General features: G+C 35.2%; 6 protein-coding genes across 9 annotated transcripts; 4 read left to right on the top strand and 2 right to left on the bottom strand.

The window, feature by feature from the left end:
- The first annotated feature begins 52,406 nt into the window (after positions 1-52,406).
- Positions 52,407-69,247, top strand: LOC132295038 (putative RING-type E3 ubiquitin transferase C3H69). Of its 2 annotated transcripts, none has more exons than XM_059793113.1 (8): positions 52,407-52,564; positions 56,448-56,535; positions 56,629-57,431; positions 59,070-59,139; positions 66,371-66,459; positions 66,597-66,658; positions 67,343-67,432; positions 68,753-69,247. In XM_059793113.1, exons 1-6 carry the CDS (start codon positions 52,554-52,556, stop codon positions 66,631-66,633), a joined length of 1,098 nt encoding a protein of 365 aa, XP_059649096.1. In that variant the 5' UTR covers positions 52,407-52,553; the 3' UTR covers positions 66,634-66,658; positions 67,343-67,432; positions 68,753-69,247. The 2 variants fall into 2 exon arrangements, with proteins under 2 accessions (XP_059649096.1, XP_059649097.1); XM_059793114.1 differs by having other exon boundaries at positions 52,408-52,564; positions 67,343-67,427.
- A 4,980-nt stretch (positions 69,248-74,227) lies between these two features.
- Positions 74,228-75,148, top strand: LOC132295037 (zinc finger A20 and AN1 domain-containing stress-associated protein 5-like). Its single transcript, XM_059793112.1, has one exon. It carries the CDS (start codon positions 74,391-74,393, stop codon positions 74,871-74,873), a length of 483 nt encoding a protein of 160 aa, XP_059649095.1. The 5' UTR covers positions 74,228-74,390; the 3' UTR covers positions 74,874-75,148.
- Positions 75,149-77,692: 2,544 nt separating this feature from the next.
- LOC132295036 (sm-like protein LSM7) lies at positions 77,693-87,125 on the bottom strand. 2 transcript variants are annotated; one of them, XM_059793109.1, is made up of 6 exons: positions 86,981-87,125; positions 86,635-86,668; positions 85,838-85,919; positions 81,476-81,547; positions 81,181-81,233; positions 77,693-78,197 (listed from the first exon to the last, which is right to left on the bottom strand). In XM_059793109.1, exons 2-6 carry the CDS (start codon positions 86,635-86,637, stop codon positions 78,108-78,110), a joined length of 300 nt encoding a protein of 99 aa, XP_059649092.1. In that variant the 5' UTR covers positions 86,638-86,668; positions 86,981-87,125; the 3' UTR covers positions 77,693-78,107. The 2 variants fall into 2 exon arrangements, with proteins under 2 accessions (XP_059649092.1, XP_059649093.1); XM_059793110.1 differs by having other exon boundaries at positions 86,635-86,692; positions 86,981-87,110.
- Positions 87,126-90,665: 3,540 nt separating this feature from the next.
- LOC132295035 (xyloglucan endotransglucosylase protein 7-like) lies at positions 90,666-92,242 on the top strand. Its single transcript, XM_059793108.1, has 3 exons — positions 90,666-91,033; positions 91,128-91,321; positions 91,612-92,242. The coding sequence occupies exons 1-3, from the start codon at positions 90,761-90,763 to the stop codon at positions 92,018-92,020; spliced, it is 876 nt and encodes a 291-aa protein (XP_059649091.1). The 5' UTR covers positions 90,666-90,760; the 3' UTR covers positions 92,021-92,242.
- A 2,730-nt stretch (positions 92,243-94,972) lies between these two features.
- On the top strand, positions 94,973-105,014 carry LOC132295033 (large ribosomal subunit protein eL31). Of its 2 annotated transcripts, XM_059793107.1 has the most exons (3): positions 94,973-95,129; positions 104,358-104,661; positions 104,871-105,014. In XM_059793107.1, the coding sequence occupies exons 1-2, from the start codon at positions 95,044-95,046 to the stop codon at positions 104,635-104,637; spliced, it is 366 nt and encodes a 121-aa protein (XP_059649090.1). In that variant the 5' UTR covers positions 94,973-95,043; the 3' UTR covers positions 104,638-104,661; positions 104,871-105,014. The 2 variants fall into 2 exon arrangements, with proteins under 2 accessions (XP_059649090.1, XP_059649089.1); XM_059793106.1 differs by having other exon boundaries at positions 104,358-105,014.
- An 11,490-nt stretch (positions 105,015-116,504) lies between these two features.
- On the bottom strand, positions 116,505-118,096 carry LOC132295032 (DNA damage-repair/toleration protein DRT100-like). The gene has a single exon (XM_059793105.1). It carries the CDS (start codon positions 117,872-117,874, stop codon positions 116,777-116,779), a length of 1,098 nt encoding a protein of 365 aa, XP_059649088.1. The 5' UTR covers positions 117,875-118,096; the 3' UTR covers positions 116,505-116,776.
- Positions 118,097-144,179: the final 26,083 nt, after the last annotated feature.

The following is a 144,179-nucleotide window of genomic DNA, read 5'->3' as shown; positions in this document are numbered from 1 at the left end:
ATTTCAAGAAGGCAAGAGGCTAGAGGATCATCGGATAAAAGAGATAAAAGACTATCCTCAATTGGTTGTTTCATTAGCATCGTTGGAATCGATTCCTCAACAACCTCATCTAACACATCTACAAGGCAACACTCATCTTCATCTATGGGATGTCGACTTGCATGGAAAATATTAAGTTTGATCACCATATTGCCAAAAGAGAGGTCCATAATCCCGGATCTATAATTAATTGTTGCATTTGCGGTGGTAAAGAATGGGCTTCCCAAGATGATTGGGATGTGGTTGGAGGGATTAGCAACCGGTTCGGTATCAAGAACTACGAAATCAACTGGAAAGTAGAATTTATCCACCTTGACAAGAATATCCTCAACCATGCCCCTAGGTGTTTTAACGTATCTATCGGCCATTTGAAGTACCACCGAGGTTGGCTTCAATTCATTCAACCCTAATTGGACATATACAGAGTAAGGAATCAAATTGACACTCACACCTAAGTCAAGAAGAGCTCTATGAATTTCATGAGTTCCAATTACACAAGAAATAGTCGAAGCACCGGGATCTTTGAACTTAAATGGAGTGTTTTGTTGAAGAATGGAGCTCACTTACTCCATGAGGAACACTTTTTTGGGCTTGGTCCCTTGCTTTTCCTCTTTTGTGTGCAAAGATCTTTCAAGAATTTTGCATAAGGTGGAATTTGCTTAATGGCATCCAAAAGAGGAAGATTGATATTGACTTGCTTAAAAACTTCCATCATGTCATGTGTTTTCCCTTCTTGCCTCCCATAAGGCGAAGTTTCTTTTAAAGCATAAGGGAATGGAGCTTTTGGCTCACAAGACTTTGCAATTTGAGAGGATGATGGAGAAGATTGAGAATTCCGGTTAGGAACATTTTCATTCAAAGGAGTAGGAGTGGAATTGGGAATTGGATGGGTGACAACTTTAGGTTGCATCGATTCACTATCTTCCTTTGGTAGTTCAACCCTATTGTCCACTTGCTTACCACTTCTCAAGGTGGTGATGGCTTGCGCTTGAGCTTGGGAAGAATACCCCGATGTAGGATTTGCTTCCACACAAATTTGGGCATTTGGATTCCTCTCGGGTTGACTAGGTAATTTCCTAATTTCTCTTGCATTCAATGCATTAGCTACGGTCCCAATTTGGGATTCAAGCTTTGATATAGATTAAGAGTGGGAATGCAAAAAGTTGGTGTCCTTTTCTAAGCTACCTAAGGCCATCAAAACCTTGTCTTCAAATGTGAAATTACTAGAAGGTGCTTGAGGATAATGAAGGCCAACTTGGGAATCATACATTTGAGGATGTGAGAAGTCATTCATTCTTTGATGATGGAAAGAAGAAGAGACGAACCCTTGAGAACCTCCATTTCTTTTATGAGGTGGAATGTATTTTCTTTAAAGATTTTTAGCTTGATAAGGGCTTTCATTCCACAATGGAACATATGCTTTTGAATAAAAGTGAGCAAATGTGGCATTAAATTGTTCAAAGTGTTCATTACCAACATGTCCATGGGGACAATTGAAAGTAGTATGCAAAACACTTGAACATGTCATGCAAGGCTCACAAAGATGAGTTATATGATGAAAACGAGATACATTAATAGCCGGTTTTTTGTTTAACAAGAATTGATCAAGTTTTTGAGAAAGAGTTTTAACCTCGGCTACAATTTCCCTTGAATTTTCAATTTGACACACTGTTACACTTTTCTCCTTTTTAGTAAAACCATGATCAAGCCGAGAAGTGTAATATTTGTGCAAAGAGTTTTCACTCATTTTTTAAAAAAGATGCCAAATGTCATCTTCATGTTTTCCAAAATATGAACCTCCACATAAGGTATCAACTATGTCCTTTTGCATGTCGGATAGGCTTTCATAGAAGTATTGGACAACTTGCAATTTTGGAATACCATGGTGTGGACACTTTCTTAGCAAGTCATTCAATCTCTCCCAAGCCTCATGCAACAACTCTCCTTCCCTTTGAGAAAATTCTCTAATTGAAGCGCACATTACATTGGTCAAACTTACGGGATAAATTTTTTTAAAAAACTCATTTTGCATTTGTGCCCAAGATGTTATTGAATTTACCACTAAAGTATTGAACCAATGCTTTGCTTTATTTTAAAGTGTGAAAGGGAAGAGGAGTAATTTGAGAACTTCCTCCGGAACATCCATGTACCTCACTGTGGAACATAGTTCAAGAAATTCATTAAGATACCTATATGGTTCCTCTTCATCCAAGCCATAAAAGAGTGGACACATTTGAATGGTCTCGGGCTTGATTTCATATTGATTAGCCTCAAAATTAGGCAACACAATGCAAGTAGGTGCATGGTATGCATGAAGATTATAATGATCACGAAGGACCATTGGAGAAATTGGAGCTTGAACTCCGGGGTCATGTTGATTAAGAGGTAGGTTTTGCATGAAGCGTGGGCCTAAGTAGCCAAGATTACCCTCTAAATTTTCCATGTGAATGCCTAGAATGTATGATATGACAAGGTCTATACAAGACTACAAATGACACACAAATCACAACAAAACAAGCAAGCACTCCTCCTTTGCAACAAATCAACAATCAACAAACTTCCTCCACATACAATGTTCCCATACTCCTATGCTTTATAACAATGCAAAGAAAAGTAAATTACCTCCACGCGGGCCAACGATTTGACTAAGGGATTGAGTAAGAAAGTCTCACAAAGGTCCTTTAGCACTTCAACTCCAAATTTAAAGCTTAGCTTAGCAAATTTTTAAAATTTTTAGCACTTTTCCTTGCTTGCTTAGCTCTTTTACTTGATGGCTCCTTTGCTTGGATCCTAGCTCAATGCTCCTTGTCAAAGATGAACAAACACAATAAGTAATCTAAAGAAAAATAAAAACAAAGTAAAGACACGATCAAAAGAGTACTAATTCCTAATTGATTCCACAAATACGACGTTGCCTAATCCCCGGCAACGGCGCCAAAATTTGACGATTAAAGCCGTTCCTACACACCAAATTGATGTAGTGAATGTGCGGTTCAAGAAAAGCCTTTTGGGTCAAGTTTAAATTTATAAAAACCACTACCAACACTACTACTAAATTAGCAAGAATGAGTAGGGATCGTCCCAAGGGATTGGAGTCGTAGATGATTGTGGAATCGCAATTAGGGTTAGTAGGTCGAGTGATCAAACAAATGGTTGGTTGGTTAATTAAACTAGAAAGCAACTAAATTAAACTAAGTAATTGAATGTAACAAAGAGTAAGTAAGAGAGAGAGAGAAATCTTGGGGTTTAGAGGTCACCACCAAGCAATGTTTTTCTACACTTCTAACTAGTGACTAATGAGGGTAATGTGTGTTGCAATATTGGTGTGTGTGTATGTGTGTTTGGTTGATTCAATTAGCAAAGGTGACCAATTAAGCATACATTATCTAATCAACATGTGAAAAGCACAATATATCTAACAATTAAGTATATATTGTCTAAATATCATGTGAAAAGCACAACATATCTAGTAAGTCATTAATCCTTTCATTAAGCTCACAAGCCAAATACACCATAAGGTTAGAGACATATGCTACTTGCATTCAAAAATATGGAACATCAAACAACTAGCATGGATTGTCCTCTCATCTAACAACTATGCTATCACTACACTACAATTAAGCTAATGACATGAATTTAAACTAATTAAGCTAAGGGAGAGGCATAATCCATCAAGAAATGAGCATGGACCATCTAGAAAATCACAAGAGCATTCTTTTAATCATAATGTTTTGACAATCTCTAAATCTATAGCATTAATACACATAGACATGCATCAATAACTTAAGAAATAGATGCAAACACATGAACATCTATTCTAGCATACATAGACATATGGATAGAATGAAATGATCAATTGGAAGCATTAAACCACATAAATTATTGAATAAACAAGATCTATATATATATCAAAGTGTCAAAACATTAATTACAACACTAATCATTCAATAATACACAAGATTAAGGTATAGAAAGCATGCTTGGGGCTAACTGTAGCCCCAAGAGGATGTCTAGCCACTCATGGTGATGTTCCTCCAACCCTCAAGGGCTAACTCCATAAAAGTGATTTGCTCCTTGGTTGATGAAGAGTCTCCAATGGTGTCTCTAGCCTCCTCCTCCTCTAAGCTTGCTCTCCAAGAGATTAAACCCTGGAATAGTCTATTAGCCCCCTTTGTAAAAAGCAATCCTTATCCTTATATAGGTAGGTCAAAATGACACCCAAAATGAGCTGGGGTCGTGCACACAATATTCCCTAATGATTGGAGAAAGGATAACTTTTAATGAGATGGAAATTTAACTTTTTTAGCACTAGAGGAAGTTCGATTGATCGAACCTTGGACTTGGATCGATCGAACTGGCTGAGATCCATCGAACTTAGGCTAGATCGATCGAACTGGTTGAGCTTTTTAGGAAAAGACAAATCTGAGATATTTTGGGAGATATTTTTGGGAAAAGGACAAAAGTGGTTAATGGGTGGTACAGCTGTGGATAGGATCAATCATTTGAATAAGGACAAAAGTGTTCGATCGATTGAAGGGTGGTGTTGGATCGATCGAACTTTTGGACTTTATGCTTTTGGGCCAAGGATTGGATCTATCTTGAAGTGCTGAGATCGATCATTGTTCAATCGATCGAACCTTGAAGTTGGATTGATCGAACTTTGCTGTTTCCCACCTTTGGCTTTATTTGCTTCCTTCTTTCTCCACTTTGCTCCTTTCTTTGTTTAATCTCAGAATTGCTTTAATTAAGCTCTTATTTGGCTGAGTTAGCTTATTGTCGGGATAAGTGCCTGAAAATGGAAATAATACGAAATCAATCTAAAACGGTAAAGTAAGATAGATAAAGGTACTAGAATGCCTAAGCTTAAGGGGTTTAAATACGCACTTTTCAGCGCTTATCAGAACATATCTAGACGCCGCAAGAAATAAAAAAAAAAAAAAAAAGAAATGGGAGAGGAATAGAGTTGAAAACTCTACGAATGCTAGTGTTTAACGTCTCTAGCATGACGTTGGTTCGACTCACTAGTTAAACGTATCAAAACCCGGATATGAAACATCCTTATTGACCATCTTTTCCATTTTCTCATTTAATGCCTCACTTACAACAATATAAACACCCTCTAAAAGAATGACTTGAAAAGAAATTATGAAAGATGCAATTTATTTCTTTTCATCCACAGCCTGGAAAATAAAATCAATAATGAGCGACCTTGCGCTTGGCAATGCAAAGTCTTTTAAAGACTCAATTGGATTAATAAGAATTGCACTCTCTTCATCCCTTTTTTTCCTATTAATCACCATCTCCTCACCTTCCAAGTAAGCTAAGGAGTCCATTAGAGAGTTCACTTTATTTTTGGAGCTTTCAAGATCAAAACCACAATTTTTATACATTTCAAAAAGGCATGCCTCAAGAGGGTCTTTGTAGATAATAGAAGGATGGTTCTCTTCAACAAATTCCTCCTCCTCTTCTCATACCTTTATAGTGGTCAACATCTCCTCACCCTCTAAAGTATCAAAGGCCGAAATCAAATCATGATCAAAACAAGGAAAGTCTTCATTAATCATGTTATGCTCTATTGGACTAGCCATTGGTGAACTCATTAATTCCTCAATTTGCTCACTTGCTACTTCTTCCTCATCTATATAAATTGAAGTTCTTACCATTTTTTCATTTACCTCTTCTTCCTTATCTTGATGAGAAAGAATACTTGCAATTTGCTCAACTTGAGCTTTAAGCTTGGCTAAATTTGAGAATGTGAAAGAATAAGTTTAGTTTGTGAATTAAGCCCATCAAGTAAAGCTAATACTTTTTCTTGAACCTCGGGTGAATAAGGTGATGGAGGTAGTTCTTCATAAAATGGTGGGGGAGGGCAATTATGATACCCCTCGATCCGAGACATGGGTTGATTAGGCCCAAGCCCGAGCCTAAGGGAATATTAAACAATTAATATTTAAATGAACACGGAATACAACATGAATTAAGACATAAATAATTAAAAGCTGAAAGAATTCTAAAATATAATCCTTTAAAAATATATACTTAAAATTCTATAATCTCAAACTTTCCAAAACCTACAATACTTAAACAACTCGGGAATCTATCTCTAGTGGACCCCTAATAAAAATCCAAACTGAAAATATAAATAACTGAAAGAACATCCAAGTTAAACCACGGAGAGAAGTCCTACGTCGTCGGAAGAGTGAGTGATAGTCTTTGCTCAGCACGATCAAGCCTAAGACTGGAACTGTCGAATACCTGAAAAATTGAAGTGGGTCAGGCCCACGAACAAGTTTTATCCTACTACAATCCAAACAAAGACTCGATACGCACGCATGTATATCCTAAACAACTCAACAATAGCTATGTAGTCCGTACATATATATATATCCACACTACAGGACTCTTACTGAACTACGAAGAGGGTCTCAACCTGAATAGAAGGCAACATGCAAAACGCACCTGAGTGGGCATGAGTACCTAAGCCTAACAGGATATACCTCAACCAACATAGCTAGTTATGCATCCTACTGCATATATGCCCCCTAACCGTCGATCCTGAGATTCAAGCTCATATCGAGGTACCATAATCATATATATATAATTCTATCCTATCCATCCACAAGAAATCCAGTAAGTCATTTAGCTTTTGCAGCTTCTTTGACTTAGCATAAATAGCAAGTAATCCAGTTAGTCACTTAGCTTGTGCAGCTTCTTTGATTTAAATATAAGTAGAATTTATTTTATAATTCATTCCCTTATTCCAGCACAGGTAAGATTTAGTGTTTTGAAACCAATTCGTTCCTAGTATGCCTCCATCCCATACCGGTGCATACAATCCATACATCCAGTAGTTGATAATACAGATAATGACAATAAATACAACTAATCTATACATCCAACAATTGATAATTAAAATATTAAATATAAACCTCAATTGTTCCATACTAAGCATGATAAAACTTTGTAATTTAACAAGCTTATTTGATACTGCTCCGCATAGTCCAATAATCAATAATACAGATCATACGTGTAAACATCAATAAATTTCACGTAAGCATAATAGAATATATAAATTCACATGCTTATTTTATAACACTGGAACATGATTAAACTATAAAACCATTCTCAAAAAATTGCTAAGATAATGCTGAACAATTTAAATCCTCCGCATCCAAAAACCGTATATCAATTTGTGTAAGAATTTTATACTATTCAAGCTATAATACAAGGTGGTTTACTATGCATTAACAAGGCCCTTGAGAGTTTTAAATAAGCTTAGGACACCTCTGAAAACCTTCAGTATAGCTTCTAATTAAACTGGAACTTTAAAATCCAATTACTGAAGCAAAATCCATCGCTGAAACTAAAAAAAAAAAAATGAAAATCCACAAAGGAGCCGGCTCCAAAAACATGTGGAGCCACCTCCACCCACATGGAGCCGCCTCCAATAAGGTGTGGAGCTGCCTCCACTCTTCCCAACCTCCGTCTTCTCCGACGCCGGCTATTTCCTGACTTTTTGATCCTCCGTCCTCCATTCCTAAGGTTCCTAGGTTTCTAAAACTAAGTCCAGTGTGTTCCAGAAAATATTAAATTCATTATGCATCAATTAACATCAATTAAATCATGAATTACACAAGAAAGATTTAAACAAACAATTACTAATTCATGAACACACACCAATTTAATCAACTCTAACATGCAAACCAGATTAATCTTTAATGTTTATTTACTCCTAGAGTTATGTTAGGCATGTAAAGAACACGAGCCAAAGGAAAAGAGTTAGGAGTAGAACTTGCCTGCGAGATTTGGAATTAACAATCTCAGTATTGTCTTCCTAAATTTTCCGGCGGTTCCTACAGTTTCCAACTCCTCTGTTGCCCTTGGTTCCAACCACGAACCACACTCCTTCCTTCTCACCCTGGTCCGACCTTTAATCCACGACCTAGACACTAACTAGTTCCCTCTGTTTCTCTCACAAGTCTCCCTTTGTTTCACTCTGTCTCCAGTACGTGAATAGGGTTCTCAAACCCTTTGCAGACTTATACATGTATTTTTATAGGCAAATAAATGTACCCTAATTCTAGTCATAATAAGAGACGGAAAAAACTAAAAGAAAACCAAAACTAGTCGGCTCATAACCTAAATACCTAAACAGAATATAAAACCCTAAATTATCGATGACTAAGAAACTAATAAAACAATTAAATCAAATATCCACGTAAACATATATTAAAGAAAGAAGAAAAAAAAAATTAAACAATTACTCAATTAAATAATTCAAGTAAATAAAACAATTTAAATAAAACAAACACTACAATCAAATCAATTAATTAACAACAATTAAAACAAATAACCAAATAAACACATAAAGAGTGCAAAAATTACAATAAAACCATAAAATAAACTACCGAAACTATCCTTTAAAAATTAGGTGTATTACATTCTTCCCCCCTAACAAAACGAATTTCGTCCTCGGAATTCGCTCTTACCTTCTTCTAATATTTTAGGAAACTACGAATGAATGACATCTTCCCGTTCCCAAGTAGACTCAGCCCCATTGTGATGACTCCACTGAACACGCACTAAAGGGATCACCTTATTACGAAGAATTTGATCCCGACAGTTAACAATACGACATAGTGGCTCCAAATAAGTTGCATCCGGCTGCAACTCAATCTCCCCAACTTTGATATGTTGATACCGATCCTCATCTCGCAAAAATTTCCGCAACATAGAAACATGGAACACATTTTTCACACGATCCAAATGATTTGGAAGTGCCAACCGATAAGCAATAGCTCCAACTCGATCTGTAATCATGAATGGACCGCCAAACCGCGGTGACAACTTCCCTTTCTTCCCAAAGCGCATGACCCCTTTCATAGGCGACACTTTAAGTAGAACCTGATCTCCAACCTGAAACTCCAAAGCACGAGTACGACGACCTGCATAACTCTTCTGCCAACTCTGAGCAGTGCGCATGTGATCCCTAATAAAAGCAATCTTCTCAAAAGTATCCTTAATGAACTCAGGACCCAAGAATCTACTTTCGCCAACCTCTATCCAACAAACAGGCGATTGGCACAATCGACCATATAATGCCTCAAATGGTGCCATACCAATAGTTTTCTGGAAACTATTGTTATATGCAAACTCCACCAGTGGCAAATAATCCTCCCAGTGGCCTTTGAAATCAAGAACATACGACTGAAGCATATCCTCCATGAGTTGATTAACCCTCTCAGTCTGTCCATCAGTTTGGGGATGATAAGCAGTACTAAGATGTAATTCTATACCTAATGCCTGCTGAAAACTCTTCTAAAACCCTAACACAAAGCTCGAATCCCTATCCGATATAATGGACAACGGAATGCCATGTAACTTCACTATCTCTGTAATGTAAAGTCTCGCCAACTACTTCGAAGTGAAATCTGTGCGAATAGGCAAGAAATGAGCTGATTTAGTTAATCGATCCATAATGACCCAAATGGAATTGTGATCCTTGAAAGAATTAGGCAACCCTCCACAAAACCCATAAAAATGCTCTCCCACTTCCACTCTAGTATGGGTAGTGGTAGTAGCTCCTGGTGGCCTCTGATGATCAATCTTAACCATCTGGAAAGTACTACACTGAGAGACAAATAAAGTAATATCCGTTTTCATACCTACCCACCAAAAATGCCGCTCCATATCCTGATACATCTTGTCTCCTCCTGGATGAACAGAAAACTCAGAGTGATGAGTCTCAGTCATCACATCCTTCCTCAAATCATCAGCAGAAGGTACTACTAAACGGCCCTTGTACCTCAAACCTCCATCAGTCCCAACATAGTAAAATGGAACCTCCCCGGAAGCTATCTCTGCAACTTTGTCAATGCACTGCTGATTCGTGAGTTGTGCTTTCAGAACCTTGCAAATGATAAAAGGTGTAACTACCATGCAAGCCATAAAAGCATCAAATAACTCATCCATCATCTTCAAAGCATTCCACTCAGTGGTGAATAAAGTAGAAAAACTAGCATCGAGTCGGCGACTGAGTGCATCTACCACCATATTCGCTTTCCTTGGATGGTACTGAATAGAGAAATGATAGTCCTTTACAAACTCCAACCATCTGCGCTGTCTCATATTCAGCTCCAGCTGAGTGAACAAGTACTGCAGACTCTTGTGATCACTAAATAATCTAAAGAACTCACCCAACAGATAATGCCTCCAAATACATAAGGCAAAGACCACTGCTGCCAATTCCAAATAATGTGTTGGATAATTAAGCTCATGAGGCTTAAGCTTTCGAGATCTATATGAAATTGGTTGCTCCTCCTGCATCAAAACACATCCAAGACCATGCAAAGAAGCATCTGTGTAGACAAGATACTCAATCTTGCTCTATAGAGTAGACAGAACCGGTGCAGAAGTTAACTTAGTCTTTAGCTCATTAAAAGCTTTCTGACAGTGTTCATCCCACACGAACCGTAAACCCTTTTCAGTCAGATGAGTGAGTGGTTCCACTATCTTAGAGAACCCTTGTATGAATCAATGATAATATCTTGCCAATCCGAGAAAACTCCGAATCTCGGTAGGTGAAGGAGGCTGTCCCCACTTAACCACTGCTGAAACCTTGGCTGGATCTACCACTATTCCCCTTTCCGACACTACGTGACCCAGAAACTTCACTTCCAACTGCCAAAATTCACACTTCTCGAACTTAGCATATAACTGGTGCTCACGAAACGTTTGTAAGACTATGCGAAGATGTCTAGCATGCTCATCCTCTGACTTAGAATAGATCAAGATATCATCAATGAAGACAACAACAAACTGATCTAAATAAGCCCTAGAGACTCTGTTCATTAGATCCATAAAGACTGCCGGTGCATTAGTCAACCCGAACGGCATGACACGAAAGTTATAAGATCCATTTCTAGTGAGAAACACTGTCCTTGGAACATCCTGCTCCCTAACCCAAAGTTTATAATATCCAGAACGCAGATCAATTTTAGAGAAGTATGTAGCTCCCTTCAACTGATAAAAAGATCATCAATCCTGGGTAGAGGATACTTATTCCGAATAATAACGTTGTTCAACTCCCCGTAATCTATACACAAGCGAAGTGAACCATCCTTCTTCTTCACAAACAAAATCGGTGCTCCCCCAGGGTGAAGTACTCTTATGGATAAAACTCTGGCCGAGTAATTGTTGAATCTGATCCCTCAGCTCTCGCATCTCTACTGGTGCCATCCTGTATGGTGCCCTAGCAATAGACGTAGTGCCTAGAGCTAAGTCAATCACAAAGTCGATCTCGCGACTAGGTGGTAACCCTAGAATCTCCTGAAACACATTCGAAAAATCCTGTATGATTGGTATGCTATCCATTGACACAGAAATCCCTTCCTCCGTTTCCTTCTCCATATGGAACAAATATGTGCTAGTGACCTCGTTAAAACATGGCATAGCGACGACGTACATATCCTGACCAGGTATGGTAAATACAACAGACCTATCATGACAATTAACTTAGGCATGGTAGTGCGATAACTAATCCATCCCAAGTATCACATCATAAGTATGTATGTCCAGGACCAATAGATTGGCTAGAAATCTGAGTCTACTAATATCTAATGTCATAGGCCCATCACTCTCATGTAAAATGGCAGTATTGCCTAACGGTGTAGAAATACCCTAAGGTCTACCACATACCTGCGTCGTCATCCTAGATAGAGCAACAAAAGATCTATATACAAATGAGTGTGTAGCACCCGTATCAAATAAAACACGTCCTGGTAAACCATGAATAGGAAACTTACCCTCAACAGCCTGAGGTGCCTGAACATTCTGTGGCATGAGGTTAAACACCCTGCCATAATGTAACTGCTGCGGTGTCTGTCCCTGAGACTATGGCAATGCCTGTAAAGCTGGATATGCCTATCCCTGAATCCGTGGAACCTGTGGAGTGGGTAAAGGTATTGGCGCCCTCTGCCCCTACTGCACATACTGTCTATATCCTGTTCTACTTTAAGACACTGCCTAGAAGTATGACCATACTCTCCACAAGTGTAGCAACTACCCTGGAAAGTGCCAAACTTTCTGCTCCACAATCCATCTTACAGAATTGATTCCCACAAGTTCCTTGTATAAACTCATTGGTAATCGTCCCATCTCAACACAATGTCCCTATAAGCAAAGATTTGGTTGCTTGTCCAAATTATCACTCCACTGAGATAACCCCTTTTTTTTATTGCAACATACACATTCCAATATAGTTTAATAAAACCATTCATGTATACATCACAACAATACTATCATAAAACACCATAGAGATAGCCAAAATCACTAGTTTACTTTATTAAGAACTTCTTTAAATCATACACTTCCAAAAAAAATAATCGTCATATATTCTTTAAAATAATCCTAGTGTATGAAAATTAAACAGTACTATTGCTTAAATACTACTTCCACTCCTACTAGTAATGAAAATCAAATTACTCTTAAAAGAGCAATCATTCTTGAACTCCAGTACCCTCCATCTTAAATGCTCTGGTATCACCTCCATCCGGATCTTCTTCGGGGTCTTCTTCTCCACTTAGCTCAGCTTCAAGCACCACCAAAGTTGTGTTGGGTCCATAATATGGTGGCCAATCTCGCACACCAAAAACCTTCTTTGACTTGTACTCCAAAGCAACACCTATTGGAATCAATTCCTAAGTCTCCAATTCTACCTTCTTGGTCCGCCTTCGCAGAGGAATTGTCGGAGTAATCTTCTTCTTCCTTGGGTCCTTCTTTGCTTTCATCGCGGACCACATCCTTCTCCTAGTACCAAACATTCTTAAATTACAGAATAAAATTGACATCAGTACGTTATAAGCGAACCGTAAAGGAATACAATGAATCCTAAACTTAAGCTCTAATCAAGAGAAAATGCTACGCGGAAGTCTTAATACGAAATACCCTAGAGACACTTGAACCTGGAGTGCTCTGATACCAACTGTGATACCCCTCGAATCTAAGACATGGGTTGATCAAGCTCAAGCCCGAGCCCGAGGGAATATCAAATAATTAATATTTAAATGAACACAGAATACAACATGAATTAAGAAATAAATAATTAAAAGCTTAAAGAATTCTAAAATAAAATCCTTAAAAAATAAATACTTAAAATTCAATAATCCCAAACTTTCCAAAACCTCCAATACTCAAACAACTCGGAAATCCATCTCTAATGGACCCCTAATAAAAATCCAAACTGAAATATAAATAACTGAAAGAACATCCAAGTTAAACCACGGAGAGAAGTCCTACGTCGTCGGAAGAGTGAGTGATAGTCTCTACTCAGCACGATCAAGCCTAAGACTGGAATTGTCGAATACCTGAAAAATAGAAGTGGGTCAGGCCCACGAACAAGTTCTATCCTACTACAATCCAAATAGAGACTCGATACGCATGTACATCCTAAACAACTCAACAATAGCTATGTAGTCCGTACATATATATATCCACACTACGGGACTCTCACTGAACTACGAAGATGGTCTCAACCTGAATAGAAGGTGACATGCAAAACACACCTGAGTGGGCATAAGTACCTAAGCCTAACAGGATATACCTCAACCAACATAGCCAGCTATACATCCTACTGCATATACGCTCCCTAACCGTCGATCCTGGGACTCAAGCTCATATCGAGGTACCATAATCATATATATAAAATTCTATCCTATCTATCCACAAGAAATTCAGTAATTCATTTAGCTTATGCAGCTTCTTTGACTTAGCATAAATAGCAAGTAATCCCTTTAGTCATTCAGCTTGTGCCGCTTCTTTAACTTAAAAATAAGTAGGATTTATTTTATAATCCATTCCCTTATTCCAGCACAGGTAGGATTTGGTGTTTTGAAACTAATCCGTCCCTAATATGCCACCGTCCCATACCGGTGCATACAATCCATACATCCAGTAGTTGATAATACTGATAATGACAGCAAATATCAACTAATCCATACATCCAACAATTGATAATTAAAATATTAAATATAAACATCAATTGTTCCATACTAAGCATGATAAAACTTTGTAATTTAACAGGCTTATTTGATACTGCTCCGCATAATCCAATAATTGATAATACAGATCATACGTGTAAACATTAATAAATTCCAAGTAAGCATAATAGAATATACATAAATTCACACGTTTATTTTATAACACTAGAACATGATTAAACTATAAAACCATTCTCAAAAAATTGCTAAGATAATGTTGAACAATTTAAATCTTCCGCATCCAAAAACAGTATATCAATTTGTGTAAGAATTTTATACTGTTCAAGCTATAATACAAGGTGGTTTACTATGCATGAACAAGGCCCTTGAGAGTTTTAAATAAGCTTAGGACACCTCTGAAAACCTCCAGTATAGCTTCTAATTAAACTGGAACTTCAAAATCCAATTATTGAAGCAAAAACCATCGCTGAAACTAAAAAAAAATGAAAATCCACAAAGGAGCCGGCTCGAAAAACATGTGAAGCTGCCTCCACCCACATGGAGCCGCCTCCAATAAGGTGTGAAGCCTAGCCTGTGCACAAAATAATGCACAACATTTTAGGTTTAGAATTAATGCCAAGTGGGCATCATATTTTATAATTTATAAACCGCTAGACACTTACACTATGTAGTATGAAATGAGAAGGGATCGAACCCAAGAGACCTTTGGCTTGGATTTAAATAAAACAATTGATTTTAACAAATGATTACCATAAGAGAGAGAAAATAAAGAGATGGTTGGTTGATTAATCTAGTGAACAATTAAATTAAAATGCAATGAAAATAGACTAAATTAGAGTTCAGGGTTTAAGAGATAGAAGAGAATTCTTAGGGTTTATTGGAATCACCACTAAGTTCATGCAATTAACCACTTGTTTTTCATTAATAGGGAGAACATTATTGCAACTTAAATGCAGCTTCAATCACTAAAATAACTTGCAATCAGGTATACATGAATTATCAAATGTAAGTATGAATTGTTTACTTAATGACATGTAAACTAGGGTGTAGAACAACCCATCAAGCCTAAGCATACTCCATCAAACTAACCACAATTGCATCTAATGAAAACATACATTAATCAAGAGGATAATGGAATTTGCATATAATAAGTGTGGATTATCAATTCAAGCAATGAATTGTTTACCTACTGACAAGTAAACTAATTTGTAACATAACCCATCAAGATAAAGTATAACCCATCAAATTAATTAGCAATCCCATCCAATAAAACCCATGCCATGGCTATCACTAAACCCAAATAACAATGGAATCTAATGTTGAGTATAATCCTCTAATCACACATAGACATGCAATTACATAGAGAATTAATGAAAGAATCAATCTTTAACATTTAATCAAGAGTATAACCCTAGATTAATTATACATAGACATATAATTAACATATAGAGTTAATGGAAGAATTAAACCAACACAAGCCATGATTTATCAAATCTAACATGTAAATAGGAATCACAATGCCATAACATCAACTACAACAATATATTAATCTCCCCAAAAATAGAAATACAAGGGTTTAGAAATACATAAACTTAAGACTCAACCAAGCCCTAAGTGGAGATCTAGCCCATCATGGTTGTGGTGGTCAAGGTGTCAACAAGATCCTCCTCCATGCTTTGCTCATTCTTCTTCTTCCTTGAAACTCTAGAGAGATGAGTGTGTAGATGTTCTTCCCAAACCTTGTGCCTCCACTCTTCCCTCTCTTCTAACCCTCGCCTCGTTCTCCAGAGAGAACCTCATATTTTTTTCCGTAAAATTTAACTTATCCTCATAAAATAAAACTCTCTTAATTAAAATAATAATTAATCCTAAACTAATGGTTCACTGGGCCTTAAGTAACAAACCCTATTAAAGCCCATAAGTTACAAAAATAAGCCCAAAAAACAAAATCTTGTAGCCAAGTAAACATCAATCCCGCAATGCTGCCAGGTGCTGAGGGATCGATCCCCCAAGGGCATTTTTAGTTCTATGAATAGTGGGGGATCGATCCCCCAGAGTTGAAAATTTCCTTTAAGCCTTATTTAGCTCCATTTTGGCCCTGGGCTAATTGGTTTGCTTCTTCATCTTTGGGAACATCATCAAAGGTCTGAGATTGACCGCTTTTGAAGAATAAACACACTATACGAGCAATAGGCTACGACCTCTTTTTGCCGTTTTCTGAACTTTTTCTGAATGTCTTTGCTTGACTCCAAAAAGGCTTTAGTGAACCAAAATTAGTCCGTTTGAACTTTATTGACCTAAAATTGACAAAAATATAAATGAGAACTTAAACATGAAAATAAGATAGATGCAAGGACTAAAATACCCTAGTTTAGGTGCTGAAATGTGCAACATTTAAGCACTTATCACCGCCTCCACTCTTCCCAGCCTCCATCTTCTCCGACGCCGGCTATTTCCTGACTTTCTGATCCTCCGTCCTCTATTCCTAAGGTTCCTAGGTGTCTAAAACTAAGTCCAGTGTGTTCCAGAAAATATTAAATTCATTATGCATCAATTAACATCAATTAAATCATGAATTATGCAAGAAAGATTTAAACAAACAATTACTAATTCATCAACACATACCGATTTAATCAAATCTAACATGCAAACCAGATTAATTTTTAATGTTTATTTACACCTAGAGTTGTGTTAGGCATGTAAAGAACACGAGCCAAAGGAAAAGAGTTAGGAGTAGAACTTGCCCACGAGATTTGGAATTAAAAATCTCGGCGTCGTCTTCCTAAATTTTTCGGCAATTCCTACAGTTTCCAACTCCTCTATTGCCCTTGGTTCCAACCACGAACCATACTCTTTCCTTCTCACCCTGGTCCGACCTTTAATCCACGGCCGAGACACTAACTAGTTCCCTCTGTTTCTCTCACAAGTCTCCCTCTGTTTCACACTGCCTCCGGTACGTGAATAGGGTTCTCAAACCCTTTGCAGACTTATACACGTATTTTTATAGGCAAATAAGTGTACCCTAATTCTAGTCATAATAAGAGATGGAAAAAACTAAAAGAAAACCAAAACTAGTCGGCTCATAATCTAAATACCTAAACAGAATATAAAACCCTAAATTATCAATGACTAAAAAACCAATAAAACAATTAAATCAAATATCCACTTAAACATATATTAAAGAAAGAAGAAAAAAAATTAAACAATTACTCAATTAAATAATTCAAGTAAATAAAACAATTAAAATAAAACAAATACTACAATCAAATCAATTAATTAACAACAATTAAAACAAATAAGCAAATAGCCAAATAAACACATAAAGAGTGCAAAAATTATAATAAAACTATAAAATAAACTACCGAAACTATCCTTTTAAAATTAGGGGTATTACTGCAATAGTCATAAGGAGGATTAAAAGAGTGATTGAGTCCATAAAAAAATGATGCATGTTGAACATTGGACTAAATCTCATAAGGATTAAAGTATGGTGAAGGGGCATAAGCTGAAGAGATGTAATTTCCCCCCAAAGTTGGATCAAATAATTCCTCCATTCACACTTAAAATCCAAATGCAAAAAAAAAAAAAATTTTGACCTCCACACGGGCCGATGCTTGGACAAAAATAAAGCAATTTAATTAGCCTCAACAAGGGCTATCATAAGCATGCAAAGAATTGCACAATTAAAATACAAGAGTTCCAAGAATTGCTCACAGAGGTCCTTAAGCAACTTCAAATTTTAATGTTAGCTTTAAGCTCCAATGATTACTTCAAGTTCCAAAGTTTGTCTTTCTTGTAGTCAAGTACCTAATTAAACAAATAATATCAAGAATGAGAAACGAATATACAATGGAAAATAAAATAAAAATAGAAGCAATCAAATAAACACTATTGTCTAATTTGATTCGAACAAAACCGTTAATCCTCGGCAACGACGCCAAAATTTGACGAGCCTCTTTCTAGGTGATAAAAAAATCGACTTTTAATGCGAAAGGTCACTTCGCAAGGTCAAAATATGAATGTGGTTTATAAAGCCTTTCTAGTCAAATTTACATTTATAAAAACCACTACTACAACTAATGAAATATAGTGAGTAGGGATCGTCCGCAGGGATTATACGTGTTGGAATTTAATTTTGACTCTAATGTATCAATTGATTGCAAATGAGGGTTAGCTTGATTAAACTAAGATGCAAGAAAATTAAAATGTAATTAAAATAAACTAAGTTGAGTTAGGGATTTAAGAGATGAGAAGTGAGGTCTCGGGGTCCATTAGAATTGCCACCAAGCTTGTTCACCAAATCGCACAATTTCAACTAATTTGGGGAAAACCTTCTTGTAATCTAGATGTGACTACCAATTTCAATATTAAGCATGGCCATCAAATTCAATAATAAATTTCCTACCTAACCGACAATTAAACTAAGTGTAGCACAACCCATCAATTCTAAGCATGACCCACCAAACTAGTCAAAATTGTAGCACACGTCAATCTAGAGAATCATGAAATTTACAATAATAAGCCATGAAATATCAAACCAAGTATAAATTGTCTACCTACCTACAAGCATGAATTAAATTGTAGAACAACCCATCAAGCATAAGTATAATTCATTAAATTAATTGACAAACCCATTCAATGAAAACCATGCATAGCCATCACTAGATCCTTAATTAATCACACATAAACATGCAATTAATATATAAAAATTAGTGTAGAGATCAATTCCCAAATAATCATACATAAGACAATATATAATCACATAAAGAATCAATAGAAAGAATTAATCCATAGAAATCAAAGGAGAACCCAAGATTCATTAAATTCACAAGGCTAAAACACTAATCACAAGATATTATTCCCTAAAAAGTATAAAAGAGATAGAGGTTTAGATTACAAACTTGGGGCTCATTCAAACCCCAAGGAGTAGTCTAGCCAATCATGGAGGAGGTGGGTGTGATCTTGGAACCCTCAAGGGCAATCCCCAAACATGGCTCCATCATCTTCCTCTTCTTCTTTGTTGAATTCTAGAGAGTGTGTAGATCTTGAGATGTGTTCTTGGTGCCTCCACTCTTCTCTTTTCTTCTAACTCTAATCTCTAACTTTTCTAGATTGAGAAAATAAAATTACAATGTAAAAATAAAATGATAAAAAGCTCTCTTACAAAATGGTTCAATTCCCTTTATATACAAAGTCCTTGGAGTAGGCACCAAGTTAGATTTATAGCATATGATTGGAGGAAATTCGTAGCTACACAAGCTAGGTAGAGTCCGGTGCACTCGGGTATTAAACAGCTCACTGCCAGCAGCAACTTCGATCGATCGAATCAATCCAACACTTACTTCGATCGATCGAAGCTGACGTGTCACCAAAAATATCTTCTAGATCTTATCCACTTTGTTGAGCTGGCACCGCCTCATTTTGATCGATTGTAAACATCTTCGATCGATCGGAATTCCCTTCGATCGATCGAAGCTCCTCTGGTGCATATTTTTGGCTTCTTTCCAACCTTACTCTTTAGCTCCAAAATTGAGCTAAATGGCTCTTATTAACCTGTTTGAACTTTATTGACCTGAAATAGGCAAAAACACAAATAAATATCTAGGACATGAAAGTAAGATAGATGAATGGACTAAAATACCCTAACTTAGATGCTAAAATGCATCACATTTAAGCACTCATCATAAGGTTTCACAGTTTCTAACAAAGGTTGGACAACAATAATATAAGGTTGCATTGTTTCTGAAAAAGGTTGCACAACTATAATGTAAGACTATAAATTTTCTGAAAAAGGTTACACAACTGTAACGTAAAGCTGCACAGTTTCTTGAAAAAGTTGCACAATAATAATGGAATGTTGCATGTGTTTTAATGTAGGAAGTTTGGTCGGTGTTTTACCAAAAAAAAAGTGCCTTTCTTTGCTCTTATAAAGAATTTTTGTTAGTTTAAAGCAAAAATGCGACCAATTTTTAAATCTGAGAACCAAAGATGGAAAAGAATTGTTTTGAATATATTAAAACATTGTTGCTAACATATTTAACAAATGCTTCAAGTGGTAGTTCATTAAATCTCAATACATATTATCACAGCAATATAAATATTACAAATTAGTGTACTTTATCATTGTTCTGATATTTCTTTTCAGTGGTTTGATGTTTTGTTGAACTATCATTAAGTCAAATATTTGAATCTCACAGTTGCATCACTCAACCTATAACAACAATTACCTTTTTTTTATCTTCTAAATCATTTTTTGAAATATTTGTGTTCACCAATTCATATTGACTGTGTAACATAAAATAAATAACTAACTTTTATGCTTAAAAGTGGAATGTTGTACAGTTTTTGAAAAATATTGTACAACTATAACGTAAGGTTACATGATTTCTAGAAAAGGTTGCACAAAATGTAAGCTTGCACAGTTTTTAACAAAGATTGCACAACAATAATGTAAGATTGCACAGTTTCTGAAAAAGGTTGCCCAATTATAACGTAAGATCGCATAGTTTCTTTAAAATTTTGCACAACAATAATAGAAGGTTGCACGTATTTTACTTCAAGCCTTCTGTGATACCCCTCGATTCTAGAACCACGGGTGATCAAGTCCGAGCACAGATCCGATGGATACCAAACAATTAATATGTAAACAAGCAGAAAAACTGAATTAAGAACAAATTAATAATACGCTGAAAGAAATCTAACATAAGAATCCTCAAACTTGAAATAAATAAATTAATATGATTTAAAACCGTACAACTCGGGAATCCACCTACGGGACCCCTAATCCCAAATCCTTGAACAAATTTACAGAATTAAAAACCAAAATTTAAAATAGAAAGAAAATCCTATGTAACCGGAAGAGTGAGTGTCTGTATCTGCATCAACACGATCACGCTCTAAGCCTGGTACTGTTAACCACCTGAAAAATAATAAAGTGGGTCAGGCCCACATGCAAGTCCTGATCTACTACGATCCAAACAGGAATCTGATACGCAGATACATCTTAGATAGACTCAACAATATCTAGAATAGTCCATATATGTATATATATTACACACTATAAGACACTCACTAGTCCAATAGATATGTCTCAGCCTAAGTAGAGATACCATGCAAATCGCACGTAATGTGGTCATGTGTATCTAGACCTACCAGGGAACATAACCACTGTCCAGTTATCCATCCTAGACAATATACACACCCTAACCATGGTCCTGAGACTCAAGCTCATACCATGGCACCATAACATAAATATATAAAGTCCGTTCAAGGTGCGTCATTCAAAAAATTTATTGACCTGACACATAGTTATAAGTAGGACTTAACTTTTGTAGTTAATCCATCTTATTTCAGAGTAGGTAGGTCTTAGTGTTTGAACTAAGCCATCCCTAATATACCACCGTCCCATACCGGTGCATATATATCCATATAAGTAGGACTTAACTTTTATAGTTAATCCAACTTATTCCAAAATAGGTAGGAGTTAGTATTTTAACTAATCCGTCCCTAGTATGCCACCGTCCCATACCGGTACATACAATCCTCCCAAGAGCATAGTTTATAAAATAACATTATGCATTCAACAACCATTTTCCAAAATATGCATCAATATAATTTAACACATATATATGAATATTAGGCATTCACTATAGGGCCTAAAAATAACCTTCCAATAATATAAACTGCTAAAATAATCTAAGCATTTACATTCTCTAACTTACCTATAAATTGATGCAGTTAAATAACAAACATATATCAATTTTTAATCCAAACCAAGCATAGATAATTTCAGGTAAATCTCTACATTTATAACTCCACCAACATATGATTTACAGTATTAAGTCATGAATAAAACAATCTCCAAGTACAGTAAATAGGTTTCTTAACCACAACAGTGCACCACCAACAGGTTTTCCCCCAAATTCAACTTACTCCATTCCTTAGTCCAATTATGAATTGATGTTTCCCTATTGTTTAATACAATTGGAGTACCAATTAAATCTATACTAAGTATAGTTGATTTAATTAATTCACCATACTTATAACACTATGGAAAACATGATTATATCTATAATTAAATCATATTTAAAAGCCTTGATAAGTTCCAGTATATAAACCTAGCAAAAAAATTTGTAATACTGCAAGGTTTCTTAAACTGAATGCTACTCCATCTCCTAATACCATACTGTACCAATGTTTTCCAATAGTTTTATAAGTTCCTAGTAATTAATTACATCCAAGAAAATCAATTAAACCATTTAAGAAAAGTCTGTACAACCTAAAATAGTCCCTAAAACTCGTTCCTGTGCGTTTTAAGAAGGAGCAGGCTCTCAAAATTGGGAGCCTGCTCTACTTTTCATCTAGAGCCGGCTCTAGGCTCTTAGAGCCGGCTCCAAGAACACCAAGAGCCGGCTCCCCCCTTTGGGAGCCGTCTCTAAGAGGTTTGGGAGCCCTCTCTCCCTCCTCTTAGCAGCCTCTGTTCGTTTCATCTTCCTCCTCTCCGATTTTGATGATCACCAGTCCTCTGTAGTAGTTTTTAATACATGTTTTAAAGTCCACCTAGATTCCATATTGGTCACAGAACAAGAACATACAACCAAAACTTGAATTTAAACACAAGTTGTTACACAACAGTAGCAATGTTTCAAGTTAACATTGTAAAGCAAACTAAGAACAGATTTATTTCATGAATTTAAATATAACTTAAACATGCATAAGAGATGTAATTAAAACTTAATTTAATCCCTGGAGGCTATCTAAGCATGCACAGAACAAAAATTCCTGGGAAAGAGAAGATCAGAAACTTGCCTTTGAAACTCAAACTTGCAAAGCTAATCCCACGTCTCTGAGTGTTAAACCACCCTTGCTGCTTCTATTGTAGTCTAGTAACACACACTAAACTTCCCTCCGCAATTCTGTTTTGTGAACCACTCAACCTCCCACTCCGGTTCTCCCTGTATCTCTCTGGTTTTCACTACCAATTTAGGGCTCTGTTTGTGGTTTACAGAACGTAGTTTATTTTGTTCTTCAAACCCTAAACCATAACTTGTATTATAACTTAGTATTAATAATCTAATGTATATATTTTTATATTTGTATAATAAGGATATACATAGATTATATACGTAACATATTTTTTAGTTACCCATGGATAGTTTTATATATATATATATATATAAAGGAAATTAATTAATATTATTATAACTTAATATTAATAATCTGATGTATATATTTTATATATTTGTGTAATAAGGATATACATAGATTATGTACGTAATATATTTTTAGTTACCTTGTTAATATTTTAATTTTATTATTTTTTTTTTTATTAAGTTGACTTGGATTGGGAAAAGGATAAGGTTATTTTATTTAGCCTATAAATATATAAATATAGGTTACTAAAAGGGGGTTAGAAATTAAATCACATAGTATATTTTGGAAGAAAAAGACAGAGACTTTAGAGAGAGAAAGAAGGAAGAAAAAAAAGGAAAAGATGAAAAATGAGGTTAGGGTTTTTATCAAAATCCTTAATGCAAGCTATTTTCTTCTCTTCTCCTTTGATTCAGATTATATACATGCCAGATTAGTTATAGGATTATTTAATTAAATTAATTGAACCTAATTGAATGATTAAAATTGAAATTACAGTGTATTTATATATGTAATGGGTTTGTGTATAAACTTGGTAATTTGGACGAATTAATGTATGATGTATATTCTACAATGTTTAAATAATGTTTATGAACTGAGGTGGAATTATTGGGACGTTCTGGGAGGTTGAACTGTTATTAAATCTGTTTTAATGATTTTAAATTGTTAAATTAGATTTCTGGAGGATTTTAAAAACATGATTTAAGTACACATGTTAAGTATAGAATTTAATTAATTTAAAAGGTTAAATTAATTAAACATGGGTGGATTAAATTATTTTAATCAAGTATTTGGTTTTAAATAAATTTGATCAGATTGTGAAAGAGCACAATTATTTGAGATGCATGTTAATTTTTATGAGATAAATTTAATGCATGCTACTTAGAATTGTTATATTTTGCTCAATTAAATACAAAAGAATATATGTATGATTTATATCATGCTATGTATGGATTTATTTGATGTGATATTATAACTATAGCATCATTTATGAATTGTATGCATTATATGCACCAGTATGGGATGGTGGCATATTAGGGACGGATTAACTAAACACGTTAAGTCCTACCTATGCATATATAATGGAATGGATTAACTAAACTGTTAAATCCTACATATTTTCGTGTCAAGTCAACTGAATCAGTTAGATGACATACCAGATATTTATTTTATGTTTGGATAGGACGAATTATACATAAATAGTTATATGCCATGATATGAGCTTGATTCTCAGGATTATGGTTAGGGTGCGTATATTGCCAAGGATGTGTAGCTAGATATAGTGTACTTGTGTACCCTGGTAGGTCTAGGTACTCATGGCCACTATATGTGTGTTTTGCATGTTGTCTACTATTCAGGTTGAGACAACCATATAGTCTAGTGAGGTTCCTTTAGTGTGTATCTATATATATACGGACTATGTAGTTATTGTTGGATTAACTAACATGTATATAAGTTCTGAGTCTCTATTTGGGATGTAGTAGATTAAAACTTGTTTGTGGGCCTAACCCACCATTATTTTTTAGGTGTTTGTCAATGCCAGGCTTAAGGATTGTTAATGCTGAGCAAAGACGATTTATTCACACCTCCGTCTTAACATAGGATTTTCTTATTATTATTTTAGTCAGATATTATTTTATTTCAATTGGATTTTGGAATAGGGGTCCACATGATGGATTCCCAAGTTGTCATTGTAATTAATTACCGGTATCAGAGGATTTAGTTGTTAGAGGTTTATTATTGGATTAATTAATAGGGATTTTATTATTTAGTTTCTTTCAGCTATTATTCTTTATTCTTAAATCCATTTTGTATTCTATGCTTGTTAAATACATTAATTGTTTGATATTTCCCTTGGGTTTGGGCTTGGGCCTGATCAACCCATGTCTTGGAGTCGAGGGGTATCACAGTTGGTATCAGAGCACTCCAGGTTCAAGTGTCTCTAAGGATCTATCGTTATTTGACTTCCGCATAGCATATTCTTTCGTGTAGAACCTAAGTTTAGGATTCATTGTATTTCTTTACAGTCTGCCTAAATCATTCTGACGTCTATCTTTCTATGTTAACTGAATGGTTGACACTAGAAGAAGACGGGACAATCAGAGAAACAGGCAGCGAAGGGGAGCGGCACATAGGCAGCAGAATCTCCTACGACGTCATCAAGTTGCAGAAGAACAACCACTGCCAAGGTTTTTAGGAGGAGGGTAATTAATTGCACATCTAGCAAGAGGAAGTACATCATACTCAGGAGTCTCAAGATCAAGGCCACACTCAGGGCAGGGTTCTAGAGTATTCTTCTCAGTTAGTTTACATCATTGTTCAGGCTGTAACTACAGGCATAGCAACTGCACTTCAAAATCAGCCGCACGTTCAGGCACTAGTAGCAGTACCATTGGTTCAGACTATGTTTAAGGGTCATTGTTTTGCCTGCGAAGATTATAGATATACAGCCAAACAATGTCCTAGATTAGCTCAGAGACAGTAGAATGGGGGACCACAGACAGGATAAGGTCAGCGACAGACAGTAGAATAGAGAAGATAATTTGGTACTTTCAGGGGTAGTTGTTATACTTGTAGAGAGTTAGGACACACTTCCAGGCAGTGTCATAAATGAAAACATGCCGGAACATTCAAGAAGGAAGGTACCGGAGCTTAAGGATGAATGCTCTTTTAAGAGTGATACTTATTCCTAATAGCAGTGGGCGTATTATTAGAAGAATAATACTGTTTAAATTACGTACAGTAATATTTGATTATCTTTAAAGAATATATGATGATTACTTTTGGAAGTTTATGGTTTAAAGAAATTCTTAATAAAGTGAACTGGTAGTTTTGGTATCTCTGTTTTGTTTCATGAGAGCATTTTTTTTGTGATATTTGCATAAATGGTTTTATTAAATCATATTAGAAAGTGCATGTTGTGATAATAAAGGAGTATCAAATAGAGTGATTGGTATTTGGGTAGGTAAAAAAAAAAATTTGCTTATAACTGCGTTATGTTGAGACAGGATGATTACTGATGAGTTTATAAAAGGAACTTATAAGAATCAATTCTATAAGCTTGATTTCAAAGGAAGGGTTCCCAAGAAAGAGCGATTTCCTAAACGTAAATAGATTTAATAGTGCATTATGTGCTATATGTGTTTTGCTCTACGGAGTATTCAGAAATATTGTTTATAGTTTAATTGGTAACACAAGTATGTGATCGACCACATAGTATTGCTACACCTATAGGTGGTACCGTTATTTTACATAAGAGTGATGGGCCTGTGACACTAGATATTGGTAGACTTAGATTTCTAGCCAATATATTGGTCTTGGACATGCATTCTTATGATGTGATACTCGGGATGGATTGATTATCTCACTACCATGCCCAAATTAATTGTTATGATAGGTCTATTATTTTCACTATACCTAGTCAGGATATGTACATCGTCGCTATGCCACGTTCTAACGGGGTTTCTATCACGTATTTATTTTACATTGAAGAGGAGACCGAGGAAGAGGTTACTGTATCATTGGATAATATACCAATTGTATAGGAATTTTCAGATGTTTTTTAAAAGATTTCAAGGTTGCCACCTAATCGAGAGATAAACTTTATTATTGACTTAGCTCCAGGCACTACGCCTATTGCTAGGGCACCATACATGATGGCACCAGTGAAAGATGAGTGAACTAAGGGATCAGATTCAGCAATTACTCAGTTAGGGTTTTATTCATAGAAATACTTCACCCTGGGGAGCGCCAGTTTTGTTTGTGAAGAAGAAGGATAGATCACTTCGCTTGTATATAGATTACAGGGAGTTAAACAAGGTTACTATTCGTAACAAGTATCCTTTACCAAGGATTAATGATATTTTCGATCAATTGAAGGAAACTACTTATTTCTCTAAGATTGATTTACGTTCTGGATATCATCAATTTCGGGTTAAGGAGTAAGATGTTCCAAGGACCGCGTTTCTCACTAGATATGGTTCTTATGAGTTTCGTGTCATGCCTTTCGGATTAACTAACGCACCAGTAGTCTTCATGGATTTAATGAATAGAGTATTTAGGGCTTATTTAGATCAGTTTGGTATCGTATTTATTGATGATATCTTGATTTATTCTAAGTCAGAGGATGATCATGCTAAACATCTTCGTACGGTGTTGTAAACGCTTCGTGAACATCAGTTATATGCCAAGTTTGAGAAATGTGAATTTTGGCAGCGAGAAGTGAAGTTTTTGGGTCACGTAGTATCAGAAAAGGGAATAGCGATGGATCCAGCCAAGGTTTCAGCAGTGGTAAAGTAGGGACAACCTACTACACCTTTGGAGATTCGAAATTTTCTAGGATTAGCAGGATACTATCGTAGATTCATTCAGGGGTTCTCGAAGATAGCGGGACCTCACTCATCTGACTGAGAAGGGTGTACTCTTCGTATAGGATGAATACTGTCAGAAAGATTTTGATGAGTTGAAGAGCAAGTTGACTTCTGCACCTGTTCTGTCTACTTCACAAAGCGGGATAGAGTATCTTGTCTACACAGATACTTCTTTGCAAGGTCTTGGGTGTGTTTTGATGCAAGAGAAACGACCAATTCGGTATGGATCTCGTAAGCTTAAGACTCGTGAGCTTAATTATACAACGCACGATTTGGAGTTTGCAGCTGTGGTCTTTGCCTTACGCATTTGGATCTATTGGGAGAGTCTTTCAGATTATTCAGTGATCACAAGAGTCTGCAGTATTTGTTCACTCAGCAGGAGCTGAATATGAGACAGCGCAGATGGTTAGAGTTCGTGAAAGACTATCATTTCTCTATCTAGTACCATCCAGGGAAAACAAATGTGGTGGCAGATGCACTCAGTCGCCGACCTCATACGAGCTTTTCTGTATTATTCACCACTGAGTGGAATGCTTTAAAATCGGTTGATGAGTTGTCCATTGCTTTCATGGCTTGCATGGTAGTTACACCATCTATCATTCACAAGGTTCTAAAGGCATAACTCACGGATCAGCAGTGCATTGACAAAGTTGTAGAATTAGCTTCTGGAGAGGTTCCATTTTATTATGTTGGGACTGATGGACGCTTGAGGTACAAAGGGTATTTAGTAGTACCTACTGCTGACGAATTGAGGAAGGGTGTGATAACTGAGACTCGTAAATTTAAGTTTGCTATTCATCTAGGAGGAGACAAGCAGAATATGAAACGGCAGTTTTAGTGGGCAGGTATGAAAAAAGGCATTGTTATCTTTGTGTCTAAGTATAGTATTTGTCAGATGGTTAAGATTGATCATCAGAGACCGCTGGGTTCTTTACAACCACTACCTATACCAGAGTAGAAATGGGAAAGTATTTCTATGGATTTAATGGAGGGATTGTCTAATTCATTTAAGGATCACAATTCTATTAGGGGCGTTATTGATAGGTTGAATAAATCAGCTCATTTTTTGCCTATTCGCACTGATTTTACTTCGGAACAGTTGGTGAGACTTTACATTACATCGATTGCAAAGTTACATGGCATACCGTTATCTATTATATCGATAGGGATTTGAGCTTCGTGTCAGGATTTTGGAAGAGTTTTCAGCAGGCTTTGATAGGTTAACTAAATCAGCTCATTTTTTGCCTATTCGCACTGATTTTACTTCGGAACAGTTGGCAAGACTTTACATTACAACGATTGTGAAGTTACATGGCATACCGTTATCTATTATATCGGATAAGGATTCGAGCTTTGTGTCAGGATTTTGGAAGAGTTTTCAATAGGCTTTAGATACAGAGTTGCATCTTTGTACTGCTTATCATCCTTAGACTAATGGACAGACCGAGAGGGTTAATCAGATCATGGAGGATATGCTTCGTTCTTGTGTCCTTGACTTTAAGGGTCACTGGGAGGACTATTTGCCACTTGTGGAGTTTGCATATAACTATAGTTTTTAGAAGACCATTGGTATGGCACCAATTAAGTCATTATATGGCTGACCGTGTCGATCTCCTGTTTGTTGGATGGAGGTTGAAAAGAGTAGATTCTTGGGCCCTGAATTCATTAAGGATACCTCATAAAAGATTGCTCTTGTTAGGGATCGCATGCGCACTGCCCAGAGTAGGTAGAAGAGTTATGCAGGTTGTTGTACTCGTACTTTGGAGTTTCAGGTTGCAGATCAAGTTTTACACAAAGTGTCTCTGGTGTCTTTTCGGGCTGTGCACAAAACAATGCACAAAACTTTGAGTTTGGAAATTAGTGTCAAGTGGGCACCATAATTTAAATTTATAAACCGCTTAACACATATACTATGTAGTATGAGTGAGAAGGGATCGACCTAAGTGATTGAAGTGTCGCACTAGGTTGAGGAATCAAGATTAGGGTTAGTAGGTCGAATGATCAAAGTAGTGGTTGGTTGGTTGAATTAAACCAGATGCAAATTGAACTAAAGTAACAATAATGCAATAGAGAGAATAAAAGAGAGAGAGAGATCTTGGGGTTTAGAGATCATTACTAAGCATAGCTTTTCTACACCTCTAATGAATGATTAATGAGGGGGAAAACATGTATTGTAACAAAGTGTGTGTGTGTGTGTGGTTGTGTCAACAAGCATGGATGACAAATTAAGCATATATTGTCTAAACAACATGGTAGATAGCACAATATATCAAATTAAGCCATTAATCCTTTCTTTAAGCTCACAATCCAAACACATCACAAGGTTAGAGATACATGTTACTTGCTTTCATAAGTATGGAACATCAACAATAAGTATGGATTGTTCTCCTATTTAACAACTACACTACAACTAAGCTAATGACATGAAATTAAACTAATTAAACTAAGGGAGAAGCACAATCCATCAAGCAATGAGTATGAACCATCAAATAAACCACAAGAACATGACATTAAGCACTATGTCTTGACAATCTCTAGATCTATAGCATCAACACACATAGACATGCATCAATAACACAAGAAATAGAGACAAACACATGAACATCTATTCTAGCATACATAGACATATGGATAGAATGAAATGGTCAATTGGAAGCATTAAACCACATAAATCATTAAACAAACAAGATTTATATATATATAAGTGTCAAGACATGAATCACAATACAAATCCCCTCAAAAATACATAAATCAATAAGTAGAAAACATGTTTAGGGCTAACTCTAGCCCCAAGAGGATGTCTAGCCACTCTTGGATGATGTCCTCCAACCCTCAAGGGCAAGCTCCATGGAAGAAATCTGCTCCTTGGTTGATGAAGAGTCTCCAATGGTGTCTCTAGCTTCCTCCTCTTCTTTGCTTCCTCACTTAGAGTTCTACAAGGTATGATATGATATGATGTAAAAAGTAATCCTTATCCTTATATAGGTAGGTCAAATGACACCCAAAATGATCTGGGGTCGTACAGCAAATATTCCCCAATGATTGGATAAAGGACAATTTTTTGTGAGTTGGAAATTTAACTTTTTCGCACTGGAGGAAGTTCGATCGATCGAGCCTTAGACTTGGATCAATCGAACATGACTGAGATCTATCAAACTTAGGCTGGATCGATCCTCAATGCCGATGCCTTTTTGGATAAAAACAAATATGAGATATTTTGAAGATATTTTTAGGAAAAGGACAAAGGTGGTTGGTAGGGTGGTACGACTGGATAAGATCAATCATTTGGATAAGGACAAGAATGTTTGATCGATCAAAGAAGGAAATTGGATCGATCGAACTTTTGAGATCTTTAAACAGGGACAAATATGGCTCAGATCCATCTTGAAGTGCTGAGATCGATGAAAGTTGGATCAATCGAACTTTTCTTGAGATCGATCGAAGTTGCTGAAATTCCATCATTTGCTTCCTTTTGTTCTACTTTACTCCTTTCTTTGATTCATCTCAGAATTGCTTCAATTATGCTCTTATTTGGCTGAGTTAGCTTATTTTAGGGATAAGTACCTGAAAATGGAAATAACACGAAATCAATACAAAACGGTAAAATAAGATAGATAAAGGTCCTAGAATACTTAAGCTGAAGGGGTTTAAACACGCACTTTTCAGCGATGGGGCCTTCACGAACATAGTCGCGGGCCCATCAACACAACATAGCATCAATCCTAATCACCTAAATGAGGCCCATACTCCCAAAAATCAAAACAAATCTCAACCATATATGCATATATACAAAGAGCTTCAAACTTCATCAATGGAGATTTTCAACATCAAAATAACATGGATCTAACATTTAAAGAACGTATAAAGCAAATCGAAGCTTGAAATACAAGATGAGATTCGGATCTTACCTAAATCGAAGGATGAGATGAGATGAAGGTGAGATGAAGATCCGAGAGGAGAGAGAGAGATTCGACGTTTGGATCTCGCCGAAAATGTTCGCCGGAGATGGAGAAGGTGGGTGCAGCGGCGACGAGAGACAAAGGGGTTTTGAGAGGGTTAGATCGATCTTTGGAATCGATCTACAAACCCTCAGTTTCATTTTTAAAAACTTCCACAAACTAGTTCGATCGATCGAACTGAGACCTCAGATCGATAAAACTGAAATGATCTGTCTTCGAAATTTTTTTGAAATTTTTGAAATATTTTTTTTTTATTTTTTTTTTTTAAATTTAAATTAAAATTAAAATTTAAAAATTTAAAACTAAAAATTAAAAATTGAAAATAAAAATTTTTGGATTTTTGAAGAATTAAAATAAAATAAAATCTTTTTGGGATTTTTTGAAAATCAAATAAAATAATAAAAAAAATATATTTTAGGAATTTTAAAATTAAAAAGTCAAAACAAAGTCAAAGATAGTGAGATGAAGAACAGAGATCGATCTGAACAAAATATTCGATTAATCTGACAGAGAGCTAAAATATACAGGTTTTTGGGTTCAGAAATTTTTCTAAGTGTTGGAACTCAAGATCGATCGAACTTGAAGTTTGGATCGATCTAAGAACTTATGATCAATCTGAGAACAAGTTCAAACGATGGGACAGAGAGGTGATTTGGATGCAGGTAGATGTAGGTCGAAAATTTTCTAAGTGTTGGATGCAAGTAGAAGTTCGATCGATCGAATCTTCCTTGGAGATCGATCGAACTTATACATAATGCTCAATTTCACATAAAAGTGCATGCAAAACCTAATCACAGTTCCTAGCAATGCATATGAACCAAAAACAAGTATCTAGACTTCGCAAGAATTGAAATTAAAGATAGAAATGAGAGAGGAATAGGGTTTTGACACCCTACGAAATGTCTTGCTAGTCTTTAACGTCTCTAGCAAAACGTTGGACTCTTTTAACCCCGATCAAACATCTTGGAGTGCATCCCCTCCTTAATGGGGTGATAAGTGTTTTGAATTCCACCCAACAAATGGTTCTTTAAAGAACTTGTTGGATTAAACTCAAAAGACATTTTCGGTCCTTGGTCAATGCAATCTTTAGGCTTCCACACCCTTTCAAAACAAGATTTTGAAACAACTTTATTTGGTTTCAAGGTTAAAGATGGACTTTTTGAAACTTTGGTTTCACACAAAAACTCAATTTCTTCAGTTTTAAGGTCATGACATTTTTCTACAACATTAATCTCTTCATGCTTGTCAAATGAATTGGGGGTTGGATTAAAAATATTCCACTTTACCTTCATGTGGCCAAATGAGAACTTCATTATCCCCGTCCTACAATTAATGTTGGCATTCGCGGTTGCCAAGAAAGGGCGGCCAAGGATAACGGGAATTTGGCTCTTAGGATTTGGGACCGGTTCCTTGTCAATGACAACAAAATCAACGGGAAAGAAGAATTTATTAATTTTAATCAATACATCCTCGATGATACCCCTAGGCTTTTTGATTGATCGGTCAGCAAGTTTGTAAAATTACCGACGTTGGTTTTAAGTCTCCAAAGCCTAATTTGACATATACCGAGTATGGAAGAAGATTAACACTTGCTCCTAGGTCAAGAAGAGACCGATTAATGATATGTTCACCAATGATGCATGAAGTAGTAGGTGAACCGGGGCCCTTAAACTTTGAAAGAGTGTTATGCTGCAAAATTGAGCTTACTTGCTCGGTTAAGACCACTTTCCTAGGTGTTTGGCTTTTGTTCTTCCTCTTTTGGGTGCACAAGTCCTTCAAGAATTTGGCATAAGCCAGAATTTGCTTGATTGCATCCAAAAGTGGAAGATTAACTTTCACCTGTCTAAACACATCCATGATTTCATTGACTTTGGCCTTTTGCTTGTCATTTGAAATGGATCCTTTTAAGGCATCCGGAAATGGAGCTTTTGGTTCAAAAACCTTTTCAGAATTTTTCTTTGAAGTCTCTTCAACACAAGAAGTTTCCAACTCATTTTGCAAATCTTTCTTTTTAAAATCACTTTTCAACACATTCTCATTTATATGGTCATGCACATGCAATGAATGAGGAATATGATATGAAACGGGACGGGTGTCAACTTGTGGTTGCACTGGTTCACTCTCTTCATTGGACACACCCACTTGGTTGTCCACAATCCTTCCACTTCTTAAGGTACTCACCGTATTGACATGCTCTATTGTGTGACCTTCCGATGAGGAATGAGTCTCCACAACACATTGTTGCTTTTGTGGGGCATTCAAAGGCATTTTTCCTTTCTCTCTTACATTTAAAGTGCTAGTTATTTGCCCTACTTGGGTTTCTAGCTTTGCAATGGATTGAGGGTGAGAATGAAGTAATTTTGTATTTACCTCTAGAGTGCCCAAAGCGGTCAAAACTTTCTCTTCAAAAGCGGGACTTCTAACATTTCCTTGGGAATATGATGGTTAATTAGGAAAAGGAGAATTTGAAAATTGATTTCCTTGTGATTGATATAATGATATAAAACCTTGGGAACCTTGGCCTTGTAAAGGAGGTGGAATGTACTTTCCTTGAAAACTGCCTTAGGAAGGGTTTGAGCCCTCCCCTTGGTTTTTCCAAGAGAAATTCGGGTGATTCCTCCAACTAGGATTATAATTATTTCCATAAGGATTGTTCCCTTGATTAGTAAAAACAGCATTTGCTTGTTCATAATGCTTACTTTGCATATGTCCATAAGGATAATTGAAAGAAGAATGTAAAACACTTGAACAAGTCATGCATGTCTCAGTAGATGCAAAATGAGAATGGTTAAGGAAGGAAGATACTTGATTCGCCGAGTTTTGGTTGATCAAACCTTTGAGATAATGATTTCATTTCGGCAGCAATTTCATTAGAGTGGTCGACTTGATGTAAGCCAACACTCTTCCTACCACTAGAATTTCTACCATTCTTCGAAGATAAAGTACGATGCAAAGAATTTTCACTCATGCTCTCATAAAGACGCCACACGTCATCCTCATGCCTATCAATGTAAGAGCCACCCATAGAAGCATCAACCATGCTTTTGTAATTGTCCGATAAGCTCTCAAAGAAATATTGAACTAATTGCCATTTGGGTATGTCATGATGTGGACACTTCCTAAGCAATTCATTAAAGCATTTATGTGCCTCATAAAATGTTTCTCCATCTCCATGTGAAAATTCTCGAATTGAGGTTCTCATGTCATTGGTCTTAGAAATCGGATAGTACTTTTTCAAGAACTCTTGTTGCATTTCAGCCCAAGAAGTTATTGAAAAAGGTTTAAGATTGTTAAACCAATATTTTGCCTTGTCTTTAAGGGTGAATGGAAAAAGTTTAAGCCTTAAAACCTATTCCGGCATGTCCGTGTATTTTACGGTGGAACATACTTCAAGAAACTCATCCAAATGCTTGTAAGGTTCTTCACTTGGAAGTCCATGATAGTTAGGAAGCATTTGAATGGTTTGTGGCTTGATTTCATTGTGATGTGCTCTAAATGGTGGCAATTGAATGCACGTGGGTGCATTATATTCATTAGGCACATAGTGATCTCTTAAAGCAAGGGGGGATTAGTAATTGGAGGTGCAACATGGGCACCTTGGTTGCCTTGAATAATGGGAGGTGGGGGAGCATTGATTGGCCTTGGCATTCCCAATGGAACTTGGCCTTGTTGTTGTGGTGGATGAACAAATGGCCTTGGCATGGCTAATGGTACTTGCATGTTATCATGATGCACATTAGGGTAGAGGATACCTTGTTGGTCTATGTGACCAAGGTCCTCCACATGGTCCTCATTGTGTCCTTCCATTGATGAAATGGATTGATTAGAACTACCTCTTCCCCTAGGGTTTCGAACAATGGATTCAAGATGAAAATTTAAAGGGACAATAGTGGGTCTCAATGATCTACGACCATGCATGCACAACGCAACACAACAAGCAATAACACAAACACTTCACCTTCACAACAAATCAATAATCAACAAACTTCCTCCACATACAATGTTCTCATACTCCCATGCTTTAACAATATGCAAGAAAAGTAAATTGCCTCTACGCGGGCTCACGATTTATCTAAGAATTGAATTACAAGCCTCCACGCGGGCCGACGATTTAACTAAGGGATGAGTAAAGAAAAGCTCACAAAGGTCCTTTAGCACTTCAACTCCAAATTTAAAGCTTAGCTTAGCAATTTTTAGATTTTTAGCATTTTTCCTTTGCTTGCTTAGCTCTTTTGCTTGGAATACTCTTTTGCTCACCTTCTTAGCCCAATGCTCCTTGTTAATCAAGAACAAACACAATAAGTAACAAAAATTGAAAACAAAGTAAAGATACGATCAAAAGAGTACTAATTCCTAATTGATTTCACAAATACGACGTTGCCAATCAATCAATCCCTGGCAACGGCGCCAAAAACTATGGTGTTTTCTCGGGCGGTGCACAAAACAATAGACAAAACTTTGAGTTTGGAAATTAGTGTCAAGTGGGCACCACAATTTAAATTTATAAACCGCTTAACACCTATACTATATAGTATGAGTGAGAAGGGATCATCCCAAAGGATTGAGGTGTCGCACTAGGTTGAGGAATCAAGATTAGGGTTAGTAGGTCGAGTGATTAAAGTAGTGGTTGGTTGGTTGAATTAAACTAGATACAAATTGAACTAAAGTAACAATAATGCAATAGAGAGAATAAAAGAGAGAGAAAGATCTTGGGGTTTAGAGATCATCACTAAGCATAGCTTTTCTACACCTCTAATGAATGATTAATGAGGGGAGAAATATATATTGCAACAAAGTGTGTGTGTGTGGTTGTTTCAACAAACATGGATGACAAATTAAGCATATATTGTCTAAACAATATGGTGGATAGCACAACATATCAAATTAAGCCATTAATCCTTTCTTTAAGCTCACAATCCAAACACACCACAAGGTTAGAGAAACATGTTACTTGCTTTCATAAGTATGGAACATCAACAATAAGTATGGATTGTTCTCCTATTTAACAACTACACTACAACTAAGCTAATGACTTGAAAATAAACTAATTAAACTAAGGGAGAGGCACAATCCATCAAGCAATGAGTATGAACCATCAAATAAACCACAAGAACATGACATTAAGCACTATGTCTTGACAATCTCTAGATCTATAGCATCAACACACATAAACATACATCAATAACACAAGAAATAGAGACAAACACATGAACATCTATTTTAGCATACATTGACATATGGATAGAATGAAATGGTCAATTGGAAGCATTAAACCAAATAAATCATTGAAGAAACAAAATCTATATATATAAAAGTATCAAGACATGAATCACAATACAAATCCCCTCAAAAATACATAAATCAAGAAGTAGAAAGCATGCTTAGGGCTAACTTTTGCCTCAAGAGGATGTCTAGCCAGTCATGGATGATGTCCTCGAACCCTCAAAGGCAAGCTCCGTGGAAGAAATCTACTCCTTGGTTGATGAAGAGTCTCCAATGGTGTCTCTAGCCTCCTCCTCTTCTTTGTTTTCTCACTAAGAGTTCTACAAGGTATGATATGATATGATGTAAAAAGTAATCCTTATCCTTATATAGATAGGTCAAATGACACCTAAAATGAGCTGGGGTCGTACAGCAAATATTCCCCAATGATTGATAAAGGACAGCTTTTTGTGAGCTGGAAATTTAACTTTTTTGCACTGGAGGAAGTTCGGTCGATCGTACCTTGGACTTGGATCGATTGAACATGGTTGAGATCTATCGAACTTAGGCTGGATCAATCCTCAATGGCAGCGCCTTTTTGGATAAAAACAAATATAAGATATTTTGAAGATATTTTTGGGAAAAGGACAAAGGTGGTTGATAGGGTGGTACGACTGGATAAGATCAATTATTTGGATAAGGACAAGATTATTCGATCGATCAGAGAAGGAAGTTGGATCAATCGAACTTTTGAGATCTCTGAACAGGGACAAACATGGCTCAGATCCATCTTGAAGTGCTGAGATCGATGAAAGTTGGATCGATCGAACTTTTCTTGAGATCAATCGAAGTTGTTGAAATTCCACCATTTGCTTCCTTTTGTTCTACTTTGCTCCTTTCTTTGATTCATCACAGAATTGCTTCAATTATGCTCTTATTTGGCTGAGTTAGCTTATTTTGGGGATAAGTACCTGAAAATGGAAATAATACGAAATCAATACAAAACGGTAAAATAAGATAGATAAAGGTCCTTGAATACTTAATCTGAAGGGGGTTTAAATACGCACTTTTCAGCTCTCATCACACCCCAAACTTAAATATTGCTAGTCCCTAGCAATAAACTAGAAAGTAAAAAAATGAAATGAACAACTATACAACAATAAACTAGAAAGCAATAAATAGATAACGCCACTTTCGTAGGGAACACGATTGCACTTAGCATATGCAACAAGCCCTTTAAACCCCTAGGTTACCCCTAGTAGACGAGTGATGTCTCGTGAGGGTTTCCAAAAATGATACCCACAAACATTAAGCTCATTCTCACAAAAGAGGCACCAATATTGCAAACAAGCATTGGGAGAAAACTACCTCAGGTATGCAATTTTTAAACATTTCTAAGCAATCTCCCAAAATTTTAACACCGAGCAAGCAAGTATAGTCCTCCACACATCAAGAAAATGATCATGAAAATCAAAACAACTCTAGAATCCTTTTTGAGTGGACCGGCATCAAATATGTTGCTATCTTAACTAACTAAAGAATTAATCACATCCTTACCCTCAAACTAGCACACAAATCTAGTAATGATCATCAAGACAAAAAGTGGACCTTTTATTAAAACTTTATTGATCTAGGTGTGCTTATTCTTTTCACTCGGTTTTTTTTTTTTTTTTTTTTTTTTTTTTAAGGATCAAAGATGGAAGCATTGTGCAATGTGTTGATCTATTAAGCTTTCTAGCGATTCATGAGGTCCAGTGTTAGGTTAATGACTCCCAAACCAGACGGCTTTAAGGCATTAGGTGTTCAAACACCCTTACGGACTTACAAGCTCAAATCCACTAGGCTACAAATCAAGACAACCTCTATTTAATCATTTCCCACTTCTCACCTTTTGGGAGAAGTCCTCACTTTTTTATTACTTTTGCAACTTTTTTATTTTTATTTTTATTTTTTATATTCAATTATTAACCTAGAGTTTGGGCCCTCCACCTTTCGGCTCGAGAAGTTCAGTGCTTGATGAGGCTAGAATCCCAGCTACTTAGTGAAAAGGGGTTGTTATCTACCTTTATCAAGAATGAAAGCCTTCAATGCACTACTAGCTCAATTGGGATATAACCAATTCAATAGTCAACAAAGCATATACCCACAAATGAATGCTAGTGTGTGCCTGTGCTAGTGTAGAATCCTAGAATGAATTTCAAAACAATCACCAAATCAAGATGATGTGGACCACAAGTGTAAGCAAGATATCAATTTTTCGAAAAATTTACTTCTAAATGGCATCCACAAGGCATACAAGGAGTATTGAACTCTCAAGTCGAGCAATTTTTAAATTTTAAGCAATATAGTCCTCAAAAGATCAAAATCATAGCTAGTCATGGACCAATCATAGAAAATCTCTTAAATACACAAGACATGCTCAAAATTTTGAATTTAAAAACAAACACTGCAAAGGAACATTACCCACAAACTTAAATGGCACAGTGTCCTCAATGTGCAAAGAGAACAAAAGGAAAGAGTATACCAGTGCAATAAAGGCAAAGAATGGCCGGGACTGAAGTATCCAAAGTGGGTGGCATAGCCCCCCCAAACTTGGGATTAACTGTGGTCCTGAAATTTGGTACTCGGATAAACTCATCAGATAACAAAAGGGATAATAACAGTGCACAGTGGACATGAAAGTGTAAATCAGAGAGAGGTATAAGGGTAGTCCTGAAAATTTTGGGCAGTACTCTTTCTTACTGAAGTCACTGAGATACACCTGATGGAGTCAAACAGACAGCTATAAGAATATGAAAATAAGACATCCATACAGAAAGTATATAGAAATCAAAACCATATATAAAAATAAAGTATAGTACATCCAGTAGCAAAGCCGACAGACACGGCTGCAAAAATAGTATAACAGTATCAAAAACATGATGAGATCATAGATATATAAAATAATAGAAGGAAAGGGATAGAGAGATCAGGAAGAAGAGGTCGGACGGGCAGGTCGCGCTCTGTGGCTGTCTCTGGATAGATCCCTGAATGCAGTCATAACATCCGTACGGAGGGTAGCAATATCAGCTCTAATGGAGATAGCATCCTCTTGGAGAGAGACCGTGTCGGCGCGAATAGATACGAAAGCATCCTCCAAAGCCTGGAGTCGCTCTCTAAAGCCGAGTGTCTGTGCTGGAGCCTCAAGTGTGGCTGGATCGGGAGAATGATGATCCTGAGCCTGCTCCGCATCATGAATGGGTGACCCAACTAGAGAGGGTTACTCTGTGTCCTCAACAGGCTGTTCCAAATCAATATCCATATGTACGGCAGCCGGATCGACTGGTATATCGTCCGCTACCGGGCCTACTGCTGCTGCTATCTCCTCTGCCTCTAAATCCTCTGCCGCCTCTACTGCGTCATCCTATAATCTCTTGATAATAGCATTGTAGCTCTTATCCTAGTCCTTCTTCTGGAAGTAATAGGATTCTCTCTCAGGGTGCTCCCGTGGATGGAAAAGATAGCACTGGTCTAGCAAGATCTGGGTGATGAGATGGCCAAATGGGAGAGACTTAGCCCTTTTGGGCCGTTCCTTGCTAATGTGATTATCATAGAGCTTCTTCATCATGCTCCAGATAAGCGCAGGGATAGACAGCCACTGCCCTGTATAGAAAGCGTACAGAGCTGTCAAGTAGTCGCCTCTCCGCTGAATCTTATGGCCGACCATGAAGACGTTGCAGAACAAGACTGAGTCAAAGAACCACAAGTCATCTGGCAAATAGGTGCGGGTGGCAAAGGTCTCGCAGTCGGCATAATGTCCTATAAGGAAAACGGTCATATCTGCATATGAAGGCCAGTATAGCCTGGGAGATGTCTCCTATAGCTCTGAAGGGAAGTCATGTGGACAATGGCATGATCTGGATAGTGTGTCCACAGTGATAGAAATCATGTGGCCATCAATGGAGGACCTCAGCTCCTTCGTGTTACGCGGGGCAGGCCGGAGGTTCTGGAAAAACATCAGTACTAGCCTCGGGTACACCAGGTATGTGACAGGGGCAAGAATGGCTGCAAGGCCCTTCCGTAGTATATCATCATAAGCGGATCAGATAAGTACCGACCAGGAAAAGAAGTCTGTGTCGAAGACTGACTCGTGCGCCACTGGAAGGCGTGAGTATCTACGAAATGGCTGGTCTAACTCCTGGACTGGCTGAGATGGCTATGGTGGTGGAGATGGTATGTGCTCAGCCTCAGCGTCACCGTGTGAAGGAGATGCGCCAGCATTAGAATGTAATCTGCTGTCATAATGGGGAGACTGTGTGGGCTCAGTTGGCTCCTCCTATATGGGGTCCTGGGCATGAGATAGACCGGCCTCGTCATCCAAAGTCTGCCTGCCTCGGCGGTGATAGTGTCCACAAGCTACAGTCTTAACTCTAGCCATGGCCTGAAAAATAAAAGAAAAAACTTGCAAAGGAAGTTAGTGCCGATATAAAGAATTAAAGCACAAAATATAATCATGTATGTCAAGTAAGATAGACAAAACAGATAAATGACATAAATCTATGGAAGTGACAAGATGTGAACATGTTAAGTAGTATAAGTGTAAAATGCATCCAATGTGGAAAATCATAGGCATTGGGCATGAATAAGATAGTATGGACACAAGATAAGATGCATGGAATGTGTATATGAAATCTTTGAAGTTCGATCGATCACAAAAATTGTGAGATCGATCTCACATGATCGATCTGAGAAACTAAGTTCTATCGATCTCACTAGATTGATCTGAGAAATATGTTCGATCGATCGAACTCTGCGAATAACGTGGACAATCACTGATCTGTGACGTGGATGGCACGAGGCCTTCACGAACATGGTCGTGGGCCCATCAACATAACATAGCATCAATCCTAATCACCTAAATGAGGCCCATACTCCCAAAAATCAAAACAAATCTCAACCATATATACATATATACAAAGAGCTTCAAACTTCATCAATGGAGAATTTCAACATCAAAATAACATGGATCTAACATTTAAAGCATGTATGAAGCAAATTAAAGCTTGAAAAATAAGATGAGATTCGGATCTTACCCAAATCGAAAGATGAGATGAGATGAAGATCCGAGAGGAGAAAGAGAGATTCGACGTTTGGATCTCGCCGAAGATGGAAAAGATGGGTGCAACGGCGACGAGAGACAAAGGGGTTTTGAGAGGGTTAGATCGATCTTTGGAATCGATCTACAAACCCTCGATTTCATTTTTAAAAACTTCCCTAAACCAGTTCGATCGATCGAACTGAGACCTCAGATCGGTCGAACTGAAATGATCTCTCTTTGAAATTTTTTTGAAATTTTTGAATTAATTTTTTTTATTTTTTTTAAATTTAAATTAAAATTAAAATTTTAAAATTTAAAACTAAAAATTAAAAATTGAAAATACAAATTTTTGGATTTTTGAAGAATTAAAATAAAATAAAATCTTTTTGGGATTTTTTGAAAATAAAATAAAATAATAAAAAAATATATTTTTGGAATTTTAAAATTAAAAAGTCAAAATAAAGTCAAAGATAGTGAGATGAAGAACAGAGATCGATCTGAACAAAATGTTCGATCGATCTGACAGAGAGCTAAAATATACAGGTTTTTGGGTTCAGAAATTTTTCTAAGTGTTAGAACTCAAGATCGATCGAACTTGAAGTTTGGATCGATCTAAGAACTTATGATCAATCTGAGAACAAGTTCGAATGATGGGACAGAAAGGTGATTTGGATGCAAGTAGATGCAGGTCGAAAATTTTCTAAGTGTTGGATGCAGGTAGAAGTTCGATCGATCGAATCTTCCTTGGAGATCGATCGAACTCATGCAAAATGCTCAATTTCACATAAAAGTGCATGTAGTCCTAATCACAATTCCTAGCAATGCATATGAACCAAAAACAAGTATCTAGACTTTGCAAGAATTGAAATTAAAGATAGAAATGAGGGAGGAATAGGGTTTTGACACCCTACGAAATGTCTTGCTAGTCTTTAACGTCTCTAGCAAAACGTTGGGCTCTTTTAGCCCGGATCAAACATCTTGTAGTGCATCCTTTCCTCAATGGGGTGATAAATGTTTTGAACTCCACCCAACAAATAGTTCTTTAAGGAACTTGTTGGATTAAGCTTAAAAGATATTTTCGGTCCTTGGTCAATGCAATCTTTGGACTTCCACACCCTTGCAAAACAAGATTTTGAAACAACTTTCTTTGGTTTCAAGGTTGAAAATGGACTTTTTGAAACTTTGGTCTCACACAAAAACTCAATTTCTTCAGTTTTAAGGTCATGACATTTTTCTACAACATTAATCTCTTCATGCTTGTCAAATGAATTGGGGGTTGGATTAAAAATATTCCACTTTACCTTCATGTGGCCAAATGAGATCTTCATTATCCCCGTCCTACAATTAATGTTGGCATTCGCGGTTGCCAAGAAAGGACGACCAAGGATAACAGGAATTTGGCTCTTAGGATTTGGAACCAGTTCCGTGTCAATGACAAAGAAATCAACGGGAAAGAAGAATTTATTAATTTTAATCAGTACGTCCTCAATGATACCCCTAGGCTTTTTGATTGATCGGTCGGCAAGTTTGTAAAACTACCGACGTCGGTTTTAAGTCTCCTAAGCCTAATTTAACATATACCGAGTATGGAAGAAGATTAATACTTGCTGCTAGGTCAAGAAGAGCCCAATTAATGATATGTTCACCAATGATGCATGAAGTAGTAGGTGAACCGGGGTCCTTAAACTTTGGAAGAGTGTTATGCTGTAAAATTGAGCTTACTTGCTCGGTTAAGACCACTTTCCTAGGTGCTTGGCTTTTGTTCTTCCTCTTTTGGGTGCACAAGTCCTTCAAGAATTTAGCATAAGCCGGAATTTGGTTGATTGCATCCAAAAGTGGAAGATTAACTTTCACTTGCCTAAACACGTCCATGATTTCATTGACTTTGGCCTTTTGCTTGTCATTTGAAATGGATCATTTTAAGGCATCCGGAAATGGAGCTTTTGGTTCAAAAACCTTTTCAGAATTTTTCTTTGAAGTCTCTTCAACACAAGAAGTTTCCAACTCATTTTGCAAATCTTTCTCTTCAAAATCACTTTTCAACACATTCTCATTTATATGGTCATGCACATGCAATAAATAAGGAATATGATATGAAACGGGACGGGTGTCAACTTGTGGTTGCACCGGTTCACTCTCTTCATTGGACATACCCACTTGGTTGTCCACAATCCTTCCACTTCTCAAGGAAGTCACCGCATTGACATGCTCTATTGTGTGACCTTCCGATGAGGAATAAGTTTCCACAACACATTATTGCTTTTGTGGGGCATTCAAAGGCATTTTTCCTTTCTCTCTTGCATTTAAAGTGCTAGCTATTTGCCCTACTTGGGTTTCTAGCTTTGCAATGGATTGAGAGTGAGAATGAAGTAATTGTGTATTTGCCTTTAGAGTGCCCAAAGCGGTCAAAACTTTTTCTTCAAAAGCGGGACTTCTAACATTTCCTTGGGAATATGATGGTTGATTAGGAAAATGAGAATTTGAAAATTGCTTTCCTTGTGATTGATATGATGATCTAAAACCTTGGGAACCTTGGCCTTGTAGTGGAGGTGGAATGTACTTTCCTTGAAAACCGCCTTGGGAAGGGTTTGAGCCCTCTCCTTGGTTTTTCCAAGTGAAATTCGGGGGATTCCTCCAACTAGGATTGTAATAATTTCCATAAGGATTGCTCCCTTGATTAGTAAAAACAGCATTTGTTTGTTCATGATGCTCATTTTGCACATGTCCATGGGGATAATTGGAAGTAGAATGTAAAACACTTGAACAAGTCATGCATGTCTCATTAGATGCATAATGAGAATGGTTAGGGAAAGAAGATACTTGATTCGCCGAGTTTTGGTTGATCAAACCTTTGAGATAATGATTTCATTTCGGCGGCAATTTCATTAGAGTGGTCGACTTAATGTAAGCTAACACTCTTCCTACCACTAGAATTTCTACCATTCTTCGAAGATAAAGTACGATGCAAAGAATTTTCACTCATGCTCTCATAAAGACGTCACACGTCATCCTCATGCCTATCAATGTAAGAGCCACCCATAGAAGCATCAACCATACTTTTGTAATTGTCCGATAAGCTCTCAAAGAAATATTGAACTAATTGTCATTTGGGCATGTCATGATGTGGACACTTCCTAAGCAATTCATTAAAGCGTTTCTGTGCCTCATGAAATGTTTCTCCATCTCCATGTGAAAATTCTCGAATTGAGGTTCTCATGGCATTGTCTTAGAAACCGGATAGTACTTCTTCAAGAACTCTTGTTGCATTTCCGCCCAATAAGTTATTGAAAAAGGCCTAAGATTGTTAAACCAATATTTTTCCTTGTCTTTAAGGGTGAATGGAAAAAGTTTAAGCCTTAAGACCTATTCCGGCATGTCCGTGTATTTTACGGTGGAACATACTTCAAGAAACTTATCCAAATGCTTGTAAGGTTCTTCACTTGGAAGTCCATGATAGTTAGGAAGCATTTGAATGGTTTATGGCTTGATTTCATTGTGGTGTGCTCTAAATGGTGGCAATTGAATGCATGTGGGTGCATTATATTCATTAGGCACATAGTGATCTCTTAAAGCAAGGGGGGATTAGTAATTGGAGGTGCAACATGGGCACCTTGGTTGCCTTGAATAATGGGAGGTGGTGGAGCATAGATTGGCCTTGCCATTCCCAATGCAACTTGGCCTTGTTGTTGTGGTGGATGAACAAATGGCCTTGGCATTGCTAATGGTACTTGCATGTTATCATGATGCACATTGGGGTGGAGGATACCTTGTTGGTCTATGTGACCATGGTCCTCCACATGGTCCTCATTATGTCCTTCCATTAATGAAATGGATTGACTAGAACTACCTCTTCCCCTAGGGTTTCGAACAATGGACTCAAGATGAAAATTTAAAGGGACAAGAGTGGGTCTCAATGATCTACGACCATGCATGCACAACGCAACACAACAAGCAGTAACACAAACACTTCACCTTCACAACAAATCAATAATCAACAAACTTCCTCCACATACAATGTTCTCATACTCCCATGCTGTAACAATATGCAAGAAAAGTAAATTGCCTCCACGTGAGCTCACGATTTATCTAAGAATTGAATTACAAGCCTTCACGCGGGCCGACGATTTAACTAAGGGATGAGTAAAGAAAAGCTCACAGAGGTCCTTTAGCACTTCAACTCCAAATTTATAGCTTAGTTTAGCAATTTTTAGATTTTTAGCATTTTTCCTTTGCTTGCTTAGCTTTTTTGCTTGAAATACTCTTTTGCTCACCTTCTTAGCCCAATGCCCTTGTCAATCAAGAACAAACACAATAAGTAACAAAAATTGAAAACAAAGTAAAGATACGATCAAAAGAGTACTAATTCCTAATTGATTCTACAAATACGACGTTGCCAATCAATCAATCCCCGACAACAGCGCCAAAAACTATGGTGTTTTATCGGGCGGTGCACAAAACAATGGACAAAACTTTGAGTTTGGAAATTAGTGTCAAGTGGGCACCATAATTTAAATTTATAAACCGCTTAACACCTATACTGTGTAGTATGAGTGAGAAGGGATTGTCCCAAAGGATTGAGGTGTCGCACTAGGTTGAGGAATTAAGATTAGGGCTAGTAGGTCGAGTGATCAAAGTAGTGGTTGGTTGGTTGAATTAAACTAGATGCAAATTGAACTAAAGTAACAATAATGCAATAGAGAGAATAAAAGAGAGAGAGAGATCTTGAGGTTTAGAGATCACCACTAAGCATAGCTTTTCTACACCTCTAATGAATGATTAATGAGGGGAAAAACATATATTGCAACAAAGTGTGTGTGTGTGTGGTTGTTTCAACAAGCATGGATGACAAATTAAGCATATATTGTCTAAACAATATGGCGGATAGCACAACATATCAAATTAAGCCATTAATCATTTTTTTAAGCTCACAATCCAAACACATCACAAGTTAGAGATACATGTTACTTGCTTTCATAAGTATGGAACATCAACAACAAGTATGGATTGTCCTCCTATTTAACAACTACACTACAACTAAGCTAATGACAGGAAAATAAACTAATTAAACTAAGGGAGAGGCACAATCCATCAAGCAATGAGTATGAACCATCAAATAAACCACAAGAACATGACATTAAGCACTATGTCTTGACAATCTCTAAATTTATAGCATCAACACACATAAACATGCATTAATAACATAAGAAATAGAGACAAACACTTGAACATCTATTTTAGCATACATAGACATATGGATAAAATGAAATGGTCAATTGGAAGCATTAAATCACATAAATCATTGAACAAACAAGATCTATATATATATATATAAGTGTCAAGACATGAATCACAATACAAATCCACTCAAAAATACATAAATCAAGAAGTAGAAAGCATGCTTGAGGCTAACTTTAGCCTCAAGAGGATGTCTAGCCACTCATGGATGATGTCTTCCAACCCTCAAGGGCAAGCTCCATGGAAGAAATCTGCTCCTTGGTTGATGAAGAGTCTCCAATTGTGTCTCTAGTCTCCTCCTCTTCTTTGCTTCCTCACTAAAAGTTCTACAAGGTATGATATGATATGATGTAAAAAGTAATCCTTATCCTTATATAGATAGGTCAAATGACACCCAAAATGAGCTGGGGTCGTACAGCAAATATTCCCCAATGATTGGATAAAGGACAACTTTTTGTGAGCTGGAAAGTTAACTTTTTCGCACTGGAGGAAGTTCGATCGATCGAACCTTGGACTTGGATCGATCGAACATGGCTGAGATCTATCGAACTTAGGCTGGATCGATCCTCAATGGCGGCGCCTTTTTGGATAAAAACAAATATGAGATATTTTGAAGATATTTTTGGGAAAAGGACAAAGGTGGTTGGTAGGGTGGTACGACTGGATAAGATTAATTATTTGGATAAGGATAAGAATGTTCGATCGATCAGAGAAGGAAGTTGGATCAATCGAACTTTTGAGATCTTTAAACAGGGACAAACATGGCTCAGATTCATCTTGAAGTGCTGAGATCGATGAAAGTTGGATCGATCGAACTTTTCTTGAGATCAATCGAAGTTGCTGAAACTCCACCATTTGCTTCATTTTATTCTACTTTGCTCATTTCTTTGATTCATCCTAGAATTGCTTCAATTATGCTCTTATTTAGCTGAGTTAGCTTATTTTGGGGATAAGTACCTGAAAGTTGAAATAATACGAAATCAATACAAAACGGTAAAATAAGATAGATAAAGGTCCTAGAATACCTAAGCTTAAGGGGTTTAAATACGCACTTTTCAACGCTCATCAGTCTCTTATGAAAGGAGTAATGCATTTTGGAAAGAAAGGGTAGTTGTCACAACGATTTGTAGGTCCTTTTATGATTACGGATCGAATTGGAGTGGTAGCTTATCGATTAGCACTTCCGGACAACTTAAATCGTGTCCATAATGTGTTTCATGTTTCCATGTTACAGAAATTTTTGCGAGATGAGGATTGTTATCAACATATTGATGTAAGTGAGATTGAGTTGCAGCCAGATGCAACATATGTGGAACTGCCGTGTCGTATTGTAGATCGTAAGGATCAAATTCTTCGCAATAAGGTTATACCTTTGGTTCGTGTCCAGTGGAGCCAGCATAATGAGGTCGAATCTACTTGGGAACGGGAGGATGTCATTCGCTCCACAGTTTTAAAAATAATGGATGAAGGTAATGGCGAATTCCGAGGACGGAATTCATTTTGTTAAGGGGGAAGAATGTAATACCCCTAATTTTAAAAGGATAGTCTCGGTATTATTTTAAATGTTTTAATTGTATTTTTATTTATTTACTTGATTATTTGGCTATTTGATTACGTGTTTAATTGAATTGATTAATTAAGTATTTTATTTGCTTAAATGTTTTATTTGACTTAACTGATTAATTGAAAGTATGTACTTGAATGTTATTTGAATTAGTTGATTTAATTGATGTGTTTTATTTATTTGTAATTAATTGTAGATTAAATAATTAAATATTTATTTTATTTTATTTTATGGATATGGTTAGTAATAATGAACCAACCAATTGGATCACATGGATTACTTGGATAGAAGGTTTAATAGGTAAGGATATTTACCCATTAATAGTTATATCTATATATATATATATATATATATATATATATATATATAAGGAAAGTAATTTATTAATTAATATTATTGTGACTTAGTATTAATAATCCGATGTATATATTTTTATATTTGTATAATAAGGATATACATCGATTATATACGTAACATATTTTTAGTTACCCATGGATAGTTTTATATATATAGATATATATATAAAAGGAAAGTAATTAATTAATTAATATTATTGTAACTTAGTATTAATAATCTAATGTATATATTTTTATATTTGTATAATAAGGATATACATAAATTATATACGTAACATATTTTTTAATTACCCATGGATAGTTTTATATATATAAAAGGAAAGTAATTAATAGTTATATATATATATATATATAAGGAAAGTAACTAATATTATTATAACTTAGTATTAATAATCTGATGTATATATTTTATGTATTTGTGTAATAAGAATATACATAGATTATGTACGTAATATATTTTTAGTTACCTTTTTAATAATTTAATTTTATTATTTTTCTTTTATTAAGTTGACTTGGATTCGGAAAATGATTAGGTTATTTTATTTAGCCGATAAATATATAAATATAGGTTATTAAAAGGGGGCTAGAAATTAAATCATGTAGCATATTTTGGAGGAAAAATGCAGAGAGTTTAGAGAGAGAAAGAAGTAAAAGAGGAAGAAGGAGGTTAGAGTTTTGATCAAAATCCTTAAGGCAAGCTCTTTTCTTCTTTTCTCCTTTGATTCAGATTATATACATGCTAGATTAGTTACCGGATTATTTAATTAAATTAATTGAACCTAATTGCATGATTAAAACTGAAATTACAGTGTATGTATATATGTAATGGGTTTGTGTATATACTTGGTAATTTGGACGAATTGATGTATGATGTATGTTCTACAATGTTTAAATAATGTTTATGAACTGAGGTGGAATTATTGGGACGTTCTGGGAGGTTGAACTATTATTAAATCTGTTTTAATGATTTTAAATTGTTAAATTAGATTTTTGGAGGATTTTAAAAACATGATTTAAGTACACATGTTAAGTATGGAATTTAATTAATTTAAAAGGTTAAATTAATTAAACATGGTTGTATTAAATTATTTTAATCAATTATTTGGTTTTAAATAAATTTGATTAGATTGTGGAGGAGTACAATTATTTGAGATGCATGTTAATTTTTATGAGATAAATTCAATACATGCTACTTAGAATTGTTATATTTTGCTCAATTAAATGCAAAGGAATATCTGTATGATTTATATCATGCTATGTATGGATTTATTTGATGTGATATTATAATTGTAACATTATTTATGGATTGTATGCATTATATGCACCAGTATGGGATGGTGGTATAGTAGGGACAGATTAATTAAAAACGTTAAGTCCTGCCTATTCATGTATAGCGGAATGGATTAATTAAACTGTTAAATCCTACATATTTTAATGGCAGGTCAACTGAATCAATTCGATGACATACTGGATATTTATTTTATGTTTGGATAGGACGAATTATATATAAATAGTTATATGTCATGATATGAGCTTGAGTCTCAGGATCATGGTTAGGGTGCGTATATAGTCAGGGATGTGTAGCTAGATATAGTGTATTTGTGTACCCTGTAGATCTAGGTACTCATAGCCACTATATGTTGTTTCGCATGTTGCCTACTATTCAGGTTGAGACAACCCTATAGTCTAGTGAGGTTCCTTTAGTGTGTATCTATATATATATACGGACTATGTAGTTATTGTTGGATTGACTAGGATGTATATGACTTCTAAGTCTCTGTTTGGGATATAGTAGATTAAAACTTGTTTGTGGCCTGACCCACCATTATTTTTCAGGTGTTCATCAGCTCCAGGCTTAGGGATTGTTAATGCTGAGCAGAGATGATTTATTCACACCTCCGTCTTAACGTAGGATTTCTTTATTATTGTTTTAGTCAGATATTATTTTATTTCAGTTGAATTTTGGAATAGGGGTCCACATGATGGATTCCCAAGTTGTCATTGTAATTAATTACCGATATCAGAGGATTTAGTCATTAAAGGTTTATTATTGGATTAATTAATAGAGATTTTATTATATAGTTTTTTTCAGCTATTATTCTTTATTTTTAAATCCATTTTGTATTCTATGCTTGTTAAATACATTAATTGTTTGATATTCCTTCGGGTTTGGGATTGGGCCTGATCAACCCATGTCTTGAAGTCAAGGGGTATCACAGTATGTTCCTTACCACACACCTGCAGTTATTTTTGATGTGCTAAACCATGATTTTGAGTACTCATTGCTGCTGAAGTTCATATTGTGCTATATTCTGCTGTATTCTTGCTTTTGAGATAAAGTATGTTTGTGAGCAAGTTTATTTGCACATTATAAGAGCTCTCAAGGCTTGAGAAAGTATGACTTGCCATCTATTTGTAATAAGGTTAAATCTCATGAGGAGTCAATGTAATTTATCGAGTAATAAGCGCCCTTGTGAGAACATACGCTAACTTCTTATTTAACAATTGGATTGAGATTCGCTAAGCGAAGAGTAGCCTTAAAAAAAACAAAATCCCAGGGCTTCCACCAAGTTGATGTTTTCGGTGGGATACCTTGTGTTTTGTTTAGGGCTGCAACTTGGGTGGGTGATGCTGGTTTGAGGTACAGCTTGAGCCTAATCCAACATTTTAACCCAAGCCAAAACATAACCTTATCTTTAACCCTAAATACTCAATCCGGGCCCAACCCATCCTTTTACTTTTAAACTTGAGTTTGCAACTCGGGCTTAGATTTCGAGTTAGAAATTCGGGTTACTCATATGGCCAATTTCTACACTGAAAATTTTATGTGATCTTGAATTAGTTTAGGATTAAATTACTCTTAAACAAAAAAAGTTTTAAGAACTTATTGTAACTTTTTAATAAATTACAAACAAATTCTTATAAAATTAATTCTTCTAAATGTTATCATAAATTAAGATTTAACAATGGAAGTTGAAAAGGAAAAAAATGATCATAATAATTTGAATATTATATATACTTATTTATAATATATATATAATATTAGAATTCGGGTTGGGGTTGAGCTTGAGTTGCTTAATAAAGTTCGGGGTTGAAAATTTTTAATTCAGATCCAATCCTAATTGTTAAAATGATTGTAAAAAAAAAAAAATATGGACTGGGCTTGGATTGCCCATCCCAAATTGAACTCCCTAATTTTTTATTTTTTTTATTTATGGTACTCTTTATTTTTTTGGAATCATTTCTAAAAATAAAGAAAAAAAAAATTGAAAGTAAAAAATATAGTAGAAGCTTTGGTTGCCCTAAAAATATTATCTATCCACAAGACAACTTAATTAAAATTTCGTACGGATACCTACCAATTCCCGCACGCCGTTTCATGTAATGAGAGGCATTTTTGCAAATAAATCAGAATCCGATGGCCATTCAATATTGGGCAATTCCAGTACACTTGCCATCATACCAACCGCCGAAACACGCAGATAGACCACGATTCCATTTTTTTTTCCCATGTGCTGCGACACCGTTTGAACCTGGCTTGACTTTTTAGCATCCCCATTGATCCCCGGTCAGAGTTTTTAGGGTTTCTCTCGCCCGAAGAACCATGTCAAAACGGTAATACATGTTCATTTCTTTTCAATACATGTGCATTTCTTGCTTTCTTTGATCCATTTAGCTGATGAACTCCCACAAATTTTTTCCTTTTTTGATTTAGGGTTGTAATTTGCAATTGTCCATATTTGCAATATATATTGATATAGATGTGTGTAATCGAAAGCTGTACGTAACATCTGTTAGTTTTGTGCTATACAATTCTTGGAATTCCATTATTTTTATGTATTGTTGCTTCTTTTGCATTTATTTCTTTTTTTGATCCAATTAGCTGGTGAACTGCACAGATTTATGTATTTTTCATATATGGTTGTAATTTGCAATTGTCCACATCCACAGTGTGTGTGTATATATATATAATCCAAAACATGTACGGAATATCTGTCAGTTTTGTGTTTTGTGATACTTTGAATTGCAGTATTGTTATGCATATATAGGAATAATTAATGAATACAAGTTTGAGAAGAATTGTTTGGAAATCATTTTTTTTTTTTTCCCCGAATGATGGAAGGATTTGAGGCATTTGTTTATGCATATCAATTTGGGATTTGAACTTTAGATTGGAAAAACTTTGCAGCATAAACTGCATCAGGTATTCCTATTTCAGGTTACTTTGTTATAGGCTCTAATTTTTAACTGAGAAATGTATGGAAAAGAGAAAAATTCAGGGTTTTGGATTTTATACATATATTGTTTAGGATGCGAGGAAACAAAAAAAATTACACTTAATCAAGTTAATATTATTATTTAGAATAAATCACAGTGACCTCTCTTGAGGTTTGCCGTAAATATATGAACCTTTTCTACTTGTGAAAAAAAAAAAAAAAACTTCTCTCTTGTTTGAAACATTAGAGTAATTTTATTTTATTTATAAGTGAAACATTAGAGTGATTTGCCCAGACATGAGTAGTTTTGTAACTGAATCTCCCCTTTCTTAATAGTTAACAGTGTTTTAATAATGGTTTTGTTGCCTTCAGTAATTTGGAATTTCCAGAGATGAATTTTGCCCTTGCAATATCAGTTTTATATCAATTCAAAACAGCCTGCCAAAAAGAGATGTATGCAAAACAGAACTAACATGCTTCAAGAGTATGGGCGGTAAAGAAACCTGCTACATTTCAAATCCCAAGCATGTCTTGGCATTTGAGACATACTATGTCTGATTGAACAGGAAGCAGTCACCTGACTAAACGCACCCTTACTGCGCCCTTGTCTATGTTTGTATCCCAATCTTGCAAACAAGTGAGAGATGTGACTGATCAGCATATTAAATTTATGATCGTCTCCAATCCTTAACTCTTGCAATTGATGAACCAGTGGAAGGCTCACACCTTAGCTGTTTCTTTGGCACCATATAACTCCACACAAGTTAATAGCCTTGACAAATAAGCTACCCAGAGAACTTGAAAACTGGATCTGGCAGATTGGCAGTCCAATCCAACTGCACAGCATCTATCCTCCAATGAAGCCCCACAAACAAAAAGTGTCCTACTGACGCAGTTCACCTTAGCTCTTTCATGGGCATTTTCTTGCATGAAATCCTGAATGAAGAATGGTGAGCATTCGCATGAACCATCACAGAAGTCTAATCTGGTTAGAACAAAAGGGAAGGAGGAGAGAGCAAAAAGCAAAAGAAGACCAATTCACTTTCTAGGCCCAATTGAAACTATAACCTTGTCGCTATAGAATCTAACACGAAGCACGACCCGATCTGCTAGTCACTTTTGATAAAGTGCAGGTTATACGTGTCAATTGGGGGTTTCCCATGGTTTTGATTAGAATAGATTGTGGAGTGAGATTGCATGTTGGTAGAGGAATCACTGCCTTTTGAGGAGTTGTGCTATTGGTGATGCTTCATATCAGGAGCAATTTTTTTTGGAGTATGTTGAATTTGTTTTATTTTAATGCGGAATGTGTGAAGTGGGCTAAACAGGCAATAAAAGAAAAGTTAAAACAGGTTTTATGAGTGGACCTTATAATCACATGCTGACATCACATTGGTGTACGCCATCATGGACTGTTGCAGGTTGTAGAGGAATCAATGTACCTGTAGTGGGCTGATATGCATGTTTATTGTCTCTCATCCCTATTGAGGCCCGCTACATGAAACTCTTTGATGTTTACGTAATAGAATTAGTGAACTTTTCGACTGATTTCAAAACTATAAAACGCAATAATGGTCTGTTTGGGGGGGGGGGGGGGGGGGGGGTGGGTGGGAGGAAGGAAAAGGTAAGGGTAAATAGAGATCCATTTGGGAAAATATGAAGAATTTACTTATCCTATAGGCCTGAAGTATTGTTTTTGCCCAAAAGTGGGTGGAAACAAAAAGGGTAAAGGAAAAAAATCCATTTTTTTAAGGTTTATGCCTCGTTAACAATAACCCTCCTTTAATATAAGGGGATGATAGACAGGCAACACCTGTTTCCTCCCTATCAAATTAAACAATAGGAGGAGGAGGCAGCTTCCTTTTCCTGGTTTTTTTTCTTTTTTTATTTTTTTCCATCTCTCCCATTTCTTTTAAGTTTTTACATATGAAATGGACCATCAAAGGTTGAAGGGCTTCTGAAATATTTTAACATGCGGCTTTGTTTCTGAGTATTTGAAGAAACGGGTTAGATGCATTTTAAGTGATGGCGACATCATCAACATGCTTGTTTAGATTTTCTCATGCTACTATCCAAGCTAATCTGTGGTTAAAATTGGGGTTGCAAATCGGATTGGGTTCCAACCCTAAGAGTAGGCCAGACTAAGTTGGTTTAAGAAAATCTCAACCTAAAACTGGATCAATGCATTGGTTGGTTCAATTCTGGTTTTGGTTGGCAACAACTTTGGATGTATTATACTTCCAAACTTGCTAATATAGTGTGCAAGCCCTTCTAAGAAGATCAGTTTTCTTTTGCCCACATTAAAACTAAAATCAAGGGGGTTTCCTACTTTTATAGAAGAGGGAGGTTGGGGCTGTTGCTCTATCAATGTGGGACAATTATTCCACTACTTCAAAGTTCAAAGTATAGTAGTCATACAATTTGAGGTTCTTGTGACCTCACACATTCTCATCTAGAAATCCTCCGTCAGTGAATGGCACAGCATTTAACTTTTATATGTTATTGCTCAGTTGTCCACTCCATTTGATAAAGTCATGGATTGCATGGAGAACCTCGTCTATAGTGGTACACTAAACAATTAGTGTGTTCCGTAATTCCTATTAATCATTATATCATTAAATGTGGAATGAAATGCGATTGTGTATTATGATTTTGTAACTTTATAGGTGGATCCTTTATTTGATTTGGGTTACCGACCATTCTAACCCAGAACTAAAAGCCAGCGAAATTCATTTTCTCAGTTTGACTAAGTTGCACACCTTGTTAAAATACCAATGGAGATTCTTTTGGCATGCATTTTATAATTACATTTTCAAATATTACAGCTTGAATGTATCAATACATGTTTTGTCTCTGTAATTCTAATTTGATGTAACGTAGCTATTTTAGTTATTGATGCCACACTGCATAGATTATCTGGTTGAGCGAAGCCCATCAAAACGCTTGTGAGAAACGAAGGAAAGAATTCAGACAATCTTTGGATTGAAATGTTAGAATTTAATAAAATTAAAGAGACCTCTCAGATTGATGTGTGCAGTTCATGCTGGTTATGTATAAAACTGTAGTGGTTTTTAGTTTTCATGAAGCATGCACTTTTATGGAATTCTTATGCACCCAATTGTTACTTTATGAACTGTACTCTTGAGGTTTTTAAATGTGGGAAAAAAATCATTTTCATAATTATAATCCACAAGTTGTCACTGATAACCAAATTTCACAAGCTTATTTGGTCAGTCTTTTGGCAATTTCTTAATAATTTCACCCTTTTTTGGTTCCTCCAGGGTTCTTTGCAAGTTCTTTGCACATGGAGCATGTCTAAAAGGGGACCATTGTGAATTTTCACATGACTGGAAGGATCCATCAAATAATGTAAAATTTCTATTACTTGCTTTGATAGTTATCCAAATTGATTTCACTGGCTCGATTTCCGGTTTATAGCTTCTGCTTGGTCTGTCATTGCAGATATGCACCTTCTACCAGAAAGGAGTTTGCACTTTTGGCAGTCGATGCAGATATGAGCACGTGAAAGCCTCTTCGCGGTCACAGTATTCTGCTCCTTCATCATCTACGAATTCTTGCCAACATCAGTTTGTGGAGTCTGTACCTGCAGCTTATCCTTCTAGAACTGCATCAAGTGGGGTGACCATAACTCCAGTCCCAGGTGTTACGGCTGAGCTTTCAGCTTCAAGTAGACCTTTCTTTCCTCCCTCTAACCCTGCATGGAGTCAAAAGTCTGAGCATCATGATCTGTTAGACAATGATGATGTTATTGAGTTGAGGAGGGTTAATCCAGCTGACCATTCAATCTGTTCATTTGCTGCTGCTGGTAATTGTCCCCGTGGGGAAAAGTGCCCTCATGTTCATGGGGATTTATGTCCAACTTGTGGTAAACATTGTTTGCACCCTTTCAGACCTGAGGAGCGAGAGGAACACAAAAAAGCATGTGAGAAAAAGCAGAAGTACCTGGAGGCATTAAAACTTAGCCAAGAAATAGAATGCAGCGTGTGCCTTGAACGTGTTCTTTCAAAGCCCACAGCAGCTGAACGAAAGTTTGGATTGCTATCAGAGTGTGATCATCCATTCTGTATATCATGTATCAGGAATTGGCGTAGTAGCTCTCCAACCTCTGGCATGGATGTCAATTCTGCATTGAGGGCCTGCCCAATATGTCGAAAGCTTTCATACTATGTCATTCCTAGTGTCATTTGGTATTCGACAAAAGAAGAAAAGGAGGAAATTGTTGACAGCTACAAAGCAAGACTTAGGTATTATAATTTGACTTCTGTTTCATTTGGTTATAACATTAATTTTATGATATGCTTTTTGTTAGTTCATTTATTCAAGTTGGAAAAGTTGTCCAGTAGAATCATAGGATCTTGAGGTTCCACTTGAGCCAGGTTTCCATTGTGAGGATAATTATGTTTTTAGGACCGATGACTCCATGCATTGTAATACAGTTGTACCACTCAGTTTGTCTCTTGCCTCATCTCTTCATTGGGAGTATGTATATGTTATTGTTTTATTGCCGATTGTGGATAAATTTTCGTAGTTGTCTGCATCTGAAGGAATCAAGGAGGCTTTGTCATGAAATTTTCATGGTTGGAGCTAGAAATGGTGATATTTGTTGATAAGAAGTTGGATGATATGCCTGATTAAAATTTACGGGAAGTTGATGAAGGACATGGATGGAGAAAGAGTTGTAATGTCATGTATTCTGCACAATCTTTCATCAATTGAGTGGCGGCATTAAGTAGTCTTTGTGTAGCAATGAAGAGGAGGGAAGGGGGGTAGTTCACTGTGGCTTACCGGTTTTGGTGTTTAATGGTTTCGTCTAAGCCCCTGAGCACACTTGTACATGCAGGTGCACAGACATGTTTGTGTGCAATATTAATTATGCTTTACAGAGTTGGTGTGGATGGTAAAGCTCTGATGTGTAACTGATCTTGATTTGAAGAGAATAGTTTGTAATCTGTCCTGCAAGGACATAGTTAGGATCATGCAGTGTATTCTTCTGAAGGTTGTTGGAACAAGAAACAGCATGCCTTTGAGCATAGGATGCAAGAATAGAAAGGGGTAGGTCCAAGACAGTTTTGGATAGATTGTTTTGTTTTGTGGTACAGATAAGATGGAGAACAGGGAGCATTCTATAGTGTGAATCTTACACAGAAATTTTTCATCCCCTGAAAGATCTTGTCACTGTCTGATTGGTAATTTCAGATATTGTCATGATGAACTGTTCTAATGTAACTAGACCATTGCAGTTTGGAGTGCAGTTCAGTAGTTGAATGGGGAGCATGTAAATCACCTTTTGATCTACTGTTCACTTTCATCTTTCTTATGATTAAGAGGTTCTAGCAGATATTTTATGGGTGATGCTAAGGTCTCTTACGGAATTAGTGGAGAGTTGGATTAGAAAAGCCAGGAAGAAAAGAAGTGGGGAGAGAAGAAAATTTTGATGACAGAAGTGAAGGAGGTCGTACAGCCAAATAGCGAAAAAGTATCCCTGTAGTAAGCCTTAAATAGTTAAAAAAAGGGGAGTGGGACTATTTGGGGGCTGTGATGGCTAATATGGGATTTGGTATTCAGTGGATTTCTTTGATTAAGACTTTCATTTCTACAGTCAGATTATCAGTCGTGAGTTGAGCTGAATATGTGCACACATTGTTTAAAGGGGTTTGTATTGTGGCTTTTAGAGATAATAAACCTTATGATAAGAGTTGTATGTGTATAACTTTGTTTTTGTACATCTCATGCTCATATTTGTGTAGGGGGTTAATGCATATGTTTTAAATTAACTAGCACAAACTTATGTACCAATGTATATGTATACTGAAACAATCTTTATGCTTTCATGAAAGCATAGTGGATATAACTAAAGAACTAAACAACCTTTTCTGTTGCAGCTCTATTGATTGCAAGCACTTTGACTTCGGAAATGGGACTTGCCCATTTGGGACTAGTTGTTTTTACAAGGTAAATCAATTTTTGAGCTGCTCAGTTCTCCATTGTACAGGTTCCTGTTTTTCATTTTTTCCTTGCAATATGTTACTATTCATAGCTCGCTCTCTTTTGCTTAATTGTATGCCATAAACTAGTAATAGCACCTCTTTATAGCTTCGGCTTTTGTTTCCCCCCTCCCCTCTCTCTCTCCTCCTCCTCCTTCTCCTCCTCTTCCTCTTCCTCCTTTGAAGGATTTAGAAATTATTAGTTTTGTGTGTGTTTGGTGGGGGGTGTTTTTTTTTTTTTTTTTTGGGTCGGGGGGGGGGGGGGGGGGGGGGGGGGGTAGTAAGGGGTGAAATGTTTTGTTCAAGATATTGTTAGTACTTCCCTACAGAAAAAAAGAGTAGAGTGTCGGTTCCTTTTTAGAATGTTATCTGTTACATTCTTTCCAGATATGCCATATTATAGAAAGAGATTTATTGAAAGCATTTATCCTTTATGTACTCTCATCATCACCGAGGCCATGAAATCTGGTATAAGACCCAATGGTCCTAGCTAAAGAATATCGCTCTCAGCATCTACATTGCATGAGACAGCTATTTGGATCGCACATATGTGGTAATCAAACAATAAAAATAATAAAATAAGAACTTTGTCCATTGCAATCATACGGAACTTATCTTGGATGGAAGGTTATCTCACTGTGAGCTCTTCTAGAATAGACATCTCTGCCAACCACAAAGGGCTGCATTGGTTCCTTCGTGGTTTAACTGAACCATATAATAACATGACCTTAACATTCTCTATAAACTACTTAATATTTTGAATTCCTCTATAAACTACTTAATCTTTTGAATTCCCCTATACTGTGGGATTTTACAGTCAACCTTTATTTGACTGGATCTATAAATTTATTTATTTATTTTTGATAAGTTGATTGGATCTATAAATTGGTACTGTATAAATGTCTTGGAAGTATTTTGTCCTCATCTTCCCGGAAATGATTTCAAATGCAACCTTTATACATCCTCCTAATCTTACAATTCCCCATGTGTTGGGGAAACCATACTATGTCATTCCGTGATAAGATTGTTATTGCAAGATAATGATTTAGACTTGTCATGAAAAGATTAAGAAGTCTGGCATACCTGACGTCAGCTCAAAAGTTGCTTGTATCTCTTCTGAAAATTTCTTTCTTTGGAACACTGATGCAGTGTGGGAAATATCTGCTCAAGATAAATTCCCATGAGAACCTAATCACTTACCCGTCTCCATATTCTCCCTCAATTACTAAATTATCAACCATGTTTTCATTGACCTTTCGTCTATAATACTAAAAACTTCATTAACAACAATAGAAATCAATGAGAAAGCAGGTCACATTGTCTTGGAACACTAAAGCTCTGGAAAAACCCAAAACAACTGCCGTCAACCGCCATTGTAATATAAAAATCATGATATAGGTAAGTGATTAGGTTCTCATCCCCTTCGTCTGTTTTCTCACCTCTTTCATCTAGTCTCATCTCCTCTTCTCATCCTCATCCCCCTTCTTTCTTTCTGGTTGGTATCTAAACATTATTCGCCGTGCATCAATTGGTATCAGAGTGCTATTTGTTCTACGTCACATAGTCACCGGACTCTAAAAGTCCTCCACATACACCTTTTCATCAACGTCAATGACATTAATGTTTGACCTAACAAACTATTGAAGTGGGGAAAAAATCAGGATGCATGGTACGCCAATGCGACACTATGGCATGCACCCACTCTATAAGTAGGGGTGGGGTGGGAGTGAAGGGGAGAGGAAGGGAGATATGAAAAGTGCTGGGGATGTGGAGACGCTGTAGGATGCAAGAAAGGAGAGAGGAAGACGTTATAGCGTGCAAACACGATGCCTAAAGAGAGTGATCAATATACGGAAACTCAACAGAAGCGAGGTAGTGTTCCATAACTTACTCCCTCAACTAATTCTAAAATCTTAATTGTGTTGTGTTCATCAGAGAAAACGTAGTGAGGGTAGGTTGGCTAAGTAATATACATAAATGGTTGTGGATGTGGGTTATGCCACGTAAGCTATATAATCAAAGCATGTTGACCACAAGTAGGAACAAGACAAATGTATCAACACTTGGTCGATATACAAGGGCTCTGGCCAGCTCAGCGCTAGAAGCTGGACGATAGGCCCACAGAGCAAAAACAAATTGTCGATCGATAGGCCTAGAACCTTGATCCGACCAAGGCATGGCCCGTCGATCGATGAAACCAACAATGAAGAGTAGTGGTAGGACTTTTTAAAGCCACGGGGAACGCCGAAGGGATTTTGGAATGAAGGATGGAAAATCAGCTCTAAGTCTTGCAAAGATTCCATTTGAGGAAAAAAGCAAAAGACAGCCTGGAGCAAGCTCAGAGACCCTTACAGCCACCCTTTATCTAGAACATTCAAGGAGGGTACGTACACCTGGCAGCAGATCTGGGAAAGTCGGGATTAGGGCATCATGATCCCTAAAAAGACATGCGCTCTGACTCACTCGATCCGGAGGCCCAATGAGTACAACCTGGATGACCTAGGGCTATAAAAAAGGTGGCTGACAAAGACGATAGAGTGGAGAATTTTAGAGGGCTCTGACAGCATTCCAGAATTGGGCTCTTCCCTACCATCGTTTCGTTTCTCAGATTGGGCTGATTTTCTCTCCCTCAACCCCTCTTCTGTATTCCTCACATTGCTTTGGTGATATTCCCAGATACGATTTCATTCTCAATTTGACTCCAAAATCAGGTATACCCAATGGTATTTGTGTTACATGCATCAAGATGAGTTTAATGTTGGATTATGCATAGGTATTGCAACTGGTTGAGGCCCCGTCCCCATTTAGCTTAGCAGCCCCCATCCGCACCCAAAACCGTTTAGCTGAGAACCTCCATCCCCCATTCCCGTCCCTATTTAAATTCCCCCACCCTCCCCCACCCCCACCTTAGTTCACTCCAAGTTGGGGCTTTAATAAATTATATGCTTAAAGTTAAGAGTTATTTTTCCTTAAAAAATTATTTTCTTGTTCTCTTAAAATTATTAATGAGAGAAAAATCAATATGAGAAATTAACATAAGAGAATCAAGATATTCAATTAATATATGCAAAATGAAACTCAAATAGTATATTTTTTAATAAAGTAATGGAGTATTATGGTAATTTGTAGAATAAATGGTGCCGGACGGGGCGGGGGGACCTTTCCTTGTCCTCGCCCCTAGTTCATGCAAGTTTTTAATCCCTCCTGCCATTCCCACCCAAACCCTATTAGGCATCCCCTAAACCTTCCCAAATGGAGCATGGTGGGGTGGGTTATTTTGTCATTCCTAATTATGCAAGAGCACTGAGGGATGATTGTATGTTTTAGTAGTTGTAATGATCTTTTGCTTTGAGTTTATAATGCTTGAATGATGAGATGATTATTTGTAGTTATGGTGATTATGAACTGATCGATGTTAGGGAAATTGTTAACAAAATTGATATGCAGGATTAGGAGTCAGGGAGTTACTAAATTGATGGATTGGGGTTTAGATAAAATATTGGTCTTGTGAGGTATTGTAGGGTTTTAGTTAGGATTTCTGTAATGCACGTGGTTTGATTTTTATGATGTGGTAGCATGTTTAATTGTCTTTGATGTTTTAGAGATGTGCGAAAATGATGTGTTGACATACTCTTTAGTATTTGTGGTGGATGTTGTGTATTGGTCAGAGGTGTTGTAATTGTATTTTGTAGTGATGGTGCAGGTCTATGTTACATGGACTTTTCAAAAGTAGGTGAAGTATCCATGCCAGTTACACAAAACTTGAACACGAGAATGGGACATGTGTTCGACACTTGGTTGTACATGCACCTACAATGCATATTGAATTATTCAATTTTATTATACTTGCTTCAAAACAAGTGAACTGCCTATATTACATTATTGTACACTTGAAAATAAAGTGAATATATTATATAATATGTATATTTACATGTGTTCCTATGTCCTTTAGTTTGGAGATTTGACATGTCGGACACTTGTACACATACCCGGACCCAAGACACGTACCTGAGTCCGTGCAACGTAGGTGTAAGTTGGGATCTTTGGGACCGTGTTGAGCGCTTGTGTATTGGGGTCCTCATAACCATATTATATCGTAATGCGGACATGGGGTCCTTGGGAACATGTGTGTGGTCTGGGTTAGGCTCCAAGGGACCCAATTGGGCGACGTGGCTTGTGAAATGTGTAGGTGACTCGGGTGTGGCAATCAAATCGTGACGAAATAGGTTTGAGCACACAAGAAGGCGATGACTCTCAATGTAAAGGGAATATGGACTGGGGTGAGCTGACTTGACTAGAGAAGATGTCTGCACTTTGCAGGACTCTCTGGGATGTCAACTCCTTTGTTGCAACTTCCTAATTCAGAATCATACAAGGGAAGATATCCAAGCGGGGGCCTCCTTTGACAATTCCCTTACCATGAGGTGGTGACCCTGATTCCAAACGGGATAATTTCATGTGGAAGATGGCCTAGATGTGGTGACCCCATGAAGGAAGATTCCTAGTGGGTAACTCTCATAGGGAACCTGTATCCGCAATGATCTATGTGAATGGAAAAGCCCAATTGGGTGATTTCTTTGAGGGAGATTAGGCATGCATTGAGGTTACTGCATTGTTTAAAAGTCTTGGTGGGTGTGCTACAAGGGAGATGGGGTCTACCGTCTATGGGAACATGATCTAATTGGTGGAAGGGATCAGATCTTCCTTTGGGATGTCAACCCTTTGATGACCATTTGAAGGAGATTGGGTCTAGGGAAAAAGTTGAGCTGGGGGGAATAAGTCCCACAACATGGATTCTGTTGCAGTGGGGAAGAGTATGTCCATGGTATAATTTGTTGAGAGGTGATTGGGACTGCACAATTATCGTTATGGAGTTTGTGTGATGCTTGTAGGTCTTGACTGTGGTCAGACCATTGTGTTTTGGCGTTGTGAATCCTCGTGAATTGCAATCAAGTCGGATAAAATGGTATGGAATTGTAATGGTTAATTGTGTTCGGAATGGTTGGTCTGGGAGTTGTGTATATGTGCATGTGATGTGTGTATTGGGGCAGTCATATTCTGTTGGTTATTTGATAAGGTGCTGTCAGGGTCTTTTGTAGTGTGATAAGGTGCTGGTAGACATGAGATAAACTCAGTATCAAGCACTGCACACTGCTGGGTTAGTGAAGGTCTCCCGCCATGCGCGTTTGAAACTTCTATAGATAATAACCATACTGGTGAGATTATGGAATACCCAGTAGGCATTTGTGTGCTCACTATTTTATTTTTAGAGATAAATCAAATGAAGGGATGCTGGGGTGTAGAGGACTAGAGGTTATAATAAACATACTGGTTATTAGTATGCCAACTATTTTATTTTTAGAGATAAACCAGGCAGGAGGAGGCTGGAGTCCTGGACTGCTTTACACCCAGGAGCGGACCAGAGAAGCTGGAGAAAAGTGATCCAGGACCAGAGGACAGTATACTTGGGAAGGAACCCCTCCAGACGTAATGCAAGTAACTTGTGTATATATAAAGAGACAGACAGACAGACAGACAGAGAGAAATACACAAACACACCCCTGCATAGAAGCGTGTGGAACAGTGTAAAAATTGTGATGTATCTTGGAGAATTTAGCTTCACTCCCACTACACTACACGCTTCTTGCTTTCTAGCAAATTGTCTCATGTCTCTGTCTCTGTCTCTCTCTCTCTCATGTGCTAGTTTTATAGATGTATATGTGGTTTCTTTTCGTTCTTGATCTCTGTATTCAAGGATTATGGTGCATCCTTCTTGTTTCTCTCGTCACTCAGTGGTATGGAATGATGGGGAAATGATGTTGGAGTGTCCTTGCTTGTATACTCTTTAAAATTATGCACCAATAGCATGTGATTCATTTACTTTAGTCTGAGAGTTTATTAACATTTTAATTTGTTAAGTGGATAATATATTGTGTGTTCCAGCACATTGTCAAGCCAGGCTCATTCCTATGAAATACTACTCCATGTGCCATATATGTTGTCCAGTGCTCTCTCTAGGATGCATGGAGTACAGCTCCAATGTGGTGAATATTATGCCATACTTGTTTTGTTTGAGCTTTTTTATAGACCCCGCACACTAGGAGTAGAAGAATTGGAGAGTTACAGATGTTACATGGACTCGGGTACGGGTGTCGGACACGGGTATGTATTCATGCGTCGGAAGTGTCAAATCTTTAAACAGAAAGACACGTGGACACGGCTAAATATTCATTTTATTAATTATTTTATTTTATTTTCTAGAGTAAAGTAATGTTTTTATCAATATAATGTTCAATATAGGCATTTAACTCATTTTAAAGTAATAATATAATGTAATTAAATGATAGGATATGTTTTTTAAGTACATGTCCAACTAAAAGTGTCGGACACATATCCCATACCCATGTCCGAGGGATACGTGTCCGACATAGGTACTTCACTACTTTTGAAGAGTCCATGTAACAGAGGTTACAGTACAGTGGATTTAATATTGAATTTTCAGTAACAGAGGAGATGGATTTTTACTACTGCATCTGGGTTTTGGTACGACTAATGAGGAAATACATGTCATGTTTTTTTATCCAGTTGTCAAAATGACTGGATCTTTGACAGCTCACAACACTTTGGATTTAGGGAAAAACATTGAAACTTTGTAGGTTTTTTTACTCATGTATATAATTTTCTATGTCAAGACACTAATAATAATCAAGCCCGAAGCTTATTTGCGAAGGTTGAGGATTTATTTTCTCTACTGATAACCATCTAAATCATGCAAATAGTTTGGGTAAAAAATAAATTAATAAAATCAGTGAAGTTTTGTTTCTTTTTTGGTGTGATGTTGATCCAGGTGTTCATGCCAATATGCTTAGGTAAGATTTCTACTTTAGAATCCTTCTTGTATCTACTGGAATGGTTCATTGCTTAATAGTGGTTGCTAATGCAGAATGGTCCACCATAGTGGTCTTCCTGTTACGTTGTTCATAGCTAAAGAAGTGTAATGATGCCCAACTTATTCTTTCTTCTCTCTACCAGTTTTGATGTCCAACTGTGTTTCATTACGTGTACATACTAGATTCTTGCTTTTCCAATATGAAATTGTTTCCCTCTGCACTTGTTAATTTTCGTTTTCGTTTGTATGCTGTTTTTGAATGAGATTAGTGTCTTTTATGTTCGTGTACATTGATGTTACATTATAACAGCACGCATATCGTGATGGCCGCCTGGAAGAAGTAGTTTTGCGACATCTTGCGGCTGAAGATGGACATTCAGTGATTTCTAAAAATATTAGGTCTTTTTTTTTGCCTTCTCTTTTCGTTCCGTCTTGCCTTTTTTATTATTTAAATTTTATCACCAGTCTTATATATTTTCCTTCATTATCTGTTACTTTTGCTTGTTCTCCACTCACTGAAATTACGGTATATGCAGGCTTTCGGACTTCCTCAGTAGTTTGCGCATAAGGTGAACAAAGTTTGTTCAGAGCTTTCAGTGTAAGTTTTTGTCATGACTCTGCTTTTTTTGTCTTATAATCCTGACTTCCCAGCATTTATATGCCCGTGTATTAAAGGTTGATCTGCCAGCTGAATCAGTTGATGATCTATGCAAACCAACAATTTGTTTGTCCAGTTCAAGATTAAATCTGTTAATCTATGTCAGTCGTAAATCCTAATATCATTCATGGTCTCAACTTGTGCTGCTTGGTGGTAGAATTAAGTTACGATGCTTGATTTTTTTTCAGTTTAGGGCCTTTAGGCTCCTCATTTCGATTGATGTCATTGCAAATCGAGGTATAGGTGGTGCTACATGAAAGCAAATGAGAGAAAACTGTAGCACCCAGTAATTCAATTGTCTGTAATTTACACAAATGGTCTGGCATGCCATATCTGATTCGAAATTGTGTCCTCTGATTTGTGGCTGGATGCTTGGGTAAAATTTTATCAGGAGATGAACCAAAACTTATACATCATTATATTTGAGGTCCTTAGGACAGTTCTACTTTTGAAGTCATTTAATGTTCTGCACCCTGGCAGAGGCAAGTGGTTTGCCAGTGTGATGGTCATATATAATGGTATGATTGGCCATTGAAATGGTTTGTCAATATTAACGGGATCTATATATTGAGATTACACTTGCCATATTTAGTAAAAAAATGTGTCAATTCACTTGTTCTGCAGGGCATCCGGTACGAGGAAATGTATTCCAACTTGAGAAGCCAAAATTCTTTTTAATTGCCAGCATTGTGCTCCTGGTAGTCATAAGGTGAGGTGCGTATATCATTAAGGTCTCGCATGCATGATTGTTTATCCTTTAATATGTTCTCTAACTTCTGGTTGTGTTGTTTAAGGAGTTTGAATAATCTTATCTTGGATGAAACATTTGAAACCTTTGTCCTCTTCACTTTCATTTGCGACAATGCTTAACATGTAGATGTGGTAGTCCTTATCCATTAGCACCCATAATATATGTCATTTGGTATATGACTCCTGTGATTTCTGGGCCTTCGGTGGGTATGACTAACTCCTCTGGGGACATTTGTTGTGCATCTCAATCACCATCAGTGGAACACACCAAATAGGGAAAGTTGATTCGGTGTGAACTTGATCCAGCCTCATTTGAGTATTTGGTTTCTTTGTAATATGATTTTAGATTTTTTTTTCTCCGCTTTCAGAAAAGACTTCATTTTTAAGACATCTTACTCGCTGTCCTTTCAACCATCGCACTTTCTGAGTTTGGTAACTTTTATGTCAGTTCAGTTGTTAATGCGTTTTCATATTTTCCTCCACCATCATGCATTTGAATGATGATTTGGTTCTGGTTCAGTTATGGTGTGGAAAGTATTCATATTCGGTGAAATGATGATTGTTCCCATCCATAGCCAATCGTTATTTGCCCTAATTACTAAGAACATATGATGAACATTTTTCCAGAAGTCACTCGGAGCTTTCCATGGGTGTGTTATGTCTTCTATGAATCTCTTCTTTCAGACTAACCTTATATTTGGCATGTCCTCATCTTGTCTACATCTTTTCTCTTTATGTTTGCTAGCCAATCGTTATTTGCCCTAATTACTAAGAACATATGATGAACATTTTTCCAGAAGTCACTCGGAGCTTTCCATGGGTGTGTTATGTCTTCTATGAATCTCTTCTTTCAGACTAACCTTATATTTGGCATGTCCTCATCTTGTCTACATCTTTTCTCTATATGTTTGCTAGATTGTTGATTCTGTTAATTTTGTGTTCTTTTTTCCCCTCTTAATCTATGCTCTTTGTTTTGTTTTTTTTTTTTTGGGGGCAAAATCAGTGAAGGTACTAAATATTAATTAGGGTGGTTTACACACTACTGTAGACCTGCTGAATTCTTTAATTATATAGAACTTTTCCTTGAAACTTCTTTTCACTTGGTCCTGTTTATAATTGAATTTTTGTTGACATTTCACTTTTTATTCCCAAAAAAGGAAATGTATATTCTCAAACTAATTCTTCATGAGCATAATATGCTACTCAAAATATTTGAGAGCGAGTTTTTATCCCTATTTTTCTTTATTTTCCTCACTGGTCTGATTTTTGCTATTACGTTTTCAGCGTCAGATGCAGAACTTCTTGCTGTTGTGGAGCCAACCACTGGATTGGAGGCGGGCATATGCCTAATTATATGAATAAATTACATCTGATATTTAAAGGAAAATGAAATTAGAAAACCAGGTCCCAGATGGAGAAATTGAGAAACTGCGAAGTCAACAATTCTGGTTTTCTAAAGGATAATTATCTAGAATAAAGAGGATGTATAAATAATGAAACTTAATATTGCCCGCCTGCCTGTCCCATCAGTGAGGTGAGAACTGTATATACTGTATAGTTTTGATAATCGGGTTTTGGTTCGACTCTTCACTATATATTGTTTTGAGAACGAGATGTTGATGATTTATCGAGTGACTTGTGAATTTTCATTTGGGTGTGTATGGAGTGAATTTTCATTGATGTGTGTTACCCACATGATATACTTGTATGGTTTTGTGTACGATCATCTTCTGTGTTCATAATATATTGAAATGCTACATGAGGTGAATTAAATGTTAATTTATTTTTCTTTATAAGTAAAAGTTAATTATTGTTGTTCTAGCTTAGAAACATTTGTTTTCTTTTTATGTGAAGGTTGCTTAATTTTATATATATATATATATATATATGCATGCACCATTATTGTTTTGAAGTTTTGCTCTCTATCTCATGCTCGCGGACAAACAAAGAAAGCTATGGAATCAATCACGTATTAGGGCTTTGTTGGGATCCATAGCCAAAGGCTTTGTTGGATATGGATTGATTCTTTATTAAATCTCATATGCTAATTCCGGTGATGCGACGCTTGTATTGCACTCCCACAACCCCATTTTCACAGTTTAGGCTGATACCATTTCGCTCACCGCCAATACAGGAATCATGTTTGCTTTCTTCTCCTCTAGCTACGAAGATGTTTTGGTTTCTTAGTGCTTAAGTTTGAGATTTGGTCACCTAATTGTTGGGTTCCTCTTATTTGATTGGTTAACTTGTTTAGACTTCTAGAGGCTTACGTTAAAACTATACTCTCTCTCATTTTTGCTATTGCAATCAAAACATACGTTCCTTGTTTGATGTGGTTCGCTTAATATGTTAAAAGTACTGTTTCTGGTGCTCGAGGGAGGTTACTATGATGGTCAAATCTCGGCGGCAAAAGTCAGTGTTTGACTTTTGAATTTGGAAAATAGTGAACCAGGTATGTACCAGAGGATTGCATATTTGGTTTTCGATGGGATTTTGAAGTCAAGAATGAAAATTGGGATTAAATAAATCTCAACCTTATTTGAAAAAGATTTGGACTTGGTGCTTCATGAAACATCAAGTTTCAAGTGGTGGTGATGATGGGAGAGAGAATAGAGAGAGTGGAGGCACAGCCGAGATTGTAACCTCGTGATGGCGGGGAGGAAGAGAGAAAATCGAGTGGGCGGAGGCGGTGGTGGTGACGATGGGAGAGAGTGGAGTCTGCAAACTCCATGTTTAGATAAGGTATGTTTGAATAATCCACTACTCAGATCATTAGATTCGAGTGACAAACTTATCATTACTCGATTATTAGAGATCATTTGCATTCGTTTTAAATTTATTTTCTTATTAATTTTGAACTTTAAAAACCATTGATTAACGAGCTAAGCTGAGCTGAGCTCAATGTGGAGCTTCATTATGTGCCTTGGTTCTGTGCTAGTTTATGCAACAATTTCACAATACTTATGGAATTTCACATAACTTATTCCATAATTTTTCATTGCTTATGCAATAACTACTATACATTATGTAAAAATAACTTCTTTTTATGTATATGTTGCATTATTGTGTACTGTGTTACACTAACAATCTAAATACAGCACATGATTAGATATTTCAAGATAATTAAATCGTAATTTAATTGTAGTAAAATCTCTACAACACACTACTCGTTGCAGTAAATGATTGGGGCTAAATTTTTGAATTTCAACTTGGAATTAAATTATTAAATAGTGTGAGATCATATAGTTCTGGCTAATCACAATTAAATTACCACCCTTCATAAGTGGAGTGAATATAGGGTGCGCTAGGCGTGCCATATCATTAGTATATCCACCCAATGTCATTGAATTCTATGTCGTTATTTCGTTAACAATAATTTTATAACCACGATACATTATGTAAAAATAACTTCTTTTTATGTATATGTTGCATTATTGTTTACTGTGTTACACTAACAATCTAAATACAGCACATGATTAGATATTTCAAGATAATTAAATCGTAATTTAATTGTAGTAAAATCTCTACAACACACTACTCGTTGCAGTAAATGATTGGGGGTGGATATACTAATGATATGGCACGCCTGGCGCACCCTATATTCACTCCACTTATGAAGGGTGGTAATTTAATTGTGATTAGCCAGAACTATATGATCTCACACTATTTAATAATTTAATTCCAAGTTGAAATTCAAAAATTTAGCCCCAATCATTTACTGCAACGAGTAGTGTGTTGCAGAGATTTTACTACAATTAAATTATGATTTAATTATCTTGAAATATCTAATCATGTGCTGTATTTAGATTGTTAGTGTAACACAGTACACAATAATGCAACATATACATAAAAAGAAGTTATTTTTACATAATGTATCGTGGTTATTGCATAAGCAATGAAAAATTATGGAATAAGTTATGTGAAATTCCATAAGTATTGTGAAATTGTTGCATAAACTAGCACAGAACCAAGACACATAATGAAGCTCCACATTGAGCTCAGCTCAGCTTAGCTCGTTAATCAATGGTTTTTAAAGTTCAAAATTAATAAGTATATCCACCCAATGTCGTTATTTTGTTATCAATAATTTTATAAGTAAGTTGGCTAACTTTTTTTTTAAAAAAATAACATATTGTCATTGAATGGATATACTATTGACATGTCATGTCTAACGTACTCAATGTTTACTAGTATAACATATTATCTCGTTACGAGACTTTATAATTAGGTGGGTTAACTTTTTTAAAAGAATTCATTGAATAGGTACACTAATGATATGACGTGTCTGACACATCTAATATTTATTTGCTCTCACCAAAACCTAATGAATCGGCCAAATGAGGGTAGACACGTGTTCACGGACAATCTCAAAACGCAGTGGAGATAGGGAGAGAAAGCGTTTTGGCCAATCATAGGACGCCATGTGGAAAGGTCCTGCTGCACACGTGTACGTGACGGCGAAAAGAAGGATGATGAATCAGATGGGGCGGCTAAAAGCCGGGGGGGAGAGAGAACTGCTATTATCACCTCTTCCCGTGGGTGCGGCATAATGGGATGATGTGAAATTCCAAATATGTCCCTGAGCACGTGGTGTCACTTTCATTCCGTAATTGTCATGCATGAATCAAACATATTATTATTGCATATTTACATATGCTTTCAACTGTTTTTTTCTTCTTGTCACCAAACTGATACATTCATTTAAAACTTTAACAACCAGAGCAAATATTACCAGACCAAAAATATAATATTAAAATATACCAGAAAAAAAAAACCCTGCAGTTGATTATATTTACATAAATATTGAACATTTAAAAATATGTATAAATTATTTTTTTATATATATTTGATCATCAATTTTGACCCAAAATTTTTTTTTTAATAAAACCCCCAAAACACCCCTTAAAACTGAAATTGGTGCTTTTTCTTTTTTATATTGTCTTAAAGGCATTAGGTATTTCAATATTCAAATCGACAAAATATTTTTATTTACTCAATTTGAAAAGAAGAAAAAAAAGAAAAGATTCAAATTATGTATTTTCATTTAGGGTGCTGACTTTTTTTTTTTTTTTTAAATGAGACGGATAGACTAGCGACTCATTTATTTTTATATAAACTTGAATCATCTACCTTTTACTTTATAACATGATGAAAATATCTTTAAATTACAACTTTTGTTTTTCTCACTGTTCCTCCTCCATAATTTCATTAGCAAGTCACTTTGGATAATAAAGAAAAACAATACTTCCTCCACATATGAAAAGAAGAAATTCCTCCAAACCAGTGAGAGTGACACAATAATATAATGATATATATCCTCCTTAAATATAAATTACGTAGTATTAAAAAAACATTGATAGAACTCTTTTATATTTAAAACTCAAAAAAGACATGTTTTGTTATATTATTATATATACAGCACTATTATATTGAGAATGCAATAAGCCGCTATACCAATATAACTCATTTATTTTATTTTGATAATTTAACACATTATTTAGTCAAGAAGTTACTTTAAAAATCCATCTTTACATTGAAATTCTATGTATTGGTTTTTCTTGACTTGCCTCCTTCTAGTTTCATTATCATGCCAGTTAACTCAGCTTATATAATAATAAAAAAATACTTTCTCCACGCGTAAAGAAAACAATTCCTCCAAACTAGATGGTGAGATACAATAATATGATGACACGTATCTTCCTCAGATATTTATATAAATATCAGCAAAAAATAATAATTCCTAACTCTTTTTTTCCTTTTTTTTTTTTTTTTTTTTTTTTTTTTAAAGAGACATGTCATCTTATTATTATGTTCTAAGTTCTTTCTTGCTAATTTGGAGGCAAGGAAGGAAGAATACAACACACCTAAGTTACATAAAGTGAGAGCGAGAGCGACAAAATTTAGTTATAAGTAATGAGAATTTGAACGAAAGCGCGCGTGAAACGTGAGAGGAGGAGCACACTCAGAGCGTGAAAGTGACACTTGTCAAGAAGGATTGTGTGACTTAGAATACAACACACAAGACATTTATTTTAAGGATATAACACATTAATCGAGAAATAATAAGAAATTTTTTTTTTGATAATTTAACATTTTTACATTAAAATTCTATGTAATGGCTTTACGTCCACAATATAGTAAATGAACAAAGTTTTTTTCATGAATTCAACTTAGGATCCGCTTGTTTAAAAGCTTATGCTTGAGTTCATTCATTAAGTAAATAAGTTTGCCTGGGCTCATTTAGTAAGTGAGCATGTTCAAATATTATTCAACTCGTGATGAACGCTAAGCTTGTGTGAGCTCACATGCATTCATGAACACGGGCACATTAACACGTTTATAAATATAGGCTTATGCATGCTTTGTAAAAAAATTTAGACCTTAAACTTGTGTGTGTTCCTATCAATTTTGAACCGGTCAAAATAATTTTAAACACGAACTCAAGCTGCGCTGAAACACTAATATTATGTATTAATGTTGGCATTTTTAATTATACAAGTGGTGTCGTGCTTAACCTTTTCAAAATTATGACAAGTCGAGCTTAGTTTTTCGATCCATCGTAATTCTCAAAAAAAACCAGATTTGAATAAAAATAAAAATAAAAATAAAATAGAGTAAATTTCATTGTCGTCCATGATATTATATCCTAAAATGTGACAGGTTGAGTAATTAACACGTCCTGCTAATCTACAACCACCACCAGTATTCAACAAAAGCACACACTATTTTGAATATATATTTTGATTTGATATATGACAAACAATATATACATACGCCTCTATGCTATGCGGTCTACATTCCATGCACATTTACATTACATTACCCACCTCTCTCTCTCTCTGTCTGTCTTCCATTCCATAATTCCATAATCTCTCTTTCTCTCTCTGCAATTCCCAATTTTCTCTCTCTACATCCCACAAAAATGGCTCAGAGGACCGAGAAAGAAGACGCCGAATTCAAGGTCGTCACCCTCTGTGTCAACAACTGCGGCCTCACCGCCAACCCTGCTACCAACAACATGTGCCAGAACTGCTTCGCCGCCGTCGCTGGAGTCTTTGCCGGAGCCAAGAGTCCTAGATCCAGCTCGTCCGCTTTGCCGCTGAGGTCTTCCGATTTGGCGGAGACCAGCCGGGATCTGACGAAGCAGGATCAGACGACGGCGGCGGCAGCTGATCAGCCGAAGGAGAACTTCGCGGCAACGGCGAAGAGGGTGGTGAATCGGTGCTCCGGATGCCGGAGGAAGGTGGGGTTGACCGGATTCCGGTGCCGTTGCGGGGATCTGTTCTGCTCGGAGCACAGGTACTCCGACCGACACGAGTGCAGCTACGACTACAAATCGGCCGGTCGCGAGGCGATCGCGAGAGAGAATCCGGTGGTGAAAGCGGCGAAGATCATCAGAGTTTGAATCGGAAAATATGGAAGAAATGGAATGCGTTTGGAGAGATCGGACTCGATCTGTTGTTCTCCATCATAGATGAACTCTCTCTCTCTAGAGTCTAGAGAGAGACAGGGAGAACCAGAAAGGTGGAGAGATTAAGAGATATGTTTGAATGATTTGAACATATTTTGTATATAATAAAAAAAAAAAATTATCTCTTTTTCTTGTTGTACTATTCTAATTATATTTGTCTTTGCTTTGAAGCTGTGTGGTTTATGAAAATTCTGTGGTGTTGAGATTGTGATCTTCTTCTTCAATTTTCTTTCTCCTTCACCCTTGTTTGTTTGCCGAGAAAAGGAAAATGTGAAAGTTACTAGCCGAAGATAGAAAAGATGGTTTGTTCTGTAAATTTGTATAAAAAGTTCGGAGTAAATTGTCAGTTGATATTTTGTAGTTGGAAAGTGAAAGAAAGTGACATTTTAAAAGTTGTGAGGGCCCACCCAAGTTGGCAAGTTGGTTACAAATTTTTTTTTTTTTTTGGGAAGGTAAGTTGGTTACAAATTACCGTGACTTTTATTTAGTAAAAGCCAAATTACAAAAATAAAAAGTAAAAAAATAATAATAAAAAAAAAATAAAAAATAAAATTGAGAATAAAAAATGCGTCCAAAGACAAAAATGACATTTTAAAAAAATACTGTATTTTGCTGACAAACAATTTCAAACATAATTGAGAAATTTTTCTTTATTTATTTTTTTTTTATCACACATAATGAAGAATTGAAAATTAAAGATAACAATGTGTTACTAAATTAGAAATGTTTTGTTCTTAAATATTGGCCAGTAGGAACGAGAAAAATTAAATGGAAGAAATAGAAGAAGAAATTAATGAGAAATACTTAGAGGAGAGCTTGTGTCATTCCATCTTTTTATTTTGTTAAATGAAAGAGAAGAGAGAACAAGCTAAGCTAAACCAGCCGGAATTAATAAGACATACATAAAGGAAAGATGTGTCATTCTATCTTTTTATTCTATCTTTTTATTCGGTTGAATGAAAGACAAAAGAAGAAGCTAATTCAGTCATAACTAGGGCCAACGAGGACGTGGGGACCATAGGGGAATGATTGTGGCGATCATGTGAGTGGGTGGGTGCAAGAAACATTGGGCTATCACACTGGATGAACTATAAGTGCATAATTCTGAGTGTGAAAAAGAAAAATGCTATATATGTAGAATTTATACACTCTAATTGGCAGATGCCTTTTGGGATAAAACTAAAGAGCAAAATCATGCGAACTCGGGTCCAAAACATACAATATTATATACCATTTGGTTCCTTAAGAGAGAAGGGAAGAGGGAGTTTTAAATTATTTTTACCATTACACTAACATTATCTATATTATTGTAATTTATTAAGAATACTATTGTAATTTTTTTTTGATAATAGTGGGTGTCCGGAAGAATACTATTATAATTTAAAATTTTCATAATACTTCAACTCGTCTTTCTTCATTTCTTCCTATCCTGTTATTCTTTTCTCCTTGTTTGCTCTTTACGAATGAAGAAAACTTGTTCCTCTTCCCTCTATCATTTTTCTTCCTTCCACCGAACAAAGCATCAGAGCGGCAAGTATACTTTTTCCGTGCATAAGAAGTGTTTATGTCATTTTGCTTATCTAAAAAGGAGATCAGTGTAACTTACTTAAAATGAGAAGATAATAATCGATAATTAAAATAAAAAGAATAACATGGTAATGTATTTCAGAAAAAAACTTCAGAGAAATGTTATTTGAATGACGTCTATTCCAATTATTCCACTTTTGTTTCATTTATACAAATTCTTTTGATACATTGTGGTAAATATGTCACTGTCTAATTTATGGATTTCGCTTACCAAAGCAAAGCATCTTACAAACTCTTATGATAGTGACTTTTATAAACCCTACCAAATGAGAGGAATTGAAAGGTGGTTAAGAGACACCAATACAAGTTTATACAGACAACTGGCAAATAATAAAACCTTAGAAATAAAATATATATATTTGTAATCTAAATGCATGGACCTGGAATCTAATAGTAGACATTCCCTGCATACCTTATTGTTTCTCTACATAAAGAACAATGAAGGAATATATATATATATATATATATATATAAAGAACAATATTAGTTGGAAATACTTGGAATCCACATTCGAGGGCTATCAGCCTGTTACTCTGAAAAGGATATGAAATTCAAAAAGTACTGCTAAGGAACATTTTTTCATCCTCACCACAGAGATTTCAACTCAGAACAATTAAAATTTTAGCACATAAACAGCCTTCAGTCTCCAGTGAACATAATATATATGAATTTATCCACACCAACCATAATGACCGTTGGATCTGATTCGAGTGTCAAAAAGGTAATTGCCAAAAATAAACAACAACCAGATCCAACGGTTATTATGGTTTGGAGTGGATAAATTTCTTGTTTACCGATGAGCAAGAGATCATTTCTGTAGATCTATATCTATATTTACAATTTTCCATCAATATAAGAGAAATCCTAATTTTAAACACGGGCAAACATTCCTACCATCAGCTTCAGTAATGGTTGAAGCTGTCATCACCTTAACCGATAATAACTAGAACACTAATCTACCATTCATATAGACAACCAGAAGAGTTTTTCAATTTTTTTTTCTATTACTTTGTACTTCGATCTAAAACAATAAGCATTTTTTCTACCACAGGGGACTGCATGTGGCCGGTGGTGGATCATGGGGTACTCTAAGTGGCCCGAAACCACCATCATTGACCAGGGAAAGAAAAAAAAAAAGAAAAAAAAAAGCATTAAGCAGCTGGCAATTTCAAGAGGGAAAAAGTAACAATTCAATGTGTCTTATATATAGCTTACATAAAAACCTGCTTAGAGCTAGGCCCTTCCAATTTTCAGTCAATGATATTTAATCTATTATATATCACTATCGCTGAGATAAAGAAGATAATTCCAGTTTGAACAACAAACGAATAATGAATCGCAAATACATCAATTTCATTTTCAAGGGAGGGGCTATACAACCCATCAGAAGAAGACGACCAATTCAAAGAAAATGCACCATGCGACATGGCAAATTTACTACTTCATATCATATATATATATATTGGCCTTTATGTAGTCAACATAAATTAAATCCAAATTCTCTACAATCTTCGTCTTCAAAGTCAGGTTGCTTTTAGAAACTAAAGGCGAAATGAAGAAGGCATACTGATTTTAAGGCAACTAGGCCCCATCCGGCTGCATAAAAGGATTGGCAATCTCATCCGTACCATCAGTTGGTGACACGAGCATTACTGCTGTTCCTCTACAGACCTGCAGTAGCAAAGCACATTATCAAAATAAACAATGCGCACTTCAAGATATTGTGACTTGTCTACGAGAACTTTCCCTCACCGCATGTTTTGGGGGAAAGAGGTGTTTGAAAACATTTCAAGTAGAGAGTTCTTAAAGGAGAAGATTTTGGAGGTTCGAGGAATTATTTTTCAGTACAACCTTGTGGTTTTCCCTTAATGTGATGCAAGACTGTCTTAATTAGCACAAGACCGTAACCTTTAGTTTCATCTTCAAGACATATTACAACCTTGTATTTGTCCATTAACTTCATCTCCAAGACATTAGTTCTTTATTACACCCTTGTATTTTTCCCCTCACGTGACACAAGACTGTCTCAATTAGTGCAAGACTATCTATTAGCTCTTAGCTGAAGACATCAATTCTTAATTACAATCTTGTATTTTTCCCCTAAAGTGATGCAAAACTGTCTCCATTAGTCCAAGACTATCTATTAGCTAAAGCTTATGCCAACTAAATGTTTACACTACAGCTCTCCAAGTAACATAGTCTCTCTCACTCACACACACACAGGGAAGGAGAAAGAAAGCATCAAGGAACGGATTAAAGCGCATGAAAAGTTGGGATGCCTGTGTTAGTAACAAAATAGAGCATAAATTTGGAGGAGATCATACAAAACAAGAAAAAATTAATAATGATAATACCAATAATAAGAAAGATGGTGGGGCCCACAGCAACAACAATAACATAGATAGTAATAACAAGATGGTTATAACAATAAAATTTTATAGACGGTTATCAGGTCAGCTATCATATATGGAGTAGAATGTCCGGCATTAAAAAAACAACTCCATCAGAGCATCTCAAAATTGCATTATTTGCAGAATGTAATCTTAAACGATTGATTTATGAAGACAACTTTGTTGAGTATAGAGATTATTGCTTGGTGTAATAAAAAGATTTTACCATCACCAAGGTTTAAATCATGGACGGACATTGCTGCAAATGGACACAATTGCAATCATGGTGTAATTGATGTCACGTAACAGTATCAGAAACCGCTATCGTGAAATTTTTATCTTCCACACCACTGCCTAATCAGGACAATAGGGAACTTTTTACTCTAGAATTGAGTAAATATGAGTCTTCAATGATTTTTAGTGGATAATCATGAATATTTAAAGGGTGTGTTCAGCTGCATGGAATTGAAGCCTTGGAATTGGAATTGGAGAAAAACAACTAAGAAAATTGAACCAAAATTTCCACCAATTCAAATTCCAATTCCAAGGCTCAAATTCCAAGCAGCCAAACACACCCAAAAGGAATTTAATGCAACGGCCTATAGATTGTATTTAAACACCTATCAAAATAAATAAAAAATACTAATGTCTAATTTTCACTTATAACTGGTACATAATTATGGTTACGTACGAAATGTTAATGTATAAACAATATAATTTTTTTATAAAAAAAAAATTATTTTGATAATTTTAAATTTTTTCATATATTTCTACAAAATTTTATTGGACAAGACTTCTAGAAAGTGATAAATAAGGACAATAATTTTTTTTTTGGAATAAATTCAATCACCCTCTCTGATTTCCTTATTTATCACTTTCCAAATTTTGTAATTACAGACTATTTGTGCATTTGTGATTGGACTACATTAGTGGTCAGTAGGAATGACCTACTCACCAGTGAGTAGGCAAGTCTTATCCAATTTAATTTATGTGACGTATGCATGTAGAAATTACAAGTCATATAACATTCATTACATAGCCTATAAAACATTGATACAATTTATTTTTTAAAATTACTGATATAGAAAATTTAAACCATTAATTTTTTTTAAAAAATATAGCTTATAGAAAATTATAGAAAAATTTTAAAATCTACAACTTCTATGTGATCTAAAATACAAAAAAAATATTACCTACAAGATTCTATGAGAATGTGTGTGCAAGTCACTTACCCTTTTGAAGAAAATTCAAAAAATAATTGAAAAAATGAATAGATTGGGAGTTCCATTGCAAGATCTACAAACAAAAAATTTAAAATCTACAACTTCTATGTGATCTAAAATACAAAGAAATTATTACCTACAAGATTCTATGAGAATGTGTGTGCAAGTCACTTACCCTTTTGAAGAAACTTCAAAAAATAATTGAAAAAATGAATAGATTGGGAGTTCCATTGCAAGATCTACGAACAAGGTTTAGAGATCTAGCATCAAGCAACATGAAAATGTTAATCTACTTTTTATGAAGCATACCAATTAATTGAAAGCATAGTGCATTGATCCAAGATCTAAGCCAAAATCAAGTATTTTTGAGTTTTGATTCATGTATTTACGGTTTAGATTGAATTTTAGGGGCGGGGGGAACCAAAAGAGGGAGGGAGGGAGAGAGAGAGAGAGAGAGCATGGGGTTGAAATGGTTGAATTAAAACAGCTGATGGGCCATCACAACAGTTGTTGAACTTATCTGCCGAGTTGGGTTTAATCTGCCCATGTCACCCCAATTTTTTACCAAGTCACTTGTGCTTTTTATTTCCACAAATATAACAGGCAGTAAGAAGAATGATTCCGGTCATAGTGCGTTATGGCTCGGCCAAGTCGCCTAGTATCGGCTGAGATTTTATATAATGGCTACCACATGTGAGAATATGGGTCCAAGTCTGAGAACTGACACTTTGTGCAGAATAATCATAAAGGTAGGTCAGCATCCTCAACAACAGCCCCCCCAACACACACACACACACCAACTCATACCCTACACAGGCAGGCAGGACTGGATAATGCTGGACTTATTCAGATTTTATTTTCCAAAATATCCTGTCAGTAAATTATCCGTAACATACTAACAACTAAATTGGTCACATCTTAAACACCATACTTCTTGTCAATGTTCAATGCAAGTTTTCCACTTATAGAGACATGTGAATGTGATGAATATAATTTGTGGGAAAAAAAAATTTGTGATGAATATACTGTGAGGGGACATACTATCAAGCCAAGGGGCCTTGTTTGATCAGTAGTCTTCAGAGGATCATCCGCATCTACAGCCAAAAAGTAACAGAAAAAATATGATCAAAACGTGTAAAACCAAACTAAGTAGGGATGGCATGTGCATATTAGCTATGTTTTTATTTTTTCATCAATTCTTCCACTGACCACGGAAGATTAAGTATCGAAAGGACTAAAAAACAATTAGCTAATCTTAGTCAAAAGCATGCATATGGACATACAGACACTAAATACAGATGCTTGCAAGCCGTATGCTGTGGGGCAAGGTGATTACCTCTTAGGAACTCTATAGCTTCATCCAAGACGAGGTTCAATAACTGGTCATATCCTTTCAAAGTCCCTGTCACTGTAAAAATAAAAAATAAAAATAAAAAAATAAATAACTAAGTACCCATATTGAATCCAAAACAACAGTATTCTGTTCCAATTTGAGACCAAGGCATGACAAAAAATCACGATGTAAAGTGCCAAAAGTCACAAAGATGGATGTAAAACAAAACATGCAAAAGGAGTACTTAATAAAGAGGAGATGCCTTTGGTTGAAAGTCGATTTGCTTTATAAATAGAAGTGCGAAGGTCACCAACCTAACCCTTAAGCTAGACTGTATATGTCTGGTAAGCTAGTCCCTAGATGCTGCCGGAGTAAATAAAATAGCCAAGATTCGAGAAATTGTACCACCTTACCTTCTTCAAATCCATAACACACACAAATATATATATACACATATAATAATAATAAATTAAAAAATAAATAAAACAAACGCGTTCCCCCTTGCACAGATTAGCCCAGCCGCACACAATCTTACCTACATGTGTCTCTAATTGTCCTACAATGACAACAAATATAAATTATTCACTAGATTGGTAGAAAAACTATGAAATCTGAAAATTTAGGAAAAGTTTCGTGAAGTTAACCCAACTGAACATGCTTTATCAATCAAAACGGGATTGGAAACCAACCCACCATACAATCATATGCAAATAAACAGATAAAAGCAAAACTAAGAAAACAGAATTTTTCATAGAAAACTCAAACAAGAAAAAACACAAAAAAATCCATCCTAGGCAAACCAATCCACTGAGAAGACGAACGAGTATCACTATCCTCGCGCGTCCAGATTCGCCCTAGAATCACCCACAGTTGATTTTCCTCCAACATACAACTCCCAAAACCACCAGCCCAATGCCATCCACATTAACACAATCATCACCAATGACTGTATACCGCATTTGTCAAGCAGTTGTAGAGTGGTTATGAAGATCTCCTGCTTTGTCGTTCTCACAAATCCATGATCAGCTATGTAGAACAAATATAGCTCACATACTTTTGTGTTTACATGAATTAAAAGAAAAGTAGTTCGTAAGAACCGAAGTAAAGCTCACAGCTCACTCAGAAGGAATTATCAGAGAAAAAAGAATTAATTTGAAAAGCCTTGTCAATCTCTCGTATGAACGTCTTTCAAGTGTACAAGCATGCACCCTAATGTTAAAGCATGCACATGCCATCCCTACTTAGTTTGGTGATCAAAATGTGTATAAATTGCATACTTAGTTTGGTTTTAAGAAAATCTCGCATATTCGCATGCACGCTAATCCCTACTTAAAACCAAACTAAGTAGGGAGATTTTCTTGCATAAGTCAACCATTGAAAGTATTAAAAGTTTCCAATTCAAAATTTACTTTCATTATTCTGCAAAAAGTAGTACAGGTGCAAAACACGGTTGTATCGATGCAAAACTTACTACTATAACTTGTATCAGTGGGAAAATATATTTTACTGATGCAATTTTTGAAATACAATTAACTGCAACTTTTGAAAGTAATCTGTACTGGTGCAAGTAAAAATTGTATCAGCGCATTGTTTCCTGAAAAGCAATGTCCACCTTGCCGGACAAAGTTGAACATGTGCATATTTATTTTGTAACAGTGGAAAAGTTTCTAGAATAAGTTATAACAGTGCAATGTAACAGTCAACTTTTCAGCACCAGTCAGAAACAAGTTTAAATCATTCAGAGTAATTTCAAAACTCTTCTAATGTTTTCAAACACACTCAAAACATGTTCTAGAAACGTTTTCATGCAAAATCAAATGTGTACACTACAACCTAGATATGAGTTCAATACATTGTTCAAGACCTTACTTTTGCACTGCAGTTTCAAGGATCTGAACTTCTGTGCTTCACCCAGCACAACTCACAGAGACGCATTTTGACTCAAAAATAAAATTATAATGCACGGTTTTGTCGATTTGCCAACGCTAAAGACACTAATTCTAACAAAACTATCTTAAATGATTTCCCTTCATATTATCTACAATTGGTGCCACCTCTTTTTTCCACGGACGCATTTGCTTCTTACCATCTTTTCTTGCAAGTGACACTCATACAACTCACCATCTTTAGCTTCACTATATACTTCTTTTTTCAATATTGCTCAACGTATTGTACGGAACTTCTCATTACCTTGGAATTCTAGATCAGACAGCCACAAAACACTTTCCTATTTCGTCCATCCTGCTTTAATTTTATGAGTAAATCCCTCCCTAATTTCCCGTTCTTTAAGGGATACCAATCCACATTATCAGAAATTATCACTCTTAGGTATCCCTTAGCCACCAAGTTTCATTATACTGTCATTTTTTCTTCTAATTTTTCTAAAATTACACTACACATGGAACCGTCCATTTTTTCTTTCCAAGAACTTAATCATACTTTCTCTAAGCCAACAAATGCTAATATGCAAGTCTCTTTGCTTCTAAATTTAATTAATCACGTAAATAAGAAAAAAAGTTTCTGGTAGACATCCCTAGCATGAACCAAAATGAATTGCCAATATAGTCGTCTCGTGATTTATGTTTTGCTCAATCATTCTCTCCTAAATTTTTATTGTAGGACTCAAGTTTTATAGAGCTGTTTTTAGTTTCGATTATCACCCTGGAGAGATATTACTCCCACCAATAAGCCTTCTTAGTTTGTTAGATCTTGATAAACAAATTAGTCAACCAAACAACTTCATCACTGCTCAAACACTTCCAAGCCAAGTTAGTAATTTCAAAAGCTTTACAATAAATGATTTTCAGTGATGAAATTTTTTTCTATCAGAAAGAAAAAGATAAAAAGGAAAAAGAGTATTTTAAGGCAAGGGTTATATCAAAATAAAATTGAGTTTCCACACCAAACATGAAGATTGAAGACTAACCACTTGAAGGGTTGCTGCAATGAACGAATACCTCAATTAATCTAGAATTTAGATTACATCAAATTGCAGTTTAAAAAAATATATATGCGATCAGTATAATATTGGGTATATTTTTTGAAGTCGTAAAGAATTAAAATTCATGTTACTTATATAAATTTAGTTAACGTGGCTGGCATTTCACTTGTATAATTTTAATTAGGAGGAGAAACTAAAACAAAAGATGTGTGCATAGCCTATACGTAAGAAGTGCCCTACACAGGCTTGTTACATGCAACAATTTTTTCCTAAATGAAGTGTTACATGTAACAATTATGCGAGGAATTCATAGTAGGGGTTGGTAGTAATAACACTTCTACATGGAAGCGAGAAACCCATTAATGCATGCCCTAGGTTGTTGTGGTGTATTGAAAATGATAGGAAAATTTATACTAATCTCCGTTGAGGTTTGCTGATATAACACCGTCCTCCCCTATGTACTGAACAATAATACTAACTTCCCCTATTAGATACATTTGTTAACCTCCATTAACAGTGCATGCAATTCCCAAAAATTTGAATAAGACAGTTTGGTCAATTTTGTCACTATGATTTAGATGTTTTTAGTTTCTATAGAATCAAGTTCCACACAAATTCTCACTCTATTTTGAAATATCGGAATTTTTAAAGCAATAAAGTCAAATTTTGATAGATTACATGGAAGTGAAAAATCCTCAAAATTAACACTGTGTTTGGAACCATGGGATTTGGATTTAAAAAATGGAATTCTTATTGTTTGGAACACATGAGGTGTGAAACAGAATTGGATTTGAGTATTAAGCAATAAATGAGTGAGAATGCAAGCCTCAAGTGACATATGCCCTTAAACAAAAAAAGTCCCTTTCCAGTAAATGTGTTACTAGTGTAAGAATCAGGATCAAAATACACTTAAGAGGAAAGAGGCCCATTTAGGAACCAGAAAATGACATCATTAATTGGATTGGATCTCGATGAAACACTACGTCAATGACAAGTTAATTCGATAAGTTTGGTGAATTCTTTTTTATGTTGTAAGTAAAGGAACCAGATAGAACATTCTCCAAGAATAGCAAGGGCACCATCCGAGGTAGTCTAGTTCATTACCTGAATCAAAAATAATTTGGCATGGATGTAGTCAACTTTTGTATCATCTCACAAACTTCCATGAAAAGGATAATTTCTATTACCTACCCAGTTAGACATTTGACCAGCTTGAATTTAGAATTGCATATTATGCAGGGAATACTACCCCATAAATATAATTACTAGTATGTGCACGCATTCATATACATACACACAAAACTTTTGTATTTGAACAGGATTCCTATGCAAAAGGTTCCAAGCTTCACTTGCGTAAGTTTAATTTGTTAAATTTTTAGCAAAAGCATAATGACAACAACAATAACACAAATGCAAGCACTAACCCTGTCTTCCACCAGTAAGCTTGACTTGTACACCCTTGTCAACAAACTTTGCCAAATCCAATACTGTTTCTTTTCTGCCTGACTGAAAAAATACACAACAGGCCACGTAAGGCAACAAAGACACGAGCAATCAGAATAAAATAAAAGCATATTTGCCTAGGTATCAGGATTTTCGTTCTTTCTTCTGACTTTTGTTTCAATGCTACATGTTGATTCCTCAAAGAGTGGCATTTTGGCAAACACAGTCCAAACTTTATTCAAAAAGCATAAAATAGTTAACTGTTGTTTTGTAGTTTTGTCAATGGCACTAGTACTGGCAATGACATGATTGATAATTTGATACAGCAGTGATAATTGTCTAAGGGTTATGTGGTATGCCACTCGATGCAGTTTTGGTTGCAATCTCTGAAAATTTCTTTCTTTTTCTTCTTTTGCAATTCACCTCTAACTTTTGTTTGACCTTTTTGCTGGGGAAATTTTTTTTTTTTCTTTACTTACTTAACTACTTCATAAGTAAGATTGCATTACGAAAGCTCAAAAGGGGAGCACACCCAAAGACTTTTTGTTGGGGAAATTTGTTGCACTGGTAGCATCACAAAAAACTTCTAAATTTGATGTACAAACAATAAAAAGAAACGTCATTAAACCTCTCGAGATAGATGCCCTATTTTTCCTTCGCTAAATTTTTACTCCTTGTATATATTGAACACACACACACACATAAAGATGGTCTTTTTTTCGATAAGCCAAAATGGCACTGCAACCTAGAGATGGACACAAAAAGAGAGAGGATGTACCATCCTATTGAGTTTGTGAGCTTCTCTCTTGATCCTGCAACCATCAAATTACCACCAACTGCATCATTATTGATTGAAAAAAAAAATTCTTTATGAATTATGATGTCTGAATCAATAATAACAAAACCCTAAAATTATAAATACATATGGGACTGATATGTATAAAAATAAACAGGAATCGTTAAAGAAATTAAATAATTAAACTACCAACAATATGGTAACAATCATAAAAACAAATAAATACCGGTCATGTGAATGTCCATACTATCTAAAACATAAATATGTAGAGATAGAGAGAGGTAGTTAAGATCTGTTAATAAAAGAGAGAATGAGAAGTGATGCATACCTTTCTGTAGCTTCAATTGAATGAAAAATCGAAGCAGAGAATTGTGCCCTAGATCCTCTCTCCTTTCCCGCTTAGTTTGCTGCAATGTCACTTAAAAAGTGAACAACCAAGAGCATAAAGAGAAAAACAGAAAATAAAACAAATTTTTTTTCCCGGGTTTGTACCAATACTTTTTATCATGTGTCTCAAAAAAAAAAAAAAAAAAAAAAAAAAAAAAAGAGTTTATTTTTATATGGTTTAATTTCAGCTATTATAAATAAAATTAAATATGAAATTATGTATTAGTTATTGAATTATTGCTAGAAATTTGAAAAAAATATTTAGAATAAAAGATTTCTATTCTTATGGATTTTATTATTTTCAAAATAAAAAATGTTCTTTTGTCTATGTTACTTGTCAAATGGGCATATATTAGAATTAGAATACCAATATAAATTTTGTTGCTGAGAAAGAAAGAAAAAGTTACAGCTATATTATTATATGGCTAGCGGCTTACTCGCTGGACTTTGGAACTTAACGAGTATAAGGTCTGGGGTTCGAATTTTGTTGGTTGTTTTTTGTGACTAGCTTCCGCTGTCCCTGCAGTGACTTACCCGGCTCGGATGAGGAGGTGCCCTTCTGGATCCTCAGGAATTAGTCAGGTCATTAAGGGGGCCCCAAAGATTCATACCATCCCGGACACCCCCGGTTAACTTGAAAAAAAAAAAAAAAAATTAAGTTACAACTATATCATTTTGCAAATTTCATATAAAAGTTCAGGATTCTAAGCTCATTAATACATCATTATATATATTTATTTATTTATTTTTTACTTCTTTTTTCGTGAAAAAAGAGATATACTCAAAGGAAACAACATGCTTTATAAATAAAATGATTTGTTATCGCGCTTAATTTTGATGCTACTTATAGAGATCACACCAAAGATGCTGCTACTGGCTTAGTTCTTCGAGATTGTAGGGGTAAGGTATTAAAGGTAGTCATCCATTTAAACGTGGCTTCTGCACTTAATAGCTAAGGCCATGTCTGCAGGATTAGCCCTAAAGTGGGTTCAAGCATGGGAATTAATAAAAGTGGAGATTGTAGTTTGGTGATTAATCCATCAAAAGTTTCAGTTCATATTGATGCTATATGGGGAGATATTCAAGCTTATATTAAACTACATGATCGATGGAAGATTGGTTGGGTGAAGAGGTAGGCAAATGTTTTGGCTCATAGTCTTGCCCAATATGCTATGCAAAGAAGAGAAACCCTATGCTTTTCTGATGTTTTCCCAACTTTCATAAAAGAGAAAGCTTATATGGATTGTATTCATATTTAATTTCATCTAATAAAAGATTTTTTTTGGTTTGCAGAAAAAAAAGAAAAAGAAAAGGGGTTATCAGGCTTAAAGAAGCAATAGAATAATATTTTTCCTAACCTCTTGACACCAATAATTATGTGAGGGAAGAGAGTGTTGGAATCGGATAGCATAATATTGTCCAATTGTAATAGAAGATAATCGTATAAATATAAATATGTGATAAATAAAAATATTTTGAAAATATTAATCAAGAAATTAAACATAAATTCAAATCAAAGTTTAAAGGCACGTAATCGCTTTTTGAAGATAGTTACAGTCTCTCCTAGATGCAAGCGAAATATCAATTGGCACCTAACCACTGGAAAAGAAAAATTGTTTGCTCAGCAACAAAAGGCATGCAGGAAATATGTGGAATAGGCTTTTGGGGTATTGCATATCAAGTGGGCAATAACGCAAGGACTAGTGCGTTACTGGGAGAAAGGTGACTTGCGCCTCATAATGAAAATGTACATCATCTTTCACAATATGATCGTTGAAGATGAGCATCACACAAATGTTAGAAGATGGACTCCACCACTGGAGGATGCAATCCCGATTCCCATTTTAAGTCAATGCCCATCGGTTTTAGCGACACACATATTCTCTTGCTAACTTTAGATTCGCAACAAAGAGATAAATACATGGTTGATGAATGATTTGATGGAAAATTTGTAGAACCACTACGGTGATGAAGATATTTAATTTATGTTACATTTTGTTTGCTTTTAAGATGTTTATGACATTTAATTTTTATTATGTAATGATTTTTTAAGATTAAAAATAATGAATTGGAATAAGAAAATAAGGATTATAAAATCCTATGGGAATAAGAAAATGAATTTTTTATTTTAATTGTTTTTTTTTTTAAGTTTTAAAAAATTGAATTTTTAAAACTTTTTTTAAAAAAAAAATTATAGCTGTTAAGGCACTATTTGTGTCAGCCAAACAGTGCCTTAAAGGCCAAATGCATTGTTTGTGGCAGAAATTTAAAATTTAAAGTAAAAAAAGTTTTAAAAAATTAATTTTTAAGGGAAAAAAAGTTTTTTAATTTATTTTTGGCCCAAATCAAAAAAAAAATTGGACAAACAGTTTCTAAACGATATATTTTTTATTTAATGAATATTATTTTATTTTTTTTAAAAATAAATGAGCTCAAAATAATCTATTTTTGGGTTTTTTTTCCCAAAAAAAACCCATGCTACCAAACAGTGCTTAAGGCACTATTCCAGAGTTCTGAAAACTAAAGCCCAAAATGACCGCGTTTGGCATTCCGAGGGTCACGTCAACAATTTCAAGAACCACGTCAGCAATTTTCGCTTTCTAAAAATATGCACTCAATCAGGCTCTCCAAATTTTTGCTCTCCAGAAAAATTAAATTAGAAAATTAATGAATTGGAATAAGAAAATAAGGATTACAAAATCCTATGGGAATAAGAAAGTGAATTTTTAATTTTAATTATTTTTTTAAAAAAAGTTTTATAAAATTGAATTTTTTAAACTTTTTTTTTACAAGAATTATAACTGTTAAAGGCACTATTTGTGTCGGCCAAACAGTGCTTTTGTGGCAGAAATTTAAAATTTAAAGCCAAAAAAAAAAAAAAAAAACAAATTTTAGGGAAAAAAAACAAAAAGAAAAAAATTTATTTTATTTTTGACCCAAATAAATTTTTTTTTTTTGAACAAACATGCCTAAACAATATATTTTTTATTTAATGAATTTTATTTTATTTAAAATGAGCTCAAAATAACCTATTTTGAGTTTTTCCCAAAAAAAACCATCATGCCAAACAGTGTCTTTAGGCATCACGCAAAATGTTGCCCTTTTGCTGAAGGCAAAAAAAAAAAAAAATTCCCGATCAGGCTTGGGCTCGCGGTATTCCGCAAGCCAACCTGCGAGTCAATGTAGGCTCCGCCCATTTCCGCTAGCCTGTTGCACTGCATTTGGACCTCCAAATCGTCAAAAATGGTTTTTGGCTAGACGCGGTACAGATGCTCTAAACGTATTTAACAGTGTCAGTGTGACACCGTGACACCAGGTTCGCCTAGTGGAGCTCAAGACGCGGCTGCTAGATAATGCGTTTTTAAAACCGCGTCTTATGAATAAAATAATGTCTGGGTTGTCATTTGTTTGGCATGCACTTTTTACAGCTATGACAAAAACACTTTCTCTAAGCCAAACCACCACCCCCGCCCAAGTGCCCAACACATATCTGTGTCCAGCTCAAAAGCCTCCAACCAACTCACCAGCACACAGCCCCACTACTTGGTATGAGTTCAGAACCCTCCTCTGCCTTTCCCCCATTTCTCACCTCCCTATAAATATAGCCACCCCACACATCTAATTCTCATCATCCCACAAACATTTCTTTTTCTTTCTTACCAAACGCTCTGCTCATCACTCATTCACTCCCAACTCTCATTCACATTCACATCAAACACCAATGGCCTTGTCTTCTTCAACTTCAGTGTTATTGATATCTGCTATGCTTAGCTCTTTAATAGTTGCCTCTGCTGGTAACTTGTACCAAGACTTTGATCTCACTTGGGGCGATGGCCGCGCTAAGATACTCAACAACGGCGAGCTTCTTACCCTCTCTCTTGACAAGGCCTCTGGCTCTGGCTTCCAGTCCAAGAATGAGTATTTATTCGGAAAGATTGATATGCAGCTCAAGCTTGTCCCCGGAAACTCTGCTGGCACTGTCACCGCCTACTATGTAAGTTCCCTCCCTTCATAACTCAATATGTTTTTGGCCCAATTTTCTTGTATTAAGCTCTTGTGACTCATGTTTTGTGTGTTTCTCATTGCAGTTGTCATCACAAGGCCCAACCCATGATGAGATAGACTTCGAGTTCTTGGGGAACTTGAGTGGTGATCCTTACATTCTTCACACCAATGTTTTCAGCCAAGGCAAGGGCAACAGAGAGCAACAATTCTACCTTTGGTTCGACCCAACCGCCGATTTCCACACCTATTCCATCCTCTGGAATCCGCAACGGATTATGTAAGTACCCTTGTTATACGTATACATATTATAAAAGAGTAATGATAGAAAGTCCAACGGTTGGACAACTCTGACTGATTTAATGTGAGCAGGGCTGATGTTAGCTCCTGCTGGCATCAAATCCGCAGGAGTTGTCTAACTTTCTCGCCTTCAAATTATTTTTCCATACAGAAAGACTAGTCCAATATACGAGAATTAGATGGCAATCTTATAAATATACATTACCCAAAAGAGGATTTATTGAAATTCTTTTCAACATTGCCTTGACTCGAATTTTCTCTCCATTTCAGATTTTCAGTGGACGGCACACCCATTAGAGAGTTCAAGAACTCGGAGTCAATTGGTGTTGCATACCCAAAGAACCAGCCAATGAGGATATACTCTAGCCTATGGAACGCGGACGATTGGGCCACGAGGGGTGGGCTGGTGAAGACTGACTGGACTCAAGCACCCTTCACTGCTTCATACAGGAAATTCAATGCCAATGCTTGCACTTGGTCTTCTGGTGCGTCTTCTTGCAGTTCAAATTCACCGTCTTCGACAGCCTCTGGCAGCAGCAGTGCGTGGCTAACGGAAGAGTTGGACTCCACGAGCCAGGGCAGGCTGAAATGGGTGCAAAAGAATTACATGATATACAATTACTGCGTAGACACAAAGAGGTTTCCTCAAGGCCTTCCTCCAGAATGTGCAAGCACTTGAAGTGCTCGTTGACATAATTCAATTTCAATTCTTTTATATTTTTAATATTCTTGTTTATGATACACAATTCGATTCTTTTGTTCTTTGTAGTTTAATCTTGTTGCTCACTCGATAAAGGAAGCCATAATTATCACCATGTAATATATTATGTTACACTTCGGAATGGGATTGATTCACTGCAAGTTCTGCATTTTTTGAATGAGATTGATTCATTGCAAGTTCTGTATTTTTGCATAGCAGGGCCATCGCCTACAAACTCCAAATAAAGGATGGTGGAGACGAACATATATTTACTGTCTAAATTCACCCAATTTTTGAGAAATATTATAAGTAAAAAAATTTAATTTTTTAAAATGGATTCTTGACAGTTACAATTTTTTTTTTCCCACTTGCATTTGAACAACATGGAGACAGAACTTTCCGGCATCTTTTCTATTCATGTACAAGAATGTTTGATCCAGTACTATTGCAGTAATGAATTTGTCTTCCACTCACTGTCACCATGTGGTTGGACCTAAACCCTCTTCAGTAACAATTTCTCGTTCATAAATTTCACAAATAAGCAAATACAAATGGGTGAATTTTCATCCTTACAATAGTGGAACTGGTGAAATTCATATACTGCACGAAAAGTACTCATGCTGTGTTTGGGAGCAACAATTCCGCCGTTTAAATTTGAAATTGAAACAAATTTTGTTTAAAGTTTTAACTAAATTTCAATTCCAATTTTCCGATACTCCCAATCCCAAACATAAGATTTTGATTCATATTTGCTGCCCACTTGCCACAAGTGGCTAAAGAGAACATCTCTGACACATCTCTGACTGTAACTGATGATGGCCATTGTTAGAAATGTTTACAATATGACAAATTCTGACTATATTTTCAATTTTTTTTTTCTTTGGAAATAAAAGAGAATTTCTCAATAAGTAATCACAGATCTATACCATGATCTCGCATTTACTATGTAATTCGATTTCGTGTTCTTTATACACTTCTATGGAGTTCCTATTATCATAAGGTCTAGCCTTCACTTTGAAAATATAATTTACCAAATGCCAAGTATATTGGTGAGAAGAGCAGAGTAAAGTAATAAAACTATAATTTACCAAATGCCCAGTAATTAATCCAATGCCAAAGACAGGTGTAGGGCATAATATATGTTTGTATTATATAAGACTTGTATTTTAGAGTGTATAATTTGTTAGTCAAATGTTTGGGATGAATAGGCTTAATATCGGAAAAAAATATATATATATTTTTCTTAAACGTGTCGGTATGTTAAAGGGGATTTTTGTCGGACATCAGATCTGCATGGAAAAGAAATTAGGTATATATGGGCGCGTATTCAGCATTACACAACAACTCAAGTGTTTTTTTGTCTGAAAGCAAACGTTTGAACCATTATAATTGGTATCAAAGTCATAGTCCTTCATCTAGTGTTACAGTAAGTGTCCGTTTAAGCAAACTTACTCGGAGGTGCCCAAATAAGTTGAGTAAGTAGTGCGGTTTGATCGCAACGAGAACGTTGCAAGCTCGGGTAAAAATTTAAGTGTTCTTTATTCACTTCTATGGAGTTCCTATTATCACAAGGTCTAGCCTTCACTTTGAAAATATAATTTACCAAATGCCAAGTCTATTGGTGAGAAGAGCATGCAAAATAAAGTAATAAAACTATATACCCATTACCCAGCATATAATTAATCCGATGCCAAATACAGGTGTAGGGCATAATATAAGATATATAAAATTCCCATAAATTTCAGTTTTCAACGATGAACAGGTATTTGTATAGTTTTCAAGATGATTATATGTTTGTATTATACAAGACTTGTATTTTAGAGTGTATAATTTGTTAGTCAAATGTTTGGGATGAATAGGCTTAATATCGGAATAAAAATATATATATTTTTCTTAAACTTGTCGGTATGTTAAAGGGGGTTTTTGTCGGACATCAGATCCGTATGGAAAAGAAATTAGGTATATATGAGCGCGTATTCAGCATTACACAACAACTCAAGTGTTTTTTTGTCTGAAAGCAAACGTTTGAACCATTATAGTTGGTATCAAAGTCATAGTCCTTCATCTAGTGTTACAGCAAGTGTCCTTTTAAGCAAACTTACTCGGAGGTGCCCAAGTAGGTTGAGTAAGTAGTACAGTTTGATCGCAACGAGGACGTTGCAAGCTCGGATAAAAATTTAAATTTTTGGATCAAAAGGCAAGTGTACCACTCATTGCACTTTATTGTATTTTTAGTTTTCTCTCTCTTGGTGAACATATAAATATAGTTCTACTATGCTAAATAGATCAACTAAGATACGACTGGTTAAATAATGGTATCGAGGACCCTCAACACGAACATGACTCATTTGTTAAATGAGTTACACAGTTAAATTTTTAAATTTAAATAAATTACCATTCCTTAAATATAATTAAAATATAAAAATACAATGAAAAATTGAGATAATTGAAAAAAAAAAAAAATTTCATGAGAATCTTTTGGATAGTACAATTACAAAAAAATATCTAAATACCATACACATATTGAATTTATATGAAAATAAGAGAATGCCCATAATAATTAGGTCAAAATAGGATAAAGATTAATCAAATTGGTCTAACACAATTATCATAAGACTAATTAAATGGATCCAATTGATTAAACAGAGCTCCACAATACAAACATGACACGATTAGTTAAAACGGATCCACAAAAATATAACACAAACACAATTACATTTTTTCTTATTTTATTTACTTATTTATTATTATTATATATATGTTTTAAACAAAGAACCAAATTATTTCTTAAAATAAACATGATTAAGACCCACAAAACTCCCGGAGATCCGACCCATTGCAGTGGTAAGGTAAGGGGGTTTCCGCAAGTTTCGAGGTGTATTCGGGTATTTCACGATGAAAGCCAACAAATATATAAGCCATCTCTTTTGAGATCTAGGGTTTCATATCAGCGTGGGGTAGGAGCAGCATAGTGTGGTTCTAGGGTTTAGAAAGCTGCAAAAATGGCGGACAAAGCAAACAGAGGAAGAAAGGAGGAAGTCGTCACCAGGGAGTACACCATCAACCTCCATAAACGCTTGCATGGATGGTACTCTCTCTATACATATATCCTCATTCTTAATATATATATATGTGTGTGTTATATATGTATACACATTATTGTGTATATATATATATCATTATTTCCTATGTATTTACATTGTATAGAATCTATAGATGTTATCAATTTATTTTATAAATTTTGATCGATCACTCTGTGATTGTGGAGATCAGTATTTATTCATTTATCATTTTATTGTGATGAAGGAGAGCAAACTTTTTGTGAATATAGTCCACTAAATTGCTCTAGTCATTTCAAGTTCCGATTAAAAAAACTAACTGTGTAATTTTCATTTTTCTACTAATGATCTGTTTGTTCTTGGATTTTTTAATCGAGTTTTCATTTAATGTTTTGATATTTCACCAGGAAGTTTAAGCTGAATTTACCATGTATCTTCGGTTAACTTTGGGAACAAATAAATTACACCTAAATTGCTGCTTCGAAATCTGTAAATACTAAAAGTTTTCTAGTTGCAACGTTGTATTTAGGGGAGTGAATTGATTATCCTCTTGAAGTAGCTTCGTTTTGTTTAGGAAACATCTGATAATGGCTTTCCCCAGTATTTATGTTCTTATTCAAGATGCAACTTTTTGCAAACAATTTCATACCACTTCTCCAAGATTATTTTCCATTTAAATGTTTTTTGGGTCACATAATCCCCTACAAAGTACAATCAGCTTTTTTACTACTTATTTGCTTGTTTAAGTTAATTTTTGGCTGCAAATGATGACATTTGTTCCAGATTCAACTGTACTATAATGAGATTAATTCCCATTAAGTGTGTCACATAACAACCCCCACCTACAAAAAAAGAGAAAAAACAAAAACAAAAATTGAAGTTAAAATCTACCTCCTCCCTCTTATTTCTTCTATCTAATGTCTATCTTTTCCTAAATTGTATAGTATGTCATTCTTAAATGGATGGCATTGAGTGTCCAAGATGAATAATTGTCTAACAAGTCTCTGTTTCCTTAGATATGATCTAACAGGTGTTTTTTTATGGTCATTTAGGCTCCTTAATGTGATGTGTTTGGTTTAAAAAATAATAATTCTTTATTAGATGTCATTGTGATCGACATAGATCAATCCAAGAAATGTTATATAGAGAGTACGTAGAAAGACCTTAAATAAGGGTATATACGGAAAAGTGATAAATATGTACTGCCACATTTTCAAATCTCAACAAATTCTAAACTATTTTGATGGGATTTGAATAAACTATATTTTGTTATTTGAAATCTCCTGAATTTCAATTATGTTTATAATTTTGTCATTCCACAACTCATAGGAATCCCGATTCCAAATCCAAATCCCACCAAAGTTTTTGGTTGACAGTATTATAAGTCATTCCACAATTCTTAGGAATCCAGGCTTTGTTTGGGAGAGCTTCTTGATCTTCAAATTCCTTCCACTTAATGGGCTTTGCAAAATCCATTTTAATGGAAGGAATTTAAAGAAAAAAAGTTGTTTGGTGGATGTATTATTTTAAAAATTCTTTTGACTAAACACAATTTAATTTGACAATTTTATCCTTAATTATCATGAATAGTACAAATGTGATAGCTTAGTTGAATTAATCGGGATTTAGCAAGGAAAAAAAAAATGAAAAAAGATAATTGGAGTAATGGAGTGAAAATCAGAGATGATGGAGCAATAATTAATTGGCACATCAATGTTGTTCATACTTTTATTGTAGATACATTGCTGACAAAGTGAAAATCACCATTACTGACAAAGTGAAGATCAATGTATACATATCGATAGAAGTTGAAGGGAAAAAAAATAAAACGGTGAGAGAAATTGTAGCAGTTTAGCATTATTATTCAGACTCAATTTCATTATTATTTATAGTTATATTAAAACCCTAACTTGGTATGTAAAACAAAAGAGAGGTTTTAATCTATTATATATATATATATATATATATTGAGAATTAGAAAGGTTGTTCAGAATTCTATACAGAGTTGGAAGTGTTTTGGATGAGAGTTCAAATATCTTTATAATTCTTTTGCTCCTTAGTCTTTGAAATCAATCGGAATATTATTTTGCAAATCCTCCACATCCTAGATTAAATGGAAATCAATAGGAAATTTTTTCTGCAAATCCTCCACATCTTGTGTTCTTTCCTTTTAAAATAAGGATAAAATTGTAATTAAAAATTGTTACTTAAAATTAGCCAGACTTTCCTAGAAATAAGTTCCAAAAGCAAGTTTTTCGAGTTTTACTTAAACAGACTTTTTAGGATTTTGACGTTTGTTGGAATTCCTTTTATCGTAGTTAACCAAACACTCATATTTTTTTGAAAAGAGCTTCATAGGCTTGGAAGCCTATTTCAAGCCATCAAAAAGCTCAGCCAAACAGACTCCCAATTTCTTAGGATTCGAAATTTAGGAAATGTAAATAAAAAAATTCAGTCATTACAAATCCCTTTAAAATCGATAGAATTGACGGTATTTGAAACTCATAACACATATTTATGATTTTTGTGTGTATACCCTTACCTAAATTAATTTTGATCTCTATATCTAAAAATTGTACTCCTTCAAGTTATTATTCAGTATCAACACGAAAGCTATTTTTTACTATTGAACATGTACGTTATAAAAATATAGAGAATGCGTAAGGTGTGCGCATTCACAAGTGACCATTACTTACCCAAAGGGTTTTTACAATTTCATTACACACTTATAGTTAGGGTTTCGTTTCGCCCTCGTTTGTTTGGTCTCTCTACCGTTGAGAAGATGTGTAGGGTTCGATTTAAAAGGAGGTCTCAAGTAGGGTTCGATTCGCGTGATGGTCTTGAGTAGGGTTTGATTCGCGTGATGGTCTTGACTGGGTTCCATTCAAAAGATGGTCCAGAGGGTTCAATTCAAATGATGGTCTTGAGGGTTCTGCGTACTTTTTTTATTGGCTAAAAATTCATAAATTCACTATATGCCATATGAGCCCCTATTAGATGTTATTGCGATCAACATAGGTCAATCCAAGAGATGATGGTTATGGGGTGATTTTAATATTTTCTTATGAATTGGTCTTGTGAACTTTATAGAAGGGAATATGATGGGTTGGAGTTGTTGGTTGTGATGGTGGCTATATGCTCCAGTGATCATGTATGTGTGTGATACGAAAAGTGGGACAATGATATACTGTTAAACTTTGTGGCTCAAAATCACCAACTTGAGCTTGCTGGACACTCATGTATTCTTGCTGATCACACATACATATAGCTGATAGAGAAAAGGCTTTTTGATCACGCCTACAAACTTGTTGATCACACTCCTTGGCTGCCAAGAAAGCTAATGCAAGGGTGATGCAAAACAATGCTGAGTTGGCAATTTTGAGCCACAAAGTTTAACAAATCTCCACCTTGGCGAAAAATTCTAAATGAGCCACTGTATCTCTGCCAAACAACTTGTCTTCTCCACAAAACAAATTAATTAAGAATTTTAGTTAAACTTGAGTCATCCTCAAACTTAACCCTCGGGCTCTCATTCTTCAACCCATGCATGTCTTGCGCAACCACGAGCATACCTCCAGTATTTCTGTCAAACTCTAAATGCTTATCAAAGACACCCTCAAAAATTTCAAATTTGACATCTCCTTCAGCAACCTTCTCCAACTGTCCATAGACCACCGGCTAGTAATGAAAAGTCATCTTCTCACCCTTGTGGAGAATATGACGTCCTTGACTTTTCCTCGCATCTCTATTGTGACCAACTACTTGCCTCTCACACATCTTAATGGCACTTGAATGAACTATTTCATTGCCACCAAGATTATTGCAAGTCAATATCACACTTGTCCTCATGGGTCTGCCTCCCTGTAAGGACTGCTGCAATTTCAGTTGCTATCTGAAAACGGATTTCATTCTCCCACCGCGTTGTGTAGTCCCCTCACAACACTTTTGAGAACTAGGATTGTAACTCCTCTTTCTAACTCTTCTTTTGCCAAGACTCGAATACAGATTTCTACGAACTGTAGAAGATCCTGTAGTAGCTCCATCTGTTACTGTACTCCCTTGGAGAAGATACAAATTATTCACTTTGGTGCCTTGTAGCACCACAAGAGAGTCCATCACGATCATCATTGCTCCACCCTCCGTTACAACCTTGTAACCTTTGGAGTCTAGCACACCTAATGAAATAAGATTCATCTTCAGATCCGGTACATGTCGCACGTCGGACAATGTTCTCACCAACCTATTGTGCATCTTGATTTTGACTATTCCAATTCTCAAAATTTTGAAAGCTTTCCTGTCCGTAGTCAAAATCGAACCATCTTTCACCTCTTTATAGGAAGAGAAAGAATCCCTACTGGGACACATATGAACGGAACAACTAGAATCAAGAATCTAACTGTCATTAAATGACATACTTGAACACAAGGTTGTCATCAGAACATATTCGTCACTTTTCGAATCACTCGTTGTAGCAGTTGTCACATAAGCTGCTTCTTGAACCTTCTCTTTGCCATTCCCATTCTTTGCCTTTAGTTTGGGACAGTACTTGATGATGTGCCCTATCTCGTGATAGTAGTAACATTCCACATTTTTTTTAGATCTAGATTTGCCCCTACTACCAGAACTCTTTGTCTCACTTTTGTCTCTTACAAATAGATCCTCGGCCTGTTCATCTCCAATATTCCCAGACACCTTTTTCCTTAACTCCTGAGAGTTCAATGAGGATTTAATATCCTCCATACTAATAGTGTCTTTTCCATAGAGCAATGTGGTAACAAAATGCTCACAGGAAGGAGGCAAAGAACACAACAAAATAAGGGCTTGATCTTCGTCATCAATTTTAGTATCAGTATTTTTCTAATCCAAAATAATAGAATTGAAATTATCAATATGCTTCTTAAGAGGCATACCTTCCTTCATACGAAGGGCGTAGAGTCTCTGTTTCAAGTAGAGTCTGTTGGTGAGAGACTTCGTCATATACAGCCTCTCCAATTTCAGCCATAACTTTGCCGCCGTGTTTTCATCAATAACTTCACGAAGCACCTCATCAGCTAGATTCAAAATAATCGCGCTGTGCGCCTTTTCCTCGACCTCATCCTTGTCCTCATCAGACATAGCTATTGGCAACTTATCCTTCCCGAACAACACCTTCTTTAGACCTTGCTGAGTTAGCAGGGCCTGCATCTTAATGCGCCAAAGATTGAAGCTAATCTTGCCATCAAATTTCTCAATCTCGTATCTAGTCGACATCTAAAAAAACTCCCCAAAATATTTCTCGGTAAATAATACCGTCTTTGTGAACATTACACCAGAATAGTATATATGAACAGTACCGTACGTGTGAATAGTATCTGTACACAGGACACGAACCCGAGCTCTAATACCAGTTTGTTATGAAATAAGGATCGAATAGGAGTTTATGAGAATAAAGAGAAAGTTAAATGACAAGAAAAATAAATAGCACACACACAAATGAGATAAGGATTTACGTGGTTCGGCTATGCCTACGTCCACGGGGAAAAGATAGAACAATATTTATTATGGAAATAAAGAGATACAAGGCAAAGTGTTTTTCATCACCCTTGCATCAGTTTTCTTGGCAGCCAAGGAGTGTGATCAACAAGTTTGTAGGCGTGATCAAGAAGTTTTTTCTCTGCCAGTTATATGTGTGTGTGATCAGCAAGAATACATGAGTGTCCAGTAAGCTCAAGTTGGTGATTTCTTGGCTATAAATAGCCTGCACTCCATGGTGGTTTGGCATCCAAAATCATCAATTCATAGTGAGTTTGTAATATCAGTTAGTGAGTGAGAGATTTTGGGTGTAATTGGGTTTTGGGTGTGAGCCACTTTGCCTTATATCTCTTTATTTCCATAATAAATATTGTTCTGTCTTTTCCCCGTAGACATAGGCATAGCCAAACCACGTAAATCCTTGTCTCGTTTATGTGTGCTATTTATTTTTGTTGTCATTTAATTTTCTCTTTGTTCTCATAAACTCCTATTCGATTCTTATTTCATAACATAAACAATGATGGAGAGTGCTGAAGATAATGGGATTAGTGGTGGTGTATATTGGAAGACTTTAGGGTTTATGATGTGGTTCTATCATGGTGGAGATAGTGTTGTGTCACATGTCGATGATGACACTTAGTGGGTTCTAAACTTCCTTATGAAATTAAGAGTGTGAATGAAAGGCCTTGTTCTCTCTTTAATGCCTCTCATTTCTTCTATTAATTACATCCATTTTTCTTCTTTTTTGGACTCCTAATTTTTTCCTCACATTTTCCTCTCTAAATTTCTCATTTCTTGTTTTTTAGTATATCAATGTAAATTGCTCATATTTTCTTTGTCCAAATTCACCTCTTGCTTCTGTAACCGTAGATTGAATCCAATCGTCTTCTAAATCCATAAGGCAGCTTATGATAATTAAGACATTATTAAGTTTCAATTCAGGCGGATATATTAGCGACAATGGAACTTTCTGCAGGGTGGTTTGGAGGAGAAATTTAAGTTCCATTTGGTGAAATAGGAGGAGGTGTGGAGTCTCAGTTAGTTGAGGGGTTTTGGGGATGAGGAGACTATAGTTGTCCAACAAGTCATTGTTGGGCAAGTGGCTTTAGAGATTTGGAGTAAAGAGGAATAGATTATTGAGGAGGATTGCTGCCTTCGAATTTGAGGAAGCGACTGGAAGTCTAGTGAAGTGAGATCCCCTGGAGGGGTGGGAGTTTGGAAATTCATTCGGAATGAATTCCATTTGGATATTTGGAACAAATTGGATTTGAAAGGAAATGAATTCCTTTTTTTATTTTGGATGCAAAATTGGATTCGGAATGAAGACAATATTATGCCATCTTTGCCTTTGTTAAATAATAAATAGAAAATTTGTTTGGGTAGGAGGGATTACACACAAAGTCTTTAAGTACGACCTGCCCAAGGAGTCATTTGGTGACGTGGGTCCAATGTGGCAGAAAATGCAATATAGCTCAAATGAGTTGGAAGAGAAGCAAAAGAAACGAAGAGAGAGATGTGACATGCGTTTTCAGCTAAATAGTTAAGAGTTGGAAGCTGATAGGATAGAGAGCCAAAAGAAACAAAAATAGTTAACTTTTAGAATAATAGTAATGTTATATAGAGAGTGTAGTGTGTACGTAAAAAGATGTTAGATAAGGGTATATACGGAAAATCCATAACTATGTGTTACTAGAGTTTCAAATCTTATCAAATTCTACATTATTTTGATAGGATTTGAATCATCTAAATTTTGTTATTTGAAATCTCCTGAATTTCAATTTCGCTTATAATTTTGTCATTCCAAAATTCATAGGAATCTCGTTTCGAAATCCAAATCCCACTAAAGTTTTTGGTTTGCAGAACAATCCTTAGTAATCCTGATTCCAAATTCAATTTTTTTGGTTGGCGGAATTGTACACGGGATTTGAAATTTAGGAAATACAAATAACAAAATTTAGCCGTTTCAAATCCCATTAAAGGCAGGAGAATTGACGGGATTTGAAACTCTTAACACATATTTATGAAATATCGAAAAATTATACTCATTTAAGTTATTATTTGCAACAACAAAAAACGCATATCATCTCTCTCTTCGTTCTTTTGGTTGATAAATGTTGAATATAGTAGATTTATGAATTTTTACCCAAAAAAAATGTACACAAAACTCTTAAGACCGTCATCTGAATGGAATCCTCCAGACCATCATCAAGATCCAACCTTAAGGACCATCACCTGAATCGAACACATCATGCGAATCGAACCCTAAGACCATCTTCCGAATCGAACGGTACATACCTTCATTTGAATTGAATAGGAGAGACCAAACGAACATGGGACTATGGGAGAAAGAAACCTTAACTATAAGTGTTTAATGAAATTGTGAAAACCTTATGTTATATATATATATATATATATATATATTTTTTTTTTTTTGGGTGTCTAATGGACACCTGTCCATGCTTGCTCCTTACACATTCTCCATATATTTTATAACATCTATGTTCAACAAAAAACGAAGGGGGTGATAATTTAGAGTGGATATGTAGGGGGGCGAAAAGAAACCCTAACTATAAGTATTAAATGAAATTGTGAAAACCCTGTGGTTTAATATATATATATTTCTGGGTGAGTAATGGACACCTGTCCATGCTTGCTCCTTGCGCATTCTCCATATTTTTTTATAACGTCCATGTTCAACAAAAAACGAAGGGGGTGATAAATTATAGTGGATATGTAGGCTGGACAGGAACGATTGAGAAAAACAAGACAAGAGAGTTCTCAGACTCACAATATTATTCAATAATCAAAAGCTGAATTGTGTGTTTAATTTATGTAGGCAAATAATTAAGCAGAACCTAAAACTAAAAAATACTACCAAAATAACCTTAAAATCCAAACATTACCAAAAATAACAATAAGCATAAAAAACCGTAATTTTTTAAAATCCCAAATTTTATTTCTTTTTTTCTCTTCTCCAAAAGTAATGATGAGGCATGTGCAACTCATGCTAAAGCGTGTCATAATTATATTGTACTTATTTTGGGCTTTATTATTCATTTATTGTGTGGGCAATTTATTGCTAGGATTTGTCTTTATATTTGATACATTATGATCTTAAAAAGGATACCGTACAAGATAAAGTTATTGGTTGTGTGTGGAGGGCTTGAAATGAATTTTGTTTGACACTTTTACCTGAGGCCTGTCCGGACAGTACCTGGATGAAGGATATTTTGTTGTGATTGGATCTTAATTATGAATCCGAATTAAAAAACGGTTTGGATATGTATCTTCGTTGAAAGATTTGTCACGAATTTGGGTCAAATATGGATCTAGATAATTCTTAATTCGATCAAATTTTACTCAAGATCCGGTCCGGATCCAAGTATATTCCACTCCATTTGGAATTTGGTTAAATTATATGGGGCAGATATGGATCATGTTCATAGGATCCGATTTTGATCCTGATTCCAATCCAGATATGGATCTGGAACTGAATTCTACTCCAGTTCGAGCCCCAAGTACATGGCATATTTTGTGCGTAGAAAATTTTAGGCAAATGTAAATTATAGTTGACATAGTGTTGCCACGAACCAGTTTTCTCATTAAATAATGGAGGACAATGTATTTTAACATGAAATCCGGAGACGACTTTGTATGCTTTGGACCTTTAGTTTGTTATTCAATCGTCTGTCAAGTTGCTCGCTATTTCCTTATATACTTGGTGGTTTTTAAATTCAAATGTGCAGCACATTCAAGAAGAAGGCTCCAAACGCCATAAAGGAGATTAGGAAATTTGCCAAAAAGGCTATGGGGACAACTGATGTTAGAGTTGATGTGAAGCTGAACAAGCACATATGGAGTCGTGGAATTCGGAGTGTGCCTAGAAGAATTCGTGTCCGCATTGCACGAAAGAGAAATGACGAAGAAGATGCTAAGGAGGAGCTTTACTCACTAGTCACTGTTGCTGAGATACCAGCGGAGGGACTGAAGGGGTTGGGCACCAAAATCATTGATGAAGAAGAGTGAAGTATCTATGTTGCGAGATCCTAGGTAACTCCAATTTTGTGCTGTATCTTTTTTTTTTTTTTGGTTTTTTTCATAATCTAGAGATATTTTGGTTTGGTTTAGGCTCTCTTGCCAATCCATCCATCATAGATAAATTTTACCTTAAAGATTGTTTGTGGTTTATGAATCAGTCTGGTGGACATCTGTGTTCCAATTTATAATGCTCAAGTTGTCCTGAAAACTTCTGTTTGCAGGTAGAGCCTCAAAAGCTTAAGTTGGCCGACCTGTTTTAAATTGAATTATTTGCAGTTGGAATATTGAAAGATAGCCAGAAAACCCTCTGTATGGAGCGCATTTTAGGACTATTTATTAAATAAAAGGCCCCTAATTTATTCTCATCTTGAACTGATGCCATATGTTGACTGTTGGGCAAATCAGATCCATTGTTCTTATATTTTCACATTCATAGAAAAAGACTTTAGTCCTATCTTTTGGCTATTTTCATCTAAACAAGAAACTGAGTAATGCTATTTTCAACAAAGTAAAAAAAAAGACCTTCCAAAGTGAACTACTAGATGCTAGTAAATCAACGGAAGACCCTACTTTTAATCTTCCTAGTTCAATGGTCATAACAAGCAACAGAAGGGTTAGTTAATCTTTAACTTACTTTTCCTCTCTAATAATTTCATAGTAGTTTTTTGAGTTTTAGTAGATCAGTTGTAATTTTAGGTTCCTTTTTACTCTTTTACCTCCTTATGTATATCATTTTTTATGGGTGCAAGTGCATATATGTTTCAGTAATGAATATTATAGCTGCAATAAATCTGAAACAATTCGCCAAAACATCGTTTTTCTGATGGAGAGAATTCAAAAGGCCTACAATTTGTTGAGGCCTGGGTTTGGGATTTTATAATTTATTGAAGTTGGGTCATAAGACACTTGCAGATGAGGTCCTGTGATGGCCTGTAGTAGCAGGTAAGCGAGTCTTCACGATCGCGGGTTCGTATTTGTATTGTGCTGCAGGTGTCCTAATTGGGCACTAGGAGTGATGCCAATTGCCACATGCTAGGATCCTGGTAAGGTTGCTACAGCCTACAGGTCTGGTTGGTGTTGTAGAATTTGTGAACAGAGTTGCAAGAACTTTTTTGGGCATTTCAGGTTGTATGCTATTTGGTGTGTTGATGTAAAGGGGTTCAAGGTTGAGGTTGAAATCAATCATAACTTGATGATCGAGATAGGGTTTGGACATTTGATTAGATCTTGAATTTTGTGCCTCACAGGTCAGAATGAAACCTTTTTATTTTTATTTTTTTGTGATTGATACAATTGGTTTGGAATGCATCTTTGTGGATGGAGAAATTGGAGATGCGTACAACATTAGCACTTCGAAAAGAGTTGGATGGATTCAAATCCTTTTCTTTTGGGTGTAGACATTAAATTTATGGTGATTTAATTACCACTCAATTGATCAATTTTATTGATTGGTAAGTCAAAAAGTCTAGGACTCACAATCTCCTAAATAGCATTTGACTAACCATGACAGTTTGACCAGTTCAAAATTGCCAACTCATTGTAGAGAGTATGAGCTGCACTGTGACTAGGAAGATCCAAACGGACCAATTTTATTCCACTGGAATGATATGGTTGCAGTAGGGTTGAACTGAGAACCAAACCCGACCCAGTTTAGACTCCTAGTTTTAAAAAGAAAATTAAAACTATAAACTATCCATTTTTATTTTTGATTCGAGTTATTATGATATCTGGACGGAAAAGTCGATCACTTCAATGCCAAAACCCTTGAATGACTGAAACTTCGAAAATAAAACTCTTAAGTCCAAAGAAAACCTTGACGTAGGTCACTCGAGTTGAGGTCACCAGGTATGGCACGTGATAAGGGTATGACCTTCTCATATACCTGCGACTGCTCCTAGACACTTGAGAAGATCCAAACGGACCAATTTTATTCCACTGGAATGATATGGTTGCAGTAGGGTTGAACTGAGAACCAAACCCGACCCAGTTTAGACTCCTAGTTTTAAAAAGAAAATTAAAACTATAAACTATCCATTTTTATTTTTGATTCGAGTTATTATGATATCTGGACGGAAAAGTCGATCACTTCAATGCCAAAACCCTTGAATGACTGAAACTTCGAAAATAAAACTCTCTGTCCAAAGAAAACCTTGACGTAGGTCACTCGACTTGAGGTCCCCAGGTATGCCACCGTGATAAGGGTATGACCTTCTCATAGACCTGCGACTACCCCCCCCCAAAAAAAATCTGTTACTTCTATTAGTGGTGGTGTATTTTTATTCCCCCCCAACCCAAAAAGTCTGTTACTTCTATGAGTGGTGTATTTTTATACTTATTAAAGGTAATTTAGTATGGAAAATTTTAAATTGACTCCCTCAAAATTTTCTGTAGCTTCTATTAATAGTGTATATTTATAATTATTAATAGTAATTTACTATAGAAAAATTAAAATTGGTTCCCCAAATTTTCAAAAAATACTTATTTTTGTTTCTTATTTATGATTATTAAAGATGGTTTGCAAAAGAAATTGCTTGTATTAAAAGTCTAACAAATCTTTTTTTCTTTTTCTTTTTCTTTTTTTGGGAAGGTTATTATTGCAATCTTGATATAACATATTAGTACTCTATTCATTTCCTTCATAGGTTTATTATTATGAATTAAAAATATATAAAAAAAAAATTTAATTTGACAACTCATTTATCGATTGTCATATGTTTTTCTCTCTATTTTTTCTTTACATATCATTTATAGACATGTTAACGAAAAAAAAAAAAAAAAAAGAAATCTAAAATGCACTAAAAAAATTTGTTTATTAAAAAAAATTTAATTTTATATTAATAATTTAGCCCCCTCCAAATTTTATATTTCTGGCTTCGCCCTGACGGTAATAGGACTGACCAAAGGGATGGTAAACATGCACTGTGACTGAGGTCCCTACAATCACCATTATTTCTCTGCCCAAAGCCTTTAATGTGCCAACCACCGCCATTATTTGCCCAGTCGAATATATTTAATGCATACATTAAATGCTTAACATGCTACGCCACACTAAGCCATAGTGAAATGAAGGAATTTTAAAGGGATCACGTCCCCGACTCTAAGCACCGGACGAAGGCCAAGCAAGTGGAGATCCACTTAGTATTACCCATTATAAATTGATGTATTATGACAAGCAAGAAGAAGCTGTCACGAAGACAAACACATCGCTACCTTCACCATAACTGTGTTTTTTTTGCTGTTCCAACTTGGAAGTTGGAACAGGAGTAAACTTGACTTTTCATATTTCTGTGTGATCGTGTAGTAATTTGTATGTGGGGTACATAGAGAGACATGTATAATTGTTTTGTTTATTAATGTACGAGAACAAAATTTACTATTGGGGAATGAACATATTAACTGTGGAATATGTATATACTTGACCACGTACATGCATAGATACATGTTCTGTAACAAATAAAATGCCCAAAAGTTATGTGGTCCTGTATGTATGAGTTACAAAGGTGCTGTGTCAAGTATGCAATCAGTGAAGCAAAGGTTGGGATCGACATTGGTAAATACACCGGTAGGAGTTCGAATTCTCACATAAAGAGGTCAAGTATGCAATCAGTGAAGCTTTTGCTGCTTTTCAGATTGGTAATAAACTGGCGGGCATGGTTTAGTGGGCGTTATTGGCTCAGTTGCAATGCATCACACACACACACACAATACACACATACACACACACATATATATTTTCTGGTGTGTGCTTTCTAATTTTCCTTTCTTAAGATGTATGTCAAGGATGAAGGTTCGGCTTTCTATCAACTCCTTAAAGCATGTCTATTTTAAATTTGCATCTATGCCTCCAATGAGTCCCTTTTCGCTCATTATCCTTGAATTGAATATTTGACATTTTTAGTTCATAATATTTGAAAAATAAAAAATAAAATAAATTCAACAACCCAATTCATGCAACCTTATATCCAGACTTGTGAAGCACTTGCTGCTGCAGAATAATCCAATTTTAAAATGGGATAACATGCTTGATAAGGCATGAGTTCTACTATTAATATGAACGGCCACTTGCTGCTACTACAAGAATTGCTTTTGTTTTCTTTTCCTCTTGCAGCAACCGCAACAATTTGAAAGGTTGACATAATCGGGAATTTCTGGATCTATGTTTATTTTCAACTCTAAGTATCTTACCAGGTGATTGGATTGAATGACATATTTTTTTTAATTATGTAAATAATAGAAAATTTGTAGTCACTTTTATATCAATAAAATTGATTACATGTTTTCACACTTTTGATCCTTAAATTTCAAACAAGAGATATCTATTATTATTTCACAAATTTTATTTTAATGAGTTGGGAGTTAATGGGATTTAGGAACAAGGGGATTCGCACTTACTTAAGGTCGGATTTTTATTACTCGGATAACAAATCCGCAAGATAATTTTTTTTTTTCTTCTCTGATCAAAATTAAATTGTTTAAAAAGGTTAATGATATTTTATTAGGGTGCGTTCAGTAACGTTTTCGTTTTTTATTTTTGCAATTGTAAAGAAACAGAAACATAATTTTTTTTTTTCGAAATAAAAACAGAAAGCAAAAATAACATTTAGTAACTTTTGCAATTGTCACAATTTTAATAATAAAAAATAAAAAGCAGTGTTTAGTAAAACATTTGTTAAATTTATTTTTTTTTGGAAATTTTTTTAATTTATTTTTTCATCCATCTATCAAAATCTAACTTTCAATCACAATAAAAGATATAATCTAAATATATATATATATATAGAGTAAGATAAACGTACAATTGTATAATGTATATATATAGAATATAAAAATAGATTTTATATATAGATATATATTAACAAAAAATCTGAAAACAAACCACAACCAATACATGTACAACAATCAAAAAAGGGAAAAAATAAATAAAAAAATACAGGGCGTACAATTGTATAATGTATATATATAGAATATAAAAATAGATTTTGTATAATGTAGATATATATAGAATATAAAATACTAATGGAGTAATATCAGTGGTTGTGTATTAATGGAAGTATGTCAGTTGTTGCGTCAAAAACGAGAGAAATAGTGGTAAAAACGTCTCCTCAGCTACAGTGAAAAAACACATGAAACATCATTTTGATGTGTTCTCTTTTTTTTTTCCATAAAAATGAGAAATGTTTTTCATTAAGAGGAAACAAAAACAAATTACTAAACATGATTTTTGTATTTGCTTCTCCTTGTTAAGGATTGACAACAAAATACAAAAAATATTTTGGGTTACTAAACACATCCTTGACTATTACATAACAATGTTTATTCTTCTTTTTTATTATTTTTTTAAAAATTCGAGAAAGTTTTTACCAATTTCTAGTTATATAAGAATAGTAAGAGTACCTTGTGGCTGATTGGGCCTGTTGGGCTTTTTTGCCCCTTCGGCTGGGTATCTATTAAAGATATATTCCATCATTCCTAATATAATTATTCACAGTTTACAAAGTGAACAATTATATTAAAATGGAGGGAGTGTAAACCATGATCAGGGGCACCTCGATGTAAATCGGAACCTTAGGCAAAAATGAAAAGTGACATTTTCATATCATAATATGCAATATATTAATTATTATATAATAATTAATTGAAAATTACCCTTCTTGCATTTTGAGATGTAATATAACCTGATTTAGAAAGCCCCCAATTTAATGCTATTGCAAATTCTTCAATTAAAGAATTGTGCATTCAAATTGAGATTTGAGACTAATGAATATTGAGTCTGAGAAGGAAAAAAATTGTAAAGTTGTTACGAGAGAAGAATGAGAAGGGAGATGACTTGTAAGTTGTAACTTGTAACTTGTTGAGTTTGCTAAAAGATGAGAGAAATCAGAATTCAAAATGAACGTCAGGATTAGGAATAAGAAAAAAAAAATAAAAATAAAAATAAAAATCTAGAAAAAGAGAATGTGGAAAGTTTCTTTACTTCCCTAGGCTAATTATTTATTGTACTGTAATTTACCGAAAAAATATTAAATATATATAGTGTTGGTGTAAAAAAAAATGTGTATATGATAGACAAAGATATTTTAGGAGACAAAGAAATAAAATATTAATGAGATATTTTAGGAGATAAATAAAAAAATGAGATATTTTGGGAGAGAAATAATTTCTCTCTTGGTTAAAGTGTAATGAAATGTGTGAATGATGATAAGGAGATGGTTAAAGTGTAATGAAAGGTGTGAATGATGATAAGGAGAGCGAGAAAAAAAAAAAAAAAAAAAAAAAAAAAAAAAAAAAAAAAAAAAGAAGAAGAAGTTATTTTAGGAGATAAATAATTTCTCTCTTGGTTAAAGTTTAATGAAAGGTGTGAATGATGATAAGGAGAGAGAGAAAAAATAAAAATAAAAAAATAAAAAGAGTTATTTTAGGAGATAAATTTTTTAGAATTAACGTTCAATAAGGAAACAATTACAATATATTATATACTTGGCAAGTATAATATTTTGGGACCACTTTATTAGTTTGTGCTTTAGGTGGCCACCTAACTCGCTTAAGGGTCGAGCTGCCTGACCATGATTAATATTGTAAAAAGAGTGGAATCATAGCTAGTGACGCGGATCCAACGAACACCTTTCTATCCACGAGCAGGTCACATGGGGGAGTCTTGCATACGTTTTGATACTCTCTTCTTCCAATCATTGTTTACTAATTCTTTTTCCTTCCTTTTCTTTTACCTTCAGATTTTCTTATTTATTATTATTTTTAAGGAGATTTTGTTTATTAATGTTACAAACAAAAACGAGAATGTGTGACAAATACATTGAACTTTTTCTCTTTACTTGTATTTTTAAAATTTACTCTCTAAAGGTGGATTTGAGGTCATGTGATGGCCTGTAATAGCAGGTAAGCGAGTCTTCACGATCGCTGGTTCGTGCCTGTATAGTGCTGCAGGTGTCTTCCTAATTGGGCACTAGGAGTAATGCCAATTGCCCCATGCTAGGATCCTGGTAAGGTTGCTACAGCCTACGGATCCAAACTGACCAAATCTAATCTACTGTATAATATATTTGCAGTAGGGTCGAACTGAGAACCAAAGTCTTTGTTTTAAAACGAAAATTAAAACTATAAACTATCTATTTTTATTTTTGATTTGACTTATTATGGTATTTGGACGGAAAAGTTGATCACTTCAATGTAGGGATGTCAATTTTTACCGCCCCGCTGGGGCCCCGCCCCGTTAATAACGGATATGGGAACACTTTTTATACCATTGGGGCAGGCATGGATACAAATTTTGTACCCGTCGCGGATCACGGGGCGAGTAAGGGTTCAATATACATATCCTAGGGGCCCCGCCCCGCCCCGCCCCGCCCCGCTAAGCATATATATATATATATATATATATATATATATATATATACACGTAAACTTGGTATTAAATTTGCTTTTGTTTTGATTATGGTGAAAGTTAGAGCTTAAAACTTCTTGTGATTTAGTTGTATTAAATTATTATTTTTATTTATTATGTTCTCTGAATTATTTTATGTGTATGTTATTATTTTTTTTTTGTTAGGATACATAATTTCATTTATATTGTGCCATTTCCAGGCTTTCCACATTCAAATAGCAGGAGCTTAAGTTTTAAAAAGTGGGAGAAAAAAATTTGTTAGCGGGGCGAGTACGGGAGCACAATATTTCCCAATGGGGCGGGGCTGGATATGAAAATCCAACCCATCGAGGGTCTTGGGGCGGGCATGGACTTGGCAAAAATTAAAAAGGGCAGGGTGGGATTTAGGGAAACCCGCTCCAAACCCGCCCCGTTGCCATCCCTACTTCAATGCCAATACCCTGGAATGATGTCACACTTAGGGCTGATCACGAATTGAATCAATTCAGTTTGAGATAAAGTTCAATCTCCGATTCGTGGGAATCTTAAATCTGAACCAAATTGATCCGTGAAATAACGGATCGGTTTGGACGGATTGAACTTTTCAAATAACCCAATATAATTATACTTTATAGTCCATTAAAATCTCAAATTAGTATTAAAAACTAGAAATTAAAACTAGAAAAATAATATAGATTTGTAAATCATATACAAGGTAACATGCTAACACTAATAGTAATAAAATTTGTAAATCATATACTAAATAAGAGCAATAGATTTGTAAATTATATACTTAATAACAGGCAACATAAATTATCCAAATAGAATAATAAATTAAAAAAAATAAAAATATAGTAAGTATATTCAATATATTAATATATATATTTATAATGTATTAATATATTATTTAGGCAACAGTTCGAATAGGTTCGGATTGATTTTTTCAGGGCTCAATCCGTTAACCGAATTGTGAATAACTGAGTACTATTTTTCTAAACTATCACTTAATCATGAGATCTGAAAATCGAACCAAACTACACTAATCGAATTGACGAATTATTTGTTTACCCCTAATCACACTCACCAAATTTTGAAAATAAAACCCCCAAGTCCAAAGAAAACCCTGATGTCAGGGTGGGTCATTGAGCACAACACTAGGGTTGAGCTCCCCAGTAGAAGGATTTTAAATTGGTTGACGAGATGATGGACATGTGTTGTGGCTAAGATCCTTACAAGTTACAATCACCGTTAATTCTCTACTCAGAGCCTTTCATGTGCCAACCACCACCATTATTGTCCAGTCGAATTTATTTAATGCCTACATTAAATGTTTTAACACGATACGGCACATTAAGCCATAGTGAAATGAATGAACTGACCCCTTAGCTGGTTAGAGGGATGTATCATGACCTACGACACTAAGCACCAGACGAAGACTGACCAAGTAAGTTGAGATTCACTAAGTATTGCCCATAAAACCAATGACTATAAATAGATATATTTTGACAAGCATAAAAAAAATTGTGCTTTTTGCTGTTCCAACTTCCAAGTTGTTTTTTGTATGTAGGTATATAGAGAGACATATCAAAATTTATAATTGGGGAATGAACATATCAGCTCTGGAATATGTATATAGTTGACCACCTACATGCATAGATACATGTTCTGTAGCCCATAAAATGCCCGAAAAGTTGTGGTCCTGTATATCTAATTCAGAATATAGTCTACTGCACCCCCTACTGTGTCAAGTTAAGTTAATATCAGAGAACCTAGCTCAGTATGATACACACCCTATGGGATTGAAATGAATGGCGTTTTGGTCAAGACAAGAGTGGTTGATCGTGCTGCTCTGGTTGACACTTACATTCCAGAGTTCAGATGTGGAAGCAAAGGTTTTCTCACATGAAGAGGTCAAGTATGCAATCACTGAAGCTTTTGCTGCTTTTCAGATTGGTAATAAACTGGTGGGCATGATTTAGTGGGCGTCACACACACACACACAACACACACACACATATATATATTTCTGGGGATGGCTTTTTAATTTGCCTTTGGTAAGATGTATGTCAAGGTTGAAGGTTCGGCTTTCTATCAGCTCCTTAGAGCATGTCTATTTTAAATTTGCAGCTATGCCTCCGATGGGGCCCTTTTTGCTCATTATCCTTGAATTGAATATTTGACCTTTTTAGTTTATAACATTTGGAAAATAAATAAAAAATAAAAAAAATTCAACAACCCAATTCATGCAACCTTATATCCAGACTTGTGAAGCACTTGTTGCTGCGGAATAAACCAATTTAAAAATAGGATTACATGTTCAATGAGGCATGAGTTCTACTATTAATGTGAGCATCCTCCCGCTGCTACTACGGAAATTGCTTTTGCTTTCTTTTTCTCTTGCAGCAAAGTTCGAGAGGGTACGAAAATCTCCGAATCTATGCTTATTTTCAACTCCCTAGGTGCATGAAATCATAAATAAATAGGGCATTGTATCCTCTCGCTGCTATTATGGAAATGGCTTTTGCTTTCTTTTTCTTCGACCCTTTTTTTTTTTTTCATAATAGAAAATTTGTATTCACTTTTATGTCAATAAAATTGATATCACACTTTTGATCCTTAAATTTCAAGAGATATCCATGATTATTTCACAATTTTTATTTTAACATGGTAATAGTTAGAGATTTTGGAGTTAATGGGGTTTAGGAAAAAGGGGATTCGCACTTAAGGCCTGACTCTTTATCACTCGGACAACACCTCCACACCTCCATTATTATATATATATTTTTTCACTTTTCTTATCAAAATTAAATTGTAAAAAAGGTTAATAATTTCTTAACCATGAGTACATAAAAATGTTCACCTTTTTTTTTTTTTTTTTTTTTTTTTTTTTTCTGAAAGTTTTTACCCAATTCTAGTTATATAAGAATAGTAATAGGGAGGACCTTGTGGCTGATTGGGCCTGTTGGGCTTTTTTGTCCCTTCGGTTTGATTTCTGGTAAAGATATATATAAGCCATGACAAATATTGTAATAAAAGTGGAATCAAGGCTAGTGACGTGGATCCAACGAACACCTTTCTATCCACGAGCAAGTCACATGGGGGAGTCACACATGTTTGATACTGTCTCTTAGTCCAATCATTGTTTAATAATTCTTTTTCCTTCCTTTTCTTTTAACTTAAGATTTTCTTTTTATTTATTTATTATTTTTTAAAGCAGATTTTGTTTATTAATGTTACAAACAAAAACGAGAATACGTGACAACTGCATTAAACTTTTTCTCTTTACATCTATTTTTAAAATTTATTCTCTAAAAGTATATTTGAGGGTTTAATTATATATTTGCAAACACTAATCCACCTATCTTAGTAAAATTTTAAGCATTTTCCGATCAACTTTTTAACAATTTTCATAGATTTTATTTTCTTCCATTGGACGTGAGGGTAATTGAGTGGTCCATACTTTTGCAAAACTCTCACGAGGTGAAATGCAATATGATTTGCATCTTTCTTTTGTGTTGTTGTTGTTAGGAAAATATATCTTATTAAAATTTTAAACCATCCTAGTTCCATTTGTTTCCCCTAGGGTTGATCAGAAAACATTTTTAGTTTGGCAATAGATAGCAAAACATTTCAAAATGTTTAGAAAGTAGCTTAAGTTGATTAGTTCAAACTTATGAGTTCATGCAAATTAAGTGTGTGTGTATATATATATTATGCACTTGGTGTTGGTTGTCCCAAGTAACTTACAATTTATATATACACTATATTTACATGTAAGATATTGGTGGTCCCAGTGATGGAGCCAGGATTTAAAATGAGGGGGCACACTGTTAAAAAAAAAAATAATATTACGGTAAAATTTAAAAAGACAAAGAAAAAGAAAATTATTAAAATATAAAAGGAAAATAAAAATGAAAAAACTTTAATAGGAAATAGTTAAAAAGTTTCAATTGAGGAAGAAAAATTTGACTTTTTTTATTAAGGAAATTTAAGGAATGTGAAGAGTAAAAGAGAAAATAAAGAAAAAAATAAGAATATAATTTTAGGAATTATAAATTTGAGGGGGGGCACTGTATAAATTTTGTCATATATATGAATTTTTTTAAAAAAATTACCACATATATTATAGGTTGCTGGCACGTACCCCCTACGCCTTCATTGGCTCCGTCCTGGTGGTCCCAAGTAAATCACAATTTATACATACATCATATTTACATGTAAGACATAGCTAGTTCTTATGCAATAGAGGGATACATTTATATATATTTGGTCCTGTCACTGAATTACATAATTTAATATCTTTTTAAATATGACATTATTGTGGATGTCAATAGTTATTCTTCAATAACAGTGTAAAAATATGTTGTCCAATAAAAAAACACATATTATAAAAATAAAAAAATAAGGTATACAATGAGAAAAAAGAAAAAGAAAAAGAAAAAAGTTATCCTATTCCAAAGATATTCATTCTAAACCATTAATGAGAAACGTATACATAAATAATTCACCAATATTTCATAAAGTGTACAGAAAATGAAGTAAATGACTTTTTTTCAACCTGATTGATTCTCTTTCTAAATCTCTCAGATACACGTGCATGCAATTATATTAATCACTATAACCATATAACCGTTACTTAACGGCCATACTAAAATTCAAATTAAACACAATTAACAATTCACAAATCACAAACAACAATAAAATTATATAAATTACGAACCGAACACCTACCCGACCCGACCCGAAACCTTAACAAGTCTTCAGTGGCGATCCACAGAGACAATCGTTGCCGGAAAACGACGACTCTTCAAGGTGATCAAACGCCGAGCCCGACGGAATCGGCCCACAGAGGTGGTTGTGACTCAGATCCAGGTGACCGATGTACCAAGCCGACGATATGGACTTCGGAATCGCACCTTTGAAGCCGTTAAACGACAGATCGAGTGCCGTGAAATACGTTTTCGGTCCGAAAACGTCCGGTATGGAACCGCCGAGGTTGTTCCGGCTCAGGTTCACCATATTTAGACCGGTGTTGCCCAACAATGTCGCCGGAATCTCGCCGGAGATCCGGTTACTGTCCAGATACAATGTGGAGAGAACCGGCATTGTTCCAAGTTGGGCAGGGATCGGACCGGAGATCTGGTTCGTGGAGAGATCCAGATCGGCGAGTCTGTAAATGTTGGCGACCGAACCCGGGATCGACCCACTGAGTTGGTTCTTACTGAGTAAAGCTCGGCTCATCATCGTGAGTTTGCCTATGTCGTCGGGGATTGGACCGGAGATATGGTTGTTTCGGAGATCAAGATGCATCAGGCTGGCAAGGTTAACAATGGAGGGAGGGAGTGCGCCGGAGATTTGGTTATCGGCAAAATTGAGTACAGTAAGTTTACTCAGTTTTCCAATGTCGGAGGGGATTGCGCCGGTCAATCGGTTTCCGACGAGGTCGAGAATTCGGAGATTCGGAAGGGAGGTGATGCAGGCCGGAATTTGGCCGGAGATAGCTTTCCAGTCGGCGACAACAAGGGTGGTGAGACGGTCGAGTTTACATATTGAAGGAGAGAGCGAACCGGTCATGAAACCGGTCCGGCCGGCCTTTTCGAGAATGGGGTCTTCGGACTCGCCGCGGAGGGTGATGTCGGTGACTCGGCCGGTGGTGGGGTCGCAGCTGACACCATACCAATTGGTGCAACAGTCGGTGCCGGTCCAGGAATCGAAGATGGACAAGTAGGGTTCGTTCACGGCGGCTTTGAAGGCGAAGAGAGCGTCCCGGTCGGCCGGGACACAGCAGTTGACGGTGGATGCAATGATGAGTGTAATGATCAGAGAAACCAACAAGTGCAGCCCCATTTTTCTCTCTCTCAATCTCTCTTACTTGTTTGTCTGTCTAAAAAATTATGTGTTTTCTTCTCCGTGACTCTCTCTCTAGATCTCTCTTTCTCACTGATTCTCTCTCTCTAGAACGAATAATGTTTTTGGGGGAGAGCTTGCAGGTATGAGTTTGAGCTGTTAATGGAGGAGTCTGGTACTAATAGGCTTTAAATATAACATGCATGCAGGTTTATGGTATGTGAATGTGGTGTGTCATTTATAGTGAGGTTTTAGAAGTACTGTTTGTCAACTGTGGTCTTTTACCCAGTCATTGGTGTAGATGGCACAAGTTGTGGATGTGGATGTGCATGTGAATGAAAAAGAAAGATCATATGGTGAGGATGTAGTACTTTAGTATTTAAAGTAAATTTTATACATATTATTGTTGTCTGGAGGGCTAATTAGAGTCCTCTTTTAAAGCTTTCATTAGGGGCACATAGCTATACACACAGGATTTCCATGCAATGCATGGGTTGGCTTCACATCACATCACATATGAAATGAAACACAAATGAGCACATGTAGCATGGATATGATCGACATGACAATTTTTATAAAATAAATGAGGCCATGGTAGATTACATTAGTAATATAATAATTATATGTTTTTAAGTATATAAAAATTGATATATATATATATATATATATATTTGATGAGTTTTGTTTTTGTTTTTTAAAATTTTATATTATTTTTTATTAAATCATAATATGCAATAAAATTGCATTGGACAAGTGTTCTTGTCGTGTCCATGTAAAATTTCTAGATATTTTAGCTAAGTCTAAAAAACATTTGGCCTTGTATTACACATGTCCATTTTTTGTCCACATGGGGTGGAAAGAGGGATGGGCCAAGGTGAAAGTCTATAATAACTTGGGTTGTCAGTCATTAGATATGGTGATGGGGCCTACAGATGGATGATCCAACGGCTGAGAGGTCCCGGAGGTACGGTTCCCCCGGGGTATTGTAGACTTTCTCATGGCCCGAATTTAGTGGCCTTTTATCACACGTCCATTTTTTGTTCACATAGGGGCAAAAGGAGGGATGGGCCAAGGTGAAAGTTTATAATACCCCGGGTACCATACCCCTAAGGTTCCTATCTAATGGATGTGGTGGTGGGACCCACAGATGGATGATCCAATGGCTGAGAGGTCCCGGGGGTACGGTTCCCCCGGGGTATTGTAGACTTTCTCGTGGCCCAAATTCAGTGCCCATTTTTTGCTTGTGGGTCATGGACCCTAATTAGTTATCTTTAATAGCCCAACATATAAGGCTGTTTAAGGTTTGGAGTGGGTAGAGATTTTGAGACACTAGAAATTGCAGAGAAAAATAGCGAGGGACTGAAATTTGCAATCTTTTATTTTTCGCATAGTGAAGGCTTTCACTGGATCTCTATAGTGGACGTAAGTATTGCTGAACCACATATAATTTTGTTGTATTTTTTTGTGTAACTTATTTATTTTTTGTTGTGATTCTTGGTTTTATCTTAAGTTTGTTGTGTTTGTCGTAACATATTATATGGGTGACATTGATCCAGCTAATTAAGAGAAATTTATTAGTGCGAGTTTAGGACGTAAATACATGGTTAGGGACAGTAATAAGAGCACCTTTATCATTAATTTTCTAAATGGTCTCCGATGGTGGGGAAAAGGTCCCATCGACCTAATAGAGGAGATTATGAGATCGAACAAAAAATAGAAAAAACTAACTTTTCCATAAGATATAGTTGGAGCGGTCGAATTTAATTGAGAAAAGATGCGAGAAGTGTTGAAGCAGGGTGGAAGTGGACATAGCTAGGTGCAGTCGAGAAAGATGAATTAGGAGTGGTGACGCCAAAGGTAAAGGAATGAGAGGAGGGCGATGTGCTACCAGAGATTGGAAATGATATGATTTGCATTACCCAAAAAGACTGCATCCATTTGTATTTTTAGAATAGATTTACAATGTTGGATTACAATTATATGAAGAGGATATCTCCATGATAATAAGAAATAATGATAATTCCTAGAATCAAATTATACATATAATATAAGAAATAATGCCTTGTAGAATCAGGGGCGGACCCAAGAAGTTGTGTAAGGGGGCAATAGTGTGATTTTTTTGTAATTTCGGGGCGGTGGGGGGGGGGGGGGGGGAATATAAAATTTTCATAAGTATATAGCTCAAAAAGGAAAAATCAGTAGTATTAATGCTATATAAAAAAAAATTATGTATATATTAAATTGTGTTAACGTTGGTGCAAGATCTTGATCTCTTTATAGGGATATCTATTTATAGTGTTTAATTACACCATCGGTTGGATGCATGCCACGTGGATGACCTGTTGGGATATATATGCCCTGAGATAGCAAATTCCTTTTTGGATTTTAGTGACATATGTTCCTGATATATCTGAAATATTTATGATTTATACAATTGATGAATTCAATGTATTATGTTTCGATTCATTATAGAATTGATAGTATCCACTTGATTACAATAGATATTTATATATGTATGTGATGGCGATCAACACATGAATATAAATAGTAATCATAAATTGTTCATAGTCGGTAATTATGGATGGACTCATTATTAATTAAGACTTGAACTGGATCAGCATTAGGTTGAGATATATTGCGAGAGCTGTCGTATGCAATTGTTCCCTATCACCGTCATGGGATTTGACTCTTAAGTATAAGAGAAATATAGACTCTTTTATTAATTAGTAATTACTTTAATTTGTTAGGCGGAATCTTCGGAATTCATAAACCGACACTTTGGAAAAATATGTAATTAATAGTTAGAGGGTTATATTTTCAATATTTGCATCATTGCTACTTATATTTATTTTGTATTGATTATGGTTGATCACAAAGTAAATTCGAAGGCCTTCGTGTGTTTTTAGACAAAATGATTTATTATATATATATTTATTTAAATTATTATTTTCGTCAAACAAATGTTTTATTGTAATTAAACCGGAAATAATCAAAGGTACCAAAATAAATATATTAATTAAGTAGTCGCATTGATGGCTTTATTTATCCGATAACTAATTATGCATAGAGGGGTCAAAGTGCAACATTAACTTAGAGGTTATTTACTATTTAATTGGAGTACAATTAATTTCTTTTACTGGAGTAGAAATTAATTTATGAAGTAATTGAATTGGGTTCATGGTTTAATGGACCAGACCAATTATTAATTTATAGTAGCCAAGAAAATAGTAAGCCCAAAGGATTCTTACCCATAGCCCAAGTTGATATTGGAGTTCTATTAGAATTGAGATATGTGAATTAGAGATTGAGAATGATTTATTATTTCCTTTCCTTATCTTCATATTGCCTATATATACACGGGTCCATGTACATTTTAGGTGTGACTTTTGGAAGAAAAGAAAGAATATATTTTCTCTCTCTAGATTTTAGGGTTTGCTTTCTCTTCTAAAGAAGGCTACCACAAGACTTGTCTCCAAGGTCATTTATCAAGACTTATGGATGATTCTTAAAGGCAAAACCATTACAAAAAAGATGAAGATCTAAGGAGAAAGCATCTAGTTAATGAATCTACAATAAGTGAAAACATTCACTTTAGAAGAAAGATTTAAAGGTTTACTCAAACCTTTGATGTAAGTATTCAATCTATTAATTGAATGATACATCATATTTTATTTTTGTATAAAACTTGTCTCTATGTGATGAATTAAGATCATATGAAAATTCATCAAAAAGTTTTTAAAACTTGCACGTTTCCTAACATGACTAATATGGTTTCATGATAAAGGCAGAAACCAATATGGTTTCATGATAAAGGCTACCACCACACGTGAAACATCATCTTTGGACGGACACGAATATGACCTTCTAATTTTGCTTGCAACCAACTTGATGGAGTTATGAATGCTTATCATGTTGCACGCTTTTGAGTATTGCTTTATTTAGGTCACTTTGCTTAGTGCGGCTGCTTATTAATAGTACAGAAGTTGGTGACTCCATTCTTTGCTAGTCATTCGCTATTCCGGCCCTGCTACGCGCAACTAGAGAGACCATGGTCATATCTTCTTATTGAATATTTTATTATGATCGTGAGGTTAGACATGACGTTGAAAACGGCTGTCAAAGCTAGGAGAAGACCCGGATATGCCTCTTCCACCTTTATGTTGATGTGGAACTATTCGTGATGTTACACCTATGTGGACCAAATGCCCTATTTAAATGAAAATAATACTCAAAAGCAATTTTTTTTTATTTTTAAAATGGTATTAAAATTAAGTTTACAATAAAAGGTTCTCTTAAAATCAAAATTCTTCACCAGTAACCATTTTTTTTCTCCCCTGGTAAAAGATACAGTTAAATAAAAGAGTTTTTAAAGTAGAAGTGCTTTTGAGCAGTGGATCAAACTTGCATGTAAAACTTGAAAATATCCAATCATCTACTAAATCAAATGAGTTTTGGGTAAATTTTTTTAATGTCCGTATTGCAGTTATTTTAATCCATGTGACAATTTACTAAAGCACTTATTCCTATGGAACGACTTAATACGAAGTCATTTCTAATAGAAAGTATAAAACAAATTTGAAATGATTTTTGAATTTCTTTTATCATTTTCACTTTCAAAAATTAAAAAAAGAAGAAGAAAGTAATAACTGAAAATTAAAATGACAAAAATTCTTGGGATATATTTGCCTTATACAAATTAATTGGTCATCCAATAAAATATACTGTAATGTGCATACAAAAACAAATAAAAATACATAAATAAGTACGTAAATGTAATAAATATATGTATATATATTTATGTAGAGAGAGTAATAATGAGTGAGAGCTTAAAAAGAGAAAGTGAGAGAGAGAAAGTGGAAAAGCCTTTTATAGGCTCCAAAATGTGGCTTCTTCAATATGCCACAGTGAGCTTGCTCCCTACACCAACCAAAAGATGTCCTCATTGATGACATCATCAATTGTTTTAATTACATGTGGACCCAACACAAAACACATACATACATATATAACACTCCCCCTTGGGGTCCACAATACTACACTAAGAATATGCCTCGTTAAAACCTTACTAAGGAAAACCCAGTGGGACAAAACCCTAGCGAAGGAAAAAAAGTACAATATTCTTGTGTATCTGAAAATGGTATTGCATAGATTAAAAACCGTCTCATTAAAACCTTGCCAGGAAAACCCAATGGGATAAAACCTGGAAGAAAGAAAAAGAGTACAACATGCCAATACCTCTTTGGTCAATTGCCCCCCCTCATTAGTTTAACCCTGAAAATCCTTTAGTTGACGCATTCCAATGTTATGCACCAGCTTCTTGAATGTTGTAGTTGGAAACGTTTTAGTGAATAGATCTGCTAGATTTTCACATGAACGTATCTTCTGAATATCAATATCACCCATTTTCTGGAGTTCATGTGCATAAAAGAATTTTGGTGAGATGTGCTTGGTCTTGTCACTTTTAATATACCCTTCTTTCATCTGTGTAATGTATGCCGCATTATCTTCATATAAACTATTGGGCTATCTTTTATAATAACAGACCACATGTTGTTCAAATATGTTGGATCATTGACCTCAACTAAATGCATTCCCTATTTGCCTTATGAATTGCGAGTATCTCAGAATGATTTGAATAAGTTGCAATCATTGTCTGTTTCATAGATCGCCATGATATAGCAGTTCCGCCACAGGTAAACACATATCCTGTTTGTGAATAAGCTTTATGTGGGTCAGAGAGATAGCCGACATCTGCATATCCAACTAATTGAGAACTTGATGCTTTTGAATAAAACAATCCCATATTAGTTGTGCCACGAAGATATCGCAATATGTGTTTGATTCTATTCCAATGTCTGCTAGTTGGTGCAGAACTGTATCGTGCTAATAAATTGACTGGAAAAATTATATCAGGTCATATGCAATTTGCAAGATATAAAAGAGCACCAATCACACTGAGATAAGGCACTTTAGGATCAAGGAGTTCTTCATCATCCTCTCGAGGACGAAAATGATCTTTCTTGATGTCAAGTGATCAGACAACCATTGGAGAGCTCAATGGATAGGCTTTATCCATATAAAAATGTTTCAGAATCTTTTTTGTACATGTTGATTGATAGATGAGAAAACCACTCGAAAAATGTTCAACCTGCAACCCAAGACAGAATTTTGTCTTTCCATGATCCTTCATTTTGAATTCTTTCTTTAAATAAGTAGACGTCTTTTCGATCTCGTCCAATGTTCCCATAAGATTCATATCATTAACATATGCTGCAACAAAAACAAAACCAGATTCTAATTTGTTAATAAAAATGCATGGACAAATATGATTGTTCACATACCATTCTTTAAGTAAGTTATCGCTAAGGCGATTGTACTACATTCGACCAGATTGCTTCAATCCATATAAGGATCGCTGTAATTTTATCGAGTACATATTAAGTGGTTTTGTTTTAGGCATTTTAAATCATTCTGGGATTTTCATATAAATATCATTATCTAGTGATCCATATAAATATGCTTTAACCACGTCCATTAGATGCATATGCAATCTTTCTGTGACTACCAAATATATTATGAATCTAAATGTGAGTGCATCTATCACAGGGGAGTATGTTTTTTCATAATCAATACCAGGTCTCTGTGAGAAACCTCGAGCTACCAGTCGAGCTTTGTATCTTACGATTTCATTTTTCTCATTACGCTTTCGTACAAACACCCATTTGTACCCAACAGGATTAACACCTTCAGGTGTTTGGACTACTGGTGCAAATACTTAACGTTTAGCTAATGGATTTAGCTTTGTTTGTATCGCTTCTTTCCATTTTGGCCAATCATTTCTTCGTCGACATTTTTCGACGTTTTGAGGTTCCGGATCCTCATTATCAATATTACGAGTAACGATATATGAGAATATGTTGTCGACAATAATTTCATTTCTATTTCATCTCATTTCATAATTTAGTGAGATCTCATCATTTTCAGTTACTTGTGCCTCATCAAGGGCCATATTATCATCTGTTGCCTTTTCCTTATCAATATTTATTATTTCATCATTTTTAGGTACATGAGACTCATCAAGAGCCTCTGCCTTATGAAAGACTATTATTTCAGATTGATTAATAATATCTGTTGCTCCTTTTGTGGCCTTTTCATGAGTGCCAGTTTTTCTTTGTGATTTCTTCTTACGAGGAACAATATCTTTTGCACCAACTGGTCTACCACGCTTCAGGCTTGTTTTAGATGCATTTGCTACATTACTAACAGAAGGTCCTTCAGGGATAGCAATTCGTGCTGGTACATTTGCAGCTGGTATATGCGATCTTATTACTTTCTTTGTATCAGTAAATGCATCAGATAATTGATTTGCAACATTTTGCAAGTAAATGAACGTCTGAACTTCTCGTTCACATTGATTTGTACGAGGATCAAAATAAGACAATTCTAGGACATTCCAAGTAAGATCACGTTGCTGCTGTGCCTTTTCTCCCCCTAATGGTGGGAAAACAATCTCATCAAAATGACAGTCAGCAAATCGTGCTTTAAAGACATCACCTGTCTGGGGTTCAAAATATCTAATAATAGATAGAGAATCAAAATCAACATAAATTCCAAGTCTACGTTGAGGACCCATTTTAGTGCGTTGTGGTGGTGCAATTGGACATATACAGCACAGCCAAAAACTCGTATGTGAGAAATATTTTATTGTTGACAAAAAACAAGTTGTAATGGTGAGTACTTATGATAAGCAGTTGGTCGTATACGAACTAATGATGCAGCATGTAATATGACATACCCCCAAGTAGAAACAGGTAATTTTGTTCGCATAAGTAAAGGACGACCAATTAACTGAAATCTTTTAATAAAAGATTCAGCCATACCATTTTGAGTATGAATGTGTGCAACAGAATGTTCAACATTAATTCCAACTAACATGCAAAAATCATCAAAAACTTGAGAAGAAAATTCAGCGGCATTATCATGACGGATTGTCTTAATTAGGTAATCAGGAAAATGTGTCCATAATTTGATGATTTGAGCAAAAAGTTTAGCAAATGCAACATTACGAGTAGAAATCAGACAAACATGTGACCATCGTGTTAAAGCGTTAATTAAGACCATAAAATAGCGAAATAGTCCACAAGGTGGATGAATTGGCCCACATATATTCCCGTGAATTTGTTGTAAAAATGGGAGAGATTCAACAATGACTTTTGAAGGGGATGGTCTGATAATCAACTTACCTTGTGAACAGGCGGTGCATAGATGATTATTTGGTAAGATGATTTTTTAATTCTTTAGTGGGTGTCTATGTGAATTTTTAATAATTCGATACATCATTGTACTCCTCGGGTGACTAAGACGATCATGCCAAAACATAAAAAGTTTTGGATCATACGATTTTTTATGTATCACAACATTTGACTCGATTGTCCTAATGGTTGTATACCCAATAGAGAAAACATGAAGTTTTTCTAATATCAGCTTTTTGCCTGAGGTAATGGAAATAATGTAGAGATATTCCACATTTCTTTCATTTGCAGTTTCAATATGATACCCATTACGACACAAGTCTTTAAAACTCAACAGATTTCTTCGAGATCTTATAGAATATAAGACATCATTGATTTGTAATCTTGTTCCATATGGTAAATGATGTTGGCTCGTCCGGAGCCTTTAATCAAGTCGGTGGGACCTGATATTATACTGACACTTGCGGCTATCAGAGTTAAGTGGGAAAAATATTTTTGATCTCGAAGGATTGTATGTGTTGTTTCACTATCTGCAAGACATATGTCTTCACCATTTATTTTGGAACTAGACAGATCCATTTCTATTCATGCACATTTTTGTATCAGAAAAGAAATATTTATAACAAAAGAAACTTTAATACAAACTAGAAGATAAAAACTTTAATACAAGGAAAACAAAAATATAGTAGACAGAATATGAAAGGAAAATGGGATTAATTGTTGTGGACATTTCCATCACCAATCAAGAAGTCTATTTTTCCATCACGGTTCTCAAAAAAATTTGATACATCCAGATTTGTGACTGGCTCATCATAATTAATGAAATTCATTTCCAGATTTGTGATGTCAACTGGCTCATCATGATCAATAAAATTCATTTCCTTTTGTTTCCCCTTTCCTTTCATTGAGGCTTGGTAAAGTTCAGCCAGATGTTTAGGTGTACGACAAATACTTTGCCAATGCCCTGTCATGCCACACCGATAACAAGTATTATCACGTGCCTTGGGAGGTTGAGCCACATCCTTCCCTTTTACTTGTTTCATTTCATTATAATCTTTTCTTTAGAGATATGGTGTGGATCTCTGATTGCGAAAATGTGAATATTGGTATCCTTCATGGTAATAAGAATGATTTCTACCACGACCATATTCATTAATGTGGTAGTTATTTTTACCACGACCATATTCATTATTGTCGCCATTTCTATCACCACGACCACGTCCACGTCTATGTCCACGACCACGGGATGAAACAACATATGTTTTAGGGATCGATGTCGATCCAGTTGGATCAGACTGGTGGTTTCTTAACAAAAGCTCGTTATTTTGTTCAGCCACCAGTAAGTATGATATCAGTTCTGAGTATTTTTTAAATCTCGATATTGTTGTTGTAAGAGCACATTCGAGGCGTGAAATATGGTGAATATTTTTTCCAGTAAAAGTTCATCAGTAATGGTATCACCACATAATTTCAACGTAGAGCTGATTTTAAATAGGGCAGAGTTATATTCAGCCACAGTTTTAAAATCTTGCAACCGTAGTTGCTCCCAATCAGCCCGAGTTTTTGGGAGGATAACTGTTTTCTGATGATCATATCTTTCTTTCAAATTGTTCCACAAACTTAGTGGATCTCTTTCAGTGAGGTATTCAGTTTTTAGCTCCTCACTAATATGGCGCCGCAGGAAAATCAAGGCCTTCGCTTTATCTTGTAATGATGCATCATTCTCATCTTTGATTATGTTTCTGAGGCCCATGGCATCTAAATGGATCTGAGCATCCAGAATCCAAGATAAATAATTTTTGCCAGATATGTCTAAAGTCACGAATTCCAGCTTTGTCAAATTTGACATTTTCAGAATAATTAGATGTGACAACAAGATAAAAATATAATTTAGCATAGTATATAAATAAATCAAATGGCATTAAGTGAAACAATAACCTAATATGAATTATTTAAATAATAAATGTGGTAAAACCTGAATAAATTATTAAATAATAAAAGTAGTAAAATCGGTCACGAATCATTAAATAATAAAGGTAGTAAGACCAATCATAATTAGTAGATTATTAAATAATAAAGGTGGCAGAACCGACCATAGTGTGAGCACATATATCATTTAAGTGAACAAATTTATTTTATGAATAATAATTCATAATTAAAATTTTCTTACCCTTTGAAGTCAGAAATATTATGTTTTTTGATAAAACAAACTAACCCAACAATCTATCAAAACTAATATCACAAAATAGATATATAGTTGAGATAGAAAGAGGGAGAAAAAGCTTCTTCTTCAAATCTCAGATGGATCGAGCTCATGCTGATAACGTATAATAAAAATATATATATATATTTATGTAGAGAGAGTAATAATGAGTGAAAGCTTAGAAAAAGAAAGTAAGGGAGAGTGAAAAAACCCTTTTTATTAAGCTATGTGTACATAGCATCAGAAGACATAACCTTTTATATGCTCCAAAATGTGACTTCTTCAATACGCTACAGTAAACTTCCTCCCTACACCAACCAAAAGTTGTCCTCATTGAAGATATCATCAATTGTTTTGATTACATGTGGAATGCACACAAAACGCATACATACATATATAACAGTAAATAAAAAGTGTTCATTCAGTAGCACGAGAGGGTCCTTCTTTGTCCATGTTGGACCTATTGATGCTTACGTTGAAATCATGTTTAAAATGATGACGTACGCACTCCTAATCAAAAGCTTTCAATTGCAGAATGATAAATTTATGGTGAAATGATTGAAAAGTAATTATAATGGTAATTAATGTAGCTTTTACATAATTCTTATTTTCTACAAATCTCATAATGGTGACAGTAGAGTCCCGAGAGAAGGAGTTCACTTCTTGAAAGTTTTTTAGGTAATTGTTTCATCATTTTATTTACAGTGAATTTGATGCATTACAAACAAAAATTAAAATCATGATCATCACACAAGGATTTGACGTTCCCATCAAATAATTTCTAACACCCTTTTAACGAAATCAAAATATATTATGTGCATGTTGGAAATAACAAATTGACAAAGATTGTATGCAGCAAGAAAGTTGTAAATTTCGTCCGTCTGAAATTTTTAAGGGTTACTCACTCCAGTATTACTTCATATTAAATATGCTTAATATTAGAGTCCCGAAGATTATTGAATTTACGCATAGAACTGTTCATTTTCACACTCAGACGATGTGTGATTATACACTTATAGTTCGCTCAGTGCGATATTCTACTGATACCACTTGCACACGCTCACACACACCCGCCTACAAAATCACCATCATCACCCCTTTGGGCCCAACATTCTCATTGGTCACACTTCTGACTGAGTCAAGTTTTAATACCAAAGTATAATATTTAAGTTTTTTAATTTTATTTTTGTTCCCCATCTTTCTTTTGGTGTGTTTATTTTTATTTTTATTTTTTATTTTTTATTTTTTCTTGTTGCTCACTTCCAAGGTTTGTATGAGTGGAGAGAGAAGATGAATCTTGTAGATACATGATCATGTTTGAGAGAGACATTCTTCTGCTGCCATTGGCTTAGACTTTATCACAGACACTCTTTTCCTTTTAGTAGGGGTTTTCCAGCTCATGAAGTACAACTTTTTCTATCTCTGTCCCTATCCCACACTTTTGCCACCATGTGAGAACATAGCATCAAGTTTTGGGTGGATGGAGTTCTCATTGAAGTTGACACTTAGGTTAGTATCAGTGACTGTCTTTTCTCCCCATTTTAAATAAATAAATAGAGAATTTAAGAGTTGGAATTTTCAAAATAAATACATAATCACTTGGAGAAAATGAGATGTACTCAATTTTACCTTAGCATACTATTGAAACAACTTTACTTTCACACTGAGAGACAATTAGGGCTACTATTGATCGTTATGGTTAAATTTAGGGATTTGGAAGGTAAATTGAAGATCCAAATCCTTAAATAGGACTCCAGCCTAAATTCCTATTATTTTGAGGTTTTTTAAAAAAAAAAAAATTTTGGGAATGTAATTCATTGCTATCCTCAAATCGTTGAAACGTTTAATATTAATATTGATGGGTTAAGTGCAAAAAATCCTGATATATAGGGTTTGTACAGAAATAGTCTTTACTTTTTGAAAATGTGCATTTCAGTCCATAAAATTTAAAAAAGGTACAAATAAGCCCATCTTGTCACTTTTTTTTATCAAAATTGACATAGAATAAATTCAAAAACCCTATCTTGCCTTTGGGTTAAGTGCAAAAAACCCCCTTTGCTATCGATATAGTGCAAAACAGTCCCCATGTGGTATAAAACCCCATATACTATCAATTTGACGCAATTACCCCCTGTTTGCATAAAAAGACATTAATACCTTCTCTAATATAAATGAAATAATATTAAAAAATTAGGCAATGTAAAATTACTATTTTAGATAATTTATTCTTTTCTTTTTTTCTCTCTCTCTCTTTTTTTTTATTTATTTGGTTGATTGATTTGTAGGTCGTGGTGGTGGAGGGTTCAGAGGCGGCCAAAGTGATGGAGGGAGAAAAAGAAGGGGCTTCTGAGGAGGAAGAAGCCTTGAAGGCCCCAGAGGTGGCGACGGCTTGAAAAGTTGTGGTGGCGGTAGAGGTGATGGAGGGAGAGTGTGATACCCCTCGGATCCGAGACACGGGTTGATTAGGCCCAGGCCCGAACCCGAGGGAATATCTAACAATTAATATTTTATAATGAACACGGAATACAAAATGAATTAAGAAATGAAATTAAAACTGAAAGGAACTAAAAATAGAATCCGCAAAATATTATAATTATTAAAATCCATCAAACCCCAAACTCCAAAACTCCTTCAGTTTACAACTCGGGAATCCATCTCTAGTGGACCCCTATTAAACATCCAAACGGAAGATAAAACAACTGTAATAAACGTCCAGAAATAAAACTATGGAGAGAGCCCTACATCGTCGGAAGAGTGAATAGAGACCTCTGCTTAGCACGAACACGTCTAAGCCTGAAACTGTCGTGTACCTGAAAAATAGAAGTGGGTCAAGCCCACGCTCAAGTTCTATACTACTACAATCCAAACAGAGGCCCGATACGCATGTACATCCTAAACAATTTAACAATAGCTAATAGTCCGTAAGTGTATATATATATATAGTCACACTAAAGGACTCTCACTAGACTACAGGCCGGTCTCAACCTGAATAGAGGTAACATGCTAAAAACGCACACGAAGTGGGCATGTGTACCTAAACCTAAACAGGGTACACCTCTAACCATCGTATCCAGCTATGCATCCCAATGCATATACGCTCCCTAACCGTCGATCCTGAGACTCAAGCTCATATCTAGGTACCATAACAATATATTTAAAATCCATCCTGAATCCTAGTAGTGCCGCTCAACTAGTTGTTGCCATGACACTACAATCAATAGGACTGAACTTTTAGTTAATCCAATTCTTAATCCAGAGTCGGTAGGTTTTGGTATTTTGAATCCAAACCGTCCCTAGTATACCACCGTCTCATACCGGTGTATACAATCCAATCATCCAACAGTTGATAATACAGACAACTACCATAACTATCAACTCAATCCATATCTCCCTTTCTGTTACTAACAGTCATATTGTAAGCATCAATAAACACAACCAACCATATCCATAAACAGGCTCAGTTTTATATCCATTACTGATACTATCAATTAAACACAGTCAAACTATTTTTCTACACATGCTCAGTTTATAGTGTTCCACAAAATCTGATCTAGTGCTAAGTTTAAATTTTATTAGCATCCAACATCCAGCAGTTGGTATTACAATCAGTTAAGCCATTAACTATGTCCATTCCTCCACTAAGTGATACTTGCAGTGGTAAGATAAGCATCAACAACAGAAACCACAGTATCTATATAACATGATTACTTTAAGTTATTTTACAAAATTCCCTTTAGTGCCAAGTTTAAGACTTATTCTCATTCAACTCTAACACATCCCAGAAGAGTATAATCCAGATACATGCTCAGGTTATAGAGTTTAACAAGTTCCAGTTATAACATCTGTCTCACAAGATTTCTATTGTAGAGAGAGTTAAACACTACTAGCTTCACAGAATTAAACATAGTTTAAATACCTGATTAAGTCCCTACTGTCCAAGCTAATTTAAGCAAGTAGACTTAATTAACACCAAAACAGAAACTTTAATCTAACCAAATATATCAATTAGACCCTCCATAATCACCCTGCACTCAACTGAATACTCCAGAAACAACTACAGCATGCAAAACTTACTGGAGAACGAAGAAAAAAATAAAAATTCACCAAAGGAGACGTCTCCAAAAAGTGGAGCCGCCTCCTTTAGACCTTGGAGCCAGCTCCACTTTTTGGAGCCGCCTCCACCTAAAAAGGGAGCCGGCTCCCTCCAAGGGAGAGCCGGCTCTCTCCCTCTCCGTCTCGTCTCTTCGCCCTCCATCTTCGTTTTTACGCCTCTGCTACCTCACGCCATGATTTCCGGAGACTGTAACCCACTCCCAGTACATCCCAGTTCGTGCTTAAGTCCAGTTAACATTACACACATTGCTTTAAACAGAGATTCATGCAAGCAAATAATAGGTTCTTAACAGTTTTACAAAGCGTGAAAACTTACAGACCAGTTTCGGTTTAAGCACAAACAAAGAATGTTTTAATTGATCTGATTAATCCTAAAATTGTTCAAGAATGCAAAGAACACGAAACCTAAGGGAGAGAGTGAGGATAGAACTTGCCTTACGCCGACGTTCACCTTAATTTGCCGTCGAATCCTTCGTTTGCTCTCTGTTTCCTGCCGTCTCTAAAATTGCTCACAGACTTACTATGTCGTAGTATTATGCTAAAACCCTAGACAAACCCCTTAGATGAGTATTTATAAACCACTATAACCCTAGGCTCAATTAAACTCTAATACAAATCACTCGGCCCATTAAACAACCTAGGTTTAAAACATTGACGGCTATATAAACTATAACCCTAATGTAATACTATCTGTGTGCAACCTTCTATACTGACACGTTAAGATAGAATAAATAAGGAAATTGAATTAAATAACTTCAAGTAAAACAATTAAATAATTAACTTAAGCAATTAATTCAAATAAAGCAAATAATTCAAATAAAGCAAATAATCACAACTAAGTCAAATAATTCAAGCAACTAAACAATTAACCATTAAAAATTTAACTAAATAATTAATGAAATTCCAGGACTATCCTTTTGAAAATTAAAATAAAACAATGATCAAAGAATTTACAGAACACAATTAAACCAATTAAAACATTAAATTGAAAATTAAAATAAAACAATAATCAAAGAATTTACAGAACACAATATCCTTTTGAAAATTAAAATAAAACAATGATCAAAGAATTTACAGAACACAATTAAACCAATTAAAACATTAAATTGAAAATTAAAATAAAACAATAATCAAAGAATTTACAGAACACAATTAAACCAATTAAAATATTAAATAAAACAATTAATGAAAAGAAAACAATTAAACAAAATATCGAGACTATCCTTTTGAAAATTAGGGGTATTACAGAGAGGAAGGGGCAGAGGCGGCCGCGGTGGACGTGGTAGTGGAATGAAAGGAGGGAGTAAGGTAGTGGTTGAGCCTCATAGCCATCGCAGAGGCCCTCATTGCCGCCTGATTGTACTTGGCCAACCTCACTGACCTCTTCCTTAAAGGCGGTGGAACCACTTCCGTCTGCAACCACCTCATGAGGTTCACTGTCCGCCATCTCATCATCATAGAATGAGACCTCAACTTTTCACCGTCAACCAAACTCCTGCGGCAAGCTCTCATCCTTATCGGACGGTAAACACCAACAGATCCAGACCCTTCTCATCAGTTGCCATCATCTATGACACATTAACGTCGTCCCGAGCTCACCGTCCTTCACTGTCGCCAACAGCCACCAACAGCTGGGTTTGTGATGTGGCTTTGTTTGATGACACACTGAGTTAACTCAACAAATCGGTGTTGAACTTTGTCTATGGGGTTAAATTGAATTGCCAGAATAAACATAGTGGTGGTGGTGATGGAGCGTAGGAGAGAATGGTAGAATAAGAAAAGAAAATGGTAAAATCGGGTTTTTGAATTTATTTTATGTCAATTTTGACTAAAAAGTGGTTAGAGGGGCTTATTTGTACTTTTTTATTATTTTTATTTTTATTTTATGGACTGAAATGCACATTTTCAAAAAGTATGGACTATTTCTGCACAAACCCTATATATTAGGAGGGTTTTTTGCACTTAACCTAGAAATTTATATTAAATAGGGTATTAACGCCTTTTTATAGTAATTGCATCAAATTGATAATATAGGAGAATTTTATGCCATACATGAATTGTTTTGCATTATTTCGATAGTAGATGAGAATTTTTTGCACTTAACCTTGTTAATGATATTGATATGAAAGAATGAGACATGTGTTTGATATGTATTAAAAATTAAACTTGGTGAGCATACCTAGATAAATTGGATCTACGAAATAGTTTGTAAAATCTTATATGATGTTTTTTCTTTCTCCCTCTTTCTTTTGGTGGGTTTGTTATTTTTCTTTTTCTTTTTTCTTGTTTCTCACTTCCATGGTTTATTTTCAATCTTGGAGCACATCACACACGAACTTATCTTTTGGTAGGGGTTTTCCAGCTCATGAAGTATGCTACTTTCCCCATTATCTCTGTCTTATCCCACACTTTTGGCACCATGTGAGAACATAGCATCAAGTTTTGGGTGGATTGTGTTGTCATTGAGGTTGACACTTAGCTTAGTACAAGTGATAATTTTTCTCCCTATTTTAAATAAATAAATAAATAAATAATTTAAGAGTTTGAATTCTCAAAATAAATAAAAAAATTAAAAAAAAAATCGTTTGACTTGAAAAAAATGAGATGTACGCAATTTTACTTGCATATACGGTTGAAACAACCTTACTTCCACATACAAGAGATTGTTAGGACTAATATTGATCTTTATTGTTAAATTTAGGAATTTGGAAGGTAAATTGAAGATCCATATCCTTAAATAGGACTCTAGCCTAAATTACTATTGCTATGGGTTTTTTTTTTCTTTAATATATTTTTGGAGATGTAATTAATTGCTACACTCAAATCGAGGAAACCTCAATATTAGATGATATTGAGATGCAAGTATGAGAAATGTGTTTGACAGAAATGCTCCTTCTAAAGAGTCATTAAAAATTAAACCTAGTGAGCATACCTAGATAAATTAGGTCTACGAAATAATTTGTAAAATCTTATATGATGTTTTTTCTTTCAATTTGTCTTTAAAATGAGTATTTAGTAATTCATGTTGAATGCTATATATAACAATAAAATATCATGTCACCCAAACAAATCAAGAAAAATATTCAACACTGTCACACATTTTGGCATTTAGAATTTTAACATAGCCAACATGTGTACCCAATTCGATATATATGACATAGGATTTAAGTAAATTGTGATAAAATAGAACGACTTTTATTTGATTCCTTTCTCTCTATATATATAAATTTATTGACAAAAAATTCACGCACTCGTTTGTCATACAGAGAATTAAATTCATTTTGAAAGGTAAAGATTATATCACTAAATTAGAACCTTTAATAGCGATGTTAAGTTTATATCAAAATATTAAAATCTTGACATAAAATTACACATTACATTATATTAGGCCATATTGTAATATATATATATATATATATATATATATATATATATATATATATATAATTTAATGAACAATAAATTTCACATGCACTAAATTGTCAAATTGGGTAATTGAACTCTTACCCTTCTAGGAAATGCAACTTGCTTAAGCAGCATATATATGTATATGTACAAGATGTACTACTCACAAACCTACAAACCTCTGATTACAACAGCTTAAATTCAAATTGTTATGCCAGAGAGATTTTCCGCCATTAATATATACATGCAAATGGCTCTTGTGGGGTCCTTTTAGTTGAGCAGTGGGCCTGGCCTCTTTGTCGGTGGGCTGGGCCTATATTAAATACTTAACTTTAATTACCCAATCAAAGCTCTTTCATTTTTATCATCAATGCTGCCTTACCTTTTTGTTTACTTCATTCCTCATTCTTTTCTATTTTGCAAGAAAATTAATGAAGTATCCTTCTCTCGTGCACTGGAGATTCATTGAAGCCAAGTACTTACAAACTTATCTTTGTTCAAGTAAAGAAGATTATTGTATTTGCAATCCACATTTCCTCACTTGATTTATAAAATAAAATTAAAAAAAAAAAAAACATAATTACCCTTCTAAACACTTGCATAAATTTTACTCCAAGATGAATATCTACTATGGAATAGAAGTAGTAATAATTATAGTTAATTATTTTGTAGCATAAATGAGACGGGCAGGGAGGGGAGGGGGGGTAGAAACCTGGATTACTCCCATTGAAGGGATTCTGCAGTTATTATGTGTGGCACTAGTATAACCCAGATACATCACAATTATATCACGGTTACTCCACAAAATTCAACAAAATCAATACGTACCCATGCAATAACGAATATACAACGTCATGTAGCATATTACGTCGTGTTATAATATTATAACGTCATTAAATCAAGAATTTAATATATTTACGTAGTTGTTGCATTATCAATTTAAAATTGTTGCATTAGGCATTACATGAACATGACATTGTAAAGGATCGTGATTAGAAAAGAGAGCCGTTTTTCAATCCCCTCCTTGCCTATATGAGTTTCACTCCCTTCCCCCAAACCCTATTAGACATCCCTCAATCTAAAATGGGGTGAAGCGGGGTTGGGTTTGGACACGATGGGTCATTTTGTCACCCCTAAGTGAAAGGTAATAAAGGAAGGGACATATTTCAGTATTAGCAAGAAAAGAGAGGTGTTATATTTCTTTTTAATTTTTATTGTTTATTTGAGAAAAAATGATGAAGGATAATAATGTCACCTTGTCATCTTCTCTTTTCAAAAGCATTGTTTTGTTTATTTGACAATTCATGTCTTGTTTGTCCAGCTATCTTTCCTTTACGGTACTCAAATTTTATTTTTCAGAATCACACTCTTTTTTACTTTTTATTTTATTATTATTAATTTAAAGAAAGAAGTTTTTGAAAATCTAGCATGAAAAGAAGATTTTGAATTGTGATATAAATAAATAAAAATTTAGTAGGTAACTATTCCCACTCAGATGTTGAAAACTTTTTGTTTGGATGAATTTAGATCTTTCAATTATGTGTTGTATTGTAATGGATATCTCGAATCACTCACATGTCGATTATTTGTGTTAGTAATTCGAACCGTCCAGACTTTGTCGTAACAGCATAGCTCTGCTCCCTGCTACGGTTGAAACACACAAGTACTCGAATTAATTTGTGAATGTGATGGCTCTGCCACTCACCAAGCAAACATTTCATGTTGGACTCTCTCTCTCTCTCTCTCTCTCTCCACAAGCTTACCTAACACGTGATTTCTTAATGATTGTGTGTTTATATGTGTATTCATGAAGATCAGTATCGAGTCTATCGACCTTGAATGAACCAAGAATAGCCTGATTTAAACCTAAAAATAAAATCACAAAACATATCAATTTTGAATACAATGAATTAAGATGACCCTACCCTTGAGTTGCTAGCATGTGTGCCATGTGCTTGTGATACAAATGAGAGAGACACACCATAAATCTATCAACTGGTTTTGCATGCTATGCCCCCACAAGATTGGAAAGTCTGATTTGATGGTCATTATATATATATATATATATATATATATATATATGGATATAAAATATAAAAAAATATCTCGTTATAAAGAAATTTATGCGTAATTACTATTGGATATGATTATTATGTTTTCTTAATAATTACCTATTTTACATTTGAATCATATTCAGTAATTATGTTTCGTATAAATTTTTATTTTTTAATTTTTAATTTTTTGCATAAATGATCTCCTAACAAAGAAATTTATCTACACAGGGTTGTTACATGTTTTTTTAGTAATTACCTATTTTACATTTAAATTAAATTTAAGTATAACTATGTTTGGTGTAGATAAATTTCTTGCATAACATGTGCAATTATATATATATATATATATATATTACGGCCCTTGTCCATGATAGATGAGCCAGTTTGTCTATTGGCATGATGCGTTTGGTCTGTGTCTTATTGCATTTGTAGATTATGGTTATGCATTGTGGCAATGGGCGGGGATTTCATTCCCCATCCTTATTCTCATTAAATTTTTTACACCTATCTCTGCCCTTATACCTGTTTAATTTTCAATCCTCTTTCCATCCCCGCCCCGCATAACATTTTTTAAATTCCAATTTAGATTCAACAAAATCAACACAACCATAATATTTTTCAACCTAATAATTTAATAAAGCTTCAGCACAATTATAATAATTAAAACATGATCAGATGTTTGATGCACAACGATTATGCTTTTTCTTTATGCTGCGAGGGAATAGATCTGGGGTTTCACTTTCAGAAGTAAATATATTATATATATAGTTATGTAATTTAGTAATATTTTATAACTTGTAAGGGCAATTTTGTAAAAATGCACTATAAACGGGTGGGGCGAGATTACCCTCCTGCCAGGGTTTTAAATACAATTCCCATTCCCTCCCCCGCCAGGGTTTTAAATACAATTCTCATTCCCTCCCCATTTACATAAATGGTTCCCAAACTTGCTATAAACGCACATAAATGGTTCCCAAACTTGCTATAAACGCGAGGTGAGGCGGGGACATGCCGAGTATGAGAATTTTGCCATCTCTATATATCCTAATTATAATACAAAAAAAAAATCTTGAAAGCTACATCTAAGTCCTTGCATTAACCCCACTAGCTATTATTATTCTGTTATTGCCTTTTTTACTATATCATGAATTTTACTATGTTTTGTTTGATATGGTTGTTCCGAAAAATATGCCTATTTTGATAATGTCGTAATTTATAAAAATAAATGTTTCAAATAATTTTAAATGTTAAAGAGTACAAGTGAGATTCTTCTCTTTCAGATTCTCAACCATTCTCTCCCCGTCGTTCTACCACTCTTTAATAGAATTTTTTTTACAAACACAGGAGTAAATATAGGTTTTTCTTATATGGTCTCGTTCTTTATATTCCTCTGCATCTCGATTTTTGTTTTAAATTTACTACAATGTCTCAAAATTTGGACTAAGATAGCGTTCCTTTTTTTTTTTTTTTTTTTTTTTTTTCCAAATGCAAATAATCTTCAACATAATATAATTACGTACTGTATGGCTCTCTTAAGTTTTATAATCAATAGTTGTCCAATGCAACTTCTCTCACTACTATTACGATGAAAACCTATTATAAATAAGAATGGAATGATTTGGAAGTGAATTCAAACCTCCTTTCACACAAATCTCATTTTCATGAGTCATTTACTTCAAATTATTTCATTATTACCAATTTTACCTACACAATCAAATTATTTCATTATTACCAATTTTATCTACACAATTTTATATTTGTGGATTCACTCTTAATAGTGTAGATTTATATAAATACATGTATTCCGTTTGTTTCGACGTAAAATATTCTTTTTAGAAAATATTTTTTTTTTCAAGTAAAATATTTTTTTTATTTTTACTTTGTTACCGTTTGGCAAAAGTCTACGTCGAGATAGAAGTCGAGTCTATTGGGCGGAGTATGTAAAATAACCTGCGAAAATTGATGAATAAGTTATTTTTTTTCTTCGTAAATATTTTCTGAGAGGAGAATTTGAACATCTCTTTACAAAAAAAAAAGGAGGGACAACATATCAATTACAGATGATGGAGCTCAAGTTACACGTAATATCCATTGTTAATATTTTTTTTTACAAGGCAAGAAAGATTAGAAGTTAGATACAGAGAGCCGAAGCCTAACACTCTCCAAAGTCCACCGGAAGTACTAACCCACTTGATTATCGAGGCATCTGCATCCATTGTTAGATTAATATATCCTCGTTAGTGAAATTCATTGTTTCATAACAATATTGTATAAAAAATAATTCAGAGCAAAAATGTAATATGTACAATATTCCGATTTTAGCTTTTGCATTTAACAAATAATTTTAATGAATTCAACGCTTAAAAATAAAACGGTATTTAACATATTTTCAGTTTATTACACTCAACATTTAAATTTCAGCACTTCAAATTAAGTATTTTAAAGTTGGGAAAATCCATCAAATCTTACTTTTGAACATTTTTTTGTTTCACATAAGTTTTAGACCTCCAAATATTCCATTTATACTCCTCTTAAGTTAATATTAAATTTCGCAATTACTTTTTTGTCCAAAAAAATGATTTATTTTTATTATTTTTTTATTTAAATATTCAAACCACTAATATTTTCTTAGAAATTATTATTTTTAATTTATTAATTCTAAGTGTTAAATAATTAACAACCAAGTTCGAGCCCATTGGTTATACGAGAAGCTAATGAATAGAATATTACATTTATCATAAAAGTATATTTTTGTTTATTTGTTGCACTTATATATGGTCGGATGCATGCTTTTTTATTTATTTATTTATTTATTTATTATCCTGACAAGAAAACAAGCCAAACACTATACGGAATCTACAGGCAAGAACAACAGCCAAAGATATTGAACGAACAACCACCAACAAACACAAATCTAACCAAAACTACCTGACACCCCTAATAGTCAAGATTATAGGCTTGACAAAACAGGAGAAGGTGTCAAAAACATCAACCCTACCAAGATACTACAACCAAACTGGCACACAACCACATGAACTAACAAGATAAACAATCCTTAGCTGCCAAAGCAAGAATATCTTCTGGGACATGAACAAGAACCATATCTTGAGGAAGGAAGTCTCTAGACAGTTTCGCAATTGCGTGAGCAACGGCATTGCCAGTTCGATAAACATGGCTAACACAAAAGAAAGAAAAGCTCTGAAGCGCTACTTTAATATCGAAGGCAATAGAGTGAAGGTCTGTCGGCCCAGGAGCATCTCCCATCACTGCTTGAACCACAATCTTCGAATCACATTCAAACCAAACCTGAGAAACTGAACTGGAACTTGCCCAAAGAACAGCTTTGCGTAAACAAACAGCCTCAGCTAAAGTGGCACTAGCCACAGGAAAAGGAGAAAACACCAAAGCCTACACAATAGTGCCCAAATAATCACGAAAAACCGCTCCACCACCCCCAAGCTGAGAAGAGGCCAAAAACGATGCATCTACATTACATTTAAGCATACCCTCTCCTGGAGGCATCCAGTGTGAAGGAGAAAAAGAAGAATGCGAAAAAAGGTGAGAATCAGAATACCCTGGAGACAAGCAATCAGTAGAAGATGATGAAGCAGTCTTAAATTCCCAAAACTGGGAACAAGCCATCAAAGCAACCCGACGAGCATCCCATTTCACCCCCTCAAAAACAAACTTATTTCTTGCCTTCCAAATTCCCCAGCAAAAATAGGCTACCAGTCCTAACCCATCCTTGCCCCCGTCCATATTCTTCCACGCTCTAACTAAATGCAGCTACCAAGTAGAAAAGGAGAAAGGAGGAACCGACGCAAAATCCAACCTAAGCGGAGAAATCTTCCACACGTGAATGGAATAAGGGCAGAGAAACAGCAAATGCTCAATGGATTCCTCATCTAAACCATATCGTGGACACACCACCTTCGCCTGTAAACCATGAGAAGTTGACGAACTGGGAGAGCCCTTTGACAACACTTCCATAAAAAATGTTGAATTTTAGGTTGAATTTTACATTTCCAAATGCTATTCCAAAACAACTTAGTAGATAAAGCATCCAGAGAATCCTCCTGAGCTCGACCACTAACCGGACTTTGAAGACAATAAGCCAAACGATAGGCAGAGCGAACTGTAAATGCCCCTGTGGGCTCGAGATCCCATGCCAACTTGTCAGGTCTGGAAAACATGCTGAAAGAACACCGAAGAATAGCAGCCATAGTGACCAACGGAAATAAAGAAGAAAGCAACTCCACATTCTAGCAAGCATTGGTAAGATCAAATAAATCTGTAATACCCCTAATTTTAAAAAGGATAGTCTCGGCATTTATTTATTATTTTTATTGTATTTTTGCGTGATTATTTGGTTTAATTATTTTATTTAATTGTTTACCTATGTGACATGTATTTAATTGGCATTTATTGTTTAAGTGTTTTAATTGTTTAACTGGCATTTATTGTTTAATTATGAATTTTATTTTTGTTAATTATTTCTTGTTTTCTGTATTTGGATTAGTTTGGTCTTTCTAATGTGTAATTGGTTTATTTAAATATTTTAATTAGATTAAATTATAGACTAAATTAGTATCAGTTACTGTATTAAACCGAGTATCTTATAACCTAGATAGCTTTATGAGCCGACAGTGAGTATAACCTAGGTTTTTATGGGCCGAGTTATACATGGATTAGGGTTTAATCATTAAGCCTATAAGTATGTGTGTCACGGTGGTTTAGGGTTTTAGAATAATTAAACGTAATTTCTGTAATAAAAAAAAAAAAACAGAGACCGTGGGATACAGAGGGAGAATAGAGAGAGATAGGAGAGGAAGGATAGGTGGGAGCAAGGTAGAAGGAACGCTGGTTTATGGAACAGCAGTGGGGAATTGAACGGGCAATACAAGAACTGGGAATTTAGAGTTTCAAGTCTGAAACTCAAAGGCAAGTTCTTTTCTTTCTCCTTCACTTTGGCTCGTGTTCTGTGCACCTAGATAATCTTTAGGGTTCAATCAATCAATAACTGGAAGATATATGTTTAATATATGTTATATGAATGATCTGTTTATATTAAAAACTGTTTTGTTACAGTTCATGCATGGCTCGTTTTAGTTTTCTGTTCTTTAAGCATGTTGCTCTGTTGTAACTCTAGTCTTTGGATTATTTTTTTTTAGTCTCTGTAAATGAACCATGGGGATGCTATTGGGAGTGATATAAGATCCATAGGTTCAGTGGTGAAGAGGAACAAAGGGTTCGGAAGAGAACTGAAAGTTTCTGAAACCTGTTCCAGTATTGTTGTCCAAGCATGCTAGTTTAAGTGGCTTGATTAAACTCTATAATTGTTTTCAAAATTAATGTAAACAACCTTGGGGGATGCTTCTAGACTAAATTAAGACTCCTAAGATTATTTTTAGAAACCAACAGAGTGGTAGGAATTGATCAGAGAGGGAGCAGACGGACTGAAACGAAGCAACGGGGACAGAGGCTCTCAAAGGAGGTGAGAGCCGGCTCCATGGATGTGGGAGCCGGCTCCCACAACAAGTAGAGCCGGCTCTAAGGACTCCTAGAGCCGGCTCTAGGCTGAAAGAGCCTGCTCCCAAAATTTGGAGCAGGCTCCCTCTTCAATATACGATTTTATTTTATTTTATTTTTAGTTTTAAGGCACTGTTTGGTAATTTGGACATTATTTGAGCCTTGGGATGCTTCTAATGGATTGTGGGGACTTTTCAAAGGATTTAATTACTTGATTCTGAGGGTGATTAAACTAGTTGATGCATGGTTTAAGTCTCTAAGATAAAGGATAAAACAGTATAAAAGCGAATGACTTAGTACACTGTTATCGGATATGACGAAATAAATTGTTTAGGTTAATCTAGCAATTTGTTGGACTATAATGGGATTATAGAATTTGTTCTAAATGCATGATAGAGTCATTGATATATTAGATTGGGTCTATGCATGCTTTGTGAGATACCCCTCGGATCCGAGACACGGGTTGATCAGGCCCAGGCCCAAACCCGTGGGAATATCAAACAATTAATATTTTATAATGAACATGGAATACAAAATAAATTAAGAAATGAAATTAAAGCTGAAAGGAAATAAAAATAGAATCCGCAAAATATTATAATTATTAAAATCCATCAAACCCAAACTCCAAAACTCCATCAGTTTACAACTTGGGAATCCATCTCTAGTGGACCCCCATTAAACATCCAAACGGAAGATAGAACAAATGTAATAAATGTCCAGAAATAAAACTATAGAGAGAGCCCTACATC

This window comes from Cornus florida, unplaced genomic scaffold, assembly GCF_030987335.1.
Source record: "Cornus florida cultivar Cherokee Brave unplaced genomic scaffold, ASM3098733v1 CherokeeBrave_3.0.0_Hap2_Chr02, whole genome shotgun sequence".
Lineage (NCBI taxonomy): Eukaryota > Viridiplantae > Streptophyta > Magnoliopsida > Cornales > Cornaceae > Cornus > Cornus florida.
The sequence above is the reverse complement of the archived record's forward strand: the minus strand, read 5'-3'. Positions and strand labels throughout refer to the sequence as shown.

What these genes read in the sequence shown, in the direction of transcription:
- LOC132295038 (XM_059793113.1), top strand. An exon ending in GGACTAGTTGTTTTTACAAG is followed by an intron (nt 59,140 to 66,370) that starts GTAAATCAATTT and finishes ACATTATAACAG; the next exon opens with CACGCATATCGTGATGGCCG. An exon ending in GTGATTTCTAAAAATATTAG is followed by an intron (nt 66,460 to 66,596) that starts GTCTTTTTTTTT and finishes CGGTATATGCAG; the next exon opens with GCTTTCGGACTTCCTCAGTA.
- LOC132295037 (XM_059793112.1), top strand. Translation starts at nt 74,391, where the DNA reads ATGGCTCAGAGGACCGAGAAAGAAGACGCCGAATTCAAGGTCGTCACC.
- LOC132295036 (XM_059793109.1), bottom strand. An exon ending in GCTTACTGGTGGAAGACAGG is followed by an intron (nt 81,548 to 85,837) that starts GTTAGTGCTTGC and finishes TTATTTTTACAG; the next exon opens with TGACAGGGACTTTGAAAGGA. An exon ending in AGCTATAGAGTTCCTAAGAG is followed by an intron (nt 81,234 to 81,475) that starts GTAATCACCTTG and finishes TTTTGGCTGTAG; the next exon opens with ATGCGGATGATCCTCTGAAG.
- LOC132295035 (XM_059793108.1), top strand. Translation starts at nt 90,761, where the DNA reads ATGGCCTTGTCTTCTTCAACTTCAGTGTTATTGATATCTGCTATGCTT. An exon ending in GCACTGTCACCGCCTACTAT is followed by an intron (nt 91,034 to 91,127) that starts GTAAGTTCCCTC and finishes TTCTCATTGCAG; the next exon opens with TTGTCATCACAAGGCCCAAC. An exon ending in TGGAATCCGCAACGGATTAT is followed by an intron (nt 91,322 to 91,611) that starts GTAAGTACCCTT and finishes TCTCCATTTCAG; the next exon opens with ATTTTCAGTGGACGGCACAC.
- LOC132295033 (XM_059793107.1), top strand. Translation starts at nt 95,044, where the DNA reads ATGGCGGACAAAGCAAACAGAGGAAGAAAGGAGGAAGTCGTCACCAGG. An exon ending in CATAAACGCTTGCATGGATG is followed by an intron (nt 95,130 to 104,357) that starts GTACTCTCTCTA and finishes TCAAATGTGCAG; the next exon opens with CACATTCAAGAAGAAGGCTC.
- LOC132295032 (XM_059793105.1), bottom strand. Translation starts at nt 117,874, where the DNA reads ATGGGGCTGCACTTGTTGGTTTCTCTGATCATTACACTCATCATTGCA.